General features: G+C 44.2%; 2 protein-coding genes and 2 pseudogenes across 4 annotated transcripts; 2 read left to right on the forward strand and 2 right to left on the reverse strand.

Annotated features, from left to right (window-relative positions):
* Positions 1-10,983: 10,983 nt before the first annotated feature.
* Positions 10,984-13,791, reverse strand: LOC121133961 (dapper homolog 3-like). Its single transcript, XM_040731358.1, has 2 exons — positions 13,324-13,791; positions 10,984-11,772 (listed from the first exon to the last, which is right to left on the reverse strand). Exons 1-2 carry the CDS (start codon positions 13,789-13,791, stop codon positions 11,578-11,580), a joined length of 663 nt encoding a protein of 220 aa, XP_040587292.1. The 3' UTR covers positions 10,984-11,577.
* Dennd5a (DENN domain containing 5A) lies at positions 13,777-75,988 on the forward strand. 3 transcript variants are annotated; one of them, XM_040756462.1, is made up of 23 exons: positions 13,777-13,916; positions 34,862-34,933; positions 35,629-35,738; positions 36,134-36,791; positions 42,203-42,390; positions 47,731-48,048; positions 49,491-49,706; positions 50,105-50,339; positions 51,583-51,733; positions 52,777-52,870; positions 57,476-57,607; positions 60,442-60,594; positions 62,758-62,842; positions 64,378-64,462; positions 64,885-65,013; positions 68,651-68,772; positions 69,971-70,116; positions 70,700-70,818; positions 71,150-71,331; positions 71,816-71,898; positions 72,508-72,631; positions 73,169-73,337; positions 74,935-75,988. In XM_040756462.1, exons 1-23 carry the CDS (start codon positions 13,790-13,792, stop codon positions 75,116-75,118), a joined length of 3,882 nt encoding a protein of 1,293 aa, XP_040612396.1. In that variant the 5' UTR covers positions 13,777-13,789; the 3' UTR covers positions 75,119-75,988. The 3 variants fall into 3 exon arrangements, with proteins under 3 accessions (XP_040612396.1, XP_040612416.1, XP_040612405.1); XM_040756482.1 differs by having other exon boundaries at positions 73,169-73,303; positions 74,935-75,014; XM_040756471.1 differs by lacking the exon at positions 34,862-34,933.
* On the reverse strand, positions 24,397-24,825 carry LOC121143911 (annotated as a pseudogene).
* A 6,956-nt stretch (positions 75,989-82,944) lies between the features above and the next one.
* LOC101841196 lies at positions 82,945-87,150 on the forward strand (annotated as a pseudogene).
* Positions 87,151-103,882: the final 16,732 nt, after the last annotated feature.

Raw genomic sequence — 103,882 nt, forward strand, 5'->3', positions numbered from 1 at the left:
AGACAGGGTTTCTCTATAGCTTTGGAGACTCTCCTGGGACTTGTTCAGGAGACCAATTCACAGAGATCCATATGTCTCTGCCTCCTGAGTGCTGGGACTAAAGGTGTGCTCCACCACTGCCTAGCCCCCTAATTCATTTTCTATCCTAACTTGTATTACCAACCCCAAACTTATCTTTTTAGATCTTAAAACATTTTCTTAAACTACTGAAGCTTTTATGTCTCTCAACCTTATATACTTTATGCCTCTTTTGTGAGTTTCCTTACTGAATTTGGTAACAAGAAAAACTGCAAAACTATAACTATCTAGTCTTCTACCCCCTCAAAAAGGATATATTACCAGAATAAACATGAAGGGCAGAGCAAAAAGCTTCCAAAACTATAGAAATCACAGAGATATCTGGCTGCCTGGACCCAAGGTTCCTCTATAATGTTGGAACATCCATCTTTGGCCTAGAATATCTGACAGACTTTATTGTGAAGCAGGAATTTTTGAAGAACTGTCCTGCCTTGTTTTAGTAAAGTTCAGCAGCCACCCTCTTTTGTGTTGTTTGTTCAATTTAGACAATTTAGGGCTGTTTCTTGCCCTGTTGCTAGCTTTGCTACAGTGAAAGCAAATTCCCTATGTAGGTTCTTCAATGCTGTCATCTTTTATGGTGCTGCCAGGAGTAGACAAGTCTTACGTTATTAAAATATTTTTTTCAGCCGGGTGGTGGTGACGCAGGCCTTTAATCCCAGCACTCGGGAGGCAGAAGCAGGAAGATCTCTGTGAGTTCGAGGCTAGGCTGGACCGACAGTCTCCAAAACAATACAGAGAAACCCTGTCTCGTAAAACCAAAAAATTTTTTCAAAGATTTATTTACTTTTATGTATATGAATGTCCTATCTGCATGTGAAACTTTATGCCAGAAGAGTGAATCACATCCCACTACAGATGGTTGTGAGCTACCATGTGGTTGCTGGGAATTGAACTCAGGACCTCTGAAAGAGCAAGCAGAGCTCTTTAACTGCTGAGCCATCTCTCTAGTCTCAGGTCATTAAAACATTTAAATGAGTCCAGCAGTGGTGGCATACACCTTTAATCCCAGCACTTGGCAGGCAGAGGTAGGCAGATCTATGTGAGTTCAAGGTCAGCCTGGTCTACAGAGCAAAGACCAGGACAGGATGCAAAGCTACACAGAGAAACCCTGTCCAAAACACAAACAAATAAAAAACCATTTTAAATGTCATATTCTGTAGGTCTCTAAAGTATTTGAAGATCATTTACCTATCTAAAATATATGTTTAACCTTGATAGTATACCTACATGACTACAAGTTCGATTGTTGTAGATGACTAACCTACATTTTTAATTATCCTAAACAGTTTGTAATAATAGCCTTTAAGGACTAGAACTATACATTATATTTTCTAATGAGCTGCATAGGTAGGATACCTTAAACAAGAGTAGACACATTTACAGTATAACAATCTTAAGTTTGTATCAATATGTAAAAATCCATACTAAGGTAAAATATTTGAGATTCGTAGTTGTTTTTTAGTTTGAAAATAGATTCAGTAATCTACCTTTTTATCCTATCATTTCTATATTCCTTTTTTTTACAATGAGATCCTTGAATCTAATCTGTATTGCTTAGTTTTCTCCCTGACTTTGACCAATAACAACTTCAACCAACACCCCTAAACAATGATAAACATCCATAATCTACCTGATGACCAAAAACTACCCACCCCACCTTTTAGAAATGTGGGCATTGTGTTCTTTAGACTACTTCCTGTTGTCTGGAGGTGACAGTATTTTTGTGGGACCATGAAAAAAAATGAGATATTGGTCAAGTCCTGGAAGAGCTAGCTGTTTTATTTCTCATTTAGTCTCTGTGTGATCGGAAGTGTAGAATTTATTTGAAGTCTTGGCTGGGGTAGTCTGTGAGTCTGAACCATCCCAGCTAGCAGCTTTCAAGTTTTTCTGGATGCAGAATCTTGAGGAAACTGCAACAGAGGTATTCTGAGAAGCTGGATCTCCTGGGCTACTTGTCTTCATTGTCATCTGGCTCTTTTGTTCTGAAAACAAACTTTTAAAGGTAACACATGTATCTGCATCAGCACAGTATGGAATGTGCAGGTTTTCTCTGTGAAACAGCCCTGGCTGTCTTGGAACTCTCTATGTAGACCAGGCTGATATGAAACTTGTAGAGATTCTCCTGCTTCTGCCTCCAGAGTGCCGGGATTAATGACGTGTGCCACCATCTCCTGGCTAAAAATAATTTTTTGTTTTATGATTGATCATGTAAAATGCATCTGTTAACTTTATGTTTGTTTGTCCATGCCATATGGATGGCATATAATAATAAGTCATGAGGACTCTGTAGCGAACAATATTTATCATGTCTCATCCAGTCTTCTGAGAGTGTTCTCATAGAAAAGGGATCAGCAGATATGTCACCTATCCTGTAGTCTTTCTTAGTTTCGTGTCTGTAGCCAAGATTTTTCAGGACAACTCTCCCAATAAAATATGGTCTTCCTTAATTTTGAAGGGAACCATAACTTGTTTCCTGTGGAAACAAAGGCATAAATTCTCCCCCAAAGCAAAATATTTACTGACTTTCATTTTGAAGTTAGGACATTCTTAAAATATATAGGTTTGTTTAATTTACCTCTCAGCAGATAGTTTTTTTGTTCATTAGCATTTAAAAAATTCAGAGTTGACAAAGTACCATACAGGATCCAGGTAGCCTGTGTATTTCCCATCTTTATGTGGCTTATTTTGTTTTGTTTTTTTGTTTGTTTTTCTCTGATACAGGGTTTCTCTGTAGTTTTGGAGCCTGTCCTGGCACTCTATCTCAGAGATCTGCCTGCCTCTGCTTCCCCAGTGCTGGGATTAAAAGTGTGAGCCACCACTGTCCAGCTTAATCTACATTCTTTTATGTGACTCTATTACCTTTACTCTATACTGTCCATCCTGCTTCCTCTGAATCTGGCTGGCAACTCCATCTTTCTTCTTTCCAGAGTCCTGCCTAACCTCTTTTTGCCTAGCTATTGTCCATTTAGCTCTTTATTTAACTAGTCAGAAGGCACCTTGGTAAAGATACATCTTCACAGTGTAAATATTCCAAAACATGTGGCCCTTCTGAGCACAGTGCATGAGTAGAATGGAGATGCAGGTGGTCTTGGGCATAGAAGAAAGAGGTCGGTATGGATACTGCCTGCCCGATAACCATCTAACCATATCTAGCACTGTGCTTGTAACCTGATGATGAGGATCAGAGGTGAGAGGACAATGGGGCAGAAGCAGAAAGAAAGCCACGATATAAGAGCATAACAGATGTTGGCTTTTTAGCTTTGCGAGTTTGTATTCTGCTGCCTACCAGCCTCATGCTGGCAAATATCCAGCAGCCCTGCTAGAAGCACATACCGTGTATGTAGAAAGGATGCCTCTCCAGATCTTTACTGCCACCTGTTGGAAGACTGTCATAGTAACTATGCAAATTAGTGATGCCCACAATGAGACCCATCTGAGAGAACAGTTTGCAAAAGTTAGTAGGCAGTCTGTGTTACCTTCAGTGTGTTAGGAGCTAAAGTCAAAAATACTAACTTACAACATGAGTTTGAAGCCAGTCTGGGCAACATGAAACCCCATCTCAAAAGACCAAACAACAGATCCTAAAAGAATCCATTATAAGTTTTATTGTATACATTTTCATATTAGTAGAACTTACTGTGGGTAGTTCTGAGTTTTACCAATAATGAACCATAATGTAACCACCACTACAATCAAGATAGGTGACAATTCTAGCAAACCCCATCTTAAAATCTTTTAGAAGGGGGATGTGGTACCGTGTGTCTTTAAATCCCAGCACTCTGGAGACACAGAAGAATAGGTAGCTATGAGTTTGAAACCAGCCTGGCTTATATAGAGAGTTTGAGGCTAGGGCAGCCAAAGATATAGTGAGACCCTGTCTCAAAACAAAACAAGTCTCTCAGAGCTCAGCTACAGCTAAATATATCTTCCCTTTGGGATCCAGTCCAAGGGCCTTTCATTTCTCCCTCACTAGACCATCCGGCCTTTCCCAGGAAGCTCTTGGCCCCAAGCTGATGAGAATAACAGTGCTACTGTGTTCACAGTCTAAGGAAAAAGGCTGGATGCAGCACACAAGAGGCCATCTGGTCTACTGTGAAAGGCTTTTTAGTCCAATGGGACATGGGAGGAAGGGAGAGGGGCTGAGAGAAGCAGTAATTCAGTGTCTCCTGGGCTTGGAGCTGCTACTCTGTTTTCTGGATGTGACCACCCTACCCTACATCAGCCTAACACACACACACACACACACACACACACACACACACACACACACACACACACACACCATATCAGAAATAGTTTAACTGGACTTTAAGGGGAAAGAGAAGAGAAAGTTTACATTAAAATTGGAAGAAGTGGCCAAGCATGGTGGCACATGCCTTTAATTCTGGCACTTAGGAGCCAGAAGCAGGTGGATCTCAGCATTTAAGGCCAGTCTAGTCTATATAGCTAGTTTCAGGAAAGCCAGAGCTACTTTGTAATTCCAGTTCCAAGGACTCCAGTACCCTCTTCTGTTCTCTGCAGGTACCAGGAACACACAGAGTATACACATATACAGACAAAACACTCACAAAATGTTAAAAAAAACCTTGAGAGCAATTTCATTAAGAGATTTTATGGTAATATATTATTTATGATTTATTAAAGCTTGCCTGAGGATTCAGAAAGCAAAGTTAGCCACAAGATGTAGAAGTCAGGCACACACCTTTAATCTTAGCAGCCAGAAGCTAGGAAGTGGTGGTAAGCACCTTCAATCCTAGGACTCAGGATTAAGAGGTAGATGGGGAAGTCCTTCTGTGTATATGTTTGGCTGATTGGTTGATAAAGCACTGTTGGCCAATAGGGAAGCAAGATAGATGGGACTAGGAGTTGAGAATTCTGCGAAATGTAGTTAAGAGTGGGGATCACCATGTGATCCCTGGAGGAGAGGTTGCAGGTCTGGCGTTCTCTGTAAGATAAGACCTTATAAAAATATATATTAGCAATTATGGGTTAAAAATTAAGTCAAAGCCAGCCATTAAGAAACCATAGCAAATGGCCAACAACTTCATAATTAATATAGTGAGTGTCTTGTGTGTTATTTGGGGGCTGAGACAGTGGGACCCAGGCAACTGGTGGGAAAGATTACATATTACAGATCTCTATGAATTCAAGGCTACCCAGGGATACATGAGATTTAATCAGTTTAAAATAATAACAGATCACATGCCTTTAATCCCAACACAAGAGGGATATGAAAGGTAGAGGTAGGGTCTTCAGTATTCAGTAGGAGGCATTGATTCTCCAGTCATACTGAGGAGAGGTTACAGTTTGAGACTTGTGAAGAGCTTGTGCATGGATCAGCCCTTTCAGCCTGAGCTTGAGGTGAAAGCTAGCAGCCAATTGCTTTGCTTTTCTGAACTTCAGCTTGAAGTTTGAACCCCAATATCAATCTCTGGGTCTTTTATTTATTTTTGCCACAAGGTTTAGTCCAAAGTATGAATGAAAGTGATACACAGATAGAACTACCATAATAAGGATGGCAGGAAAGCTCCCAAAAGAGGCTTCCAAGAAATCAGTGAACAAATGAAGATAGGAAGTTTTCCACCATGAGGGTTAGTCTGGGATTACATATGTGACAAAGAACATGGAGGAGCCAGGCCCTGGTCAAGGTCATCAATTAAGCACTTATAAAACCTTAACATAGCATAGTTGCTTAACTTTGTTCTGAGTTTTGAGAGTGTTGCCTGATTTTAATTCTTTTAGAAAGTGAGTTGTTGAGAGGCAGGAGGAGTGCTGTTTTAAGGTAGGACAGTAGGGAGTGAGAAAGTGAAATAAGTATGACTTCTTAAGTGAAAATGAATCAGAGATGGCTATGATTATTGAGCATGGTAACACATGCTTATAACCTTAACACTCCAGAGACTGTAGCCTAACAGCCTGGGCTACATAGTGAGATTCTGTCTCAAACAAAAGAAGCAAAACACCAAATTGTATTGGTAAGGGATCAGTGGATTCCTTTGTTTACACAGTAGAACTTTTCATTGAGCAAAGCAAATACCTTATTTTTAAAAGATTTTTAAAATCTTGATTTTTTTTTTTGGTTTTACGAGACAGGGTTTCTCTGTTTTGGAGGCTGTCGGTCCAGCCTGGCCTCGAACTCACAGAGATCCGCCTGCCTCTGCCTCCCGAGTGCTGGGATTAAAGGCGTGCGCCACCAACGCCCGGCTAAAAATCTTGATTTTTAAGCCAGGTGGTAGTAGCATATGTGAAAAAGGGTCAAAGGATTACTTTATCATTTATTAGTAAATATCACTAGATAAATAGGAATCTGAATGGAGCCACCAGGTGCCAAATCTGCCACAAAAAGGGCCATGTGTCCCTTGTCCCCACCTTTTCTTAGGGTCACATACATTCTCAATGAAAACTCCTTCCCTTAGACCAAAACTCTCCTCACTATTGGCTAGCTGACTGGTGACAGATGTTCCATAACAACACATGCCTTTAATCCCAGCACTCAGGAGATGATAGAGGCAGGTAGATCTCTGAGTTCAAAGTCAATCTAATCTACAGAACTAATTCCAGGACAGCTAGGGAGCTACACAGAGAACCCGGTGGTGATATATTGTTTATGATCTAATAAAGCCAACTAGAGATCAAATTGCAAAGCTAGCCACAGCCATAGAGCCAGGCAGTGGTGACACACACCTTTAATCCCAGCAGTCACAGTAGTTAGCCATAGAGGACAGATGGTGGTGGTACACACCATTAACCCCAGGACAGAGACAGGCAAATGGGTCTCTGTTAGTTCAAGGCCACGCTGAACTGCACAAATTTGATCCAGTCTAAAAGAAACAGTTCAGACCAAGTTGATTTTAGTACTTGAGATCACACGCCTTTAATCCCAGCACTAGGGAGGTGAAGACAGAAGTGATATAACTGGGTGGAGAGAGGAAAATAAGGGGAGAAGAGACAGGTACTGAGGGGATTACAGTCTGAAGCTTGGTGGAGAGCAGTTCAGTGTGCATATTGCCTCTGAGGATTCATGGAGACAGAATCACCCATTTCAGTCTGATGTAGAGGTAAGAGCTTCTCTGATCTTCAGCTTGAACCCTAATATCTGCCTCTGGGTTTTATTATTTGTGTTACAGAACCATGCCTTGAAAAACAAAAAACTATGTGTATGGGTGTGTACTGTCTAGTTTTATGTCAATTTGACACATGCTAAAGTCACCCGAATGGAGGGAGCCTCAATTAAGAAAATGCCTCCATAAGATCAGGTTATAGGCAAGCCTGCAAGGCATTTTCTTAATTAGTGATTGATGGAGGAGGTGCCATCCTTGGGCTGGTAGTCCTGGTTGTATAAGAAAGCAGGCTGAGCTGGGCGTTGGTGGCGCACACCTTTAATCCCAGCACTCAGGAGGCAGAGGCAGGCGGATCTCTGTGAGTTCGAGGCCAGCCTGGTCTACAAGAGCTAGTTCCAGGACAGCCTCCAAAGCCACAGAGAAACCCTGTCTCGAAAAACCAAAAAAAAAAAAAAAAAAAGAAAAAAAAAAAAGAAAGCAGGCTGAGCAAGCCATGTGAAGCAAGTCAGTAAGCAGCACCCCTCTATGGCCTCTGCATCAGCTCCTGCCTCCGGCCGGCTTCCTACCCTGCTTGAGTTCCTGTCCTGACTTCCTTCAGTGATGGACAGTGATGTGAAATGTGAGTCAAGTAATCCCTTTCCTCCCCAAGTTGCCTTTTGGTCATGGTGTTTCATTGAAGCAATAGAGACCCTACTAAGACAGGTGTTTTGTCTGCATGTATGTGTGTGTACATTGTGTGTACAGTGTCCACAGAGGCCAAAAGAAGGGGTTGTATCTTCTGGAACTGGAGTTACAGCTGCTTGTGAGGCACTGTGTGGATGCTGGGAACTTCCGAACCCTGGTTCTCTAAAAGTTCAAGTGCTCTTAACTACTGACTCATCTCTCCTGCCCCTAAATACTATCTTTTTAAGAAAGATAGTGTCTCCCATAGCCTAGCCTCACCCTCAACTCCCTATGTACTAAAAATGACTGTGAACTTCTGATCCTCTTGCATCTACATCCTGAGTGCTGGAATTACAGTGACTGCTGCTGTCTCATTGCTGCCACGCTGAGGATAGAGTGCAGGGCTTTGTTCATGCTGAGCAAGCATTGTACCAACTGAGGTGTATTCCATTCTGGTTTCCTACTTTTTAGGGGCTTAATGATATTCTATTGTAGTTTATATTACATTTTACTTATCCATTGTCCATTAATCCACCAGTGGACACTTGGATTACTTCTATGTTTCAGCTACTGTGTACAATTACATAACTTTTTAATACTTTTTTAGTTGCGGAGGATTGAGCCCAGGGCTTTGCAAGTGCTAGGCAAATGCACTACCACTGAACTGTACCTCAGTCCTTTGTTGGCTTTGAGACAAAGTCTTGCTATGTAGCTCAAGCTGGCTTTGAACTGGAATTCTGCTCTCTGTCCGACATCATAGGTGTACCACCATACTCAGTGTATCTAGCCTGTGTGTGGGTGTGATATAACTCAGTTTGTCCTGAAACTCAGTATATAGCTAAGGATGGCATTGAATTCCTAATCTGAGCTTCCTATCTCTAACTTCTGAGTGCTAGAATTACAGTTCTATGTCACAACACTTAGTTTATGTGATGTAGGGATTGAATTCAGAGCTCTCTACTGACTAAACTATATCCTTAACCCCTTATTTTTCCCTAAATGAATTGTTTTTGTTTTAAAGTATTTGTTTTTATTTTATGTGTACAAGTGTTGACCTGCATATATGTATGTATACTACATATGTGCTGATCCTCTGGAACTGGAGTTACAAACAATTAGGAGCTAGCATGTAGCTGTTGGGAACTGAACCCTGATCCTTTACAAGAGCAGCAAGTACACTTAACTGCTGAGTCATCTCTTCAGTCCCTGTTTTTGTTTGTTTTTAAATAAAAAAATGTGTGTGTGTGTGCGCGCGCGCTTATGTACACCATGTGCATGCAGGTATTGGGGGATGTCCTTCTGTATATATGTTTCTCTTACTGGTTGATGAATAAAACACTGTTTGGCCAATGAAGATAGGCATGACTAGGAGATAAAGAGAATTCTGGGAAAGGTAGGCAGAGGGGACCCACCAGAGATGCCGTGCTGCCAAAGGAGTAACATGCTGAATTACTAGTAAACCACAGTCTTGTGGCAATACATAGAGTAACAGATATGGGTTAATAATTTAGAGAGAGCTAGCCAATTAGAAGCCCAAGCCATTGGCTAACAGTTTCATAATTAATATAGTGTCTGTGTGTTTATTTGGGGCTGAAGGGCAGTGGGACCAGCTGGAACAAAGAAAACTTCGCAACACAGGTATCCTCTGGAAGCCAGAGGTCAATAGATTCCCTGGAACTGAGTTACAGGCTGGGGTTTGAATGAAAATGCCCTTCATAGGCTCAAATGTCCCCAGTAGGTAGAAGTCTTTGGGAAAGATTAGGAGGTGTGGGCTTAATGGAGGAGGCATCTCACTGGGCAGCCTTGAGGTTTCAGAAGACTGGTGCCATTCCCAGAGTATCTCTCTCTGCCTTCTACTTGCAAATCAAGATGTGAGCTCTTAGCTGTTCCTATCACCATACCACTGCTCTGCCACCACAGACTTGGACCCTCTCAACCATAAGCCCAATTAAATGTATTGACTCTTGGTTAAAATGTTTTGAAACAGCAATAGAAAAATAACTAAGCCAGGCAGTGGTGGTATACACCTTTGATCCCAGCACTTGGGAGACAGGTAGGTGGATCTCTTGTGAGTTTGAGGCCAGCCTTGTCTACAAAGCTAGTGCCAGGACAGATATAGACTTGGGGGGGATTTTCAATTAAAAATAATGAAAAAAGAGGTTTGGAAAGGGAATAAATTTCTGTTCCTGCTCTTACTAGCTGTGAAGTTCCCAAATGAGAACTGTCACTTTTTTTACTACTTTATTTTATTTTTTTATTTATGTGCATTGGTGTTTTACCTGAATGTATGCTTATGTGAAGATATCAGATCCCATGGAACTGGAGTTCCAAGCAGGTGTGAGCTGCCATGTGGATGCTGAGAATTGAGCCCAGGTCCTCTAGAAGAGCAGCCAGTGTTTTTAACTGCAGAGCCATCTCTCTAACCCTGAGAACTCGTGACTTGTAGTTCTACATGTCTTCTGACTCTACAAGAAGCAATTATTCTGCCAAGCATATTTCCTACTGGGAAGGAGATCACTCTACAGTTGAGTATTCTGGGTCTCTGAGCAGTTACCATTTCTGAAGACAAATTAATACAGTCATGGATTTGCTTTCAATTTGTGTCTTATAGGTAGAGTTAGTGCGAGAGAGGCCTTCTAGCAGCTGGCTAGTCTGGATAAAACATTTCTGGACTTTTAAACTGAAGACATTCATTCCCTTTCCAAACCTCTTCTTTTTTATTTTTAATTGAAAGTCTCCCCAAGTCTATATCATCTCCCAAGTGACCCTTTAATTTTACCTGATCTTTTTTTTTTTTCCGAGACACGGTTTCTCTGTATTGTTTTGGAGGCTGTCGGTCCAGCCTGGCCTCGAACTTTATTATATATTTAAATTAGAAACAAGCTTGCTTCCCATGTCAATCCCAGCTCCCTCTCCCTCCCCTCCACGCCTGTTCCCCCCCAACCCCTCCAGCCCTCCACCCAATCCCCACTGCATTCTAGAGTCTGTCATTTTATTCCAGGGAGGGCCCAGGACCTCCCCCTTTTAATTTTTTTTGTGCATGAATGTTTTGCCTGAATGTGTATCTGTTTTGCATGTGTGTGCCTGGTGCCTGTGGAGGTCAGAAGAGGGCATCAGACCCCCCCTGGAACTGGAGGTACAGAAGGTTGTGAGCCACCATGTGGGTGCTGGGAACTGAACGTTGGTCCTCTGCAAGAGTAGCCAGTGCTTTTAACTACTGAGCCATCTTTCCAGCCCTGTCTGCCCTCCTTCTAAGGGCAGTTTTATACCTGGCACTTGAAGCCCTTATTGCCCCAACCCTTTTATCCCTCTCTGTTTTCAGTTTTCAACCCCTTTTAATACTGTCTTGGTTTGCTTTTTTGGGAGGGGATGGGGGTCTGTACTGTATGGTCAGACTGGCTTTGTTTTATAATCCTGTTGCTTGGCCTCCCAAATGCTGGGATTACGGGCTTGCTCCACCATACCTGGCATTCCCACTTTCTGTATTAGTGCATTCCTTGATGCTGCCTAAACGTATGGTTTTTCCACTCTTTGTTGTGGCAATGTTAAGTATTTGATGTAAGAATTTCCTGTTGACCATCTGGATCTCTGGAAGCCTTCCCTGACCAGGACCCAACATCAACAAGCTTCCTTTTCCTTGCTCTGTTTAGCTCTCCAAGTCCCTTGCACAGTCTGTGTCTCAAGCAAGAATGCAGGATAAGGCAACATCACATCAGATGGACTTTGTAAAGCTGCCCTCTCTGAGTTTTCTTCCAGCTGTTCAGGTAGATTAGATTTAGGGAACAGATGCTATGGTTTCCAGTGACGTTGGTTGTGACCTCTCGGCCATGCTCCCAAAGGGATCCAGTACTTGAGAGTAATACTGGAGACAGTACCCAGGAGAGAGTCCAGGTTCAGTCCTTGGGGAAGACAATTGCCTTCTGTAGTCCTTAGCTAGCTGCCTGCCAGAGCAGACCCGGAGCACACCATTCTGCAACAACAATGATGAAATGTAATGTTTCTGGAGTGCCCCTATGCTTTGAATATAACCCTCACCTCTTTACCTATACATGGCATTTGTTTTATGCTTTCACAAAAAGCAGGCCTGCTGGCATCTATAGATTACATAAATAACTTGCCAACATTACACTGTAAATTATAAAAGTAGGGATTCAAACTGTAGCAACTGTAGCACGGATTCTAGTTGGTCTTAGTAATAAAACCCCAGGGATAGATATTGGGGTTAAAGCTGAAGATCAGAGAAGCAAAGTGGCCAACCACTAGAGAGTTCTCACCTCTACCAATACTCAGACCGAAACCAGAGAAGCAAAGTGTCCAGGCACTAGAGAGCTCAGACGGAAATGGTGATCCTGTCCTCAGACTTCATTCATCTCTAGACTGCTTCAGACACATCTCTTTCTTGTCTCTTCCCACTTTATATTTCTTTCTCCACCCAGTCATATCACTCCTGTCTCCACCTCCCTAGTGCTGGGATTAAAGTTGTGAGACCCCAAGTGCTGGGATGACCTTTGTGTGAGCTCTGCTTCTCTTTTAGACAGATTCAATCTCACGTAACCCAGGGTGGCGGTGAGCTATCAGAGATCTGCCTGCCTCTGTCTCCTGAGTGCTGGGATTAAAGGTGTGTACTACCACTGACTGGCCTCTATGGCTAACTAGTGTGTTTAGCTTTGCACTCTGATCATCAGGCAAGCTTTATTTGTTTGATCATAAACAAAATATCACCATAACCAACCACCACAGTGTATCCCTTTCTCAGCCTCTGAAGTTCCAGAAAAAGACCCACGTGAGTGTGGTGTGTAGGTGCAGCAGGCCTGTAAAGCCCATCACCAAGGAGGTAGAAGTAAGAGAATCGCTACAGGTGGGTACAAGCACATAGTGAGTTCCGAGTGAGTCAGGGCTACACAGTGCGACCCTTGTCAGAAAAAAAAAAAAAACCCAAAGAAATGACACAGTTGTCTTGCTTCTGGGAGAAATCAAAAGGTCTGTTGTTGAGGCGATAGACAGGACCAGGAGGTTTCACTCTCTCAACCACCCTTTTCCTCCTACAAGGGAAGCAGGGAGGGAGGGAGGGAGGGAGGAAGGAAGGAAGGAAGGAAGGAAGGAAGGAGAATTCTGACCTTGAAAAGAAAGAACTTCTAAGTGACTGGGCCTCTTAGGAGGTGGAGAGAGAGAGCTTGGTGCATGGGAGAAACCCTGGTTGTGGGGTGCGGGGAGTGAGCTGTCTGTGAACACATGATTCAAGAGTAGTTTTTGCCTATTGCTTTTCTTTAACTTCCGTTTCCCTATCTGCAAACTAAGGGTAAATATAAGATAAACTGACCCACCCTCTCCAAAGAACAGGGTTTCCTCAAATCTATTAGGGAAAGACCCGTCACTGACACTGAAGAGCAGGGACAAGGAGAAGCTACAGTGTGGTGACTGTCTACGAGCAGGATCCTGTGGGCTTTACAGCTCAGTTGTGCAGCTCTGTACCGGTGACAATGTCTCAGCTTTACTCCCATGGCCCACTCTTTCTGCATACCCCTACTCTTCCAAAGGGCTTCGCAGTCCCGTGAGGGCGGCAGGAGTCCCGGGATTCCGGAGGCAGCCGCTGGCTACACTGCGGCGACTGCTCTGGAAGCCCAGGCCCCCGGGGCCCAAAGAGCATCACGTCATCCTTTGCGCCCGGCGCCCGCCCCTCCCCGACCGCGCGTGCGCACGCGGCGGCGGCGGGTGGGGGCGCCCGCGGTGGGGCGGACAGCTGCTCTCCGCCCTTCCTTAGGCTTGCTCGGGTCGCGGCGCGGAGGACAGCGTCCAGGATGCGGCGCGGGGTGGCCCAGCGCCCCCCTGCCCCGGCACGGCAACGGCGGCCGCTGGGATCCGGCCAGTCCCGGGGGCGGCGGCCCGAGCCTCGGTAGCGGCGGCGGCGGGAGCGGCGGCCGAGGGCGGGCGGGCGGCCGGGGGCGGGGGCTCGGCTCCGCGCGGCTCGCCCGGCTCGGCCCGGCGCCATGAGCGGCGGCGGCGGCGGCGGCGGCGGCGGCGGCGGCGGGGGCTCGGCGCCCAGTCGCTTCGCCGACTACTTTGTCATCTGCGGGCTGGACACCGAGACGGGGCTGGAGCCGGACGAACTGTCGGGTGAGTGCGCGCCGAGCCCGGGCCGGGGCCCTTGGGCCCCGCTTTGTCCCGGGAGCTCGACGAGGGTCGGGCGAGGGGACGGGACGCGGGGCCCGCGGGCCTGCTGCCCCACGCGCGGTGGGCACGGTATCGGCGACCTGCGAAGATGCGGACGCTGTGTGCGTCCAGGAGGTCGAGTGGTTTAGTGCAGAATGAAGGGGAGCGTGCCTTCCAACCCCCTTTTGGGAGGGTAGAAGTTAGCTCACGTCCTAGTGATAGTGAGTGAGTCCCACCCAGACTTTTCAAAAGAGCAAAACAAAAACTTAGTTTATCTGGCCTCTTTCCAAGAAGCCGGTGATACCAGTTCCTCAAAACCGTTATAACTCACTTCTGAGCAGGCCAGGCCCCGGGCTTTCTCTCCACAGCTCTGCCCCTCTGGATGAGACATGAAGTGACAGATCGAACTTGAGTTACACCAAGAATGATTTCTCCCGTGGCACTAGAAAAGAGCTTGTTCCCGGAGCCATGCCTTTTTATGAAAGTTATGTCCTTTATCAGTCGAGGGTCATTTGTGAATAAAAGGCGACGTCCGGGTTGGACAGGTTGTGCTGTGTTGTGATGCTTCTCAAGTTATCTTTCGAAGGGGAAGTGGTGGTGGAGTGACAGTGAGGCCCTGACGAGATTTGGCACCCATTGCTTGAAGGTGTAAGAATTGTAAAATCCCCGGTGAATTCCTCCGTGCTTGCACTGAAACCTTCGAGTTGCAACAGTTTTGAAAAGTTTTTGTTTGGAGTGGCCAGTAGGCAGGTTTCAGCGATGGAGGCTTGTGTTAGACTTTAAAGTATGGCATGCCGATTTGATGAGGGAGGCTCCTTTCCCCTTCTGTCACGATGTGGTCAGTGCGCACCATACAGTTTCTCTTTTGAAAGTGGTCATCCTGTTGACTAATTTCACTCTGCTTAAGAGATGCTAGGGCAGTTTTGCAATTTTTCTTTTGTCACCAGAAAAATTCCAGTATTTCTTCTGAAAATGAAAACAAAACAAACCAACTAACTGCACACTTTAGATGGCAAAAATGGATTGTCTTTTTAAGATATGAGAAACTGATGCTTTATAAAAATTCATGAAGAAGTAATATGGATTGATGCTAGCTGAGCCTCCTGTTGGGGCAACTTTAGTATTCCAAGCTCACCTTTTTATGTCATCTAATTCTTACAGTATAAACGGATGTTGCCATCTGTTTCATATGTATTAACTTTAGAATTTTGGATGATGCAGTTGTTGGAATTCGGTCCTAGGTCTTGGTGCTGGAGAGGATCTGAGAGGAAAATGAGACCCAGAAGGAGATCAGAGCTTTTATGTCTTAACTCTTAGTCCAGTGCTTCTTTGGTGACATTATGCTGTATATAGTAGCCCCTCTGGAGGTCTTTGGAAAACACCAGTGGTGGTGTGCATCTGGAACCCCAGCACTTGAGGAAGAAGCAGGAGGATTACCACAAGTGTAGGGCTAGACAGGACTTCATAGTGAGACCCTGGCGGAAAAGAAAAGAAAGAAAAACAAACTAACATGTTGAGAAGGGTTAGAAATAGCAGTTTTTCTGGATGAATAAAATGATGATGATGATAATAATAATAATAATAATAATAATAAAACAACCATTTTTCTGGGTGAGGCTCAAGGGTAGAAAAACTATTGTTGTTTCTATGTTGTGTTCCTGAATGTCTGTTAAATTGTGTAGGAATTTGGGTTTAGAAAATAAAGACAGCCTTAAAGGATGGTGTAAACCTGTGAGATTCCTGCACCTGGGAGGTGGAGTTGCACTTTATTCTCAGGTCATTAAAAAAAGGAGGAAAGAAAAGCAAATAGGGTTTGGGTTGGAATGAGACAATCTTGTTTTGCTGTAGGGAATATTTGTGTCTGGAGCAAATTAGATAACCAGCACTGTAACTAAAAAGGTTTTACTGAAAACTTAACTGGAACTTAAAAAAAAACTTTCACTAAAAACATATTCTCTCTTTAAGAACATCTGTTAATTATCTGGCTTGTCATCAGGTTAAAATTATATCCCTGTGCAATCTCATTGGGAGAATAAAGAAAAGGATGAGTTGGGAAACTGTGTAAGAAGGGCATTTTGAGTGTTTTTAAATTGGGTTGTAGTAGTTTAATGCCAAGACCAGTTATCCAATAGCTTGCCTTTGTTAGAACAGACACTGATTGAAGGATTTTTTTTTTTCCACCGTTTTCATTTCTGGTGGGTTGATTGGGGAATCTGGATGACCCACGGGGACTCTTTGAGCACAACAAAACAGAATACAAATAACTCTGTGCAGTCCATGCTGAGACTCTCTAGGGTGCATTTTCTCTTCTTAGCTTGGTTGATTGCTCCCAAATTGGTGATGTCATAGTCCGTGAAACTATATGAAATTAAGAATTGCGCTCATATTCTCTGGTTAGATGCTGAGAGGAATCTGTGTTCCTTTCTCCAGCCCAGTTAGATTGTATTATTTCTCAGGTAGTTCCCAAATACTCAAAATAAACAAAACAAGTTGTATTCAGAAAAAGCAAATCAAAGAAGCTTAGGCTGGGTATGATGGTCCACATCTGTAATCCTAGCACTGGGTAACTTCAAGATGCAGGAGTTAGAAGTTTAAGGTCATCCTTTTCTACTTAGCTAGTTTGAATTTATCCTGGGCTATGTAAGACTTCCATCTCAAAAAAAAAAAAAAAAAAAAGAAACCAAAGTTAAAACTGCTTCCAAGTAATTTCATCATCTGGAAGGTAGAGACAGGTAAGTGTGAATTCCAGACCAGCCTGGCTGCATAGTAAGACCCCTATTTTAAAAAAAGACAGAAACTAAAAATTAAAATTAGGAGGGCTGGAAAGATGGCTCAGTGGTTAAGAGCACTGACTGTTCTTCCAGAGGTCCTGAGTTCAATTCCCGGCAACCACATGGTGCCTCACAACCACCTTGAATGAGATCTGGTACCCTCTGCTCGCCTGCAGGCAGAAGGCTGCATACACAATAAATAAATAAAAACATTTAAAAAAAATTAAAATTAGGGACAAAATCTTTTCAGTCTTTTCTATGATGACATAGTCAAGGGTCTTAGAAGTTTAGAGATGCAGTAAATAGTTGTTTCGACCCAAAAGGTAAGTGTGGGCTGGAAGAAAAAGGTTAGCTAATGGTCACATAAAAAAAAAAAGGCACCACATTGAAATAATACACTGAAATAATCTTTGAATGTCACCTTTAAAAATAATTTATTTGTGTTTAATGTGCATTGGTATTTTGCCTGCAAGTATGTCTGTGTGAGGATGGAACTGGGGTTATAGACCGTTGTGAGCTGCCATGTGAATCCTAGGAATTGAACCAGGATACTCTGGAAGAGTAGCCAGTGCTCTTAACCACTGAACCATCTCTCCAGCACTCTGAATGTCACTTTTTGAAAAGAGAAAATTCTGTCTAGAAAATCCAGAGCAGAGTACTTGTCAGGTGGTAATCCTTAGATGTGTGGAGCAGTGAGACTAGAATTATTTTTCTTTTTGAAAATGAGGTCTTGTCATGTAGTTCAGGCTGGCCTGTGACTCCCTGTATAGGAAACTCAGCCCATCTTTGAACTAGGATTTATGTGTGTGCCACTGCACCTGGATAAAATTGGACACGGAGTGTCAGACAGGGAGGCATACTTAGAGATAATAAAATCTGATTTTATAGATGAGAAACCAAGGTCCAGAGAAAGGAAGAGAGTACTTTATTTCCACGACACAGTTCATTCTTTTCTGCTACTTGAGTGATGGTTTGTGTGTTTTGTAGTAGTCTAATGGGGATGAGCGAAGATATTTGTATGATGGGACAATAGCAGACATTACAGCCTTTTATTCTAGCTCAAGTTTGTTTGCTTCCTAATTAAGATAGAGGCTCATGTAGCCAAGGCTTGCCTTGAACTTTGATCCTTCCACCTCTAACTCTTGCCTCCACCTGCTTGAATTAGATATGCACCACCACATCTGGCTCTACTGTTCTTTTTTTTTAATGACTGATTAATATTCTGTGACATAAAACACAATTATAGGGAGCTGGAGAGATGGCTCAGCAGTTAAGAGCACAGACTGTTCTTACAGAGGACCTGGGTTCAGTTCCTAGCATCTACATGGCAGCTCACAACTGTCTGTAACTCTAGTTCCAGGGGATCAAATACCTTCACCCCAATGCACATGAAATAAGGTTAAATAAATTATTAAAAAATGCAGTTAGTTGATTAATATTTCAGTTGTTTCTACTTTTTATAATTATTGTGAATAATGTTGAACATTGCATACAAGGTTTTTGGTGGGCATATGGTTCAGTTTCCCTTGGCTTGCATGCTTAGGAATGAAATTGCTAGGTCATATGGAAACTTTGTTTAACCTTTTGAATAACTACTTTCTAGTTTGTTTTCCAAAATTTCCCTACCAGCTATTATTTCCACCAGCATCCATGTCTTCCTGACAGTACAGTCTTTCTGTCTTGTTTTACTTTATTTGAGACAGTTTTTTCTCTGTAGCACAGGAAGACTGTCTTGGGACTTAGGATATACCTCAGACTGCCTTTACCTCCTGCCTCAGCCTCCTCCTGAGTGCTAGGATTACAGGTATGACCACCAGACCTGGCTGAATGTCTTTGGTTATAGCTATCCATCCTGGGTGTGTAATGTGTGTTTTGTTTTTTTATTCCTGGCTGCTAAGGAGGGATATCTTTTTTTTTTATTCCTAGACAGGGTTTCTGTGTAGCTTTGGAGCCTGTCCTGACACTCACTCTGTAGACCACGCTGGTCTTGAACACACAGAGATCTGCCTGTTTCTGCCTCCCGAGTGCTAGGATTAACGGAACTAAAGCTGTGTGCCACTACTGCCCAGCAGAAGGATATCTTATTAAAAAAAAAAAAGACTGCTTCTCATTTTATAGAGATGAAGTTTGATAGCCGAGTGTGATAGTGCATTCTTGTAATCTCAACAGTGGAGGCAGAGGCAGTACATCCAAGTTCCAGCCCAGTTAGAGAGACTTGCTCCCCTTCCACCCCCACTCTCCATATCATCCCTGCCCCCCCCTGTCTTCCCCTCTCCCCCAAAAAAGAAGATTGATGAATTGGCTGGGGATTGATGAATTGGCAGTGGTAGAATGCTTGTTTAGCGTATTTGAAATCCTGAGGTCAATCCCCAGAAAACCACCACCACAACAAAAAATCTTTGGTGAGTAAGTTTTTTCAAACTGGGAGTCAATATGATTGAGAAGTATTTTGATCTTCCTCTACCAGCCTGTCATCTCCAGGTCAGTTCTCTTATATTCATTACCAGCGTCTGCCCTGAAGCCTAGTTTACTAGCTACAGGACATTCCAATCTTGATGGCTCACCTCAGGCTGTGACTGCTGCTGTAATAGGGGAGATTTCCCAAGTAAGGTCTTGTGTTTCTTTTGTAAGGAAGAACAAGGAAAAAGTTTGGAGAAGGGTAGCTCTCAGGAAATAATGAAGAAGCAGCCCAAGGCAATTTCAAACACATACTGAATTTGTTGGGAGACTGAATTGGTACAATACAAGAGAGCCCTTACTTAACTTCCTCAGGTGAGGATCACATGGAAAAATGTGTGGATTTCACTTTAATGACTTTGGGGCTCTGCTCCTCTCATGAGGAGATCATGTGTCTGTGTTTGGTGCTTAAATCAAACTCTGTATTTATTTATTTTTGTTTTGGTTTTTCAAGACAGGGTTTCTCTGTATAGAGACTGTCCTGGAACTAGATCTGTAGACCAGACTGGCCTCGAAGTCACAACCTGCCTCTGCCTCCCTTTTATTGGGATTAAAGGCCTGTGTCACCACTGCCTAGCTTTTGTTCAGCTCTTCCTTCCTTCCTTCCTTCCTTCCTTCCTTCCTTCCTTCCTTCCTTCCTTCCTCCCTCCCTCCCTCTCTTCCTTCCTTCCCCCCTCCCTCCCTCCCTCTCTTCCTTCCTAGGTTAAAAATAGTTTCTTTGCCTAAGGTTTCCTTTGACAACATCCTTTTCCAGGCCCATTTCCTTTTAGAGACTTACTTTTTGATTAAGTGTGGTAGAAGGTGTAGTTGGGCTTTGCTTGGCTCCTTGACTGGTACTGCTCCTGTAATTGTCATCAGATGAGTGTAGAGCTCTCTGAGGACTAACACAGAAGGGACCCTGTGCTTTTAGTTCCTCTTGGTGTGGAACAGGAGTGCCCTGTGAAAGACTTGCCTTTCAGAAGCTGGCAGCTTCTTGTGGAATCCAGTGATGAAATTTTGTTTGTCATTGCTAAACTTTTAGGTTTACCTCTTCAAAGTAACTAAGTGAGGTAGATATTAGTAGAATGTCCATATTCCAAGTATTTTTGTGATTGTTGATTTAAAAATTTTCATTGCATTTATTTTTGTGTGTATGTGGGGGTACATGTGTCGTATCATGTATGTGGAAATCAGAGGATGGCTTTTGGGAGATTATCCTACCATGTAGGTTCTAGGGATCAAATTCACGTCATCAGAATTGGCAGCAGGCATCTTTACATGCTGAACCATCTTGCTAGCCCAGTTTCTAATTTAATTTAGTATATTATTATTATTATTTTATTTTTTTGAGATGGGTCTTACTATGTATCCTTAGCTGGGCTAGAGCTCAGTGTGTTGAACAGGCTAGTCTCGAATTCACAGAGATCCACCTGCCTCTGCCTCATGAGAAAGGCATGTACCACTGTGCCTGGCCAGTTTTTTATTTTAGTTTGGAATATTTGAGTCTGTGAGTTACAGGATCATGGCATGGTGGACAGTACGAGGGTATGCCAGATCTCAAGCTGTTTTCAGAATGTTCTTGGGGGGTCAAACACAGCTCCAGGAATTAAAATAGCAACAGGTAGCCGGGCGTTGGTGGCGCACGCCTTTAATCCCAGCACTCGGGAGGTAGAGGCAGGTGGATCTCTGTGAGTTCGAGACCAGCCTGGTCTACAGAGCGAGTTCCAGGACAGCCTCCAAAACCACAGAGAAACCCTGTCTCGAAAAACCAAAAAAAAAAAAAAAAAATAGCAACAGGTAGAGTTTAGATCACTGAATTTATAAGTATGCTTAAGATACTTGCTTGAAAAGCAACTGAAGGAGCTTATCTTGGCTAAGTCTGGGGTGTTGCAGTCCATCATGGCAGGGAGATTAGTATGGTGGAAGCACGAGGCAGCTGGCCGCTTCATCTGCAGCTAGGAAGCAAAAGGAGATGGGGCTGGTGCTCAGCTCACTCTCTCCCTCTTTTTTAATCAGTCCAGAACCCTAACTGAGGGATGGTTCCACCTGCATTTAGGGTAGGTCTTACCACCTCAGTTAAACCTCACTGCAAACACTCTTGAAGACATGCTCATCTTTGTGTTATAGCTGATTCTAAATCGAGTTAATGAAGAAAAGCACTGTAGTCAGGTCAAAACGTTGCTAGGACAGGACAGGCATTGTGGTACCAGTCTGAAGCAGAGGAAGACAGATCTAGGATTTCAAGATAACCTGGTCTACATAGTGAGTGCCAGACATGAGACCATGTCTACAAACAAACAAACATGATTACCAGCAGCCAGGAAGTGTTGGCTCATACCTTTAGTCTCTGAATTCTAGGCTAGCCTGGTCTACAGAGCCGAGTTCCAGGACAGCCTGGGCTGTTGCACAGAGAAACCCTGTTTCAAAAAACAAAACAAAACAAAACAAAACAAAAAAAAGGAAAAACAAATCTTTTGTTCAGTGTTACCCAGCAAGTTAAAAAAGAATTGTTAGAATCCAGGTCTCTGTCTTCTGTCCAGTATTGATATAACTTTACTTTTTTTTTCCTCTTTTTTCTGAGACAAGGTTTCTCTGTATTGTTTTGGAGGCTGTCCTGGAACTTGCTCTGTAGACCAGGCTGGCCTCGAACTCACAGAGATCCACCTGCCTCTGCCTCCCGAGTGCTGGGATTAAAGGTGTGCACCACCAATGCCTGGCATAACTTTACTTTTAATTAAAACTTAAAAAATATTTGGTGATGGGGCATTTCATTGCCATCGAATCGCAGAGTTTGGCACAGTATGACATGTGGGCTTTTGTGGTTCAGTCTCCAGCTCATACCTGAGTAGAGCTGCAGTGTCGGGAGATGAGGCAGATGGCCTGCTTCCGTACCTACAGCTAGTAAGGCTGGCTGTGGGTTTTTCTTCTCTCTCCTCTCTTATCAGTTTTGGAAATCTTAGATCGGCAAGTGAGTAGAACTTTGGTTCTAAGAAGGCTAGTGCTTCCCCCTCCCTGGTGTCTCTCTGTGTTTAAGGGCGTTTCAGGGTTTTTGCATGTGGTCTGTTTTCTTTGAAGAAGAAAGGACAAGATTTGCATCTTCTAACCTCAGAAGTCTCTTGGTATACTTAGTGTAGTGTGCAACTCTCATCTTCTGTGTTGGTAGTCAGGGGTTTCCTTGTGAGTTCTGTGGTCTTGTAATGAAATGATGTGGGAGATAACCAAGAAACTTTGAGGGTATTTTAAGTTGTGGAAACGGGAGAAAATGACTTAGAAATAATAATCACAGGCCAGGATTCATAAGATAGATTAATTTGCTAAATTCGTCTATGGCCAATTTCACTCATCTTAATTATAAGTTAGGCTGACATCTTGGGAAAGTCTAGAGAATTGGTTCTATTGGGGTGCAACAATGACTGTTTTTTCAGAGAACCTGTGTTCTATTCCAGCACTCACATGACAGCTTACAACTATTACTCCAGTCCCAGGGCATGCGATGCCTTTTGGCCTTTGAGTACACTACACAGGCATACATGCACACAAAATTAGAAGAACTAGCAGCCTTCCTATATAAATGACAAATATATTGAAAAATCAGTGAAACAGTCCTGTTCACAAAAACTACCAAAAAAGCTTAGTTTTATTTATGTGTGTATTTGTCTGCTTTTCTGTTTGTGTAACTGCTTGTCGCTGTGTACCATGTGTATGCCATCCCCACTGAGGCCACATGGGGGCATTAGATTCCCTGGAACTGCAGTGATGGATGGGTGCTAGTGAACTGCCCTTAACCACTGAGCCATCTGTAAAGCCTTGAGTTTATTCTTTTCAGGTCAGAGTATCATCTCTGATTGTCTGACCCCCCAGGATTTCTCCATCTAATATCTCACCCTGGTCTCCAACTCAGAGGTCTGCCTCCCTCTGCCTCCCAAGTGCTGGGGTTAAGGGTGTGTGCTGTCACTACTGGGCAAGAGTCTGTTTTTGTAATTTACAGATGACAACGGTATCATTGGTTTAGCCTGGTTATGTAGATAGGGATTAGTTTTGTTATCTACTGTTATATTATTGAAAAAACTAGAGATTTAATTTTAGGAAAATGTCTTTTCCCTTACTTTTCATTTAACATGACATTAAAAAATTTAATTTTTTTTTACATGGACCAGTGAGATGGCTCAGAAAGTAAAGGTGCTTGCTGTCAAGGGATCCACATTGTGGAGGGAAAGAATCAACTCTCAAAAGTTTTTTGCTTTGTTACCCACACACACAATAAGTTCAGTAAACAATTAAAAGAAGCTTAATTTTCTCTTAGTTATAAAATCCTGACCATCATACAACTTTGAACATTACAGAACTATGTTAGAAATTTCTCTTGACCCAGAGTCACCTAGGCAGGGTTCTTCACTTCACTGGAGACAGTTATTTATATAGTAAGTGCTTAATGGTGGTTTGTCGTATTATTATGAAGAAACAGCAGCTTCTTTTCAGACCTTAACTGGTTTTCTGATGTAAGGGATAATACTAACCCTCTTGGAACTTCATCAGCCAAACTTTAAACTGTGCTAAGTACTGAGTAGTGAATGTGAGAGAGGTCTGTAAGAGAGAATCACAAGGACTATGATTAAAGTTCCTGATTTTTTTTTTTTCGAGACAGGGTTTCTCTGTGGCTTTGGAGGCTGTCCTGTAACTAGCTCTTGTAGACCAGGCAGGTCTCGCACTTACTGAAATCCACCTGCCTCTGCCTCCTGAGTGCTGGGATCAAAGGCGGTGGCAAGTTCCTGAGTTTTTAAAAGTTTGGAAGTCAGAGTCAAACTTGAATCTGAGATGTTGATGAGAGGAACATTTTGTTTTTTAGTCTGATTATCTCATAGTTTATACATTAAGGAGATGAATATGTATTTATCTTGCTACATATAGCCCAGGCTATCCTCTCAACTCTTCTAGTCTCCTACCTTGGACTCCATAGTGCTGGGATTACAGACATGTTATTGGAGTTTTCTTGTTCCACCAAGTCCTGCTGCTCTTCAGCCCCAAATAAGCCCACAGACACTATGTTAGTTATAAAACTGTTGGCCGATGGTTAGGGCTTCTTCTTCTTCTTCTTCTTCTTCTTCTTCTTCTTCTTCTTCTTCTTCTTCTTCTTCTTCTTCTTCTTCTTCTTCTTCCTTCTTTCTTCTTTCTTCTTCGTTAGGACTTCTTTTTTTTTTTTTTTTTTACAAAAGTTTATTTATTACAATGTACAACAAGCTCCAAGATAACACTTCATTCTAGCTGTAGGTAGCAAAGATGTTATAGTAGGGAATCCAGATGTTTAACAGGCTCCAGGATGACACTTCATTCTAGCTGTAGGTGGCAAAGATGTTATTATGGCAGGGAATCCAGATGTTTAAATAGGAATGGAAGAGGGTCACCATCATCTCAGGTATGAGGAACAGCTTACTTTTTGCCAGATTTCTTAATTCCACCTGTGCCCAGGGGCCCCTTCCCCGCGGCCTTGGCTTTCAGCTCCTCCAGTTTCTTCTGCTCCTCCTTTTTTTTTTTTTTTTTTTTTTTGGTTTCTGCTTGAAAGCCTTATCTTCCTCGTCCATCTCCTTGGCCTGCTTCTTGGGCTGTTTCAGGGGCTTCTTTTTGCCACCTTCGCGGCCCGACATGGCGCCCACAGACAGCCCCTTCCCAGACCCCTCTCGTTAGGACTTCTTATTGGCTAGCTCTGTCTTAATTGTTAACCCATTTCTATAAATCTATGTATTTCCAAATGGCCTTGGCTTACCGGAGAATACCTGGACCTGTTACTCCTTTTGCGGCTATGTGGCATCTCTTGGAGTGCCCCCTGCCTCTCTCCCCAGCATTCTCCACAAGGCCTGGCTTTATCTATCTATCTATTTATCTGTCTGTCTGTCTGTCTGTCTGTCTATCTATCTATCTATCTATCTATCTATCTACTTTTTTTGGGTTTTTTTTGGAGACAGGGTTTCTCTGTGGCTCTACCTCCTGAGTGTGAGACTAAAGGTGTGCACCACCACTGCCTGGCTTGGAGTATTTACCTACCTTCCTTCCTTCCTTCCTTCCTTCCTTCCTTCCTTCCTTCCTTCCTTCCTTTTTTTCTCTCTTTTTAAATCAGCAAGTATGGGAGTTACTTGCTTCATTTTTCCTAAATTTATTGAAAATACTCCAGCCAGAGTATTTACTTAAAAAAAATATATATATATATTTGGTTTTTTGAGACAGGGTTTCTTTGTATTGTTTTGGGGCCTGTCCTGGAACTTGCTTGATAGACCAGGCTGGTCTCAAACTCACTGGGAGCATGAGGATTTAAAGTATTTATTTATTATTGTTTTATTTGTGTGTATGTGTGTGAGCCTGTATGAATATATGTATACAGCGTGTGTATGGAGGCCAGAAGAGGCATCAGATCCCTTGGAACAGGAATTGTGAGCTGCCAGGTGGTGCTGAGATCCCAGTCTCTGATAGAGAAGCTAATAAAATGCTCTTAACTACTGAACCACATCTCTCCAGCCGCCACAAACTAAAAAAACAAACTTAAATTTTACTTCCTAAAGTACCCTGTTTTCCTCATTTGTGGTAGTTTTGGAAGGGAAACCAGTCCTGACTCAGTTGGAAACATAATCCAGTTTTGGTAGACTTTATTTTATTTATTTTTTTGTAGTCCTTGCAGGCCTTGAACTCATATATTGCTACCTGCCTTTTTCTCCCAAGTCCTTGGATTAAAGGCATGCACCACCACACCTGACCCTGACATGTTTTTATAGTTTTATAGTACTAAATCAACTAAGTTTTTATAGTATAGAAGTGAGGAATTAATATTCTAAATTGTTAATATTCTAAATTTTAGATGAAATTTCATTACTAAGTCCAAAGAAATTAAGTCAGTCAAATTGAGCTAGGAATGGTAGCCCATGCCTGCATTTAGTGCTCATGAGACTGGGGCAATTTGAGTCCAGCCTGTACTACATAAGTACATAACAAATTCTTATTGTTATCCTTTTGTTTTTCTTCCAGGACAGGGTTTCTCTGTGGCTTTAAGGCTGGTTTGTAGATCAGGCTGGTCTAGAACTCACAGGGATCCACCTGCCTCTGCCTCCTGAGTGCTGGAATTAAAGTTGTGTGCCACCATGCCCGACTCGACACAGTAACTCTTATAAAGGAAACATTTAACTGGGGCTGATTTACAGTTTTCAGAGGTTCAGTCCATTATCATCATGGTGGGGAACATGGTGGCATACAGGCAGAGATGGTAGCTGATTTGAAGGCAGCAGGAAGAGAGTGACCCTGGGCCTGACTTGAGCATTTGAAATCCTAAAGCACACCCCAACTGACACATGTCATCCAACAGGGCCACACTTCTAATCCCTGTCAAGTAGTTCCACTCCTTAATGATCAAGCATCCACATATATGAGCCTGTGGGGGCCATTCCTGTTCAAACCACCTCACCCTCATTTATGGTGAGTCTCCACCTAAGTTCTCCTAATCTAGATAATGCTTCACAGGCACCCCCAGAGGCTCATTTTGTGGTGATTTCCAGTCTCATGAGTTACCAGTGTTTAACAGTTGGTGTTTCAGGAGTAGGGGTGCAGCACAGCGGCAGAATACTTACTGATGTGTGCAAGGCTAGTTTCACAGTTTCATTCTCAGACCTAAAGAAGTTTGCTGGACTAACTGCTTAGGAGTAGTAGCTGCTCTTAAAGACCGGGCCATCTCTCCAGCCTATGTTGAATTATGTAAAAATATCACATGCTGCCAGAAAATGCCACTCTGCACTTGGTAAGAAAGTATTGGGGTGCAGAAGATGTACACTGAATTGTGGCTCTTTGGAGTAAAGGCATCTGGAAACCCTTAGCCTTGAAATCTTTTGTTCTCTTGTCTCTCCCCTTCACTCTCCTGAAGAGAATTGTAGAATCCAAAGTTCCTCAAGGAGAATCTCAAAAACCGAGGTTCCATCCCTCATCCCCCCAATAATTCTTGAAAACCTAGAAGGGCAACTCTTCCCTTCTCCTTTCTCCCTTGGTTCTGCATTCCAGATAGACTCTGTCCTAGTTTGGAAGAAAGGGGTGCTGCGTGAGAACAGTCTGCATGGATGGGCCTCCCATCTGACCACACCCTTTCACCCAATTACATTTCTGGGTGACTTTCCAGTCTGCATCAGGCCTCAGCATAAAGGTTTCCATTTTCTCCTGGGTTCCTGAAGACTCCATGTTACAGAAAACTTGCTTAATTATGTTTGTTATGCTTGCAGGCTGGAGAGATGGCTCAGCTGTCAAGAGTATATACTGCTTTTCAAAGACCTGAGTTCAGTGCCTAGTACCTATGTCAGGTGGCTTACAACCTGCCTATTGGGCTCTGTGGGTGCCTCCACTCCCAGGTGCACAGATATACACATACAATAAAAATAAAAATCAGTTAATTTTCCCTTTTTGATTTTTAAGACAGGGTTTCTCTGTGTACTGACTGTACTGGAACTCTCTCTGTAAACCAGGCTGGCCTTGAACTCACAGAGATCTGCCTGCCTCTGCATACCATATGCTGGGATTAAAGGTGTGCGCCACCATGCCTGGAAAGTCTTGGATCTTTGTGCTAGCCTCATCAGTCTTGGGTTGCTTGTTATGACTTACCAGACCAGGCCATAAAAATGGAATGTCCTTCTTTAGAGACCATGACTTTGACAGCTTGTCACATGGCCTACTAACCATAGCAAATTCTCCAAATCTAAAATGGTGCCTCAGTGGGTGTGTGTTCACTGTAGGATATGTAGTTGTGCTAAAAGGAAGCAATATAGTAGTCCTTGCTATACAAGCTTTGTCCTAGTTATGCATAGTGGGTCACATCTGTAATCTCAGCATTTAGAGCAGTGGTTCTCAACCTGTGGATCTTCATTCTGGGGTGTGTGTGTGTGTGTGTGTGTGTGTGTGTGTGTGTGTGTGTGTGTGTAACAACCCTTTCACAGGTGTCATCTAAAACCATTGGAAAACAGACATTTACATTATGATTCATAGCAGTAGCAAAATTACAGTTACGAAGCAGTAACAAAAAATCTTATTGTTGCAGGGGTGGGGGGTGGGGGAGTGGGTAACGACATGACAAACTGTATTAAAGGTTTGCAGCATTAGGAAGGTTGGAGAACCACTGTTATAGGAGGTGAAGTTGTGAGGATTAGAAGTTCCGAGGTTATCTTCAGCTCCATAAGGAATTTGAGGCCTGCCTGGGCTATTTGAGACTTTGTCTCAAAACAAAAATAAAAAGAAACACCACAAAAAAAAAAAAAACCAAAAACAAAAAACTGAGTTTGTAATCTAGTAATCTGGAGCAGTCCTGTCTGGGTAAATTCTCAAATTCCAGTCACTTTATTAAAACTTGTTAGATATATGAGTTGGCTAAAGTCTGCTGCATATAAGCTGTTAAACATTGGGCAAAGCCCCAACATGACAAAGAAAACACACCGAGAAAGGAAGTGAGCAAATCTGCCTCCAGGAAAAAGCACAGGTGTAACAGATGGTCTCTTGATTTTCCTCCCTTTCTTGGGTTAGTGCCTGGGAAGGGGCCTCCGTGGCCTTTCTGGGGTAGGGGACAGTTTACTGCCTCCTTCTGGGTGTTTTTGGATGAATCCTGAGTGCACAGTCAGCTGGTGATGTAGACTGTGGTCCAGGCTCTCTCTGCAAGGAACAGTTAGCTTCACTTTATGTTATTACAAATTAACTTCAGTTTCATGTCAAGAGGAGATAAGGGACAGGGAACATTTCCAAAACTCACAATCCGTATTGTTTTTTTTTTTTTTTTTTTTTTTTTTTCGAGACAGGGTTTCTCTGTATTGTCTGGAACTCACTCGGTAGACCAGGCTTGGTCTGGAACTCACAGAGATCCACCTGCCTCTGCCTCCCGAGTGCTGTGATTAAAGGTGTGCGCCACCACCGCCCGGCCACAACCCTTATTGTGTGTGGCTTTATTTTTTTTAAATTTGGAATCAGTCATTATACTTGTGACAGATCCTTCTGCGTCTGCCCTCAAGTGATGGACATATAGTTGGGTATCACCACACTTGGTTTGAATATATGTTTTTAAGGTGTCATTACTTAAAAAGACATCTAATAGTAATCTCAAGGCTAATTCTTTTTTTTTTTTTTTTTTTTTTTTTTTTTGGTTTTTCGAGACAGGGTTTCTCTGTGGCTTTGGAGGCTGTCCTGGAACTAGCTCTTGTAGACCAGGCTGGCCTCGAACTCACAGAGATCCACCTGCCTCTGCCTCCCAAGTGCTGGGATTAAAGGCGTGCGCCACCAACGCCCGGCTAATTTCCATTTCTTTCTATTCTGCATTGTGCCCCATTACATACAGATGACTGGAAATGCTGTTTGGTTTGAATTGCAGTTCACAAATTATCTGGAAGACAGGTAAAATTGAAATACAGGGGACAAAACACACTGGTTCTTTAATATGTCATATTAACCAGACCCAGATCTATACATCTCAACGAACTTCTCTTTTGTTATTACATTTAGTTAGTTTGTGTGTGCATATATGTGTGGGCATACATGTGGAAGTTAGAGGATAGATTGGAGAAATTGGTTTTCTCTTGCAACCATGGGGATCCTGAAACTCAAACTCAGATCATCAGGTTTGGCAGCAAGTGCTTTCCTGCTGAGCCATTCTATTCCCTCCCCCCAAATATGGGCTGCTTCATGAATGTCCATGTCATCCTTTCGTCCAGTCTTCTCTCTGTTCTCCAGATTGGATAATTACTTTATTGTTGTCAAGTTTGTTACTTTTGTTATGTCTAATCTACTGTCAAGCCTGGTCACACAGTGATGTCTATTCCTATGTTAAGACCTGCATTTCATTCATCGTGACTGTAATTGTTTTAAAAATTTTTTCTATTTCCAATACTTAGGCCAACTCAAGGTTGTGTGTTGGTTGATTCTTCTTTTGAGAATGGATCATATTTTCCTTTCTTTATATCTTGAGCAATTTTTTTTTTTGGTGATAGGGTCTCACTATACAGCCTACCTGGCCTAGAACTTGCTGTGTAGACTAGGCTGCTCTTGAATTTGCAGGGGTTTACCTGTCTCTGCCTCTCAAATGCTGGAATTGCAGAAACGTACTGCCATATGTGGATTTGGGACCCTTGACATTGAGTTCACTGTATTGGCAGACTCTGGATTCTGTTACCGTCCTTCAAAGAGCATTGATTTTGTGTTTATTTTGTTAACTTTCCCTGAATCTCATTTTTCTTTTAGTTTGACTGTGTGGTGTATGTTCCATTGAGGGTTGGCCAGAGTTTATACACAAGTTTTAAGATTCCTCCTCTAGTTCTCTTTAGAATTTCTCTTTAGTTTTGGTGTTCTAGTTGCTGCATAGTCTTCAGGTTTGCCCTCTGGTGAAGACTGTAAGGCTGGTGCGAGTTTTGTTAGAGCTATGGATGCCTTCATGTCACAGTGGGACATGCAAGCTGGAAGCCACAGACAAAGGGGAACTTTCCAGAGTTTCTCTTTAAAATGTGAGTTCTTCCCCTGTCAGCCCTGCCTGCTTTTGATATTTTCAAATAGTTTCTTTTTTTTTTTTTTTTTTTTTTGGTTTTTCGAGACAGGGTTTCTCTGTGGCTTTGGAACTAGCTCTTGTAGACCAGGCTGGCCTACGAACTCACAGAGATCCGCCTGCCTCTGCCTCCCAAGTGCTGGGATTAAAGGCGTGCGCCACCAACGCCCGGCTCTTTCTTTCCTTCCTTCCTTCCTTCCTTCCTTCCTTCCTTCCTTCCTTCCTTCCTTCCTTCCTTCCAAATTAAATTTTGTCAAGTTCATGGTTGTTTGCAGGAAAATTGATGTGGTGGTAGGATCTATTCTGCCATGACTATAAGAAAACCTGGAGGATCTGAACAGAGCTGATAATTGAGGTGGACTAAAGTCTCATGCAATAGCCAACTTTATTCAGAGCATCTGAGGGCTAAGAGGAGTCACATGAATAGAGTGCAGTCCCAAGAACAAGCAAATAGCACATGGTAAAAAAAGATTTTTTCCATAGAGGCATGTAAACAAATAATGATAGATATAATAAAGTAAACTTATTCCTATCTGCTAAACCTGGGAGGGGCACAAAGGCATAATCCAAGAATAATTCTGTGTTTTTGAAGAAACTGAGGTCACAAGACTCTTGTTTTGGTTTCTTGGAGTTTTCTTGCAAGCACTCAGAAATCCCCTGCCATACTCTCTACCCTCTCCTCCTCTCCCTTCTTTCCTTCTTCCTCTCCTTATCTCCTGCCTGCCTGCCTCTCTATTGCCCTCCCCTCTCCCCTGTTTTGGACATGGTTCCATGTACTCCAGTCTGGCCTTCAGCTTATAGTGTTTCCCAAGCACTGGGTTACAAGCATGTGCTACGATACTCTGCTTCAATGTAGGCTTTTAATGAAGGAAAGAAGAAGGGCTCAGACTGACTACTCTTCCAGAGGACTGTGGTTCAATTCCCAGCACCCACATGGAGGCTCACAATTGTCTGTAACTCTAGTTCCAGGGGAACCTGACACCCTCACACAGACATGTAGACAAAACACCCAATGCACATTTAAAAAATGAAAAGGAATAATCATTAAATCAAGTTTTAAAAAAAGGAAAGAAGAAAATAGTATTGCTCTAATTTGGGTCAGCACAAGCCTGGAAAACAGTTACGTAGTGGTGCGTGTGGTTTAGCATGCCCACATAGGCTGTTTATTTCCTTCCCAAATTAAGAGGAATATTTGGAGTTGTGATTCCTAGCTTTTTTGAGTTAATTCTGGGATTAAGAATCTGATAGGAATCGTGGTTCCCTTCCCAGAAAAATGCTTATGTCTTCATAAAATCACTTTTGAGAATTCAGGAGTTCTTTGAAACTTTCAACGTAAGTCTCCCTCCCCCAATTTATTTCAGTTAAGCTGATACCAACAGAGCAACAGCAATAATACAGAAAACGTATACAACTCATTAGATATCCTAAGGCATGTGAGATTTATAGAATTAGTTAGGGTTTCCTGAAATGTATCCCTGTAGAGGCAGATTCACAGAGATAGAGGAGCAGCAACACATCTAACTTTTAAGTTGTTAGAAGTGGGATTTAGTTCTTATATCTGCTGCTATTACAGAGTTTTCTGTTTGTTTGCTTTTTGGTTATTTTGAAACAGTCTCACTGTCTTCTGGCTGTCCTTAGAACTCACTGTGTAGACCAGTCTGGTATCAAAAGCATAGTGATCTGCCTGCCTCTACCTCTTTATTGAGTGCTGGGATTAAGTGCTTGCACCACTACACCTTAATTAAAAATTAAGGTTTAGCCGGGCGTTGGTGGCACACGCCTTTAATCCCAGCACTCGGGAGGCAGAGGCAGGCGGATCTCTGTAAGTTCGAGACCAGCCTGGACTACCAAGCGAGTTCCAGGACAGCCTCCAAAGCCACAGAGAAACCCTGTCTCGAAAAAAACCAAAAAAAAAAAAAATTAAGGTTTAAAAGATTTATTTTTAATTTTATGTGTTTGGATGTTTTGCCTGCTTGAGGCCCGAGGAGGGAGCCGGATCCTCTGGAGCTGGAGTTAACAGATGGTTGTTAGCTTCCATGTAGGTGCTGGGAATTAAATCTGGGCCCTCTGCAAGAACAGACAGCGCTCTTTAATTGCTGAGCCATCTCTCCAGCCCCCTGTTTATGTTTGTTATATATGTTGGGCAAAGAACTACCTGTCGTTACTAGAACAGCAGGAATTTGTGGTGTGATGTCACGTTCCTAGTATTGTTTGAATTTTCTAGAGATCTACACAGTGGAGGGACTGTGCCTGTGTAGAGACAGTGATCTCTGTAGGTGTCTCAGTTATTATTTTCTCTCTGCTGCTTTTAAAAATGCAGCCCTCCATAAACAATAAAGGATTGAATCATATCAACAAAAAGACTTTCGGTTTGTGAGCTCCTTTCTTCTCTTATTTGACATCGGAAAAAGGAGATTTATTTCCAATACATATGAAAAGGTTTGTTTATAAAAATTATAAAAATGTGCCAGATGGTGGTGCCGCACGCCTTTAATCTCAGCACTTGGGAGACAGAGGCAGGCAGATCTCTGTGAGTTTGAAGCCAGCCTGGTTTACAGAGTGAGTTCCAGGACAGCCTCCAAAGCAATACTGAGAAATCCTGTCTTGAAAAACCAAAAAAAAAAAGTGCCTTCTCAGAATTTCGACTATGGACGATCACTCTGTCAGCTGCTTGCTGCTTGATTTTGGGATGCAGTAAGAAGGCCTGCCTTGGATGGAGGATCTCAGCAGGTGCGGCCGAGAACCTGACTAGCTGGGCATAAGCTACAGGCCTTGGTTGTAGCTGTTGCCAGCTGCCTGCTGATTGTGCCAGTCTTCTTGAGTGAAGATTATTAAGTATATTTTGAGAGATGAATGCTCTAAAAAAGAAAGTTTCAGAGGAATCTCTTGGGAAGAAGGAATTGGAAGATGAGAGAAATTGAAAGTGGTTGGTACTTAACAGAAGGAAAGTTGTGTCTTGACAGAAGTTGAAAATTATAAAGAAATAGGCTGCTGCTTCTGAGCTTGGACAAAACTCATAGTGGATGAAAAAGATTTTAATTAGGAAGCAATATGTCTAACCGGGGTTTTTAGTTTTTTGAATAGGTGCACCCCCCATCACCCACTCTCTCTCCAGGGGTTTCCTATAGCCTGGGCTGGCCTCAAACTCTATGTAGGGAAGATGACCTTATACTTAAACATTTTTAACTGTGTGTGTGTGTGTGTGTGTGTGTGTGTGTGTGTGTGTGTGTGTGTGTGTGTGTGTGTGTCTGTCTGTCTGTCTGTCTGTCTGTCTGTCTGTCTGTGTACCATAGAAGCCAGAAAAGGGCTTCTGATCTCCCTTGAACTGGAGTTAGAGGTGGTTGTGAGCCTACTGATGTGGGTTCTGGGAACTGAACCTCTGCCCTTTGGGAGAGCAGCAAGGACTCTTAACTGTTGAACCCGATCTTGAGCTTTGATCTCTTGTCTTCTGTGCACCATAATAGCTGGTTTTATGTGGTGCTTTGTACATGCTGAGCAAACACTACCAGCTGAGCTACATTTCTGGTTCTAAAAGGAAGTTAGTGAGATGCCTGTGGGACTATTTGTGGTAAGAAGCTTTCAGTCCTTAGGTCTTTGTCATCTGTAATGATGATCAACACATCTCCCTTAATGATTTCTAGTCCCCATGGGCATGGTGGTGCACGCCTTTAATCCCAGCTCTTGGGGGGCAGAGGCAGGTGAATCTCCGTGAGTTTGAGGTCAGCCTGATCTACAGAGTGAGTTCAAGGAAAGCCAGGACTGGGGGGGGGGGACTGTGTGTGTGTGTGTGTGTGTGTGTGTGTGTGTGTGTGTTTGACACACATACACTAGCCCCCTTGAGTTCTGAACTACAATTAGAATTCTGTTAGCTAGTGTGCACAAACAGGCCCCCATGCCACCGTTAGCCTCTTGAGCTCTGAGATTACAGGTATGACTCTCACACTCAGCCAATCTATTTTAGAATAGAAAACATGAAAGAATATCATATAAAGTAAGGGTAAGTATTATTTTATGGATTTTTTGGGTTTAGGGTAATATGTATATATACACATGTGTATGCAGTTTATTGCTTTGTGACTTAAAATGTGTCTTGTGCTGGAGTCATGGTCAAAAAGGTTGAATAATACTGCTCTAATTGTAATACTCTTGTTATTTCATTTATCATATAGCATTATGCCAGTACATTCAGGCTTCTAAAGCCAGGGATGGTGCCAGCCCTTTCATTTCAAGTACGACTGAAGGTAAAAACAAAATGAAATTGAGCACACCCAAAGCTTTCTGGTTCTCAGTCTCTCTAGTGGCAGTTTGACTCTTTGGCCTTTTAACCATCTTGATCCTTTTTGAGCAGTAGACCTCTCAGATTTGTGTCTCTCTAGGTGGTTCTTTCCCTCCTTATTTTAATGTTATTAACTCAACATATGCTAGCATTTTTACGAGGAGGCAGGGAGACACTAAAAATTCTAGCAAATTCAGATGATTCTAAACTGATAAAATAGTCCATTAGAAAACATCCCTGAAGTCTTCTTAATGTCTTTGTATTTTTATTATCACAGAAGTATATAGCTTACTCTTAAAGTGGTATGCTTCTACAATGTTTCCAGTTGATTTTAGGCAAATTAAATGTAACTTTCAGGGTCAGGGGAATGGGCATTCCTCTTTCATTCCTTGTGCTTTCTCCCTCTTTTACAAGAAAATTAACCAATGGGCTCCTAGCAGTGATTTCATTTTGAAGGTGGTGATGTCCACTATTAACTGCGCTATACTTTTTCAGCTTCTTATTGACATAATAACTTTCGATGCCTTTCCTACTTAGGTGGCTGGCATACTAACCTCTTGCCTTCATTTCTGTTCCTTGCTGGACTGCCACATTTTGTGTTCATAACCCTATGATTTAAAGGGACTGTGTGGTGGTGATTTGCTTCATTTTTTCCTACAGGAGAAAATTTTGAGCAGACTCCATTGAGACGAACATTCAAGTCTAAGGTCCTTGCCCGATACCCTGAGAATGTAGATTGGAATCCTTTTGACCAGGATGCAGTGGGAATGGTTAGTATTCATTAACTGTGGAATTAGTGCAGAGTAATTTATAGTAGGGTTGTAGTAGCTGTGCTTCTCCATTGAGTCCCTTTTTGGGGGGGGGCAGGGGAGCTGTAGCTTAAACTCATGGTCTTATTCATGTACCTGGCAAGCACATCTTTGAGGTATACCCCAGCACTAGTAGTTTTCGAAGAAAGGATTATAGAACACATTGCTCATGATTCTGTATTCGATCAATGTTTCTGTTGTGTCAAACAAATATATAGTAGTGAGTCAGTGTGTATATTGTATTAGTTGAGAGCTTTAGGTAGGTGGTCTAACATAGTAGATTCTCACTAGCTGATATGTGTTCTGAAGAAGAAAAGGAATGCTCTCACTACTTGTTTTTCTGTTTTCTTCTGCAGCTGTGCATGCCCAAAGGGCTGGCATTCAAGACACAGGCTGATCCCAGGGAGCCACAGTTCCATGCCTTTATTATCACAAGGGAGGATGGCTCTCGGACATTTGGGTTTGCCCTCACCTTTTATGAAGAAGTGACCAGCAAGCAGATCTGCAGTGCAATGCAGACCCTCTACCACATGCATAATGCTGAGTATGATGTCCTTCATGCTCCACTTGCTGATGGTGGAGATCAGAGTGGCATGGAAGATGGTGAAGGCATTCCTGGAACCAAGCTGCAGCGCTTCAACTCCTATGACATTAGCCGGGACACGCTCTATGTCTCTAAATGCATCTGCCTCATCACACCCATGTCCTTCATGAAGGCATGTCAGAGTGTGCTGCAGCAGCTCCACCAGGCGGTCACGTCACCTCAGCCCCCTCCTCTGCCCCTCGAGAGCTACATATACAACATACTCTATGAGGTGCCACTTCCACCTCCTGGCCGCTCCCTGAAGTTTTCTGGGGTCTATGGGCCAATAATCTGCCAGAGACCAAGTACCAATGAGCTTCCTCTATTTGACTTTCCTGTCAAAGAGGTCTTTGAACTGCTTGGGGTAGAGAATGTGTTTCAGCTTTTTACTTGTGCCCTTCTGGAATTTCAAATCCTGCTTTACTCACAGCGTAAGTCAGTATGGACCACAGTTCTCCACCCATGTGGGGTCTCTGTTCTCTGTATTCCTGTATAATGGGTCTGACTGTAGAGGTCAAGGGCAGATGGGAGGAGAATGGATGGACTCTGAGAAGCTACTTCTGAATGGCTATCATCATGGTCTTTTGGTAGGAATAGATCTAATTTGGAATCCTGATTGATACTGAAAAGGGTTAGGAAGTAGTGGCCACCAGCAGTGATGTTCTGTCATCCTGTTTTTTCCTCAGCCTGACAGCAAAATCAAGGATTTCTTAAAGGATGACTCTTTTATATTGAGAAGATGAATTGTTGCTTCTCTCTGGTTTTTGTTACCTGAATTGTTTCTGTAAATGAGAGTTGAATGTGAACAGCAGATTTAGAAAGAATACTAAGGTAGATGAGAAGGAACAGTTATTTACTGTGTGAGCCAGACCAGTATCATAAATTTTAGTACATATTTATTGAGAATGCACAGTGTTACAGGCATTGTTTCAAGGGTGGTGGATAAAGGTGATGGGCAAAAAAGAAATATTCTTTCTGTAGTGGAATTTATATTTTAATGGGAAAAGAAGAGTTAATAAATAAATATGTAGAATGGAAGATAGTTCAAGACTTTGGAGAGAGTTAAGCTAGAAGGATGATATTTAGGGAAGAAAAATGTTCCGATTGTTTTAACATTTTTATTTTTATTTAAGTTTGTGTAGGTGTGTGCATTAGCATGTGGGTATGTGCATTTGAGTGCAGATACTTGCAGAGGTTAGATCCCCCTAGAACTGGAGTTATAGACAATTGTGAGGCACCTGATTTGGCTGGGAACTGAATTTAGGGCCTCTGGAAAAGCAGCAAATATCTTCAACCATTAAGCCATCATTTCAGTTCAAGTGTCAGTTTTTGGTTTTGTTTTAGCCACCCTCTGAGACAAGGTTTCTTTGTATAACAGCTTTGACTGTCCTGGAACTTGCTTTGTAGATCAGACTGGCCGCAAACTCACAGAGATCCATCCGCCTCTGCCTCCCCAGGGCTGGGGTTAAAGCTATGCATCATTACTGCCTGGCTCAAGTTCCAGTTTTTAATAGAGTGATTTTTATTTTTTCAAGATAATGTTTCTCTGTTGACTGTCCTGGAACTCACAGAGATTCATCTGCCTATGCCTCCCAAGTGCTGGGTTTAAAGGTATGCACCACCATGTGCCTGGCAGTAGAATGATTTTTAAAATTGGTTTTATTTTCATTTTGGATTACAAATAGGATCTTTTTTTCCCACACAAAGATTTGTTTTTAATTATTTCTATGTTTGTGTGGGTATGTACATGTGTACAGGTGTCCATGGAGGCCAGAGGCTTTAGGTTTTTTGGAGCTGTGGTAACAGGCAGTGTGAGCCTCCTGGTGTGTGTGCTGGAAATCAAGCTTGGGTGCCCTGGATGAGCAGTATACTGTCTTATCCATTGAGCCGTTACCCCAGCGTTCTGTTTGTTCTAGAACTTGGTATATAGCCAGGCTGACCTAGAACTCTGTGCAGCTCTACTCAGTCTTCCTGTCTCTGCTTCCCTAGTACTTCGATTACAGGCATGATTCGTCACAACTTGTAGGACTGTTTTGAGTTAAGAGCACATACCCATCTAAAATAAACAGCCACTAATTCCAGTTAATTCCTTGAGTGGCTACTGGCCTGATGTTAGTAAATCTTCCAGTTTTTCATAAGAACCCAGGCTTTCTTAGAGGAAATCTCTGAATTTTAAATGTTGACAACAATGTTGTTAAGAATCAATGTAGGCCAAACAAAAGCATCTGTTGATGAATGGTTCCTGAGGCTTCCTTTTGTAATTTCTGATTAAAAATATAGTCTTGCTGGGCAGTGGTGGGGCATACCTTTAGTCCCAGCTCTTGGGAGGTAGGAAGAGGCAGGTGGATCTTTGAATTTGAGACCAGCCTGGTATACAGAGCTAGTTCCAGGATAGCCAGGACTACACAGAGAAACCCTGCCTCAAAAAACCAAAAACAAACAAACAAAAAACAAAAAAAAAAACCTTTCTGGTTTGTGGCAGACTGCTTGTGTGGTCCAGTGGTGGTCCCATAAGATCATTTCACTAAGTCATAGCTGTCATAGTTTGTGTATGTACGCTGTGTGACTTGTCCTTGTGTCATATTTCTTAGAATGAGTTTTGAAGATTTGTTCATTTTTTCTTAGTGTCTCTAGTTCCAGTTGGCTTTGAGTTATCTCCCTTATTAGAAGTAACTGCTCATTACAGCATGAAACTTAGCCAGTTGCCTGGAGCACAAACTTTCAAGGTTGAGGGGCGTGGGATGCTATGGCAAAGAAGATGCTGATCTTGTCTAGTCTAGTGTACAGAAAAGGGTTTTGTGTTTATGACTCCTGGAGGTTAGTATTCAAGTGTAGGTACTATAGATTGCTGAATCCCTGGGGCATTGTTCTGTTGCCCTTCAAAATGGGAGGTTGCTTTAAAACAAACAAACAAACAACAAAACATTTAAAGGGTAGAGGAAGAAAACCCACAACTCATACAGACCAGAAGGCTAGAAAACCTAAAATTTTTCTGTTAAAACAGACCATACAAATGCAAAGAAGATGGTATTGAAAATTGGGACCCTCTTAATCTCAGTCTTTTAAAGAATGCCAGTTTCAAGTTCACTGCAAGGAGTTCTTTAGAGATTTAAATCTACAGCAAATAAAATTATGTGAGTTTCATAGACTACGTTAGGTTCATCCTGAAGAGGAAGGGGCATGGCAAGATTTAGATTTTTACACTGTCGAAAAGCCTGTTTATACAGAGCAGAGAATAACCTCTTTAAGCCTGAGTTCCCAGCCACTGGAACAGCTGAACTGGTGCTGAACGAGTATCCAGGACAAAGAAAGCATGATGATGGTATTTTGGGGACTGCCTTGCTCATATGGTGTTTTGGCACACCATGAGATGCTGTTATCCCTGAGCAGATCATGAGAGCAGCCAGCCATAGAACACAGTAGTATGTATGCTTCCCTTACTTTGGCTAGGGCAAGGAAGGGGAAGGTTGTTTTGTCTTCCGACACAGTGGCTTTACCTTAATCTACTGCTGTTAAGCCAGCAATTTCGGCTTTGCAGTGACCACCTGTGGCCTGCTTCTGTTCAGGCCACAGCTTGGTGGGAATTCTGTTCCCGAAGGCACCAGTTCTGTCACTGCTTCTAAAGGTGGCTTTAACTAAATCTCTATCCTATTTATAAATAAGAGATTCAGAGGCTGGGGTGAAATCCAGCTAGCTCAGAAAGATTGAGGAGCAACTAGCTAACCTCTTCTTGCTGGCATCTCCCAGAAAGCACATCCTCCCACTCTGCCACTCAGAATCCCTCCCTAGTACTTCTGGTGTGTCTCTCTATCTCTTCCTGATACTCCCTGATTCCTTTCTGTCGACTAGTTGCTAACTCAGTCTCCTGACCCAAGGTTAATTTTATTTAATGCAAATACCAGCTTGGGGTTTGCAGTGTAATTGAATATTCCCAACAGAAGCTTTTTGGTTTTCTTGTGGTTAAAAAAGGAAAGGCCTCTGCTTGCCTGCTTCCCTCCCTCCCTCCCTCCCTCCCTCCCTCCCTCCCTCCCTCCCTCCCTCCCTCCCTCCCTCCCTCCCTCCCTCCCTCCCTCACACCCAATCTGAAAATGACTTGTAGAATATTTATTCAGAATATATGTTTAAGTGCCAGAATTGGGAAGAGTAGGGCTGGATTTAAATATCATCTAAAGGTTTTCTCCTATGTTTTAATATTATTTTGATTCATCTTTTGGATTTTTAAAAAACTAAAAAAATGTTATTTATATGTATGCATGTTTTGCCTCCGTGCATGCCTGATGCCCTCAGAATTCAGAAGAGGTGTTGGATCCCCTGGAGCTGGAGTTAGGGATGGCTGTGAGCTACCAGTTGGGTGCTGGGAACCACACCTGTGTCCTCTGCAAGAGCTCTTAGTACTTTTTTCCACTGAGCCATCTCCCAGCCCTTCATCTTTTGGATTTTAAAATACATTTTTCAGATGTCTGAGAATTGTAAGACTTTAATTTACGTTTTCAAAGCAAGTAAGAATTTTAAAATATTCAAAATATAAGAATGACCATCATCTGGAGAATTATTAGACTTTTCATTATGGTAATACTTACTGGTAATAGAGGACTGGGGGTGGGGGTGCTTGCCTTAAATCCCAGAGGCAAGTGGATCTTTGTGAGTTTGGGGACAGCCTGGTCTACATAGCAAGTTTCAAGTCAGCCAGAGTTACATAATAAGACCCTTAAAAAAGAAAAGTACCAGAAGAAGAGATGAACAATCTGGAGTTAGCCCAGACCATGGCAAGCCTGGGCTGTTTGTATTTTGTGTATTTTTGAGGTTTCCACACCTCCCTCTTCATATGGATAGATTTTAGAGTGGCTTACAGAATTGAGAAGAGTACTTTGTGTATTATTTATTACAAAAGATACAGTTTGGGACCAGTGTAATAGAATTGCATGGTGCAGGTCGCGCCGTGCCCCCTTCTCTGGTGAGCCTCGCTCCAGCACATCAGTGTGTGCACCAGCCGGGAAGCTCTTTGAATCTGCTTTTTAATTTTATTGGTTTATTTTTATGACTACACAAGCCTGAGCGATGAACTCTTTGCTATTTGGTGATTAACTAAGTTTCTAGCATCTGTCCCTTCTGCCCTGAGATCAAAGTTGGTCTGAGAACCTGGCCTTTAATCATGCCTTTCTGGTGACTAGCTCTCACTTTGAAAGCTGTCCAGGGAGGTCTCTACCCCATCCTCAGCTCCGTGTCCAAAAAGCAAGCAAACAAAAACAAATAAAAAAGAGGGTTATTAGGACCTGTGTGCCAGGAACTGGGAATGAAGGCCAAATATATCAAGTCAAAGAAAAGTGTGACCTATGATTAATTTGCTATTAGTGTGAGGAATATATATATATTTGAGTCTCACAGGCTAGCTTTAAGTTCATGACAGTCTTTTTGCCTCAGCCTCTGTGCTGGGATTATAGTCATGAGCTATTCATGCCCAGCTAAACCTTCAAAGTTGTATTAGTGTGTAGAAGTGTCTGTGTGGTAAATGATCGATCTAGTTTTGCTGTCTGGTGAGCAGAAAATCCTAACCACTGTTCTTTCTGTTCTAGCCCCACTTTAGAGAATATACTTGACATATTCTGGAAGAGTATCTAGAGAAAAGTGACATTTATTATTTCTATGTATTAGGTTTTATTACTAGCTGGACTTGTGTATGTGATGGGGTTTATGTTTCAACGTGTGGCCTACCAGGGTCTGAGGCACAGTGGTCCTTGGGTCAGCTGGATTGCATTGGCAATTTGAGCTTTCTCTTTGAGAAGCAAGTATTGTTTTGACTGGTTTGTTGAGTGTGCTTCTCTCTTTTGTTTTCCTGACCTAGATTACCAGAGACTGATGACCGTGGCGGAGACGATTACAGCTCTCATGTTTCCTTTCCAATGGCAGCATGTCTATGTCCCCATCCTTCCAGCTTCTCTCCTGCACTTCTTAGATGCTCCTGTTCCATACCTAATGGGCTTGCATTCCAATGGCCTCGATGACCGGTCAAAGCTGGAGCTGCCTCAGGAGGTGAGATGAGAAGTTGAGTGTTGGGCCGCTCGTCCTCTCTAACACTGGAGGACAAAGGTTCTGGGAGGAGCCCAGCATGGTGTCACCAATGCCTTTTTGGGGGTGAGGACAGGGAACATGAATAACTTTTCAGGGAAAAATACAATGAACCTTTAGCCCAATTTGTATCATTTTAGAGGTTCTTTATCACCTGACATTCCCATTGTATTTGTGTCTTTTATTAATTGCTTTTTTTTTTTTTTTTTTTTTTTTTTTTTTGGTTTTTCGAGACAGGGTTTCTCTGTAGCTTTGGAGGCTGTCCTGGAACTCACTTTGTAGACCAGGCTGGCCTCGAACTCACAGAGATCCGCCTGCCTCTGCCTCCTGAGTGCTGGGATTAAAGGCGTGCGCCACCAACGCCCGGCTTAATTGCTTTTTTTAATACATAGTTCTTTCAAACATTGTGTTCCCAGTTTTACTGCCATCTTTGGCTTCTTGTATACATGGGACAAGTTCTGTCCCTTTAGGACTCTTTGTCCTCATTCTCTGCTTCAAGTGTGTGAGTGTGAGGAATTTGCTGGGAAGCTAGCAGCTTTCTTAATGGGACTGTTTGAGAAATTATGGTTTGTGTAAGGGACTCCAGTATTCTTTGTGTTCTCGCATGTGGATCCTCTACTCTGTGGCTTTCTCCATCACTAGAACAGCCTTTGTACCTGTTTCCAGGCTCTCCCTATGGTCCGTTTAGATAGTGGGATTGAAGAATACCAATGTGTTCTTCATAAGAAGGTTTGTCTATGGTCTCAGAATCCCATTCACCAGGCTTGCCCTCTGAAACTCACACAATTTTGAAGGCAGTTACCTAGTTGGGCTTTTTTTTGTTGTTTTGTTTTAGTTTTTGAGACAGAGTTTCTCTGTGGCTTTGGAGGCTGTCCTGGTACTAGCTCTTGTAGACCAGGCTGGTCTTGAACTCACAGAGATCCACCTGCCTCTGCTTCCCGAGGGATTAATGGTGTGCACCACCAGCGCCCGGCTTAGTTGGGCATTTTCTATGCTGATTTATAGCAGATAATCTGGTGTGGGGGGGTAAAGAGCTGCAGGTCACTCCTTTTAAAAGAGTAAGCCACTACACTTGATGAGGTAAGAATAGTGGTATCCTTGAAACATATTTTTAGTTTTTTACCCAAAAGAATACATGTTCATAGTTTTTTTTTCAAGAACTAATAAATAAGAATTAGCTCACATTTTATTGCCCAGAGATAATTTAATTTGACATTTTAGTTGGCATCTTTATACTATAAGATACCTTTAAACTCTACTGTTAGAAGGAAGCATTGTAGCAGATGTGGCATTGATGTGGATCTGTGCGTGGTTGCATCAGGACATTTGAGGTGGGGTAAGCTTGATTTATAAAAGGAACCTTCTATAGAAGGACAGAGAGTGTTCATTTCTTAGACCCTCAAATTAGAATTCATCAGTTGCAGCCATCAGGAGTCTAAAAAGTCCTTTGTTCTTTTTTTTTACCAACACATGATCTCAGCTGGCCTTGAGCAAATGGGAGCCTGAGCTGCTCTTGTGAGGAGGCATCTTTTGTTCTGGCTTCTCTTTGGGTTTCATTGTCTGAAGTCACAGCCATGTCAGAAAAGTAAGCTTGAGAGCATTGGAGTGAAGAAGGGGCTGTCACTTTGTGCCTGTCCCCTTTCTTTCCTCTCCTTCTCTTTCCCCCAGGACCCTGTGTGCTGAGGTCGCCTTCAGTGATGAACTCAAAGATACACTAGGGGCAGCTGGCTGGGATTAAGCCTAGAAGCTCAGGTTGACAAAGGGCTTTGTGACCCTCTGAAGGAAGAGTTGTTGAGAGTTTTGAGGATTTGGAGGATTCTCGTATTTATTTCCTTAGACAGTAGCTAAGTCTTCCCATGACTCCTTTCAGCAAGGCAGGGGTAAGCAGAAGAGAACTGGTCATTTGACCTTCAGTGTCTGCCAGGGTTTGCATCTTCACAAAGCTGTCACATGGGTGCTAGTCCCTTCTCAGTTAAAGGAAGGAATGAATGCTTGAGGAGTTGGTTGTAAGTTTTATAAATTGCTTCAGGTTGCCCCCTACTGTGTGCTGAGAGGAAACAGCTTAAGACTGTTTATGAGCCTAGAAATTAAATGGCCTTTTTCATTTCATCTTCTTACCCCTCCTCCTTCAGCTCTGTTTTGCAGAGTGACTAGTGAGGTCTACATAGAGGCTCCTGTGAATCTTTTTTTGTTTGTTTGTTGATGGGGAAGTCCTGTGTATATGTCAATAAAGCACTGTTGGCCAATAGGGAAGCAAGATAGGTGGGACTAGGAGTTGAAGAGGACTCTGGGGAGGAGAAACACAGAGAGTCATCATGTAGCTGCCGTAGGACCCTTTTCTCTGGTAAGAGAAATGCTTAGATTAACAATTATGGAGTAAATACTTAAATCAGAGCTAGACAGGAAGAAACAAGCAAGGCCAACAGCTTCATAATTAATACAGTGTCTTGTGTGTTATTTGGGGACTACAGCGTGGCAGAGCCCAGGCGACTGGTGGGGAAAAACCAAAGTGGCTGGCAAGGAAAAGCCCTCACTCAACAGTTTGTTTTTGAGACAGGGTTTCTCTGTGTAGCTTTGGAGGCTGTCCTGGAACTTGCTCTGTAGACCAGGCTGGCCTCGACCTCACAGAGATCCGCCTCCTTCTGCCTCCCAAATGCTGGGATTAAAGGCGTGCAATGCCTGGCTCCTGCAGTCTTCGAAGTGTGTACTTGAGCTACTTTCCTCAGTCCCCTCTGACATAGAATTTGAGGTTGATAAAATTCTCTACAGATGAGACTGGAGAGATGGCTCAATGGTGAGGAGCACTGGATATTCTTCCAGAGGATCTGGGATCAGTTCCCAGCACCCACATGGTGGCTATAGTTTCAGGGGATCTGATGTCCTCCACTGACCTCCACAGGCACCAAGTACACTTGGGGTGCACAGATATACATTCAGGCTGTATGGGAGGGGTGCAGTAAAGAAAGTACCATGATTAGGGGGAAGGTTTTTATTGTAAGTCACGGGGGGGGGAGGGAGGGAGGGAGGGAGGGAGGGAGGGAGAGAGAGAATGAGAATGAGAATATATCTAGAGGCATCTGGAAGAGTCCAGAGCAGAGAGAAAAAGAAGCAGACTGGACATGGCCTGGACTGGGGAAGTGGGGGTGTCGAGAATAGTGGATTATAAGGAGGAAGAATGGTTATGAGAAGAGAAGCCGATGAGCTGGAACAGGCCTGAACATTTAGGATGGTGGTGAGAAGGTCCAGGAAGCTAGTGTGGGAGCTTTGAAATATATGATGGATACTTGTGAATGGGAACTGAAGGAGCCTGGAGGCTAGCATGGACTTTGATATGCTGGTAGCCACAGGTGTACATAAGTGGAGAGCTATGTGTCCCTTCTGCCAGAGGAAAGGGAAATGACTCCTTTTGGCTGATGGAAACCTGTTCCAAAAGTTCCTGAGGAATGTTGACTTCCATCTAACCACCAGAAATCCTCCTGTAGTGGCATGAATTGGGCCAAGACTGTCATTTCTGTCTGTATATACCTCCTGAGACTTAACAGGCAAAGCACCCATACAAATGAATAAATTAAAAAAAATAGTTAGAGACACTCTGTATTTGACTCACAACATTGGGAGAGAAGCCACCAAGAATTTTTGGGTAGATGATGTAGCTATTTTAGTTGCCTCCATGTTTTTTGTTGAAGAGCCCCTCCCCCTTTCTTTTACAGAGAGTTGAGCCAAGGAGTAAGAGATGGAAGAGTGTACCTCATTCTGTCAGCTCTTGACTTGTTGAGTCGAATTTTTTTGTTTGTTTTTTTGAAACAGGGTTTCTCTGTATTGTTTTGGAGACTGTCCTGAAACTCGCTCGTTAGACCAGGCTTGGTCTCAAACTCACAGAGATCTGCCTGCCTCTGCCTCCCAAGTACTGGGATTAAAGGTTTGTGCCACCAATGCCTGTTGAGTTGATTTTGTTTTTATTTTCTTTTTGATGGTTTAGCCTAATAGCATTTTAAATTTATTATTTATTATATATATATATATATTTTTTCAAGACAGGGTTTCTTTGTGTAGCCCTGGCTGTCCTGTAACTCATTCTGTAGACCAGGCTGGTCTCAAACTTGGAGATCTCCCTCCCCAGTGTTAGGTTTAAAGGTATGCTCCACCACTGCCCAGCTGTGTAATAGCATAGTTTTTGTTTTTCAAGACAGGGTTATAAAACAAAAACAAAAAAAGAAATGTGCAAGACCTTTGGGGATCAGTAGTGGTGATAATGAGCAGTGTAAGTATGTAACTGGGGTCAAGCTGAGTTCAAACCCCAGCTCTATCAAGTAGTGATTTTAGGTGTGTTACTTAGCCTGTGTCAGGTTTTTAAAATTAACTAATTTAGTGAGTATGGTTGTTTTGCCTGCATGTATGTGTATTTCTTTGTGCCTGGTGTCCATGGAGACCAGAAGAGGACAATGGGTCTGCTGGATCTAGAGTTACAGACAGTTGAGCTTCCATGTGGATGCTGGAAACTGAGCTGTGCCTGTGTCTTCAGGTCCTCTGGCAGAGCAGCCAGTGTTGACTGCTGAGCCATCTCTCCAGCTCTTGTGTCAGGTCTGCACCCCCCACCCTTTTTAAAGTTTATCTTTTTAGGTTAGCCCAGGATGGCCTAACTAAATGTAGCCCCGTGCTGGTCTGGAACTTAGTGTCCTCCTGCCTCAGCTTCCCCAAGTCCTAGGATTATAGGTGTGTTCTTCCCTGCATACCTTCTTTTTGTCAGTTTCATCTGTACACTGAGATGGTAACAAGTTCTTTGTTAGCCCATATTGCCTACTTTGGCATTGTGTGTGAGTGCTGAATCTCTGAGGCATAAGGAAGGACTGTAACAATCAGATCTCACCAATTAAAAGTGAAGCTGCGAGGTGGGGATGCTACTACACTCAGTGCATTCAGGGTCACACCGAAGACCATTGCACTCAGTACTGGTGCCGGACTTTGACTCACTTCTCACTGACTCTGGAATTCACTAATTTGTCAGACGTTTGACCAGCATTCTCTGCGAGGCTCTTGTTGCCTAATAACAATACCATCATGGTCTCTATACTACTTTTTGCTATTTCCTCTAGCATTTTACTTCTGAAGAAAGATCATGTCAGGTTCTAAGGTTTTATAATCTGAAAGGCTGGGGAAGCTCTGAGCATAGGGTTGACTCATTGCCTCCCTCCATCTTCTTTATACCATGTCTCATACTTATCATTTAGTTGTATCCATTGTCCTTTCCAAAATTTCTCTCATGGTGCTCGATTTGTTCATGCCCCTTCCTGTTTTGATTTCCAGGCTAACCTGTGCTTTGTGGATGTTGACAACCATTTCATTGAGCTGCCAGAGGACTTGCCTCAATTTCCCAACAAATTGGAGTTTGTCCAGGAGGTCTCTGAGATCCTCATGGCTTTCGGGATTCCCCCTGAAGGAAATCTCCATTGCAGTGAAAGCGCCTCAAAGCTGAAGAGGATCCGAGCCTCTGAGCTTGTGTCTGACAAGAGGAATGGGAATATTGCTGGCTCCCCTTTGCATTCTTACGAGCTCCTCAAGGAGAATGAAACTATTGCCCGGTTGCAAGCTTTGGTCAAGAGGACTGGAGTGAGTTTGGAAAAAGTAAGATGCTGGAAATAAGTTTGTGACACATTTAATCTTTGTTACAGTGCTGTCCTGGGGAAGATGGATTTAAGCTGAGAAAGTACCCAGGTCAGGATAGTGCATATTTGTGAGCAGTGAAGGCAATGTTCCATATGGGAAACTGATTTAGTGTTAGCAGCTGTTCTATCAAATATTATTTTGTTGAAATTGGGTGGCTTCTTGTGCAGATCAGGGAGAGTCTGTTGCCATTCAGTGTTACACTCACAGAGTGGTTGGGAAGGGGGATGGTGGTGGTGGTAAGCCTGGACCTTTCGTATCCATTGCCCTGTGGTATCACAGCAGTCTAATAGAGATACATCTTGATGCTGAAGCTTTAGAGGGCTTTAAGAATTTACGCCCTAGATTTGGAGCCTCACCTGGAGTTCAGCTGCAGCTTAGAACAGACCCTGTAATGCTGAGCTCTCCCCAGGGATACATGTGGCTTTCCTGTTTCTGGTCTTGATGAATGAAATTAAGCTTTCTGTGCTTATTTGTCTGTCACTTTACTGTTCCCATTCTCATTGCCATACAGCTTTGGTTAGTTACATGTAAGTGTTAGGCCAGTGCAATGATTTTATTGAACTTCTTATTTTTAAGTGGTGAGCAATTTATTTCTCTATTTTGTAAAGTACAGCATACTAAAAAACAGCTATACCAGTTGAACAGAGAAATATTTAGGAAGATAAAAAATGTATCTCCTTTTTTTAAAAAAGGATAGTCTTTGAAAAGTAAGAAAAGCCGGGCGGTGGTGGTGCACGCCTTTAATCCCAGCACTTCGGAGGCAGAGGCAGGCGGATCTCTGTGAGTTCGAGGCTGGGCTGGACCGACAGCCTCCAAAACAATACAGAGAAACCCTGTCTCGTAAAGCAAAACAAAAAAAAACCAAGAACAAAAAAAAACAAAAAAAAAAGAAAGGTAAGAAAAGTGACAACCCACCCCTACTCCTACTCCCCCTAAAAAAGAAAGAAAAGAAAAGTGATACCAGAAGGAACTCAGAGCCAGAGTTTGATTGACTGCTCTGACTTCCAGGCTCCCTCTCCTTTCCACCCAGGAGTGATTCTCTCCTTTCCTTCCTTGGCTGGATTGTACTCAACTCAGCCACTGCATCTCCACTTTACTGAGTTGCTGGCTACCTTCAGACTGAGCTCTGTCTTTTCTCCTTGAATCTTTTCCCCTCCCCTATCTTTACTTCCTACCTGCTTCCTAGGCAAGGTTCTGCCACTAAAATACATCTCTAATTTCTAGAATTCCTTCCTTTTATATTTCTCCCTATTTTTTTGTCTTTTGTTCTTACTTTCTCACCATTTGCTGCTGAGGCCAAAAGGAAAAAAAATCAGATGAGTTGTATTTCTTTGTAGTAAAAGTATAATTGTTTGTATTTTCAACTGTCTTCCCCCCCCCCACTTCTTTTCTTTTTTAAGCTGGAGGTCCGTGAAGACCCCAGTAGCAATAAAGATCTCAAAGTTCAGTGTGATGAAGAAGAACTCAGGATTTACCAGCTAAACATTCAGATCCGGGAAGTTTTTGCCAATCGCTTTACTCAAATGTTTGCTGATTATGAAGTGTTTGTCATCCAGCCCAGCCAGGATAAAGAGTCCTGGTTCACCAACAGGGAGCAGATGCAGAACTTTGATAAAGTGAGTGAGATGTGGGGAGGTGTGGATAAGAGCTAGTCACAACTTGAAGAAGTGAGGTCAAGTGGAGAAGCAGGGGTGCAGATGGTTACTGTGTTACCTCTAGCCAGAGTGCCTCTCCTTTGTTTCTGTTTTGCTTTGTGGTACTGGGAAGGACTCTCTTTCTCTAGGCAAAGGTGTATGTGTAGTTGAGCATCAGGACTGGCTATGTCAGATTCTCAGGAAATCTGAGTTAATGGGAGTTAACAAAGGGGAGGAGGGTTGTAGTTGGCTTTTCATAAAGACCTAGGAAGCTTCGCAGAAGAATTGTCTCACTTTAGCCCTTGGTCGTGTTGTTGGTGATGGTTAGGGCTGACATATTCTCTTCTCTGTTGTTGATTGCTTCCTTTTGATTCCACTAGGCATCCTTTCTGTCTGATCAACCTGAGCCCTATCTGCCCTTCCTCTCAAGATTCCTAGAAACCCAGATGTTTGCATCTTTTATTGACAACAAGATCATGTGTCATGATGACGATGATAAAGACCCTGTCCTCCGGGTCTTTGACTCGAGGGTAGATAAGATCAGACTGTTGAATGTTAGGACACCTACTCTCCGGACATCCATGTATCAAAAGTGTACCACTGTGGATGAAGCAGGTAAAGCCTCTTAGCCTCTGGGACTCTATTGCTAATGTGTCCCTTTTCTTAAACATGTCTGCTTTCTCTATTTTTGCCTTTGAATATGTTATCATATGGCCTGTGATGCTTTTCCTTATTATTTTATTTTATTTTGTTCTTTTGAGACAGGATCTCTGTAACCCTAGCTGTTCTGGAATTCACTATATAAACCAGGCTGACCTGAACTCAGAGCTCTACCTGCCTGTGCTTCTCAGCACAGAGATTAAAGGTGTCATCACTATGTCTTGTTTTCTTCCTTATGTTTTGTTTGTTTGCCTTTGACCTGGAAATCTTGTTTGTTGTTTTTGAGACTGAGTCTCTCTATGTAGCCTTGGCTGGCCTGGAACACTAACTGCTCTGTAAACCAGGCTGGCTTTGAACTCCTAGAGATCCACATGCCTTTCAAAATCTTTTTTTTGGGGGGGGCAGGGTTTCTCTGTGTAGACCAGCCTGACCTTGAACTCAGTGATCTTCCTGCCTCTGCCTCCTGAGTGTTGGGATTAAAGGCATGCACCACCACTGCTTGGCTTCAAAAATCATTTTTAAAGTCAGGATTCCCTTTGTTTTCATTTTGTATTATACTTGGAAATGGCAGTATTCAAACAGCTGAAGGCTGTAAAGCCAGAACTGTGGTCACTTGAGGCTCTACTTATTGCCAGTCAGTTCTCAGCCCATCTGGAATCCAGGTGTTGAATCTGGAGCATAATGATTTGAGTTGCTCTTGTCTGTTATCAGAATATGTAGTCTCATGGATCTATTAGGATACTGGGTTTAAACTATGGGGTGAAGAGCTAACTAGTCCTCACTCTTAAGGTTCTTTCAGAAAAAGAGGTGTTGTAGTGTCACTTGAGGCAACTGTATGCTTTATTTCCCGAGCACCAGTGATCACTACAGATACGATAAAGTGGGCATGTTCCCAGCCTTTGGGATTGCACTAGACTCTGTCTAGGTTTCCCCTCTTGTGTTCCCTGGGAAAATTCTCAGGGCAGTTAGCTGAGACATTTGTAAGAATTACCTCATCTGATCTGTTTCTAATTTTTAGGAACTTCTGCCCCTCATTGCCTAATGGCCAGTGTTTTGAAGTCATATTTTATGTTCCTTTTCTATTTGTGTATTTTTCAGGCAGGAGAGTAAAAACCACTCCAGTTGACTAGAGGTAAGAGTAGTCACTTCTAAAAAAAGTTTGACTTGGTTTTTTTTTTTTTTTTTAAATCTCATTCAGAAAAAGCAATTGAACTACGTCTGGCAAAAATTGACCACACTGCAGTTCACCCACATCTGCTTGACATGAAAATTGGACAAGGAAAATATGAACCTGGCTTTTTCCCTAAGTTGCAGTCTGATGTACTTTGTACTGGGCCAGCCAGCAACAAGTGAGTAAATCCTAGAGATGCCCCATCCTAGCTACCAAGCACGGTAGCCAGTGCATCCAGAGTCTAAGCTAGAGTGGTTACACAAAAGACCTCAGAAGTTTTAAAAACAAGTATGTGCAGGACCCAAGCTATGTAGGTGTCAAGAGTATCTGTCAGTGTTTATCTCCACTTTACAAATTGAGATAACTGTATTCTCAGGACTTGCAAGTAGCCAGGCTACAGGTGGGTTAAAATGACCTCATACCTGAACCCAATATATCAGCTATCTAGCTTTATGTCCTTAAAAAGTGGTGTTGGGGCCGGGCGGTGGTGGCGCACGCCTTTAATCCCAGCACTCGGGAGGCAGAGGCAGGCGGATCTCTGTGAGTTTGAGGCCGGGCTGGACCGATAGCCTCCAAAACAAAACAGAAAAACCCTGTCTCGTAAAAACCAAAAAAAAAAAAAAAAGTGGTGTTGGAGATAACTGGGCCTGAACTCAAAGTGGAAAATGTTGCGGAATGGTTCTTTTTTAGTTTCTTTTGGAGATGAATGTATCAAGTTCCAGACAATTTTGTATCTGCACGTGAAGTTTTAGTAGATATTTTAAGACAAATTAATGTCTTATTCTTTGAAGAGTGCTTTCTCTTTTGTTCAGCCACTTTTCTTTTAGCTGCTTATCCCTAAGAACTTTGTACTGCCTCCAGCAGTTCTCTGCTCACCATCAGCTGCCTAGACAGTCTCATTTTCTTTTGTCAGATGGCCTTATTTTTAGCAGCTTCCCCCTCCCCCATTTTGAGACAGGGTCTCTCTTACTGCGTAGACCAGGCTGTCTTAGAACTCATAGAGTATTAGATATTCTTCTTTTTTATTTTTTTTAGTTTTTTGAGACGGGGTTTCTCTGTGGCTTTGGAGGCTGTCCTGGAACTAGCTCTTGTAGACCAGGCTGGTCTCGAACTCACAGAGATCCACCTGCCTCTGCATCCCAAGTGCTGGGATTAAAGGTGTGCACCACCACTGCCCGGCTGAGTGTTAGATATTATTAATGGACTCTTTGATATTGTCAGGTGGACGAAAAGGAATGCCCCTGCCCAGTGGAGGCGGAAAGACCGGCAGAAGCAGCACACAGAACACCTTCGCCTAGACAATGACCAGAGAGAGGTATGACACCATACGAATTGGAGAGAGAAGCCTTTTCCTTGCCAGCCGCTTTGGTTTTTCCCCACCAGTCGCCTGGGCTCTGCCACGTTGTAGTCCCCAAATAACACACAAGACGCTGATTAATTATGAAGCTGTTGGCCTTGCTTGTTTCTTACTGGCTAGCTCTGACTTAAGTATTTAACCCATCTAAGTATTTCTCTTACCGGACGGACATCTTACTTCTCTGGCGGGCTACATGATGACTCCCTGTGTTTCTCCTACCTAGAGTCCTCCTGGACTCCTAGTCCCACCTGTCTTGCTTCCCTGTTGGCCAACAGTGCTTTATTGACATATGCATCTGCTGTCATGATGCACTCGCCTTTTCTGTCATATCCTTGGAGCTTAGTATTAGTCATTGTCCCAGCAATGGCCTCTCCCCATAGAGAAGGGTTTAAGTGTGACTCTGCAGAGTGTAGCTTGTTTTCCACATGGCAGCTAGCCAGATGACCCTGTATGTTCTCTCTGTACTAAATCCCTGCCGAGTGTAATACAAACTTCAGAAGATGACAGTCTGAAACTTGGGAGAAATGCCTTTAAAATTAGGACTTCTTTGTGCTATGATAGGAGAGCTAATTTTATTAAAATATAAGGGAGGAAAGTGAACTGGGGTGAGTGCTGAGTCTGAGGATGGAGGACTTTTACCTGTGCCTTAGGAGGCTGATGGTTAGTTTTCATGCCAACTCGACACAGTCCAGGGTAGGGTTGTCTAGATTAGGTTTGCCTGTGATCATGTCTGTAGGTGATTATCTTAACTACCTTAATTGATGTGGGAAGGTCCTCTTGCCCAGGGTGGCACCATTCCCTGGGCAGGGGATCCTGGATTATGTAAGAGTAGAGAAAGCAAACCGAAGACCAGCATCCTTGTTCTTTGCTGATTGCAGATATGATGAGATCAGCTCCCTCAGGCCCTGCTGCTGTGACTTCCTGATATGATAAACTGTAAGGTGCATCTGTGAGCCTGAATCAACACTTTGTACCTAGGTTGCTTCTGTCAGGGTATTTTATTGCAGTAATAGAAAAGAACGGAGATAGTGGACTTTGTTTTTGCCCCTTATGTGGATAAGGAGAGGGATGGTGTCTTAGTTACTGCTCTGCTGTGAAGAGACACCACAACTGAGGCAGCTCTTATAAAAGAAAGCATTTAGTTGTGGGCTTGCATACAGTTTCATAGGGTTGATCATAGGATTGTGGTATGCAGGAAGGCGTGGTGCTGGAATGATAGCTGAGAGTTTTACATTCCCATCTTCATGTAGCAGACAGAGAAAGAAAAGAGGAGAGACACTGGGCCTGGAGTGAGCTTTTGAAACCTCAAGCCCACCCCCAGTGGCATACTTCCTCCAACAGGGCCATACCTCCTTATCCATCAGTTTTCAAACTGAGTTGTGACCTCTTTGGGTTGGGGATCACAAATCAGATATCCTGAATATCAGGTATTTACATTGTGATTTTAATAACAGCAAAATTACAGCTACAAAGTATCAGCAAAAATACTTTTATGGTTGGGGATCACTACAACATGAGGAACTGTATTAAAGGGCTGCAACATGAGAAGGTTAGAACCACTGTCCTGGCCCTTCCCAAACAGTTCTACTAATTAGGGACCAAGCATTCAAACATAGGAGCCTGTGGAGTCATCATCATTCAAACCATCACAGATGGTACTGCAGATTGATGAATTTATTTCCTGAATCCTCTCTGCTAAAAGTTGAATTACTGCTTCTTAGTAAAATCTCTAGTTTTAAATGTCTAGCTGGAGACCCTGCTGTAGATTATTGTGAAGCTTTTCAGGGACTTAAAAAAAGACATTGTGATTTTCACATTAAACCAATATAATTCAGTCAAGAAGACTATTTTCATATGTGTCTAGCACCTCAGTGAGCTGGAAAGTAAATAGCTTGTTTTGCTTGGCTGCTTTTTTAAAACTTTCTTTTCTATTTATTCTTTGTGTCTTTCATTTCACATCATGCATCTCCATCCCATTCATTTCTCTGTCCCTTTGTATCCACACTCTTCCCTTGCAACTCCCCACTTCAAATACAATAACATAAAAATTTTTTTTTTCCCCAAGACAGGGTTTTTCTGTATTGTTTTGAAGGCTGTCCTGGAACTCACTCTGTGGACCAGGGTGGCCTCAATCTCACAAAGATCTGCCTGCCTCTGCCTCCTGAGTGCTGGGATTAAAGGCGTGCCCCACCAACACCTGGCAATAAAATAAAATTTAAGAGAGAAAAAAGAAAAGTCAGTCTTGTTATGGAAGCTGTAGTATGACACAGTGAGTCATGCAGTAAACCCTTTGCTCCATACATTTTTACCTTTTTAATTTTTTTATTTTTACTCTTTGTAAGTGCTCATTGCAAAGAGTCATTGGTCTGGTTTGAGGCCTCTGGTTTCTGCTACATTATCGTTGCTGGGTCCTCCCTGCAACTCCTTAGATACCCTGTTGTTTCCTGGTGTCATGGAGATATGGTGCTTTGAGTCTGCAGGACTGGCTCCTGCCTGTGCTCCAGCAGATCACAGATGGGGTGGATGCTGGGGTGGGCCAACTCATAACACTGCTTCTGGGCCTGGATAGTTTCAGGATTGGTCAAGCTCATGACCAGGGTGAGCTCTCCTGCATTGCCCTGGCTAGTATTTCCTTGCAGTGATGAGTAAGGGGAGAGGCCAGTTCTCCTGCTTTCACACCTTCAGGGCCAGCTCTTCTGTGTTGTCCAGGTGAGGTGTAGGGCCATTTCCCAAGTGCTGCAGCTGAGGAGGGGCAGGGCCAGCTCTCACCTGCCTCACCCCCCCCCCCCCATGCTACTGCGTGACAGATGAGTAATGGGAACAGCTCTCCCATGCTCACAGCTTCAGGGCTTGCTCATTCTTGGCTGTTTTTTGAAGAAATAAATGAAAACTTATAGGGCTGGTTATGGCTCAGTACTAGTTAGAACACTTATCTCGAAGGGGTAGGCCACTAGAATTTCAACCCAGCACCATAAAACAAATTTTTTTCAACTTTAAGGTATAGTTAAGAAATTTTTACTGCTGGTCTATGGGAAACAATTATGCTTAGACTTTTTTTTGCTGTTGGCATAGGGGAATTAGTATTGATCTTCTAAGTGCTTCACCTCTGTCTTCTGCCTCACTTCTATTACTATTTTTAGCATGTTTGTTGAGTGTACTTCTGTTGGTCAGAATCACTGGGGTAAGCACTTGAATATCAAAATGACAAGGAGGAAGCCATTGCCTCAAAAAATGTGTATTAGGGAGTAAATCAAGTAGAAAAGTCTTTTGAAGGAGCCGTGTGAAGGGCAGATTTCTCACAATCGCTGGTGAGAGCATGTGGAGATCATTTCTAGTGGGATACTCAACAAACAACTACTTGGAGGAGGAGCCAGTGTCTATGGAGCTTTAGGGATCATTAGGGTTGTTAGAGAGAAAGAACAACACCTCCAGGTAGAGGATAGGACCCAAAACTGGTGTATGCTGTATAAAGCAGGCTGTGGAAGACTGCTTTGGAGGAGAGAAACAGAGATAGATAGCCAGTTAGGAGACAGATAGCAGTTGGCAATAGGGACAGATTAATGGGTCAGAACATAGAATGGACAGGTTTGTAGTTCTAGAGATAATATGGAAGAGGGGGCCATATTAGGGTAAAATGCTGGTTATAAACCTGAGATGTCAAGAATGCCCAGGTATAATTTATAAAACTATGCGGACTCTGTGTTAAAACAAACAGCATATAGAGAAACAGCAACATATTGTAAAAGAGTAGGAAGTATGGTTATTTCCTCAGTTCCTGATTTAGCAAGATTAGGACAAATAGATCCTTTTAATATGTTGAGAATGGTTTACTCCTTTCATCATGGTGGGTGAAATGGTTATCACAGTCACATTGAGGTTTGATTGGGTTTGCTCATTGACCTGTGTATACAGTAGCAGGCATGTCCAACCTATGGACTCCTGACCACATGTGCCCTAGTAAATGTAAGCTGGACGTTGGTGGCGCACACCCTTAATCCCAGCACTCGGGAGGCAGAGACAGGCGGATCTTTGTGAGTTCAAGCCAGCCTGATCTACAGAGCGAGTTCCAGGACAGCCTCCAAAACAATACAGAAAAACCCTGTATCTAAAAACAAAAAACAAAACAAAACCAAAACAGTAAATGTACTTAACCATTGTGCGATCAGTTTATTTATTGCAGTTTGTAACCTCACTGCAGGGTTCATAGTATAAACATTGTAGAGGACAACATCATGTCATAGTGTCAAAAAGTTGAATATGCCTGCTAGTGTGTGCATGTGTGCTGTGCATAAGAGCACATCATATGTGTAAGTCCCTCTTGTGTCTTTAAATCAAAGATAACTTATTGTACCTGTGTCAACAAAACCAGAAATCATTATTTTGGTTTTTCCCTTTAGTACAAGAATTACACTTAAATTTCCTGTTCCCAAGTGTATTTGAACCCAGGCAGAGGCAAGCAAAGAAATGTAGATGTAGTGTTGTACTCAGAAGCCCACCAGTACTGGTTGCTTATGGTTTCTGTGCATGAACATAAAAGGTCTTTGCTTTTTCTGTTTGATGCAGAAGTACATCCAGGAAGCCAGGAATATGGGCAGCACCATCCGTCAGCCCAAACTGTCCAACCTCTCTCCATCAGTCATTGCTCAAACCAACTGGAAGTTTGTAGAAGGCCTGCTGAAGGAATGCCGCAACAAGGTAAGCTGTGAACACCTGAGTGCTGCTGTTGCCTTGGCAGCAAAAAGGAGATCATTGCTTGGTTCCAAACACTCTTTTTTTTTTTAAGTTAAAAACGTGTGTGTGTGTGTGTGTGTGTGTGTGTGTGTGTGTGTGTGTGTGTGTGTGAGTGACAGAGAGAGACAGAGAGACAGAGAGAGAGATGTCAGGACAACTTTTGGTTTTTTTGAAACAGGGCTTTTCTCTGTATCCCTGGCTGTCCTGGAACTAGCTCTGTAGACCAGGCTGGTTTTAAACTCACAGAGTTCTGCCTCCTGAGTGCTAGGATTAAAAGCTTGTTTCACATCCACCAGCTGAAGTCAGGACTAGTTTTATAAGTCAGTTCTCTCCTCTTCATGTGGGTTCTGATGATGGATCTCAGGTCATCAGGTTTGATTGGTAAGCAATCGTACTGGCTCCACTACTTATAGAACTTGGTAATAACCTTAAAATCTTGTTGCCTTATTAATTACAGATTGCTTTGCATATGTGGAAGTACTTTTGCATCTCTGTTGTAATCTGACAGCAGTCATTTTTCATGTCTAGAAATAGCAGTTTGTGGGATTCTTACTCCATGTTAACTCAATGTTTGTTGTTACTCAGTTTAAACTTAGTAGTTAGGATGGTTTTGTTTTGTTTTGCTGTTTTTGTTTTTCCCTGAGACAGGGTTTCTCTGTGTATCCCTGACTGTCTTGGAACTTGCTTTGTAGACCAGGCTGGCCTCGAACTTGAGCGCTAGAATTAAAGGTGTGAGCCACCACCACCTGACCTATACATGTAATTTATAATAAAAAAATCCTTATGCAGGCAGAGTATCATAATTTTTAAGACAATTCAAGTGTTTATTCTCTACTGCATCCTGACAGTTACCAGTGAAATTAGAAGAAATTCCTACTTTAAGAAACTTGGGCCAGAGGGATGGCTCAGTGGGTTTGTTAATCCCACTGAACAAGAGTAAGGACCATTACCCAATTTCTTTGATCAAATTAAACAAGCTTTATTTTCTGTCAGGCAGGGCTATCTCCTTAAAGCAGGGTTCTAGAAAGTAGCATTGAACATAGGAGAAGGTATGGTTTTTATGTAGCCCCCAAACTGCAAGGCCTAGGGGGTTTTCAAGGATTTTTGGTTCCATAGGAACTTGGCAGAACATTTCAGACTTATTTGGCAGGACATCTTATCAGGGTGGAGATTAGGGTATAGGGTATGGAACATGTCCAGTTCCAGAAAATGGCCAAGACATGGTCAACCCCAGATTTCACAGAGTACAGGAATGAACTTATTTTGATCTTGTAGCAATATGACTTTTAATCTTAAGATGGAGTGAGGCTGGTCCGTCAGGTGAAGGCACTAGCTGCCAAGCCATCTGATTTCACAACATGTACCACGGCTCTCATTCGTGCGCTCTCTTTCTCTCAATCTCTCTCTCTCTCAATCTCTCTCTCTCTCTCAATCTCTCTCTCTCTCTCAATCTCTCTCTCTCAATCTCTCTCTCTCTCTCAATCTCTCTCTCTTTCTCTCTCTCTCTCCCTCCCTCCCTCCCTCCCCCTTTCCCCCCCTTCCCTCTCCCTCTCACACACACACACACACACACTACTAAAAACTTAAAAACAAACAAACTTAGAATAACAGTCTTTAATCTCAGCATTTAAGAAGTAGAGGCAGGCAGATCTCTGAGGCCAGTCTGATCTACATAGAGACCCTGTTTCAAAAACAAATAACAAAAGCTAGTTTATTCTATCAGAATTGATATTTTAAATTCAGACTTTTCAATTTCAAGATTATACTTATCTATTTATTAATTTTATTTGTAGATTTATTTATTTTGTGTGTATGAGTACTTTGCTTGTATTTATCTGTATACCATACTCACACCTGGTGCCTAAAGAAGTGGTGAGCCTCCATGTGGGTATTGGGAATTGAACCTGGGTCCTTTGCAAAAAAAAGTGCTCCTAACTGCTGAGCCATCTCTTCAGCCCAGGATTGATTTATTTATGTATTTATTTATATAATGTATGGCGTCTCTGTGATTGTGTGCTTGCATGCAACTGTCTTCAGAGGCCAGAAGAGGGGTCAGGTCTCCTGGAGCTTGAGTTGCAGGCTGTTGTGATCTACCCAGTGTAGGTTCTGGGACTGAGCCCCACCCCGAGCCTGTGCCTGAGTATTACAGGCTCTTAACCCTGAGCTATTTTTTCCAACCCCTAAATTTAAAAAATTTTAAACTGACAGTTCATTCTAAGTAACTTGTGATTTTCCCATATAATATTCCATATAATATATCCTTTCCTGTCATCAAGAACAATGTTGATACATTTTTTGAAAGATTTCATGTTCCTCAATCATCTTTGACATTGATGTTGTTGCATATTTACAATAAGCATTTGCAGATTTTTACCTGGAATTATACTCAATAGCTTCCTGTCTCCTTGAGGGTTATTTCAGATTTATTTCTAGGTTATATGTGTGCTTGAAGGTTTATTTAAGCAGTAAGAATGGGAGAATATCAGAGGTGGGCATGAGCAAAGGATTTTTTTTTTATTCAACTCTTTTCATTTCACAAAGGCAAAGGCTTGACTTCAGAGTGATATAATCCCTTGCTAGGGTTACATGCTGATAGCTGTGTTTTCTCTCCTTAACTGAACTTTGAAAGTTTGCACTCCCCATTACCTGACCTATATGTCTGTAAATACACTGTCCCTGGGGCTTCTTCACCTTGTCCCTCCTGGCCCAGCACATGTGCCTTGCAGGCTGCCAAAGCCCTCTGCAATTGCATGTGGTGCTACTCACTGTGGGGATCTATCCTACTTACCCATTCCTAGACCAAGAGGATGCTGGTAGAGAAGATGGGTCGAGAGGCTGTGGAGCTGGGGCACGGAGAGGTGAACATCACCGGTGTGGAAGAAAACACCTTGATTGCCAGCCTCTGTGACCTTCTGGAAAGGATTTGGAGCCATGGGCTTCAGGTGAAACAGGTAATGGGTCTAGCTTCTGGCTTCACTTCCCTATACCAGTGCTTCTCAATCTTACTAACGCTGTAACCCTGTAATATAGTTCCTCATGTTAATGGTGACCTCCCCAACCATAAAAATTATTTTTGTTGCTACTTCGTAACTAATTTTTCTGCTATTATGAATCATAATGTAAATATCTTATGTGCGGAATATCTGATATTTGACCGCTGTGAAAGGGTCGTTTGAGTCCTTTCCAAGGGGGCTCAGCTCACAGGTTGAGAAGTGCTGGCCCATACGATCTAGCTAGCTGGCTGGCTTTACAGGTGGGACAAAGTACTTCTAGGGTGAGTCATGAAGCAGCTAAACAAATGTGAGCTCAGCTTTATTTCTTATAAATAAACTTTATACATCTGTGTTTTTCAAACTTTAAAAATGGCATCTTTCTTGGGAGTAAGTTACAGGTCAGCTTGGTGGATTCTCTAGTCATTGGACTGTGTCTGGAGGTAGAACAAGAGATCCTGAGCTCAGGAAGCACCATCCACACACTGACTTTATAGCTCTAGTAGAAATGAGGCTCTCACTGACAGTTAATCATCTGAAAATCTGAGCCAGGTCCCTGAGGAATTGAGTGTTACCATCATTCATTCATTCATTCATTCATTCATTCATTCATTTGCCATATGATACTCAGATTTCCTTATTTCAGGCATGTACTTTTTTTTTTTAAGATTTATTTATTTATTATGTATACAGTGTTCTGTCGGTATGTATGCCTGCAGTCCAGAAGAGGGCACCATGTGGTTGCTGGGAATTGAACTCAGGACCCCTGCTTAACCTCTGAACCATCTCTCCACTCCCAGTTATGTACTTTTAAGTGGCAGAAAAATGGTATCTTTTGTTTTTATGTACATGTTTTGAAGCAAGGTCTCTTGTAGCCCAGGCTGGCTTTGAACTCTGTATGTATCCTGATCCTCCTGCCCCCACCTCCTAAGTGCTATTACAGACATGTACCACACCTGGTTTGTGCAGTGTTAGGAGTCAAATCCATGTATGCTAAGCAAGCATTCCACCATTTGATCTGGATCCCCATCCCTTTATGTACTTCATTTTCTTTTAGAGACAGGGTCTCTTTGTGGAGCCCTTGCTGTCCTTGAATATCTGACCCTTATGCCTCCACCTCTGGAGTGTAGAAATTATAGGCATGGATTGCTACAATGAGAACTTATGTGGTACTGGCTTGGTATCTTGTGGGCAAGCACTCTGCCAATTGAGACACATCCGTAGCACTAAGACACTGTATTTAGACATTTAACACAGTGGTGTATTGTTAGAAAGTGAAGAGATGATATAGCATCATCATTATTCCTTTCATTAAATATAAAACTGAAAGACTGTAAGATTGTTATAAATTCTGTTACTAATATAATGTATACTACATTTTTATATCAACCAGATAGGAATATGACTATGAATCTGAAATGTTTATCATCTGTGATAGTTACGAGGGCTGGGGAGTTGACTCAGTTGGTAAAGTGCTTGCTGTACAAGCATGGGACCTGAGTCCTGTCTTGAGAGCTCATGTAAAAAAAGCTAATGGTGGTGAGTGCTTTTAAGGAGGAGGACAAGAGAGGAGCTCACTGGACAGCCAGTACTTGAACTCCAGGCCAATGAGAGAACTGTCTTAAAAAGTAAGGTGAAAGCTGGGTGTGGTGGCACCTAATTCAAACCCAGCACTTGGGAGGCAGAGGCAAGAGGATCTCTGTGAGTTTGAGGCCAGCCTGACTTACTCATCCCCACCTGCAACGAAGGGCAAGGATACCTTTAAATATCATGGGAAGTTTAGAAGTTGTTTGTAGACTCTCATAGGCGAGGTATATGTTTCTGGGAACAAGAGTTGACCTTTCTCCACCAGAGCATTTAGAGATGGTCTTTTACTTTCTTATTCAGGCTCCTTTCCATGCTCTTTTGGGCATATCCTATCTCTTTTGTATTCTAGCTTGGAACCATTTTAGCTTCTTGTTCTCTTCCATTCTGTTGCTCCTGAATTTAAGTAGAAGATGTGTTTATGTACATTGTGTGTATTGGAGGGAATTGAAACGAGACACAGAACTAATATTTTTAGCAAAAGCTGGTGTTTGCATGTTGAACATCGTAATAGCTGTTTATCCCTCCCATTGGTTCCAGGGGAAATCAGCTTTGTGGTCTCACCTGTTACACTATCAGGAAAACCGGCAGAGAAAACTCACATCAGGAAGCCTCAGTAACTCAGGTAAGGCAGTCTCTATTCACTTGTTCAGGAGTGTTTCAGCTCACTTTCCCACCCCTTACTGGAATGATCTCAAATTTCCTGTCTTTCCAGTGATGCTTTGACTTTGATGTTTTTTGTTTTAAAAATAAAGTCACCTCGCTGGAGAGATCTTGACTCAGTAGTTAGAGTGCTGTGGGGTTGGAGAGAGATGGCTCAGTGGTTAGGAGTACTTGCTACTCTTCAGAGGACCTGGGTTTGGGTCCTAGCACCTATGTGGTGGCTCATAGCATTTGTGGCTCCAGTTCTAGGGGACCCTACACCCTCTTTTTGCTGGGCATGAATGCAGTGCACATACATACAGACATATAGGCAGGGCACTTACACACATAAAAGAAAAATCAAATCTTTTTATACGAAAAGTGCTCATTCTTCTTGCAGAGGACTGGAGTTCAATTCCCAGCACCCATGTTGGGTGGATTATAACCTGTGACTGGATCTCCAGGGACCAAACATCCATTTCTGGTCTCCATGGATACTCACATAGCGCCAACCCACCTCCACACACACACAACAAATAAAAACAAAAACAAACAAACAAACAAAAAACCCGAAGCCACGGGGCTTACTCAAATACAGAGCATCAGTTGCACCATAGGTTTGCTTTATCTGTTTCTAGATCCTTTTGATCAGTAAAAGTAAGCATCCTATTTTGGCTTCAAAAATGGGCCATAAATTTTAAAAAATGAATTGAATTTTACAATGGTCCTGGTGGTGGTTGTAGAAGCTGTTTTGCATTTTGGTTTTTTGTTTGTTTGTTTTTGCATCTTTTATTTCTCTGGCATGGGTGTGCAAATTATTCTATTAGTCAATCCAGTGTCCTTTGGAACTCAAGTCAATAGCCCAGTATGAATGAACCTTTCTTTATATATCCTTCAGACTGGAGTGATAGAGCCTGTGTCACGTTCACAGTCCTGGGTCCAGTCACCAGCAGTGTTAAAATTACTGGAGTTGATCTAAAAAACACTTAGTTTATTTCTCTTATTATATGTATGAGTACTTTGCCTGTATGTGTGTCTGTGCATCATGTACATGCCTGGTGCTCCTGGAGGCCCAAACAGGGCATTGTGTTCTCTGGAACTGGAGTTACAGCCACTTTGAGCTTCCATGTGGGTGCTGGGAATTAAACCTTCCATCCTTGTTGCAGTATATTTGATCACACTGTGAACCCTGAGATTGCATTATTTACTGGAAAAATGTATTTCTAGTTCTTGTACACAAGGAATTGGGAGCCAGATCTGTGCTCAAGTCTCTTCTCCCACAAAAATCAGCTTTACTGTGTCTCACTCTGTTAAGTGGGAAGTCTGAACCTAATCTTACAGATTAATCAAGAATTAAATAATATGCAAAAGCATAAAATCTGATCTCTGTTGGAGACTTACGAATACTTGTGAATGATTACTTAAGGTACTAATGATGTAATCAACTGTTAGAGTTTGTGAGAGTTAGCTATTTGGATACTCAGGTCTCTTTGGAGATGACCATTTTTGTTGTTCCAGGAATACTTCTTGATTCAGAACGGAGAAAGTCTGATGCCAGTGCTGTCATGTCTCCTCTGAGGATCTCCCTAATTCAGGATATGAGGTCCGTCTCTATTCATTCGTGAATTAGCCACTGAAGTCTTGTTTTAGCTGTTACTTGGGTGTGACACTCAGCCCACAGGATCTTGGTGGCTGTTAAAGCATTTCAGCTAACCCAGCTAACTAGGAAATCTTCGTTATTGGTCTTTGTATAGTTTATAAAAGGTGGTTTTCTTGTCATTTTGGGGAACTATATCAGGAGAGAGAACACAGGAGAGCATCTCACTGCCCCGGGGCTTGGGATTAGCCTGGCTTGTCTCTGTTCTTTTTCCCAAATTGTGAGAAATGTGTCTGGCAAAGCCACAAGGAAGAATGACAGCAACTCTCTAAGGGTGGGTAGGGCTGTCTTGCCTAGCTGCTTTGGCTCACCGGTGAGGCTGTGACAGTGAGTTCATTTGCTACCCTGCCCTCCACTTTTTCCCTTAGGCATATCCAGAATATTGGGGAAATCAAAACTGATGTGGGAAAGGCCAGAGCATGGGTTCGACTGTCCATGGAGAAGAAGTTACTCTCCAGACACCTGAAACAGCTTCTTTCAGACCACGAGCTCACCAAGTAAGGCCACTCTACTTGGAGTAGAACAGGGCTCCAGGGTTGGCAGGGAGACGAAAAGTTGGGAAGGGGGAATGCAGCATGTTACTGCAGCAGCTTGCAGTCAGACTTTGGCTGTGGAGGAAGTCCTACAGTGACGTGTGTGTCGTCGTCGTCCCTGTCCCTGTCCCCCCCCCCCCTCCCCACCCCCATCCCCGTCAGCAGAGTTGCACTCTGCTTTCTGCTCCCCTTCTTTTAATCTGCATGCCTAAAACTAGTGGGTTCCCCTCCCCTCCCTTCCCCCCTCCCCTAGCCACCAAACCTGCAGTCCCTGTGTATCCATCTGTGACAGACACCACCTCCTCTGAGTTGTTCTAAACCAGTGGATGAGCAGTCCCTCCTTCTCTGCCTCTTAGATGACTCCTCTATGTCTTTTCAGATACAGCACGTCTGGCTTTTTGTTTTGTTTTATTTTGTTTTTGGTGGTGATGGGGATTAAGGACTTCACACATGCTAGACAAATGTTATAGTGCTTAGCCAGTAAGTCTTCAGCCCTAATCTTAAGGTTTTGTTTTGATAACTATAGCCCTAGTAGAGGTTATTAGCTTAAAAATCTTTTAGTACACAGTACTTTCTTACCTGGTGTTCTGATCCTTAAAACTACCTCAGTGACTAAAAAATGAGATTTACTTCCACAGATTGTACTTCAGAGTATAGGAAGAGAGAAAAGAATACTATAGCAAGCATAGTTCCCAATGCCCATTTGGCATTGCTACAACAGAATATTCAGTTATTATAAAGAAAAAAAGATTTACTTATTTAACAATAAGTGGAATGTTGGAAGTCCAAGATCAGGCAGCCACGTCTATTCGATCTGTGGCAAGGGCTTCCCTGGCTACATTACAGCATAGCAAAGGTAATCATCATTTGCAGAAGGGACACACCATGCATGAAGTGGTCTCAGTTTATGGTAACCTGCTGCTCTCATGAGAACTCACTCCATAAGACAATATTAACATTTGCTGAGAGTGATGCTCCTCTGACCCAGTTAGCTTCTGTTAGGTCCGACTTTTCAGTGCTCTGTCTCAGTACACTTCACTTGGGCCCAAACTTGAAGCACGTGGGCCTTTTAGGGTGTTCAGTCAAAGCACGCCCAGCCCATAGCACCTCCACTCTGTATCTTCATCTGCCTTTCCAGTTCACTCAGGGCTTCAGCCATGCCACACTTTCCTGCTTTCCAGGTGTCTTCAGTTTTTCCTTGTTCACTTGTGTGGCCCTAGTCTTGTCCTCTCTCCATCTGCCAGTTGCTTTAGGACCTAGTCAGAAGTTTTCTTTACCAGAGTTTGCTTGGTCACCTGTCCTTGTGTCCTCCAGGCAGGCATTTGTTGGTCCACCCTTTACCACTTATCTGCTACATTATCTATTCATTTGCTGCTTATTGAAGTTTGCTTACACTGAGAATGTGAAATGCGTGTCTTTCCCAGTGCTATTATAACATGTTGCTTAGTATCTAGAAGGGATCACCCAGTGTCTGTAAAACGTGTGCCTGGCTGCCCAGACAGGAACAGAACCCTCTTGGAAGAATCAGTCCTGGAAGACTGTTCTTTAGCCTCTGGCATTTCCAGTTAGCTTCTAAGACTGTTGGTAGCTTGGAGAGAGATGGAAGAAGGTGGAGGGGACCTCATATTCATGAACTTCATTGAGCCATAAACTCTAGAGGAATAAATTAGCAGCCCTGTTGTGAGTCCAGATCTCCTTGACCTCTGTCAGTGTGACTCCTGCTGCTGTGTAGTGTCCCCCTTACCTTGACCTTTCCATGATTACTCACACTGCTGTGTAGTGCTTCCTTTACCTTGAAACTACTGTGTGATGTTGTGTGGCTGCAGTTACCCTTCTGTTCTCCCCCATCTTTAAAAAAAATTGCAATATTCCCTGGGCAGTGGTAGCGCATGCCCAGCACTCAGGAGGCAAAGGCAGGCTGATCTCTGTGAGTTCAAGGCCAGCCTGGTCTACAAAGTTAGTTCTAGAACAGGCTCCAAAACTACATAGAGAAACCCTATCTCAATCCCCCCCCCACAAATTACAATATTCATTTATTGTGCCTGTGTTGTGTGTGTGTGTACGTCAGAGGGCAACTTTTGGTTGTTCTGTCTTTCACCATGTAGGTTTCTGCGTGGGACTTCAGACATGTAAACAGACTCTTGTTCACTGAGCCATCTCACCACCCTGCCTCCTGTTCTCTTCTCCTCCTGCTCTTTTCAGGATGTTGGCTTCAGCAGTCTTCCAGCCTTTGCATACATGCCATTTCTTTTTCTCTGTCTTACTTGTTCTCTCTCACTTAGTGGTCTTACCCACTTATGACTTCAGTCACCTCTGAGCAGATGACTCCCATCTCTGAAGCTTCTAGCCCTGACCGTTCTTCTGAGCCCCAGTCCTGTGTTTACTTCCATTCGGACCTTAGAGAATACAAGCAGCCTTCACATTACATGGTTAACTTCCTTAAGTCAGTTTTGACTCTGCTATCTGTTCCTTTAAAGAGACTGAGTCCTTAGCGCCCCATTTCTCTGGCTCCTTGCTTTTTTGCTGCTCTGTTTTATTCATCATTCTCTTTTCAACCTCCCACCACACCAACTAAATTTCCTAAAATTGGCAATACTTTTCCCTTTATTTCTAGGGCACAATTCAGAAACCCATTGCTTAACAAAGCAAATTACAAGTCTTTAGGATGAGGATGTAGGGCCTATTTTTGTTTTGTTCTAGCCTAACTTTCTAGCCCTATTACTACCTGGTAGTTTCTGGACTCTCAACTGTAACCACCCTGATTTCTACACATCCTTTTCCTGTGATTTAGAACATCTGACTGATTTTGTGTTGTCATCTAGACCCCTCTTGATCAAGAAAACATTACAGGATTAAAGCTCATCATCATTCTTTAAATTCCCAGAAAGAGCCTTTCAGCTAGTAACTCTTTATATGTATCAGCATTTACTGATTTATTCTATCAGTGTATTTTAGGGCAAACACTTCCCTTTTTAAGACCTGTGGGTAAGGTACTTTATAAAGTTCTCTGGCTAGTGGTGATTATAGTGTGAACAACTAGAATAGTTGTCCTCCTTTTTCTCTCTCTGTCTCTTTGACAAGGGCCTGAGCACTATGCTATCAATATCCCCCCTTCTAATGGAAGTTATCACTGTTGTCAAGACATGGAGGGTCTAGAAGTCAAGCCATGGAGGGTCTAGAATTAGGCAAAGGAACTGGCCGTTGGTGTGCTGACTCTCACCTCTGGAAAGCAGTGTTCTGACTCAGTTCTAAGCTCTGTAGAAGGCTTGAGATGTTGCCAGACCTCGTGCCAACAGTGTCTGTGTTGTCTCTGACGGACTCAGACCAGTCCTTGGTTTAGAAAAGGAGAGTCCATGTCCTGTCCCATAGATGATACAGTAACACCAGCATGTGATTTTGTTGGATCGGCTGCAGTTTAAGCCCTTTATCTCTAGCCTCCGTCATGCGGACTGGCTAGTTTTCAACCTTCACAAAGTGATCCTAAGGAGCTTGCAGCTTGACACCTCATGCTTCCCTTGCCCATCTGCTTGTGGGAGTGAGCACGCTTTCCTCTCCTCTTGGCTGGGATTGATGTGTCAATGTCTTGCCTCCTGCCTAACAGGAAGCTGTACAAGCGTTATGCCTTCCTGCGCTGCGATGATGAGAAGGAGCAGTTCCTCTATCACCTGCTCTCCTTCAATGCGGTGGACTACTTCTGCTTCACCAACGTCTTCACAACCATCCGTGAGTAGCTCTGCTCCGCTCCTCACTGGCCTCTAGCCACACTTTATAAACCTACCTGGGCTTGCTGTCTCCTTTGTACTTTCCTTTTTTAAAAAAATTGAGAAAGAGACTCATTGTGTAGCCAAGACTGGCATCAAAACCAAACTCATGGCAGTCCTCCTGCCTCTACCTCCTTAGTACTGGTATCACCTCCATGCCTGGCTTCCCTTGTATTTTCTGTTTGCCTTGAGTCCGCGGGGGAAGTAAGGGGGTGCAGCTCCTTCTTGATGGCTGCTTTCTCTGAACTTTCTCTTCTCATGTCAGTGTTGTTCCAGGCATTGCTCTTGGAGCTGAAGGACATAAAAGTGTGCCAGGGAGCTACAATTACCTTCTAGCCTGCGTACTTCGAAAGGGTCTTTCTTTAAGTTTTGGCCTGAGAGATAGATGACTCAGCATCCACATTTGTGGTAGCCTCAGAGAAAAAGATCTCTTCCTGAAGTAGCAGAAAGAGCTCCAAGTGACAATAAATTATTAGGCGAGGTCAGCCCTGCCCCTAATTCATATTTCTGTGAGCAGAGCCTCTCCCTACTTTCAGAGAAGGAGGGTTCAAAATATTCTTAAGGTCTTCAAGCCTCATCTTTGTCTGATGGCAAGATTCTTTCTTTACTTGGTAGCTTTGAGTTTGCTTCGTAGCTAGTTCTCTGACCAGCCACCCTCTGCTGCTGCAGTTCACACTCTTGTTTCTGTCTTTGCCGGTCTTCCTTCTTAGACACTAGGGTTGTGGGCTGGGTAGGAGTAGCACTCAACTGGAATTAGAAGACCCAGGGCAAACCATTTCTCTCTCTGTGCCCTGCAAAAAAGAGGTGGCAGCTGTGTAGACTGCTAAGATCACTGTTGTTTTGTTATTAGGGTTCATGAGGTGAGAGATTGCAAAGTACTCTGAGATGGAATTTAGTTAGGAGTTAATTACATTTAAAGCTGAGCCTACAGATAGCCTTATTTTTTTGTTTTTTGTTTTTAATTGGATGATGATCCTGGGAATAGTGAAAGCAAGGCTGGAATTTGAAGCAGCCAGGGGTTATGATCTTCAGAACTCTGCCAACAACAACACAGCAGGGGCTGCAATCATGCCAGTATACCTGGAGCAGGTCAGGGTCCCTCCTATCTGGTGTGGGAGATTCCCAATCCCCACCAGTACCTCTGTGGCTTCTCTAAACAGTGATTCCGTACCACATTTTGATCGTACCAAGCAAGAAGCTGGGGGGCTCCATGTTCACCGCCAACCCATGGATCTGTATATCAGGAGAACTGGGTGAAACACAGATCTTGCAGATCCCCAGGAATGTGCTAGAGATGACTTTTGAGGTATGTGTTGTCTGGGGGTCCCAACCCAAGGCTGTGGGGACCCAAGTTTGTAGCAGCTGCGGTGGGAGTTTTCTGCAGGGCTTTGTGGAGGCCTTGTTTCAGAGCCTGTGTATCAGCACAGTGGACCCTTTCTGAGACAGTCTAAGTCCAGGACCAGGGCTGACCTTGAGGGAAGAGCCTGCATCTTTCTTGTACAGTCACTGGCTGGAAGGAGTTTGTCAGAACTCACATACTTCCTTGCCGTCGGGCACACGCAGGGGTGAGGTGGGGTGTTGGGAAATTCCTCAGAGTTCTTTCAGTTGTTACACACAGGTATTTGTTAAGCCTTAGGACCAACCTCTGTAGTGGTTTGACCCCAGACCCTGGCCTTCCTCTAAGGCTAGCATTTCTTTCTCAGCCATGAGCTGCCTAGGAACCAGTGCTGAATGAACTGCCAGACCTGGCAGCAGGTAGAGCCGTGAGCTCTGCTCCTAAAGTTGCTGAGTCAGCCAGACAACAGGCAGGCAGTCAGCTTTGTGCCTCCAAGGATGGCCACTCTTTCTTCCTGCTTTTCTGACCTGGCTTCTTTTCTTTACTCCCTCAGTGCCAGAACCTAGGGAAGCTTACCACTGTCCAGATCGGCCATGATAATTCTGGACTGTATGCGAAGTGGCTTGTGGAGTATGTGCTGGTCAGGAATGAGATCACAGGACATACCTACAAGTGAGTGTGCACCCCCAGGGCTATCTGTGGCGATTAAATATGAGCTTCTCGAGGAACCTCTTAAGGTTTGATTCTGCCTTATGCACTTGGAAGGTACAGGATGGTTCCCAACCCAGTAAAAATGTATAACAGTGCTGGACATGTGTCCCAAGTCACCCAAGCCGTTGGGGTAGTTCAGTGGTAATACACTGTGGGACAAGGAGAACCTGGGGAGTCCCTAGTCTAGTTTTGTAACATGTCCTATGGATCGGCTTTGTTGATGGCACTGCTGAGCAGCAAGGGAGGAAGCTGGAGAGGTGAGCTGCGCTCATGGGCCATTGTTTACTTCCAGGTTCCCATGTGGGCGATGGCTGGGGAAGGGTATGGATGATGGAAGCCTGGAGCGAGTGCTTGTTGGGGAGCTACTCACTTCCCTACCTGAGGTGGATGAGAGGCCTTGTCGGACTCCGCCCCTGCAGCAGTCCCCCAATGTCATCCGGAGACTTGTAACCATTTCGCCCAACAACAAACCCAGTAAGTAGGAGGCAAGTCTGGGAATGGGCAGATCTCTGCGAGTCCTGGTCCCAGCCTGTGCAGCAGCCCCAGGAGCCACCATTACTGACAAAGCCACCTCCTCTCTTAATCATCATGTGTGTATGGCTCTTGCCTTGGAGACATGGGAGAAGAATCTGATGCTCTCCTGTTTTTTCCATGTCCCTGTCAGGGAGAGGGGTCATTTCTGTCCCCCTTTTCCTGGTGACTGTTCACAGCCAAGGCATGGCCCTATTATGGAAGCCAGGAATTCCAAATAAAATGGAAAGTAAACCTGGCCAGAATCACATAGAGACAGCTCTCCTAGGTTTGACTTTGCCCCCTAAGATTTTGGGAAGAGCTGTCCCTGCAGAAGTAGGAGGCCAAGAGTCTCTGCTTTCTGAGTTCCCACTGTCCTGCCTGCTTCTCCCAGTCTCCTGCTTGGTAACTCTGAGATTACTTAAGGATGTCTGCTTGGTTTTCTCAGGGCTGAACACTGGGCAGATCCAGGAGTCCATTGGGGAGGCAGTCAATGGCATTGTGAAGCACTTCCATAAGCCTGAGAAAGAGGTGAGCGCTCCTGTCCTCCAGCCCAGAGCCTGCTGAGTAAGATGGGTTCATCTTGATTGCAGTTAGGCTCTTCAAGGTCCATGCGCTGGGACTAGTTCAGAATCATCAACAAGGTTCTCTGGGATATCCCAGGCTAGCCTAGAGCTATTATGTAGCCTGTGCTGGCCTCAAAGTTGTGACAGTCTTGCTGCCTCCACCTCCCGAGTGCTGGGGTTATAGGCATTATTATCATGCCCAGCCAGTCCAGTACAGCATGTGCCTCGCCTTCTTTGGGATGGGCCAGATGCCTTCCTCAGGAGCCTTTGTCTCAGCTCTTCTGTTCTTTACTCCACGTTGATGACTGGGTGGAGTCTCTAGGGTCCCCCAGTAAACACAGCCTCTTCCTGTCTTTCTCGTGGTTTGCTTGTGTCTGTCCAAAAGATGACTACATTGCTTTGTGCCCGCTGGGCAATGTTCTGTCTGTGACCCCCTCCATCACACACCCTGCAGCAGTCTTCACAAAAAGAGTGTGCCAGTGTCTATAGCTGGTGCTGTGGTTTTAGGGATGCAGTGGTGGGAGGGGCAGCTCAGCCAAGATCTGCCTGTCACTCACCCTGTTTTCTTTCTTAGCGTGGCAGTCTGACACTGTTGCTTTGTGGAGAGTGTGGTCTTGTTTCAGCCCTGGAACAAGCTTTCCAGCATGGATTTAAATCACCCCGGCTCTTCAAAAATGTCTTCATTTGGGATTTCCTGGGTGAGCTTGTTTAGTATCCAAGAGTGGGAAAAGCATGTAGATATGGAGGCCTTGACTGTAGCATGTGGTCTAGCTGTAGAAGCCAAATCAGGCAGTCCTTGTTAGGTCTGCTCTTTGTTTGCCCGAGTTTTCTGGAAGAGGTTGATGGGAGCACCCAACTCCATGCTCATCCTGTAGGAGCTCTTGACAGATTCTAAGCATCCTTTTGCTAGACTAGGCTTATCCCCAAATTCTCAACCTCTGTCCCTATACTTCCAAAAGGACATTTGAGAACATTGGATCCCAAGTCCTGTGTGGTTTCCACTGGAGGATTTTTTATCCAGGAGCGAGTCCTCTTAGCTTTCTTGTCTCTTCAGATCAGGGGAAAAGACCACGCTTATGCCAAGGGCTACATAAATAAAGTTTAAAATGAGATTATTTTGGCATATGCTCACTTTACATCAGAGTACTTGCTTCATTCTCCTGAAGTGCCTGTATGGGCTTGGAGGAGTCCTGCAGGCTGGGGAGCCATTGTCACAACTTTCCTGCTCTTCACAGAGAAAGCACAAACCTACTATGAGACATTGGAGCAGAATGACGTAGTTCCCGAGGAAAACTGGCATATGAGGGCCCGCAACTTCTGCCGCTTTGTCACTGCAATCAACAACACACCCCGGAACATCGGCAAGGACGGCAAGTTTCAGATGCTGGTGTGCCTGGGAGCCAGGTACAGCAGGGACCAGAGTGTACGGCAGCCAATACTCAGATTACAGCAGTCTGTCATGCAGGGTGGGCATTGACCACTGTTCAGGCACCTTTGAGGGCTCCTTTAGGCTGTTAATTTCCTTCTGTGTCCTGTATGTTACATTTTGATGGGAAGATTGAACCCCCCTCCCTTGGGGAAATTGGAAATAATTATGTGTAGTTATTCTTTCAGTAAACATTTGACTATCCCAGGCCTAATGAAAAGTGGTCAAAAGAAAACTGAGTTGGGGAATTTACTTGTCATGTTGAAAAGCAAAAGGTGACAAGAATCCATCAGACTACCCATTGTAAGATGTGCTGGAGAGGAGCGTCCAGAGGAGCCTTCGGGGAGGAGGTGGTGTTGAGATGAGGCTTTCATGGAAGGAAATGACAAGTAGAATGAGGGAAGGACAGTATTAGGAAGCACATTTCAAAGGAAGCTAGGGGCCTACAAGACCTGAGATGGAGACAGTTCCTCCTGTAGTAGGACCACATTGTTTAATGAAAAGGCTGAAATAATGTGGATCTGATACCATGGGTAGTATGCACTGAAGTGAACAACACTGAGAGAGTATGAAGGCAAGAGAGACTGGCGACAGTGGCATTTAGGACAAGAGTTGGTGTAGTGGTTAAATACAGACTCTAAGCTGAGCACTGTGCTACATGCTGTAGCCCTACCTACTTGGAAGCTATGGCAGGAGGATTGCTTGAGCCTAGAAATACAAGGTCATCATGAGCAACATAGTGAGACCGCTATCTCTACGATACAAAAGTAAAATAATAAGATGCTGCAGAGATGACTCAGTGGTTAAGTTTGGAGAAGATCCAAATTGAGTTCCCAGTACCCACATGGGCACTAACAAAAGTTCTAGAGAATCCAACACTCTCTTCTGCCCTTTGCTGGCATTGAATGCAGGTGGTGTACAGATGTACATGCAGGCAAAATACCCATACACACCAGAGTTACCAGGTTCATATCTTTGGGCACATACTACTTTTTCTGTGACCTTGGACAAGCTATTCACCTTCATCTGTGACCTTGGACAAGCTATTCACCTTCATCTATGGGGTGGGGGTAATAATGTCCTGGGGCTGTCTTAAAAATTAAACCTCGACAGGTGGTGGTGCACACCTTTATTTCCAGCAGTCAGGAAACAGAGGCAGGTGGATCTTTGAGTTCAAAGCCAGCCTGGTCTACAGAGCTAGTTCCAGAATAGCCAGGGCTACACAGAAAGCCAACCAAACACCATCTCCCTAAGCCGAAAATACAAACCTAAACCTCTTGCGGCCGTACTAGCCCGTGGGGACAAGAGGTGATTTGGGACTTCTGTTTGATGGCAGGGAGGAGCGCTTACTTCAGCCTAGTACCTGGGGTGTACTAAGGTGTCTAGGGAGGGAGAGGTAGGTTGTTCCACTGGGCAGCTCCCAGTGGAAGGCCAGCTTCTTTAGGGAGGGAAGTGGGGCTGTGGGGAGGTGCCAGCTTCTTCATCTTCAGACTTAGCTCAAGGACCCCCCTTGCCCTTGTCCTGTTTCTTTTCTTTTCCCTTGCATTGACCTGCCTGGACCACTCCACCTGCCAGAGACCACCTCCTGCACCACTGGATTGCCTTGCTGGCCGACTGCCCCATCACTGCACACATGTATGAGGATGTGGCACTGATCAAAGACCACACACTTGTCAATTCCTTGATCCGAGTGCTTCAGACCCTGCAAGAATTCAACATCACACTGGAGACATCCCTGGTTAAGGGCATTGACATCTGACCTCACAGCACCAGCCAGCAGCAGGACCCAGAAAGACTCCCTGCAGCTCCTCCTCTTCATCCCAAAGGGACCTAAGTAAGCATTTGTAAGGGACGAGAAGAGATGTATACTTACTGTAAAAAGAAAACTAGAGGATTTTTGGAAAAAATAATCTATTTTAGAGTTTATTTGCTGATCTGCTTTTTACACACTTTCATGTGAAAGAGTGACAGGAGGAGGGAGCGAGGTTGGCACTGCTTATTTTGAAGCTGGTGCCCTCCCTTGCATGGCCACGCGCTGGGAGCCTGTGGCCTCCCGGACTGAGCCTGCACACACGTGTGGGCTATTTCACGTGCTGCCCCATCACATCGATGAGGCCACCCCACATCGTTTTTAAACTAATGTTTTCTATATTAACATTATTCTGAATATCTGGCTTTCATGGGTCATGCACAGGTGTGCGAGCAGGAAATCCATGCTCCAATCCAAGGGATTTTTAGCAGTGCCTCAGTCCAAGCACTGCAGAGTCAGCCCCACATCTGTTCCCCGCCTCCCCCCCCCTTTTTTTGTCAGTATTATTTGGGAGGGAGACATGCCAGGAGATGTCATTGTGCCGCTGTCATGCAGAAAATCATGTTTCCTGTTGGCACAAAGTTGCACAGAAGTAAACATGAGCATTTTTTAAAAACAGGTTTGTCTTTTCTTCATCTATCTTATTTATTTAACCTGCCATTGTGTACGTATTTGTTTTTCTTTTCTTTTTTTTTTCTCTTTAAGAAAAGGAAAAGCTTGTCACAATCTAACTGGCTGTTATTACTGTTAAATTTATGTTGTTTCGCAACTTAGAAACCAGCTACAGTATGGCCCACTTAATAAAACACCTGAGACAAACCTCACTGGTCACTGGCTTTCATGGGTGTGTGTGTGGGGGATGTTGAGGGTACAGTGTGGCCTGCCCTAGGGCCAAACTCTGCATCTCTCCCCCCAGCTGGCTGGGGTCTGGACTGCCTAGGATGCCCCTGAGGACCTGTGTCCTTGGACCTTCCTTCCCTCTCTGGTGACCAAGGCTTTCATAGCTAATTCAGTCAGCTGGTGAGGGATATGGAAGGATTGGTCCCTCACTCACAGGGGGAGGAGACTTTGGCCAAGCTTACAAAGATTGTCACCGGATCTATGATGCTGGGCCATTTCTTTAGAAGGATAGAGTGACTACGTGGGAACATAGACCATGGGTGGCCCTGTCTGTCGCGCGTGCGTGCGTGCGTGCGTGCGTGCGTGCGTGCGTGTGTGTGTGTGTGTGTGTGTGTGTGTTGCAAAAGTCCTTTTTCTAGTGAAGTATTTGCTGTGTCAGGTGTGACTGTGGGAGAGGCTTAGGACCTAGTAACCAGCTAAATTTTTATCTTTAAGTCAGGCTCCTTTGGCAAAATGTTCAGAAGCATGGCCTGAGTACATACAGCCCTCAAACCAGTTATTGTTCTTCTATTTAATGTTCTCATAGTTCTGCATATACTGTTCTCTCTGCTTTTCCTTTGCCCACTGCCTGTATATTGTGCAATGTTTTCTTTAGAAGGCACCTGTTATGATGTCTTCCCCAACTCCCCCAGACAGTTGTCATTTTCAAATTGAGACCCAACAGTTTCTTAGAGCTTGGCAAACACCAGGGCCACCATGGACTCTGAGTGTCTGCAGGGTAAAGAGGACTCCACATCTCCATCTTGTCTGGCAGCTGGGAAGTAAACAAGGATGTTTTTTGCAAAAGATAAGGAAAAAGGAGACTCCAGGAGAGCCACACTGGTGTCTTGCCAGCAGGGGGCATAAGTGGGCTTTATATTGAGACCTCAGTTCCTTTGCAGGTAGGGTAGGGAAAGAGAGAAGGGTGGGTTGTGTCTTTGGAGTGCAAAGGAGAATTTCAGGCCCCCTAAGAAGGATAACATGGTCAGGCAGTGGTGGCACATGCACTTGAGAGGCAGAGGCAGGTGGATCTCTGTGAGTTCTGAGATCAGCTGGGTCTACAGAGTGAGTTCCAGGACAGACTCCAAAGCTACAGAGAAATCCTGTCTGGACCATCCCCCCCCAAAAAAAAAGGGTGGCATGAGGCTCAGCTGTATGTGCACATGTTGTGAGCCTAGGCCTGGCACACCTAAAACCAGGAGCTTTATAGACACAGTCTGCAAAGCAAGTGTAGATTAACTCAGGTTTGGGAGGAAACCAAGGTGAATTCCTTGTCTAAAGCCACATAGCCCGTAAGCAGATTGTGGTTATTAGAGCAGTCTTAACCGTAGTTTGCGGTTTTCCCTCCTGACAGCTGTTCCGCTTTTGAGTGAGTGTACCATGCTTTATGATTCTAGAGAAACCTGCCCTAACTGGCACCATCAGTCACTTCTTTCTCCTTCCTCTGCTTAAGAACATTTTACTAATTATTTGTTCATTCTGCGTGTTAGCTTTATGAAGGTGAGACTTGGTTTGCTTTGTTCACTAAATTGTGCCTGGCATATGGTAGGAACCTAGTAAGTGTTTGGAATAAGTGACTTCATTGGTCATAGAATTCAGACCAAGGGCAAGCTGCATAATTTCCCCAACCCTCAGAAACAGAAACAGGCAGGAAATAGTGTCTGCGTCCTAGAGATGCCATAAAGGTTAACTATGTCAGGCATGGGCCAGTGGCATGGCTCAGCAGTAAAGGCATTTGCTGCTGGTGACCTGCATTCAATCCCAGGGCTTTACGGTAGGAGAGAACTGACCCCTGCCAGTTATCCTCTGATCTCCACGAATGCCCTGTGGCATGCATCTGTATGCACATGTGTGCGCACGCTGACACACAGAGTAAATGTAATACAAGGAAATGTCAGGTGTGTGCCATTGTCTCCTGTTCCTGTTACCTTGTGTTTCATCCTGTTTTTCCTGGAACAGAGATGACTGAAACCCAGAGGCAAATGGTGGTGGGAATGCGACTCTCGGGGGGGGGGACTAAAGTTCATTGTGGGATCTGCTCTAGGTAGCAGATTATCATAGGAGGGGTCCTTGTATTCTGAGAGAACAGGAGCAAAGAGTTATGAGTGTCAGTGGCTTGGAAGCTTGGAGCAGTTCAGAGGTCAGCCTGAGCTGGGGAGGGGTGCAGATTTGGGGATCCACAAGGTCAGAGGCAGAGGCTGGCAGGAACGGAAGGACAAGTGCATGCTCCACATTTGCAGACTGATACTGATGCGGGATTGCCATGTGCTGCAAACCAGTTACAATATCAGGACTGGCAGGCTAGGCACGCATCTCCACCCATGAATGATACTGTCCTTGTCTCACCCTGAACTGAGAAATGGAAACTCAGGCCTGAATGCTCCTACAGAACTGCCTGGCATGGGCTGAGTGTGTGTCGACCGGACACAGACCTACATGTCACTGAAGTGTCTGGTTGGACACGGCCCATCAGGAGGTCACAGGACTCAGGTAAGAAGCAACTTAGGGGGAAGGGTTTATTTAGTTCAGGTTTAGTTATCGTGACGGGGGAGTTTGAAGCAACTGGTTATCTACAATAAAGAGCAGAGAAGAAGATGGATGGGTGGGTGGATGGATGAATACCATTGCTCAGCTTACACCTTTTCATTCAGGATCCAACCCATGAGATGGTGCTACCCATATTCTGGGTGAGTCTTCATACCTCAACTCAAGCAAGAAAATCCTTCACAGGCCAACTTAATTATCTAATTCCTCACACTGTCTTCCCAGGTGATTCTAGATTGCTTCAAGTCCACAGTTAAAGCTGACCATCACAGTTCTTAGTAGCTAATAACCTGAGTCAGCACTCACATTGTGTGACCCTCGGTGAATGTGGGACAGGCCTAACTTGGGACAACTGAGTAGCAGGCTGTGGTTCTGCACAGCCAACCAGAACTCAGCTGTGAGTTTCAGTGAGGGAGTCGGTGGCCTGGGTCAGCCCCAGTCAGAGGGGTTGCTCAGAAGGTGGGTGTGACCAGGTTTCCTAAATTAGGGTCTTGCTGCCGCTTCTAACAGCTGGCTCTGCTGGGAATGTCTCTCTCCACTTTGTTTTTATTATCACTGAAATGCCGAGTGACATAAGAGAGCAGCCACAACCAGTAGCTCAAGATCTCAAGGACACTTGAGTCAGCTGTATCCTGCCAGCTGTATCCAGTCAGGCCCTGTAGCAGTTCTGGGTAAGAATGGATCCCATCGCAAACAGCCCTACCTGCTCTCATTCCGTGCTTCCCAGGTGCCAAGATTTCTGGGCAAGTAAACAAGCAGATGAACGCAGTGAAGTTCTAGAAATCAGGCCCCTTGTAATTACATACAGGCCAGCCTAACTATGCGTCCCGTCCCCCCCAGTCCCAGTTGTCTCTCTCCTTACAGCTGATAGGTATTAAAAAAACATTTTAAATTAATTAGGGCCTGGAGAGGTGGCTTAGCCATTAAGAGCACTTGTTGCTGTGGCAGAAGACCCAGGTTCAGTTTCCAGCACCCACGTGGTGGCTCACAGTTAGTTCCATGGCGTCCTGTGCCTTCCTCTGACCTCCACAGGGACCAGGCATGCACATAGTGCGCATTCTTAAGTGCAGGCAAGCAAAATACTACATAAAATAATTCTTACACATCTAGCCGGGCAGTGGTGGCACATTTAATCCCAGCACTTGGGAGGCAGAGGCAGGCTAATCTCTGTGAGTCCAGGCCAGCCTGGCCTAGAAATGCTACACAAATAAACCCTGGCTTGAGAAAACATTTCGTATGTGTGTGAGGGCTTGTATGCCACGTGTGCGTGTGGAAATCAGATGGTGGCAGCTGAGGGGATGGGCTCTGGTATGTGGGAATTCACTGTCACCAGTGCCATGTGCAGTGCGCCTGCTCCAGGATGGCTGGTCAGCTCAGTTGTCAGTTTTCCTTTGTGGCCCTACTTTCTGGTGGGTGTTAGTGTGTGAAACAAAATCTCCAAGTTCTGTGCCCTCTTAAGGGTTCTCCTATGTGCCGCTACCAGACCTTGTCTGAAACCTTCCAGACCTTTTTCTTCTCAACCCCTGACTATCCTGAGATCTAAAGTGATAACCTTTGTTACATCAGGATCTTGGCGCGCACCAGCCCTGGTCCAGGGATGTGAAGTCTCCTGTGTGTGTGTCTTGCTGTGTAAGTAGGTGCACAGCAGCAGCTCTGTGTACTGGGGACTCTCTTGTCTTTGAAGGTGACCCTTAAATGTGCCTGGCATGCAGCCACTGCCCATTCTGGACCCTCTTCCTGGCCTGTCAGCAAACAAGCTGGGGCAACATTTCTACCTTGGCAGGTCTGAAGGACCCAGTTCATAACACAGATCTGGATGCCCTGTCACTTTATGGTCAAGCATGTCATCAAAAGGATGGTCTAGTCATGTGACAGGAGCTAATTCTTAAAAATCCCCTGCTGCAGGTGGCCCAGCTTCACTCTAGATCCCAGGGGCTTCGTCTAGTGGCTTGCTGTGGTGTACACAGAGAGAGAGGTCTATGTTGTATCTCTCACATTTGCTACTTCCGGCACATAGGGCTTATCACATCTGAAGAGCCCAGTGCTAAGCCATTTACCCAGCCACCTGTGCCTCCTAGAGAGGCCTTTTCCATTTGGGGCCTCACTGCAAGCTGGCAGCTTTCTGTGTCATCAGAGAATTCTAGGAGTGGGATGTGTCCTCCAGAATACAAGGAGGCCTGCTTCCTTTCTAGAAGATGCAAGAGGACTCAATTTATCTTTTGCTTCTTTCTATTTTGTCTTCACTTATTTGGTGCCAAGGACTGAACCCAGTGTCTAGACTCTAGAACCTGTCCTACCAGTTTCTCCTTTCGCTGTGGCTTTTACTTTGAAGGGGATATTCTGGCAGAGTGTGACCACTGATGCCTAAAACTTCCATATATGTTCTTATCTACTCCACTGGAAGAAGTTTGGACACATCTGGCATTCATGTGGAAAAGACAACATTCATTTGATTTGGCACCAGAGCTGTGTTAACTCTCTTGACTTCAGAGAGGTTGTGGCCATTTGGATGGCCTGTAGAACACCAGACATACATCATATTGATTATATCATGTGGTTGGGCAGGAAAGGCAAGTAGTACCCAGTTTCTCAGAGCTGTTTTCAAGATGCGTGCTCCCCTGTGAAGATGCAGGTACCTGTTGCTTCTGCAAAGCTTGACACCCAGGAGAGCTACATCATCCCCCTTAGAGCTGAAAAGTCACAGGGTTTCCTGGAGAAGAGTGACATGTTTAGGTTAGCATTTTGAGGAAGGGTGTGAACATTCCAGGTAGTGGTCAGAGAGGGTGAGTGTCACTAGGGCGAGTGAGGGGGTGAGGCGGAGGGTGGGGATTCCACAGTTGCTTAGAGGCAGAGGCTTTGTTGGGTTGGATGTGTGGCCAGCAAACAAGCCCCCTGCTGGTGTATCACCAACCTGTTTTGAACTTTGGCTCTCACACTATCAAAAGGAAGGCTGGGGCTGGCTGACTTCGGAGAAACCACAGGAACTGAGGGCTCATTTTTCTCTTTCGCTGACTCTGAAAGTGAAGCCGTCAGTTTCTGAAGTTTCCTTCCGGGTGAAGCAAGTAGGCCCTAAAAAATGTCCCCTTGGCTCTCTGGGGTCCCAGTGCTGAAGGCTTATTATAGGGTCTGACCTTTAACTCAGGCTGCACAGGCTGAAACTCCAGAATTAATTCCCCTGAGCCTGGCACAAAGTTCTCAGCCAGATCCTAGGCTGCTGCTCCCAGCCCTACCCGTGGCCCAACCTGTCCCTTGACCAAACTTTCCAGTCTGCTTCAAACTTTTCTTCCTGACCCGTTCTCTGTCCTCAGGAAGTGCCCCTATCTTCCCCACCCTTCAGCCCACTCTGGCCAGGCAGCTCTTTGTACTGTCAGTGAGGTTATCAACTAGAATCTAAGTCAAGAATGCACTAGGGACAGGCCCTCCAGTAAGCGGTCAGAGGCTCGGGAGATGGCCCAAGCATGAGGACCTGAGTTCAGATCCCCAGAAGACACTTAAGCTGTGTGTGGTGGCGTGCATGTCTGTGACCCCAGTGCAGTGCCCCTAAGATGAGATGGGAGGTAGGAACTAGTGAGTCCTGGAAGTTTGTGGGCCAGCTAGCCTGGCATAGGCTGTGGTGATCAAGAGACTCGCTCAAACTCGTGGTTTGACAGAGAGTGGCTCCCATAGGCTCTTATGTTTGTTCCTGAGTCAGTGGAGCTGTTTGGGAATGTTATGGTGTCACTTTATTGGAGGAGGGTGTGTCACTGGGGGTGGGCGTTGGGTTAGCTACTGCTCCAGCACCGTGCCTGCCTGTGTGCCATGCTACCCACCAGTGATCATGACTAAAACTGTAAGACCCCAATAAGATGTTTCCTTGTATAAGTCACCTTGGTCATGGTGTCTCTTCACAGTTTAGTTTAGTTTAGTAACCCTGACTAAAACAGAAGGCAAGGACCTACACTGGATCTTGTCCTCTGGCTCTTACACATATACTTACACTCACATTTGAATACATGTACATTAAGACAAAACAGCCAGCCAGGTGTGGTGCACGCCTTTAATCCCAGCACTCGAGAGGCAGAGGCAGGAGGATCTCTGAGTTTCGAGGCCAGCCTGGTCTACAGAGCAAGTTCCAGGACAGCCTCCAAAGCCACAGAGAAACCCTGTCTAAAAAAAAAAATGACTTGCAAGACCCTAAAACCCAAACTTCCCTGGCCTTGTATTTGTGCCTCTTTGTTTGCACATCGAGTTTGGGGATCCCTCTGGTAAGACTAGAAATTGAGTGGCCTGGGCTGCAGCTGAGTCCCTGGCTGTGCACCTTGCAGAGCTCAAGCCATCCTGAGACTGTGGGTTTGCACAACTTTGTTATCGAAATGCCACCAGAAGGTGAAGTGAAAACTGTGCTTTTGTTTTGTTCACAAAATACTCAATTCTGGTTTTGCAAATGTGAGTCTTTGAGGGTATTTTTTTATTACTAATGTTTTTGAACTCCAAGGGTGGGTTTGAATTCCAAGGGTGGGCATTCATCTGAGACACTGAGCCAGTGAAGCTTTAGTGTTAGTCTATTGTAGAACCCACACAGCTTGGCCTGACTATTCTCCATTTCCTTTTATGCATGAAATAAACACTTCAGTCCAAAGGTAAAAGGAACTAGCCAGTAATCGTCTCTGTCTTCATTAGGGTTTCCGTTGTTACAAAGAGGCATAATCACAGCAACTAGAGGAGGAAAGGGTTTATTTCACTCACAGTTCACCATCAGAAGCAGTGAGGGCAGGGACCTGAAGCGGACAGGAACCTGGAGGCAGGAACTGATGCAGAGGCCATGGAGGGGCGCTGCTCCTCTTGGCTTGCTCAGCCTGCTTGTTTATAGAACCCAGGACCACCAGCTGAAGGGTAACCCCACCCACAACGGGCTGGGTCCTCCATATCAATCACTAATTAGGAGAATATCCTACAACCGAATGGAGGCATTTTCTTAAATTGAGGTTCCACCTTTCAGATGACTTTAGTTTATATCAAGTTTACATAAAACTAGCCAGCATAGTCTCCAAAAATAAGCAAAGCAAATTAGGTAATAAAATTAAATATGGGGCAATTAAGAGCTCTTGCTACTTTTCCAGAGGACCCAGGTTGAATTCTAACACTCAGGTAACGAATTGCAACCATCTGAAACTCCAGTTCCAGGATACTTTACTTCCTTTTCTGGCCTCTGTGAGCACCAAGAATAGACGTCTTTTTTTTTTTCTTTTCCATTTTTTAAATTTTATTTAAATTAGAAACAAGCTTGCTTTTCATGTCAATCTTAGCTCTCTCACCCTCCCCTCCTCTCCTGTCCCCCACCAACCCCCACAACCCCCACCCAATCCCAACTCCACTCTCCAGGGAGGGTGAGGCCCTGGGAATCTTCAAAGTCTGTCAGATCATCCTGGGCAGGGCCTAGGCCCTCCCCCATGTGTCCAGGCTGAGAGCATCCCTCCATGTGGAATGGGCTTCCAAAGTCCATTTGTATGCCAGAGATAAATACTGGTCTACTATCCAAGGCCTCATAGATTGCGAGGCCTCCTCACTGACATCCACATTCAGAGGCTTTGGATCAGTCCCATGCTGGCCTCTCAGTCTGGGGTCCATGAGCTCCCCCTTGCTCAGGTCAGCTGCCTCTGTGGGTTTCACCAGCCAGGTCTTGACCCCTTTGCTCATTACTCCTCCCTTTCTGCAATTGGGTTCCAGGAGTTCAGTTCAGTGTTTTGCTGTGGCTGTCTGCCTCTGCTTCCATCAGCCACTGGATGAAGGCTCTCAAGTACAGGGCAGGGGCCGGAGGGGACTGAAGATTGAGGTGTGGCCAGACTCAGGGTGGTCCTTTCTGGCAGGGTGGGTCCACTCTAGGCGCAGAGTAGGCCCAGGAAGACAGGAGCAGGGGGATGTCAGGAGTTGGGGCCTGGAGCACAGCCCCCACTCACCTCAAGCACAGGGCAGGGGCCGGAGGGGAGGGGCGTGTTTTGGTTTGGTTTGGTTTGGTTTTGGTTTTTCGAGGCAGGGTTTCTCTGTGGCTTTGGAGGCTGTCCTGGAACTAGCTCTTGTGGACTAGGCTGGTCTCGAATTCACAGAGATTCTCTTGCCTCTGCCTCTCAAGTGCTGGGATTAAAGGCGTGCACCACCACTACCTGGCTTATGATGTGATCTTGTATGTAGAAATTCCAAATGATCTACCAAAGATTATTATTAGGGTAAATAAGAGAGCTAAGTAAGGTTTCAAGATTAGTATACAAAAATAAATTATATTTTTACACATAGCAATAGACACTGCAGATTAAGTTCCATTAACAATAGCATTCAAAAGAATAAAATGCTTGGAAATCTCTAGCAAAACAAAATACAGAATGTATACTCTGAAAACCACAAAAGATCATTGAGAGATAGAAAAGATCTCGGTAATAGCCCATGTTCATGGATCAGAAGACTTAGTATTGGTAAGATATTACCTGAGCTATGTAGTCAAGACAGTCTATTATAATCCCACCTAGGGGCCAGCAGATGACTCAGCAGGTAAAAGCACTAGGTATGCAAGCTTGATAAACCAACTCTGGTCCCTAGGACCCTCATTAAAGACTGGGTGTGGGGGTGTGCATCTGCGACCCCAGCACCCCCAGAGTGAGATGCAAAGTGGAGCAGGACACTCACCCAGTGAGGCTGGAATAGCACAGGAGCAACAAGATGGGAAATGAGGACCAACTCCTGAAGGGAGTCCTTGGACTTCAGCATGCTCATGATGGCACCAGTACATCATACAGTCTCCAAATGCAGCCCAGTGTGACTTATTTGTATACATAATAAGCCAATCTTAAAACTCATGTGGCAATCAAGGGATATAGGCTAGCCAAAGAAAACTTGTAAAAGACAAATTTCCTCATTTTAAAACTTCTTGCAGCAATCAAGTTAGTGTAGTATTGGCATAAGGATAGACATATAGATCTCTGAAATAAAGCTGAGTCCAGAAATAAATTGTCATGTTAATGGTCAATCAATTTTTGGCAAAGGTGCCAAGACAGTACAATGGGGGAAGATAAAGTTTACAACAATGGGTGCCAGGATAGCTGGTTGGTTATCCCATGCAAAAGAGGAAAGTTGGATTCTAGCTCACATGCAAAAATCAACTCAAGATGGGTTGAAATCTACATGTAATAGCTAGTGCTATAAAATTCCTGGGAAAAACAGTCATAAAATTTTGTGACCTAGGATTAGGTAATAGTCTTTTAGCTATAATATCCAAAATACAAGCATTTTTTTTCTCAAAATTCAAAATTTCATCCTTTAAAGGATTGTTGTTAAGTAAAAGGACAACCCACAGAATAGTACAAAATTTTTGTAAGTCATATACCTGACACAGGACCAATACCCATAAAGGTCTTATACAACTTAAGCATCAGAAGACAATCCAGTTTAAAAATGGGTAAAGAAACTCCTTCTACACCGGCACTCTTCAAGGACGAGCCTTGTTCAGCTGGAGCACCAAGACTATGAAGCGCAGTGGTGAGAAGTTGGATGAGTTCAAGTCTGACATCTCTTGGGTGCTGCTCAAGCTGGAGATGAACTTAGATTTCAAGGCACAGGCTCGGGAATCAACATCACCGTGGCCAAGGTCATTGAAGTTGGTGGTCGGAAAGCTATCATAATTTTTGTACCAGTTCCTCAGCTGAAATCTTTCTAGAAAAACCAAGTCTGTCTAGTTTGTGAATCGGAGAAAAAGTTTAGCAGAAGCATGTAGTCTCATAGCTCAGAGGAGGCTTTTGCCCAAGCCTACTTGGAAAAACTGTAGGAAAAATAAGCAAAAGTACCAGGAGCCACACCCTGAGAGCAGTGCACGATGCCATTCTTGAGGACTTGGTCTTCCCAAGTGAAACTGTGAGGAAGAGGATCTGTATGAAAGCGAATGGCAGCCAGCTCCGAAAGGCTCGTTCAGACAGAGTGCAGCAGAACAAGGGAACACACGGTTGGAACATTTTCTGGTGTGCATAAGAAACTCATGGGCAGTTAAGGATGTAGCTCAGTGGCAGAGTGTTTGCTTAGCATGTGCAAAGCCCTGGGTTCAAGCCCCAATATAGCAAAAAAAAAAAAAAAAAAACCTACAAAGAGACAAAAAAATTACAGCCTTACTGTTGTTTAGATTATATCAAAATGATCCAGGTGTGGTGGTGCATGCCTTTAATCTCAATGCTTGGGTCTCTGTGAGTTTGAGGCCAACTTGATATACACAGAGAGTTCCAGGTCAGCCTGGGCTACTTAGTGAGACCATTTTGTTTGTTTGTTTTTAAAGATAAAACGTTTCTCATTTGTGGGCTCAGTGGTTAAGTAAGAGCACTGACTGCTCTTCGTGAAGACCCAGATTCAGTTCCCAGTACCTACATGACAACTCACAACCGTCTGTAACACCAAGATCTGACACCCTCGCACAGACATACATGCAGGCAAAGCACCAATGCACATAAAATAAAAATGACAGATTCTTTTAAAAAATGAAGAAGTTTTCAGGTGAGGATGTTAATTTTGAATTCCTGGAGTTCAGTTGTAAAGAAAATGACTGAATAAAGTCATTGGTAGTAAAAAAAAAAAAAAAAAAAAAAAAGGGGAGGGGGTAGAGAAGGGCTGAAGAGACGGCAGCTCAGTGGTTAAAGTGCTTACTGCTTTTTCAGAAAGCCTGGGTTCAATTCCCAGTGCCCACATGGCATCTCACCACCATCCATAACTTGATGCTGTAACGATAAACGGCACACTTACTGAAAGTAAAACTAAGTATTTATTGTAGAAATTACTCACAAGATACCAAACAAGTAACCCAGATGAGCCCAGTAGTTTTCCACCGCCGAACTGGAAGCCGAAAGCCGGAAAAAGAGACCAAAACTTCCGTTGTTCAATCTTTTATACCTCCCCCCACCCCACCCCCCGTAACGCTCCCTAGCCATGCCCAAAAGTGGGCCTGGCTAGTGACGTAGTTCACCGCCTATGTACGTATACGTCTTTATGTCTGTCCGTATACGTCTTTAGTCATGCCTAAAGTGGGTGTGGTTAGCGGTGTGGTAAACCGCTCTTTTATTACTTCATCTGTATGCGCCTCTAGTAAGTCACATGGTTAATAGCGGCATTGTTTTCCTCCTACAATAACTCTAATTCCTAATGGTCTGTAGTCACTGGGGAAGCAGAGGCAGGATTGCTTACACCTGAGAGTTTGAGGGCAGTAATTGGGACTGTTGCTCAGTGGAAGAGCATGTTCTTAGTACTCTCTAGACCCCACCCCCCAAAAGTGAAAAGAATTTAGCAGCAAAGAAAGATAAATATGTTCCTGGCAAGGTGCAGAGAAACAGGAGCCCTCAGTGAACATTGGTGCAGCCGTCAAAAGGTTAAACGTTAAGCGTTAGCAAATGGTCCAGCAATTCTATCCCTAGGTATCCATCCAGGAGAAATGAAAACATGTTAGCAGAAGGATGGACATGAAAGTTTATAGAAGATTGTTCCAAAGGTGGGAACAGTTCAAATGTCTGTCAACTAAGGAATGGTTAACACACTGCTGTTTAACCAATAGTTAGCACACACTGCTGTGTGTTAAACACATTGCGTAATGGATGGTACTCAGCTGTAGAGAGGACATGTGTATTATGACTGCATTAGTCTGAAATGTCCAAAATAGACACATGTGCAGGGTCAGGAAGTAAGAGCTGTATGGGGCTGAGAGCGAACAGAGAATAACAAGTGTGGACACAGACACAGGGGTTCTTTGAGGGGGGGTAGTGAAAATGTTCTAAAGTCAGTCTTGACAGTTGGCACAACTCTGAAAATATACTAAGACTGTTGAGTTGCAGCCTAAGTTGGTGAAGTCTATGGTGTGTGAACTGTATCTCAGTAAAGCTGTTATTATTTATTTATTTTTTTAAGTCAGGAGCCAGAGCCACAGCTCAGCGGCGGAGCACGTGCTTAACATGTGTGGAGTCTGGCTTTGATCCTCAACACTGCAAAAACAAAACAAATGTCATCAATTCCTAAAGTCCAGTTCATCCCCTTTAAGTAGGGCATCTTTCTGAGAGGGGTCCTCAAGGTATAGGACAAATTCCAGAACAAGTTGGGACGAGCTGGACACCTTCCTCCAGAGGACAGTCCTCTGGGCTGGGGCCCAGCATCTGCCTGACCTGAGGAAGGTGCAGAGACTGTCGTGTTCCCAGCCCTATTCTTGGGAGAGATATGGAGTAGTGGAAACATTCTCCTTCTTCTTCAGGCAATAAAACAAGCCAGGTGATTAAGACACAGAACAAACCAGAAAATAAAACCTTGGAGAGAATGTTCCATCGTGCTTCCAGTTGTCTCCACACTTACATTGTCACATGACAGTAACAACTAATGTCTCATGCAGGGAGGACTTAAACTCACTAGACATATCCTTGTACCTCCCCACAGTTATTTTAAAGCATCCTCCATGCGAGGCAGGGTCATGTGATCAGCCCAGGTTCAGCACAGGCAGGGCTCTGCTGTGTTCTTGAATGCCCTCATTGTTTCTCCCTTTAATATACTTCAGCTCAGCTTCCCAGGTACCAGCCCTTCTGATTTGCAGGCTCCAGGACCACACCATATAAAAGGCAGCAGGGTAATCTTACATGGCCTGACTCTTATCCAAAACCTGTTTTGCTAAATTACTCGCAGTGGTTCTACGTCCCTCTTACATCCTCGTTGCTGCAGAGAGCAGCTGGAGAGTTGGCTGTCCTCTGGTCTAAGGTGATGTGTCACTTGCCAACACCCGGGAGCCGTAGCCTGGGAACTGCCATTCTCCAGGCCTCTAGCTCAGACTCAGGGTTCCATAAGGAGGGGATTGCCAAGGCCAGAGACATGGGAGTGCCTTTCAGTCACAGAGTGTGATATTCCCAGGTCGTACATATGGGTCCGGGGGGCTTTCCTATACTTTAGTTCAGGAACAAGATATTTCCCAGTTTGTTGTTTCTGAGATTAAAACTGTTTTTAAAGATGAGTCATCCTTTGGTCATGTCCTTACATAATTGAAAAAGGAAGCAAGCTCTTGGGTCATAAAGATACTGATCCCATTTATGAGGACTCTGTTGCTGTGGTAAGACACCAGGACCAAGGCAACTTCTGGAAGGAAGAGTTTATTGGGGGCTTACTGTATCTGGTGTTTCCTTTTGGGCCACCAACCAGCTCCCAAATCATGACACAGAGAGTTCTTATTAGTTATGTGTGCTCAGCCTAGCCTAGGCTCGTTTTTTTTTTTTTTTTTTTGCTAATTCTTTTAATTTAAATTAACACGTTTCTCGTTACCTACTTTCATCTCAGGGCATTTAACCTTTATTTCCGTATGTCCTACTTTAATTGCTTCTTTTGTGTCTGTCTGTCTGGCAGCTGCCTGGCTTCTTACCTCGGGGGTGTCTCCCTCTTTCTCCCCCCATTCTCTCCTTCTTCTCCAGCCTAGAGTTCTCGTACTGTTTGTGCTCTTCTGCTTTCCAGCCCTGCCTGTCCCTCTCCTGCCTACCTAGTGGCCATTCAGCTTTTTATTAGACCAGCCAGGTGCCTTAGGCAGGCAAGGGGAAACAATAAAGTGCATCTTTACATAGTTAAACACACAAATGCAGCATAAACAAATGCAACACATCTTTACATAGTTAGAGTAATTTCCACAACAGTTTACAGTTTCAGAAGGTTGGAGTTCATGACCATCACAGCGGGTTGTATGGCATCAGGCAGGCAGGCATGGCACTGGAGCAGTAGTTGAGAGTTTACCTTTTGATCTACAAGTATGAGGCAGAGGGCTAACTGGGAATACTGACTTTTTAAAACCTCAAAGCCCACCTCCAATGACACATTTCCTCCGACAAGGCCACACCTCCTAATCCTTCCCAAACAGTTCCATGTACTGGGGACCAAGCATCTAAATATATTAGCCTATGGGGGCTTGTTCTCATTCAAGCCACTACAACTGGTTACTCCTAAAGGATGTCCCCTACACCATCACATTAGACTTCTAACATCTGTGCTCGAGTGGAACACATTTAATAATGAAATAAAGTCTAGGGCCAGGGAGATGGCTCATCCAGTAGAACAGTGATTCTCGACCTTCCTAATGCTGTCCTTTAATACTGTCCCTCATGTTGTAGTGATCCCTAACCGCAAATTATTTCATAGAATTATTTTCATTGCTATCTCATAACTGTAATTTTGCTCCTGTTATGAATCATAATGTAAATGTCTGATATACAGGAGATCTGATATAAAACGCCTGTGAGGGCCATTCGGTACCCAAAGGGGTCTCGGCCCACAGGTTGAGAACCACTGCAGTAGAGCACTTGTGTCTGCTCGATGACCTGAATTCACCCCCCCCTCCCACAGTGGAAGGGGAGAATCCCAGGAAACTGGCCTCTGCCAATCGCAAATGGACATCCACATCGTCCGTGTCTGGGAGGTAACTCCATCCTCTGCATTCACAGTGGCCCACAGTCAGCTTGGGGTTCCTTCAGCTATCAGCTCAGAGACATACTGAACAAAAGTCACCTTCTGAAGAGGGGTTCATCAGCCCCTCTTATGTAAGAAATTAGCTCTTACATAAATTGCAGCCTTTAAAAAATGTTTTGCTTTTTTCCATTCTTGAGGTCCAACCTCAGACGCCCCTCATGTATGAAAACACTCAACTACTGGGTCACACCCTGACCCTCCCCCCTTTAGAGCAGTTTCCTATTTTGCAGGGAGAGCAGTCAGCCCTGACGTTTCTCCTCCTGCTGTTTTCTTCTTACATGCCTACGAGTAGTAGGTGGTAATTTTCAAAACCAGTTAGAAAGGACTAGCAGAGGAAGGAAACAGGCTATTCTAAGTGGTGTTGAGGAGCTGGCTAGGGTATCAGAAAAGGTATGCCGTGTGGTTCCTTAGAGGGACTTGTTTCGCGCCAAAGCTTTAACCCCGGCAGGTAGGCTCCTGGCTGGTCCTGCTGATGAGGATAGAAACAGAAATAAACAGCACTGGGGTCTGTACACAAGAAGGCACGGTACCTGGAGATGGTGCTGATAAGGGTGCTGCCGTGATTGTGTTGGTGGGTTTTTGTTTTGTGTTTTGGTCATCTTGACACATGTGTTCAGGCCATTTAGGAAGAGCTGAGAAAATGCCTCCATCAGAATGGCCAGTAGGCAAACCTATGGAACATTTTCTTAATTAATGATTGATATGAGAGGGCCCCGCCCACTGTGAGTAGTTCCGCCTCTGAACAGGTGATCCTGGGTTACATAAGAAAGCAAATTGAGCCAGGCATGGTGGTGCAAGCCATCAAACCCAGCACTCCGGAAGCAGGCAGATGGATCTCTGAATTCAAGACTGGTTCAGTCTACAAAGCAAGCTCCAGGACAGCCAGGGCTGTTTCACAGAGACCCTGTCTCAAAAAACAACAAACAAACAAACAAAAATGAAAGCAAGCAAATTGAAGCCAGGCATTGGTGGCCTTTAATCTCAGTACTCAGGAGGCAGAGGCAGGAGGATTTTGAGGCTAGTCAGGAAAGAGTTCCAGGACAGCCAGGGCTACACAGAGAAACCCTGTCTCACCCCCCTCCCCCACCAAAAAAGGGAAGAGAGCAAGCTAGCGAATTGAGCCAGCCATGAGAGCAAGCCGCTAAGCAGTGCTTGCCCAAGCTAGCGAATTGAGCCAGCCATGAGAGCAAGCCGCTAAGCAGTGCTCGTCCACAGCCTCTGCTCTAGTCCCTGCTTCCAGGCTCCTGTCTTGAGTTCCTGCACTGACTTCCTCTTATGATGAACTATAGCTGTAATTTGAAATAAACCCTTTCCTGCCTAAGTTGGTTATGGCATTTGTCATAGCAACAGGAAGCAAACTAGGACAATGATGGAACGCTAACCCATAAGCGCCGATCCAATAGTCTGAATAGAACAGGAAAAAGGCGAGGACCCAGGGGCCCTATGAAATACCCAGGCCAGCACTGTTTGGAGGACCCCTCCTGGCCCAAAGGGACAGGCTGTTTTCCCTTTCCCTAGGGAAAGTCTTCCGTCTTTCCATATTCAGTTTTGTTTGTTTGTTTTTGTCCTGGTGCTGGGAATGGAGCTCAGGTCCTCCGTAAGGCCAGTAAGGACTCTTGGGTATGGTAAGGTTTTCTTTTGGTGGGGGCGGGGGGCGAGGAGGTGATACCATGTAGAAGAAAGTGAAGAATGTTTACAAATGCAGTTCGGTGGCAGGCAGGGACCCAGTGGATGCAGGGTGGGTCCTTGGGGCAGAAGTGAGGGAACCCATTTCCCGGAATGAGAGGCAGGTGTGAGAGAAGATTGCCCTGAATCAGCTGGTGCTGGGAAGCACACAGGGGTGCTCCTGCTGATTTGAAATTGGCCACAGCACCCGGAGGTGCTGCTGCCTCTCAGTAGCACCTCGGGTAATCTGTTCTTTGGGGAGGGGATCAAGGAAGGGGGCAGCGTTCCATATTTGGGTTAACTGAGGACAGAGAGAACAGCTGCAGAGAGTGGGGTGCCAGGGAGATGCAGGAAGAGGAAGAAGCAAACTTGAGCCTGGACCAGGAAACTTACTGCAAGGCCGGGGGAGGGCCTTGGAATGTGCTCACTATATGGGGATGAACGCTTGCCAGACAGAGGATGATCTCAAAGTCTGGAGAACTTGAGGACGCAAGGACAGCAGGCAAATTAGCTACAGGCATGCCCAAAGGGAGAAAGAAATATCCCCACATCCACCCCGAGGACAGTAACTCGGATGACTCCAAACATTTTAGTGCATATTTTCTGCATGTATATTTGCCGTTGGGCTTGCTCCCCTGGGTTCTCTCTCCCTTCCCTTCCCCCTCCCCCCTCATGACTTGCATTCCTGATCCTCCTGCCTCCACCTCTCAAGTGCTAGGATTACAGGTGTGCACTACCATGCCCAGTTTATGTAGTGCTGGAATCAAACCCAGGGCTTAGCGCATGCTAGGCAAGTCTCATCTCTGGCTCCCCCAGATTCTCCTATGTATACATATACTTCCACGTCTAATTTAAAATTTTGTGTGTGTGTGTGCTGTGTGTGTGTGTGTGTGTGTGTGTGTGGTGTGGTGTGTGTGTGGTATGTGTGTGGTGTGTGTGTATGTGTGTGTGTGTGGTGTGTGTGTGTATGTGTGTGTGGTGTGGTGTGTGTGTGTATGTGTGTGTGTGTGCTGTATGTGTGCTGTGTGTGTGTGTGTGTGTATGTGGTGTGTGTGTTGTGAGGGCTGCAGCATGGACAGGTGCCACAGTGAGTATTTTGGGAATCAGTTCTCTCCTTCTACGAGTTCTGGAGAATAAACACAGGTTATCTGGCTTGGCAAATTCTTAAAAAGTTTGAGTTTGTATGTTTGTGCACATGTATGTTTGTGTAGGAGTGCCCTTGGAGGCAAGAAGAAAGCGTCAGGGGCTGGAGAGATGGCTCAGAGGTTAAGAGCACTGACTGCTCTTCCAGAGGTCCTGAGTTCAATCCCCAGCAACCACATGGTGGCTCACAACCATCTACAATTCAATCTGGTGCTCCCTTCTGGTATGTAGGCAGAACGCTGTATATGTAATAAATAAATCTTTAAAAAAAAAAAAAAAGAAGAAGAAAGCGTCAGATCCCCTGGAGCTGGAGTGCAGTGAGTTACAGTGAGCTGCCTGATGTGTGTGCTGGAAACAGAACTCCTGTGCTCTGTAAGCACTTATAGCTGCTGAGCCATCTTCCCAGCTCCCTGAACATCAGATTCTTGAAGGGAGATTTTAATGTGCCCACTTGCAGTCTGCCTTTTCCACTTTACATTCTGTTATGAGTACCTTCCCATTTCAGTAAATACTCATCTTGGTCATACTTTCCGGGGGTGTAGCAAAAAAGTCATAATTAAAAATCAAAATGAAAGAAAAGAGCGTTCCTGCCCCTTGCATGGGGAGCGAACACAGTGTGGGCCCTCGCAGGCCTTACAGGGTGGTGCTCTCCCCGGAGAGAATCGCTTCCCCACTCTTTCTGGGCCAAAAGGAACTGGCAACTTTAATTCGATACCACAGCCTGCACATGGAGCAATGACTCACCAGGAAAGTGCCTTTTCCAGATATTCCTGGCCTATCACTGTCACTTAGATCTTAGGACAGGTCCTAACTTTAGCTCAGACTATGCTCACAATGATCTGTGTATTTTCAGTTCTCTGAATCTTTCAATTACCCTACTTCCAACTTCTGTTAGCTTAAACATACACACACACACACACACACACACATGTGTGAGAGACAGAGAGTATGTGTGAGTGTGTGCATGTACCACTGGAGGTCAGAGGGTAATTTATGGGCATCAGATGGAACTTAGGTGATCAGGTTTGTACAGCAAGTGTTTTTCCCTGCTGAGCTGTTTCCCCAGGTCTGGGATTTCTTTTGTGTTTTGAATTTTTTTTTTTGAGATAAGGTCTCACTGGATAGCTCTCTAGCTGGCCTGAAATTTTCTATGTATAGTCTGTCCTCAAATTCACAGAGATCCAACTGTCTCTGCCTCCCAAAGCTGAGTCGTGCACCACCACTGCCAATTTGTATTTTGTTGTTTTGGTTTGGTTTTGAGAGTCTTCTTTGGTGTTGGGATGAATTGTCCTCCATAGGTTCCTGAGTTTGAACACCCTGTCCCCGGTTGCTGGTTCAACTGGGGAGGTCTGAGAGGGTCAAAGGTCAGCCTTGCTGGAGGAAGTGCATCACTGGGGTGGGTTTTGAGAATTTAAAGCCCTCGTGCCTCCAGTCTGCTGTCTCTGCTTCCTGCTTGTGGTTGAGGATGTGAGCTTTCAATCTTGGCTTTCATGCCACTCGCTGACTGTCACACTTCCCTACTATGAGGGACTCTTGCCCTCTGGATCCGAAACCCTGAATAAACTGTCTTTTATAAGTCACCTTGGTCATGGGGTTTTATTACAGCAACAGAAAAGCGACTAATACAGTCTCACTCTATAACCCAGGCTGGCGTTGGACTCACGGAAATCATCTGCCCCGGCCACTTCCGTTACAGGCTTGAGCTGTTCGGCCTGACTGCCCACACGTGGGTTTCTATTTATTGTATTTTCAGTGGTATGCAGGAGTTCAGGTATGATCTGATCTAGTCTGATTCTGTTTCTCTGCGATTCTGGAGGCTTTCCTTGCGGTAGAGACTTTGTCCTCAGGTTACCTTTGCTCACGGCAGCAAGATGAAATCAGGGATCACTCAGCAGGAGTGAGAAGGCTTTACATCAGCAGTCCCAGCGAGATTCTCCAGGTTCATTGCAATTCTCCTGATTTTGCTGTCATGTCTGTATCTGGAAGGACAGAACATGCTGGTTTTGTCTAGTGCCCATGCTTGGAGTGGTTTTCCAAAGTCAGTGAGTATATTGCTAGAGGAGAAATGACCGTGAGAAAGACAAGGGTCAGTGAAAATCTACACGTTGTTAGGAAGAGGGATGGGATGGTGTATCTCTGCAAAACAACCAAATACTCACTACATCTCCGCAGAGCACAACTGGCTGAAGGTCTCCACGGGTGTTGGAGCAGTGCCAGCACAAACATCTAGCTATTGGTCAGGATTGTCCAAGGCTTCTGTGAGAGCCTGGTACTCAGCCTGGACTTCAAGTACAGGAATGCCTTTCTGCACTGCAGAGCTTGAGAGGCAAAAACACAGCATGTCCAGGCTCCCTTGCACCTTGGTTTCTGGGTGTGCCTCCCTTTCTCCTGGTGAAACGCACTTGTGTGCTGTGTGAAAGGTGAGGCATGTGCTGCCTTCCAGCTGTCTGGGTTCTGTTTGTTCCCTCGAGGGGAGGTTGATGAGCCACTGTAGGGTATAGAGGCTCATTTTTTTCTCCCCAGTTTTTACTTTGTTTTGAGAAAGGGTCTATGGAGTTCTGGCTGGCATAGAATTTGCTGTTTAGACCAGGCTAGCCCCTAACTTAAAGACTCACCAGCTTCTACCTCCCTGCTTGGATGCACTACCATGCCTGGCCTGAGGTTACATGGCTAGCAAGTACAAGTTCACACTCAGTGTTAGGATACACGGCTCCTGGGTGAGTTCTTGAAGTTTGCCCACTGGCTGCTAATGCAGCAGTGGCTTCACGGTGGGTCTAATTCTGTATCTTTAGGAATTCTTCTAGAAAGTTCCGCCTAGAGCTCCATCCTTCAGCTCCACCCATCAACATTCGATCCTCTCTACCACTGCCTGTCTGCTTTAAATATTGAGAGCCCTTTGGTTTCCTGTGCTGAGACCTCACGGGCAGATGCCTTCTGGGATCTGGTCAGAGATGGAAGCCCCATGGTTCCTAGTTACATTGTGCCATAGGTAGATTAATAATCATTTCTTCCCAACAAGCCAGGGTAAGTGTCTGTTCTCTGGCACCATGTGATGGAGGGACTGTGGTGTGGTGCAGGCTGGGCTGGCTTCTGTGAGTCCTGGCTCTGCTGGGGTGGAAATCCCTTTGACTCTATGCCTTCTCAATGCCAAAGCCTGTGTCCAGCTCACTGCAAACCTCCACAGTGTCGGGGCCTATAACTATCTCAGCACCAGCTTGCTGCAAACTTCGAAAAACAAGGGTGCTTATCTTCAGTCTCCATCTGGGGAAACTGAGTCTCAGAGAGGTTTAAAGTAACCTACCCAAGATGTCCCAGATAATAAATGAAATAATAAATGACAAGTTTAGCGTTAACATCCAGGTCTGTCTGCATCCTCAGCCTAAACTCATTTGCATTTAAAATGTCTTCTCACTTTCATTAGGAAGGTGATGCATATTCATTCGGGAAGTGTTGGTAACCTGTCTTTGCTGTCAAAGCTGCAAATTGGAAGCAGAACAACTTACTTTTTTTCCCCTCTCATTTCTTATTTTGCTGTCACATGAAGTGGATGGAGAAGGAAGCCACCCATTACAAAACTGCACTAGTCTGGATCTTTAGAGGAAAGAAAACAGTTTCTGCTCATCTTTATTGAGGATCTGGATAATCACTAGAGGCTGACCACCACTGTGGAGGCTGGGATCTCCTGGGATGGTGGAAGGAAGCCATGAAGAGCCTCATGTCTAAGGCTTCCCACCCAGCTACCAAAGGAGCCTCTTCAATGATCACTATTAGAACTGCAGCCTCCCCTCCTCCCCAGAGGGATTGGGATGCCACAGTCCAGGAGCTGGTACATCAGAGGCAGCAGGAACACCGGAAGCTGAGGGTACGTGGGAGGTCGGAGGTCTGCTTTGCCATCAGAGAGAGGAGTGAAGTCAGTGTCTTGGGGTCACTGTCCCAGGATCCTGTCCTCTCCAAAGGACAAGACAAGGGCTCGGTCCTTGATTCCCTTTTGGCCTTGCAGAACAGCCTGGCAGCAACCCTGCAAGCTCTTCAGCACATGGAAACATCTTCTCCAGCTCTTCTTCCCGGCCCCTCTGACAGACACGCTCAGAAGTAGCTCCAGACATCTTGTGGTTTCTTCCTCTTCTGAGGCTGACTTCATGACCAGCTACTTTCTACTCCTATAGAAGGCTCTGGCTTCCCAGGCAGGCCTAAGTAGAGGGCTGGAGGGCTTGCTACGCTCCTGTTTGCTGTTCCTTCACTTAGTGTTGGGGTGTGTCTCAAATTTCCAATCAGAGCAGACGCGCTGCTGCCTCCAATTTTGTCTCCTGAGCAGTCTCCTGTTCCACAGGAACCAGCCTTAGTCCTGATGGATCCAGCAGTCAGGAATATGTGGGGATTTCTGGAAGTCTCTGAATCCTGTGGAATCTGCAGTATAAGAGGCCTCTAGAAGTCAGTTTGCAACCTAAAAAAAGATTTATTTTAAATTATGTGTGAGCATGTGAGCATGTGTGCGTGTGTGCTCGCGCCTGTGTGCACACATCCAATATGTGTGCTGGGAATCAAACTCTGGTCTATGAAGAGCACTAATCATTCTATTCTTTTTTGTTTGTTTGTTTTTTGTGTTTGTTTTTCGAGACAGGGTTTCTCTGTAGCTTTGGAAGCTGTCCTGGAACTCGCTCTTGTAGACCAGGCTGGTCTCCAACTCACAGAGATCCGCCTGCATCTGCCTCCCGAGTGCTGGGATTAAAGGCGTGCGCCACCATGACCCTGCGAACACTAATCATTCTTAATTAACCCTCTATCGGTCCCTTCAACCCCCACCCCATCCCCGCCTTTCTTTACCAGCTTCAAACTGACAGTGTCAGTGTTATTGAGGGTGGTCTTGAACTTCCTGCCTCTGCCGCTCTGTCACACAGGCTCAGTTTCTGAAAGAAGAAATGTGAACTCTATTTTCTTTTCCCTTGAACCCTGAGATAAGTAATTGACAAACTGGCATTGCATTCACCTAGCCATAAATGAAAGGCACTGCCAGTGACCTGTAAATTGCAAAACAAACCAACAGATAATTGCAAGGCATAGCAAGCAGCTCACTCCTTTCCTTGTTATCTTATTAATTGGCTCTGGAATGTAATTAAAAAAAGATTGCATCATTTCTGTTACCAGTAATCTTATGTGATGATTTTATCTCACACTGACCAGGGGAGGGGGGGAGAGAGAGAGAGAGAGAGAGAGAGAGAGAGAGAGAGAGAGAGAGAGAGAGAGAGAGAGAGAGAGAGAGAGAGAGACTGCAGGCAATTTTTTCTATTCAGCCTTAATTGGTCCAGGAGGATAATTGACCATGGCTTTGTCAGGAGAAAGTCAATGTGGCACTCTATGGCTGTGAATCGAAGCTCATTGGGTTAGATGATCACCACCAAGCTGGCTGACATGAGTTTAATTCCTGGGACTTACATAGTGGAAGGAGAGCAGACTCCCGTGAGTAGTCCTCTGACCTCTGACCTCCACATGTTGACACCAACCCCCACACAAAATAAATACTTTTTTAAAAAAGGGAAAGTCCCTTGTGAAGAGCACAATGGATCTCAACAGGAGCTGAGAGCCGGGCTCCCCTCCATCGAGAGCGACTGGCCTCCTGCCCTTTCCCTTTCTCCCCCTCGTTATCATCTTTTTTTACCTTTTGGTGAACCAATGTGTTTACTGGGCTTACTTCAGGAACATGGATAAAAGACTGCTTACAAAAAGGCGGGTGACCCCAAAACTGCTGGGCGGCCACGAAGTCCTGCGCTGTCCCAGACAGCGACCGTGTGGGGGCTGCATCACACCGTCCCACTGTCGTTAACTTTCCTCCTGCTTTTAAACTGACAACTGAGAAGTGTAGAGAGATAATCACCCAGTCGCCTGCTATCCTTGAGGGTCAGTTTCCCAGCTCTGCTGCCCATGCCCTCCTAATTGCCTTCTTTATATCTCACCTGCCTTCCTAGACTCTCCATGCCCATAGATGCAAGCAAGAACAAATAGGAGCTTTGGTTCTATCTCCTATTTGCAAAAAGCAACAAGATGCCCATGACATTCTCTGTCTTTTCCATTGACGGGCATGAGCGCTCTCCATATTACAACACAGAAAGTTTCTCTTCCCGTTTGTACAGCTGTATAATGTTCCATGTTTTTAATGTTTATTCTATTTAGTTATTTATTTATTGGGAGGGCACTCATGCTGCATGCAGTATGTGTGCTTTGGTGCACTTTGAGGAGGTCAGTGGACTACTTGTGGGAGTTGGTTCTCTTTTTGCATTATGACGTGTATCTCAGGGGTGGAACTCAGGTCATCAGACTTGGCTGAAAGTGCCCTTAGCAATTAAGCCTCTTGTGTGTGCCTGAGCATATGTATGTATGCTTGCAGGTGCCAGAGGAAGCCAGAAGAAGGTGGCCAGTTACAGATGGTTGTGGGCTGCCTAATGTGGGTGCTTGTAACCGAATCTGGGTACTCTGCAGGAAACGCTCTTAACTACTGAAACATCTCTCCTGCCCCTGGTTGTGAGTTTCTTATTGAGGATTTGTGATTAATGGCCACCAGTGACATTGATATACTTGCTTTTGTGTATAGTATCATTGAGTTTTGGTATAAAATAGGAAGAATTTGAAGGTGTCCCTCCTAGTCTGTATAAAGGTTTGTTAGCTTCTCTGGGGCAGCTCCAGGCAGCTCCTTTCCCAGTGAATACAGGAGCTCTCAGAGCCCGCTCTATTTCTTCCATACAGACAGGCTGACATCATTTCTCTCCTGAGACCAGTCTTGTGCATATGGCTCTTTTGCTGTTTGGAACTTTGGTCTTTTCTTTTTGTGCTGTCTCACGACAGTCTATGCTTTTCTTTTGCTGTTTGGAACTTTGGTCTTTTCTTTTTGTGCTGTCTCATGACAGTCTATGATTTTCTTTTGCTGTTTGGAACTTTGGTCTTTTCTTTTTGTGCTGTCTCATGACAGTCTATGCTTTTCTTTACTCCCGGTTTCATTGCACAGTATCTATGACTTTCTCAATAGGAGGGGATCAAGGTAGCTTATATTTAACTACTTTTTTCCTTGGGAAACTGTATTTACTCTTTCAACAGCCTTTATTGAATGTCTGTTGTGTTTCTGACCCAGCTGAGCTAGAGGAATACAGAGTAAATCAGGTAACATCAGCTCTTATGAAGCTCCAAGTCAAGCTGAGAGGGCAGCCGGGGACTCTCACACTTATGACTGTGTGGTGGCTGCAGTAAGCTGTGGGAAGACAGAGGAACCTAAGTCAGTCATGCAGGGGGTTCGTTAAGATGGTGGCTCATCCCTGTAAACCTCAGATTGGGAGCTGAAAGCAAGAGGACCAGGTGTTCAAGTTCCTGCTAAGCTACATAGGGAGCTTGAGGCCTATCTAAGCTACCTAAAACTGTATGTGTGTATGTATGTACATATGTGTTTGTTTAAGAGTGCCTCATGGGGAGTCAGACAGAAAGGTCCCACATTTGGTGTTACACCTTGTGGCTATCTTGAAACTGATAATAATTTCATGTTCAACAACTGAGGGTTTTGTTTGGTTTTAGATAGGGTGTCATTATGAAAACCAGGCTGGTTTCAAAACCACAATCTGTGGTCTCATCTCCCTGAGTGCTGGGAGTGCTGGGATTACAGGTGGACATCATGATATTCGGCCAGATTTGTGCTTTGTAAGTGAGGTCTGGTGGAATGACATCACATAATTATGAGTAGCTGAGATACCTGAGTTGTCACTTGTGGGCTTGGGGTTGTTTGCCTGGAACTTGTGTATGTCTTGGAATGAATGCACAGCATTGTGGGGCTCTTGGACCTATGCTGTCTAATCCAGAGACTGTGGAAATAGCAGCAATGCCACAGAAGAAAGGGAATCTGAATGAGGGCAGCCTGGAGCCCCCTTGGATGTCTGCACCAACATTAACTCTGCTCTGAGTCCTGAGACGGGTGCTGTAGGCACTCTGGCAAGAAATGTCGTTAATAACTCATTACAAAACAAAGCAAAGTCATGGACCATGTTTAGAATTGGTGGTATCTGCAACTACCAAAGCCTTGCAAAGCAAAAGTATACACACTTAGAAACCAAGTATGAAAGTGTTATATTTGAGAGTCCTGAATGCTTACTGGGTTGGTGAAAATTCCACATATGAGATTTTTGAGATTATTCTCATTGATCCATTCCATAAAGCTATCAGAAGCAACCCTGACACCCTGTGGATCACCAGACCAGAGAGATGCGTGGGCTGACATCTGCTGGCTGCAAGAGCTGTGGTCTTGAAAAGGCCCACAAGTTCCACCACACTATTGGTGGTTCTTGCTGTGTAGCCCTGAGAAGGTGCAATGTTCTGCAGCTCCACCATTACCTCTAATATACGTGATGTTTGTAAAATTCATACCCAATAAACAATTTAGGACTGTCATATTAGGACTGCTTAAAAGTGTTATTTGTCTGTTAAAACTAGTCTGCAGATTGTCATGAATACTTTGTGGAATTATAGCAGTTAAAGTGCAACAATGTTTGAAGACTGCAAGTGATGGTGTTATCTTGTTTCTGATAAACTTTCTGTCTGCATTATCTACTTAGGGGGTTAAGTGTATGATGTTTACACCATGTGGTATCCTATGTGTGTGGAATCAGGTAAAAGGAATCCTAGGACTACTCTATAGATGTGTTGGGTACATGTTATAGAACCTACAGCTTTGTTGGGATTATGCAATCTTCTGGTTCGTTGAAGTGGCTGTTTGCTTGGGAGTTTGACAAATACAACCTTTAGAGTTGGAGTTTGCTTAGAAATCTGTAGGAAGAGAAGCTTCCAACCTGTTTTGTGAGTCTGTGTAGAAAAGAGATCAACTATAACCCACATTTTAGAAAATTGAATCCAATGTCCCATTTTCAGGTGAAATTGGAAGAGGTTTCCTGTTCTGTTGGATCTCTGGAGTATGAGTCTGATGCCCAGCAATCGGTGTTGATACCTGTGTATTTTGAGGTTAGAGATTAAACATTGGATGAGGTGGGGCATATTTAGGGGTGGTGTAATGTGCTTGCACTTGAACAGATTTTAAAAAGTTGTGATCAAGTTAGTATGCACCATTAAGAAGCTTCTAGCCATATAATAAGGATGATTGGGTATTTAAAGATCAATCCTAGGTCAGTCAACTCATCTTGGGGGTAAAAATCAGTTGGCAGTATGACTTCCTTGTTTGCAGTCTTCCCTTAGGTAGTGCCTAGGGTTACTTGTCCCTGGTATATTAATGGAAATTGTTGACATTTCACAAAGGCCACACATACCATCACATTGTTTTGTTTGTGCTGTGCCGTGGACTAGTTTCCCACAGTGCGCTTGCTTGAGTATGGAAGAAATAGATGGTATTGCCCTTATCACAGATCTGGGCTGGAGGCCTGATAAGACAAATCTAATCGATGCTTTTCTTAAAATGATTTTTTCCTCTTCGTAATTTTTAAAGGATGAATTTGTTGATTTCCAGAAAATACTAGACTCAGTCTTGAGATCATTGTGTATAGAGATTGTTCAACTAAAGTAATGATGTCTGTTAAACAAGTTATAAAAAAGAAAAAGAAAAGTGTTACCTTGTTAACATTTAGCAGATGGGACTCTGGAGAGTAAAAAGCAAAGGAAACAGTTAACCAAGTGAAGACATAGCCCATAGAATGGGAGAAACCTTTGCTAGCTTACAGAAGCACAGCGCCTAGAGTGGTTGAAGAACTAAAAAAAAGCAAGGCAAGAAATCAAACAAGTTTGATCAATGAATGGACAGACAGCTCTAAAGAGATGAAATACAAAAGCCACTGAACATGAAAAAATATTGAAGAGAGGGAATTACAGGCAGTTGAGGTGGGTGATGGGATGCTATTTTGGCCTATACCTAAGGGACACTTCAGTCTGGAGACTTATGTTGTGGAATTGAGGGAATGAGTGAACTTTCCAGACAAGGATGTAGGAAGAACAATTCCAAGCAGACAGTAGAGAAGGCGACAGGAAGGC

The sequence above is a fragment of the Mesocricetus auratus genome, unplaced genomic scaffold, assembly GCF_017639785.1.
Source record: "Mesocricetus auratus isolate SY011 unplaced genomic scaffold, BCM_Maur_2.0 Super-Scaffold_4256, whole genome shotgun sequence".
Taxonomy (NCBI): domain Eukaryota; kingdom Metazoa; phylum Chordata; class Mammalia; order Rodentia; family Cricetidae; genus Mesocricetus; species Mesocricetus auratus.

Excerpts from the sequence above, each read along its gene's own strand:
- LOC121133961 (XM_040731358.1), bottom strand. The coding sequence starts at position 13,791 with ATGGCGCCGGGCCGAGCCGGGCGAGCCGCGCGGAGCCGAGCCCCCGCC. Across the intron at positions 11,773-13,323 it reads AGCCCTTTGGAAGAGTAGGG|AATGGTGTGCTCCGGGTCTG; the intron begins GTATGCAGAAAG and ends TTGTTGTTGCAG.
- Dennd5a (XM_040756462.1), top strand. The coding sequence starts at position 13,790 with ATGAGCGGCGGCGGCGGCGGCGGCGGCGGCGGCGGCGGCGGGGGCTCG. Across the intron at positions 42,391-47,730 it reads AGCTGGAGCTGCCTCAGGAG|GCTAACCTGTGCTTTGTGGA; the intron begins GTGAGATGAGAA and ends TTTGATTTCCAG. Across the intron at positions 70,819-71,149 it reads ATCACAGGACATACCTACAA|GTTCCCATGTGGGCGATGGC; the intron begins GTGAGTGTGCAC and ends GTTTACTTCCAG.